Here is a 144,179-nt window from a genome sequence, read left to right as displayed (position 1 = left end):
TGCGTTTTAAATTTGCATTTCTCTAATGGCAAATGATTGTAAACATATTTGCTTATGCTCATTTGCCATTTATGTTTTCTTCAACTAAATATTTCCATCTTTTGCCCATTTTCTAACTGAATTGTTGTTTAAGCTGTTGAATTTTGAGAATTCTTAATGTATTCTAGATACTAAATTCTCTGTCAAATATGATATTTGGAAATACTTTCTGCCAATTGGTAGCTTGTTCTTTTTCACCTCTTCACATACGCTTTCACAGACAGACATCTTATTTAGATGAGGTCCAATTGATGAACTTTTCCCCTGGATTTTGCTTTGAGATCAAGTATAAAAACTCTTCACCTAGGCCTATATCTCAAAGATTTCTTCTTTTTTTCCTGAAAGTTTTATATTTTATTCTTTACATTGATTGAAGTCCATAATCTGTTTTGAGTTTTTTTTGTTTGGTTGGTTTTTTTTTTTTAAGTTAATTTGTATAATGTTTAAGTTAAGGTTCATTATTTGCCTGTGAAAATCCAATACTTTTAGCATTTGTTGAAGGGCTTGATTTTTTGCATAACACAGATTTTCCACTGTTGTCAAAATTCAGTTTCGCATTATTGTATGTGTCTGTGTTCTTTAGTTTGTTTGCTTAAATATGTGTTTATTTCTCTATCAGTATTGACCTGATTATGATTGCTGTATGTTCACCTTTAAGATACAGCAGAGTGATTTCTCCCAATTTGTTGTTGTTCATCTAAGTGGTTTTATCTATTTTAAAGTACTTGTTTTTCCATACGAATTTTAAGGTAAGTATGTCTATAATAAACTTGCTGGAATTTTTACTGTAACTGCATGTTTTGCCAAAGTTTCACTTTTATCTCAGGTTCAAAGGATTTGTTAACAAAATAACCCACTCGTTCAATACAAATAAATAATACCAATATTTATTAGAGAATTCCCTAACTTACTTTCAATATACTAACATTAAAAGAAAAGAGTAATAGAAACAGCAGAGGATACGTCACCAAATTGAGTTGTGCCCATATCCACACTCAGTTAGCGCTGGGAAACTCTGCATCACAGCACATCTGGAGTCTGGATTGGCAAAATGGTCCCAGGCAGGACATCTGCTCCAAGGGTGAGACTGCACAGATTGCAGTTTGGCATTCCCACTTATAATCCCAGGATGCAAACTGATTTAATCATCAATCTGTGAGCAAATCACACCTCTGGTCTCATGTTAATGCTATTTGTCTTGCCTTGTAAAATTTGATACATTGTTAAGTCTGGGGCTTGGTTGCTCAGACCCCCTCCAGGGGCTCAACAATCTCAGGATTTTTCCCCATCTTATCTGTGGTGCTCTCACAGTAGACAGTGAGGGCACTCCCAGTCAGTGCAGTGTCCAGACAGGTTCCTAGCAAAGTCAGAGGTCTGCTCTGCTTGGACTCTGAAGCCTAACTAAGACTATTTATTTAATCTCCCTAACATTGCATAGAGGGGACTGGCACCTTCACTATGTTGAATCTTACACTCTAACTTGTTTCATTGGATTTTTATAATTCTTTATATACAGGTCTTGCAAATGATTTGATAGTTGCACACTTACGTGTTTCATTTTCTTTCAAGCAATTATGAATAGCATTGTCTTTTTATTTCAATTGCCATAGGTTTGCTATTTATAGATAGAACTGTATTGTTTTCCATATATTGGGTTTATATTCTGTTAACTTACCAAAATGACATAGTAGACCTAGGAATTTCTTGGAATTATTTTATGGTCTATCTTCGTAAAGGACTTCTAGGTGGCTCAGTGGTAAAGAATCTGCCTGCAGTGCAGATTTGATCCCTGGGCTTTAATCCCTTATCAGGAAGATACCCTGAAGAAGGAAATGGCAACCCACTCCAGTATTCTTGCCTGGGAAATCCCATGGACAGAGGAGCCTGGCAGGCTACAGTCCATGGTATTGCAGAGAGTCAGCCACTACTTAGTGATTAAACAACAACAATCTTAGTAAATGTTCCATAGGATTTTGAAAGGACATGTGCCTCTTGCAGTTGGATGGAATGTCCTATATGTGTGCTTAGATCCTTTTGGCTGACTTTGCTGGTGAGTGTTCTATGACTTTGCCTATTTTCTCTCCAGTAGTCCCTCTCTAATAGATAGGAATATTCAAGCATCTAACTTTAACTGTGGATTTATCTCTCCTTTTATTTATTTTTTTTTTAAATTTCATATTCATCTTTTTTGGGCCCTTCACACACTGCTGTGTAAGAAAATCAGAGCACTGCTTGCCAACTGTATCATGGGCAGGACTTTGGAGTGGAAAGTCAGCTCTTCTTTTTGTCCTATAAGAAGCAAAGAAAGGGCAGTATTTCATTTGAGCTAGTTAGATATTGCCAAAAAGATTTCTGTTCTTGCCAAAAATACTTCTCTTCTTCCACTCTATAATTTCCCCAATCCTTTGGCCAATGGGATAGGCTTTTTTTTGTGGAAGTTTTTTGTATGTGCCTATTGGTGATTCCCATAGACAGAGGAGCCTGGCAGGCTGCAGTCCATGGGGCTGCAAAAAGTCAGACATGTCTGAGCAGCTAAGCACAGCTGCATTGGTGGTTCCAGTTTTGAGTCTGTCACAACATCCTTTCTAGGATACGTGAACAGCAGTAGGGAAACCCAGGGAACCCACAGGTCTCCTCTCTCCTCTCATTTCTCTCTCCTGTCTTGTCATTTCTCAAGCTCCAGGGCACCAACAAAGCCTATCTTCTTTCTTTTCACACTTTAGAGTCTTCTCAGAATAGTTTATTGCATTATGTACTGTGTTGTACTTAGTCACTCAGTTGTGACCAACTCTTTGTGACACCATGAACTGCAGCTGTCAGGCTCCTCTGCCCATGGGGATTCTCCAGGCAAGGATACTGGACTGGGTTGCCATGCCCTCTTCCAGGGGATTTCCTAACCCAAGGATTAAACCTAGGTCTCCCACAATGCAGGCCAATTCTTTACCATCTGAGCCACCAGGGAAGCCCAAGGATACTGGAGTGGGTAGCCTATCCCTTCTCCAAGGGATCTTCCCAACCCGAGAATTGAACCTGGGTCTCCTGCATTGCAGGTGGATTCTTTACCAGCTGCTACCAGATAAGCCCTTATTGTATTATATCCAAGGCTTTTTATTTCATAAGAAGTGCCTGGGGGAAGGGAACTACTTCATCTTGGCCTGCAAAGCATGATTTTTATCAGCCTTTGCCACTCAAAGCTTTCCTTAGTTTTGGTTTTCATAGGTTAAGGGTCGATAATATAATTGGCATGTGAAGTGAAGTGAAATGAAGTCACTCAGTCGTGTCCAACTCTTTGTGGCCCCATGGACTGTAGCCTACAAGCCTCTTCTGTCCATGGAATTTTCCAGGCAAGAGTACTGGAGTGAATTGCCGTTTCCTTCTCCAGGGCATCTTCCTGACCCAGGGATCGAACCCAGGTATCCTGCACTGCAGGCAGATGCTTTACCGTCTGAGCCATGCAGCCCTATAATTCTGCAAATTTTTAACTTGCTCTAGTCTCTTCCATTCCTCCCCACATACTTACCCTCTCTTCTCTGAACTCATTTCTTATGACTTCTCTTTAAATGCAACTTATAGTAATCAACACACACCATGTTTGTTCTTTTTGTTCAATTTCTTCTTTTAAAGTTACACCTACCTTGAGAACATTATCTGCTTTCCATGATATCTCAGGCAAGCATTCTAGCAAGTGCTTCCCACTGCATGAAAGGATCCCCATCTTTCCAGCCTCCAAGAGAGGTTTCTTCTTCATCTGCCAAGTGAGCATTAAGCCAGAGCCTCATATTTGATGTTTCTATTACAGAAATAGAGTTCTTTAAGAGCCAACTTCCAAATTAATCAGGTATCAAATGATTCCTGAAACTCTGTGGCTGAAAATAAGAAAAACTGTTTCTTTCGTTTGTTGTATTAACAGCACAGCTTCTTGGGAACTCTGCTCCATACCACCTCCTTTTAGATCTAGGCTGAGTCAGGAACCACCCTCTTAAAAGCCCCCTGCCTTGTTGTGCAGAGTGAAAATGAGTACATAGGGCTGATTCTTAAAGCTTCAAGGCCAAAGTGATGTTCCATCCACTCACATGTCTTTGGTCATTGCTATGTTCAAGTAGGGAAGTAAAATCTTACCACATGTTTGGTGGGAGAAAAAATAAACTAGTATGATCAGTCTTGGTGACTGCAATAATGAAAAGGATTTTCCCATCATCCAGAGTCCTTGTATTTCAAGCACCTATATTTCAAGAGAGTGACTTTGCTCTCTTTGTGGGAAGAAGGGTAATAGTGAGTATTTGTCAGCCAAAAAGCTGGAATTTTGCTAAACACTGTCAGCTGCTTTAAAAGAATCATTTGTTTCTTGTTTTTTATTAAACAATTTAGCTTAGAGAAGTGATGTCCTAATTAAAATAAGAGTAAGGATGATTATGTGTCCCAGTAGTTGCTTTGAGAAGCACGATGGTTAGTATGATGGAAAAGGTCTAATAAGGTATCAAGCAACTTTGACTTTTTCATCCATTGCTCCTTTGTGCCTAGAGATCGTGCAATTATTGTGTGAGCATAAAGAAAAAAAATCTACTCCATATAGCTGAACAGAAATGTGGAAGAGCTTGGTGCATGGCAGCACTGCAGAACCAGAGGTCTATTCTTGGACTGCCGACACTGAGACTTTTAATGATGTGTGAAAAAATGAAACTCTAAATGATTAAGGCACCTTATCTGAATTTCAAGTTTCATGCAGCTGGATGTAATCTAGACTTAACTGGTGCAACATTTAAAGGCTACTCCATCTACTATTTAGTCAACCTAACTATTGTACATATTTATGTACTCACATATACATATTTCTATATACACACACATTCTTGTTGCTTGATTATTAAGTCATGTCTAACCCTTTTGCAACCCCATGGACTGTAACTTATAAGCTTCCTCAGTCCATGGAATTTCCCGGGCAAGAATCCTTCAGTAGTTTGCCATTTCTTACTCCAGGGAATCTTTCCAACCCAGGGATTGAACACCCAACTCCTGCATTGGCAGGTGGATTTCTTGTCACTGAACCACCAGAGAAGGATATACACACACATATATGCATGTATTTCTAACATCTATTTACCTATCTATCTATCTAGAAAGAGAAAGAAAGACAACAAAGATTATGTAACTTGTCCAAAATTGACAAATAGAAAGTGGCAGAACTGAGATTTCAATTGAAGTTGTTTTGGTTACAAGATGGAATCTATCCATCTATTTATCTATCTATCTATCTTAACATATCAATCTAAATGAGATATTGTCTACAAAGATCTTCTTTCTCTTTTTCTATTAAAAATATTTCAAAATTATTTGAAAAATTATAGATACATAAAGTGCAGGCTAATTCTTCCTTATCTCTATCCTCACAACATCCCCCATAGTTTCCAGAGCTAAATATTAAATTTCAAAGCTTCTCAACAGAAAGGGATTTGGTTTATATGATTTGTAGCCACAAGAGAGACAATATGGCAAAAAGAAAGGACTAAGATAAAAGGAGGATCTTCTTATCTTCAGGACTTTACAACCACAGCTTTTGGACACCTCTGGACTTCTATGGGGTTAGGCAGAGCAAACTCTTATAGAAGAATCATTAGAACAATGTCCCTCTGTTTTTCCTTAAATTCTTTTAAAGATGCTGAGACTTACAGCATGAATGGCAACTCTTAAAAAAAAAAAAAAGTACAACCACATTCCAAATAAGAATCTGTCAAGAAGCAGATTTAAGAAGAAAATGAAATGAAAGAGAAAATAGCTTTAAGCCATTGCTCATTTTAATTTTATTAAAGCTTTCTTTTAGTAAAATAAGTTAACTTTTTTTTTTTTTATCAAAGCCAATTGCAGTTACTTGGGGATATTTCTTATTCCTAATAATTTTGAGTATTTCTTAACTTTCAATCATTTTTGAAACTGTTAAATACATGAGAATCTACGTAACAATCTTTACAAAGACCTAACTCCATGAAAACGTAACAGTGCTCTCCATTGCTTCACTTATGTATCCTCAAAACACACACGTGGTTAAGGAATCCTCTCAACTTCAGAGAAGAGAAGACAATGTCTTAGAAGTTTCATTGGCTCCAGGCTATTCACTTGGACAAAACAATCTTTATTTCTTAACCCTGCAGGCTTAAACAAATACCTTGTTATATGTATTTATGAGTTTAATTAAGTATAATAAACAGTAAGGCCTGCATTCTACTTACTTTTGAATAACTGCCCTGGTGTATAACAACACATCCTGAAAACTCAATAAACAGAAATGTTCCAGTCAATGAAAACTCACAGATATGTAGGAGCAGCAACGGAATCAAGAAAGAGAACGATGCCGTTTCCCTCACTTGTGTCCCCTTCTAATGTCAGCACTCACCCTCTCCCTAAACGCAACTCTTACCCTAGATTTATAAGATTTAGCTCAAATATTTCATGATTTTTTAATTGCATGTAGTGGAAAATGGAGTGTGCATTGTTTCATTCGCTCCTTTTACTCACTGCTGTGTTCATGATAGTTAGTCTTGTCTTTGAGTATAACTGATTCATTTTATAGACACTTATAATGTATTGCACATTTTGCCATTAATTTGCCATTATTACAGACATATCTACTTGACTTTGGAAGTGCCAGTTTCCAGTTTGGGGTTATTATAATGCTGCTATGAGCATTTATGTCCCTGTCTTTTGGTACATATGTATAGTGTGCGTTTCTATTGGATACATACGTAGAAGTAGAATTATTTGCTCATTGGATGGGTATATATCAACTGCATAAATAATGTCGAACAATTTTTCCAAAATGATAGGGCTATAGATTGTATCTGATACATGTGTGATATATTCCTTTAGATAGTGAGCACTTTTGATTTCTTCAGCGTTGTTCATTACTTTAAAGTAAAGAAATGTTAAACTGATCAATAGAATTCTTACTAACCACTGACACGGCTGTGCTTTTGCAAAGATACTGTTTTTAGAAATTTATTTTCAACAGTGTTTTCTGTTATATAGAAATAAAATAGATGTATCAGATGTGCTCTTTTCAAACATATTTTCCCCCAGGCTGTGGCTTGTCTTATTTTCTTAACATTGTTTTACACAGAGCAGAAGTTTTAATTTGAATGAAATCCAACTTTTAAAATTATTTCGTTAATGGACTGTGCCTTTAGTGTGATGTCCAAAAAGTAATCATTAAATTCAAGCCCAATTCGGCTTTCTCCTATGTTATCTTCCAACAGTTTTCTACTTTGCATTTATATTTTTATCTATTATCCATTTGGAGTAAACTTTTGTGAAAAATGCAGTGCTTGTCTTTAGATTCTCTCTTGTTTTTCTTTTTGGTTGTGGATACCCCATTGTTCCAGCGCTGTTTCTTAAAAAGATGATCTTTGTTCTATAATATTGCATCTGCTTCTTTATTAAAGATCAGCTGACTATATTTATGGGGAAAGGACTTATTTCCCAGAGTCTTTCTATTCTGTTTTATTAATCTGTCTATCCTTTTAGCAATATCATACTTCTTTGATTACTGCAATTTTGTATTAAGTTTTGAGGTCTGCTGCTGCTGCTGCTGCATCACTTCAGTCGTGTCCGATTCTGTGTGACCCCATAGACGGCAGCCCACCAGGCTCCCCCGTCCCTGGGATTCTCCAGGCAAGAACACTGGAGTGGGTTGCCATTTCCTTCTCCAGTGCATGAAAGTTAAAAGCGAAAGTGAAGTCTCTCAGTCGTGTCCGACTCTTCGCGACCCCGTGGACTGCAGCCTACCAGGCTCCTCCATCCATGGGATTTTCCAGGCAAGAGTACTGGAGTGGGGTGCCATCGCCTTCTCCAAGTTTTGAGGTCAAGTAATGTCACATCTCTGACTTTTGTCTTCTCCAACACATAAATATTGTGTTGGCTGTTCTGGGTCTTTCACCTCTCTGTATAAATCTCAGAAATAATTTGTTGATGTCCACACAATAACTCTCTTTGGGATTTTTTATTAAGATCACATTTAATCTTATAGATCAAGTTGGGAAGAACTGATACACTGACAATATTGAGTCTATAAATATGGGATATCTCTCCATTTATTGCATCCTTTGATTTTTTCCATCAGAATCTGTACTTTTTTCATACAAATCTTGCAAATAATTTGTCAGATTTATACCTAAGAATTTCATTATTTGGTGCTAATGTAATTTATAGCGTGTTTCAAATTCCAAATTTTCATTGCTGGTATTTTCAAAAGAGATTGACTTTTGTAACCTTGTAGCCTACATCTTTGCTTTAATTACTAACTTGTTACAGATTTTTTCCCCCCACCTTAAGTAGGACAGGAAGACAAGAAAGACTAGTACTGGGTAGTTTCCTCCCCCCAGATAGGTTAGACTTTGATAAAACCCCAACAGATTAGGCTCTTGTAAAAGGCTATGGTTTTTCCAATGGTCATGTATGGATGTGAGAGTTGGACTGTGAAGAAGGCTGAGCACTGAAGAATTGATGCATTTGAACTGTGGTGTTGGAGAAGACTCTTGAGAGTCCCTTGGACTGCAAGGAGATCCAACCAGTCCATTCTAAAGGAGAGCAACCCTGGGATTTCTTTGGAAGGAATGATGCTGAAGCTGAAACTCCAACGTTTTGGCCACCTCATGCGAAGAGTTGACTCATTGGAAAAGACTCTGATGCTGGGAGGGATTGGGGGCAGGAGAAGAAGGGGACAACAGAGGATGAGATGGCTGGATGGCATCACTGACTCGATGGATGTGAGTTTGAGTGAACTCCAGGAGTTGGTGATGGACAGGGAGGCCTGGCGTGCAGTGATTCATGAGGTTGCAAAGAGTCGGACACGACTGAGCAACTGAACTGAAAATAAGTTCTCTTGAGGGCAGGGTTTGTTAAGAACAGAACACTCTGGAGTATTTCAAAAGTTACTTTTCCCCTTCATCTGTCTCCCCCTGCACGTGATCATTTCTTATATTCTGGACATTAGTATTATAAATATAGGACCTTTATAATCCTCATATTTAGCACTCACTTCCCTTCTCAGAGGTAGCTGAGGCACAAGTGCTTGTCTATGTTTGGCTTTCTGACAGGATTGCCAAAACTGCCCCAGTAAAAGTGGGGTACTGACCCACATAGCCTCTTGTGGATGAGTGGGGTGGATGTCTGTCTTTCCTCTAGGGCCCATTCATACCAGGGAGAGGAATGTGGGGTCCTGAATCAGACTTTCTATCGCCACAGGGGCAAAAGCTCGGCACACACTTGCTGATACTAGAGGAAAGAGGAGTTGGGAGTGAGTTGCCAGCCAGGGCTTCCCTGGTGGTCAGACAGTAAAGAATCTCCCTACAATGCAGGAGACCTGGGTCTGATCCCTGGGTTAGGAAGATCCCTTGGAGGAGGACATGAAAACCCACTCTAATATTTTTTCCCTGGAGAATCTCCATGGACAGAGGAGCCTAGAAGGCTACAATCCATGGCGTCACAAAGAGTCGGACACGGCTGAGTGACTAAGCACTAACACTAGCACTACCACATACCAAAGGGCTGTCCTGGTAGCTCAGCGGTAGAGGATCTGCCTGCCCGTGCAAGAGACACGATAGACTCCGGTTGGATCCCTTGGTCAGAAAGATCCACTGGAGGAGGGATGGCAATGCACCCCAGTATTCTTGCCTGGAAAATCCCATGGACAGAGGAGCCTGGCTGGCTATGGTCCAGGGGGTCTCAAAGAATGAGACACGACTGAGGGACAGAGTATGGCATGCCGCACCTACCAGGGGCTCTGCCATCTCCTCAATTTATGGGTGGGACTGGGGACTAACTACAGAGCCTGCCGACAGGCGATATGTAGGGCCACGGTGCTGAATAGCCCGTCTCACGATACTGGGTGGGGTGGAGAGCAGCCTCCACTGAGCCCTGCCGACACTCAGGTTGTAGGAAACCTCATGCTGAAAAGCTTTGTCCCTTACTGCGAGTTCTCACTGCTGCCAGGCGGGGGGTTTCCGGGGAAGCTTAGGCGACCACTAGGCTCTGCTGACCCTGCTGTAGGGGAAATTAGACCACGGCTTCCTTCTGCACACTTAGGTGGGATAGCAGATCGCTAGTCAACCATATTGACATAGCTTCAGAAGGTTTGCCCACTGCTCAGGGAAAAAAGAGAGCTCTCCACTCAGCTCTGCTGATGCTACTCTCCTGAGGGTTGAAGCACTGCTGGCATTCACTGATTAGGGACAGATGAACAGCAGCCTGCTCGTTCCTGCTGGTATCACTGGAAGAAGAACTCATAGGACCACTGTCTGACCTGTGCATCAAGGTGTGGGGTGAAAAATTAGCTCTCACTCACTTCTGTTGAAATCATGGTAGTGGGAGAGGGCAGGTTTCCAATGATATTCTGATGGAATCAGTTGGGTATTGACAAAAATCTGTTTTCTTCTCTCTTAGACCACTGTTTCTGAATTTTTTTGTCCAAGAAGAATGGATTTTCCCAGCCACCTTATTTATTTATTTTTTTCTGACCCAGTTGACAACTGCAGTTAGGAGGCTTCTGAGGTGCCATGTCAGATATATATGGCTGGAAAAAAGATAGCCCAGTGAATGCAGCTTCTCAAGTCCTGAGGACCCTAGTCAGCCATCAAACATTTCCACCCTTCAGAGTCTTCCCACATCTAATCATTTTGTTATGTTCAAGGATTTTTACTTATAAGAGAAAGAATCTGGGAGATGTAGGGCTACTTCATATTACTAGAACAGAAGTTTCACCTCTTAATGATAATATGACTTTTTTTTTTCTTTTTGGTAATCATTGTTACATCAATCTTAGTCCACAGATACATTGGTTAGCTTTGTGCAGGCTTGCACATTCATTTGTTGGAGAAGGCAATGGCACCCCAATCCAGTACTCTTGCCTGGAAAATCCCATGGATGGAGGAGCCTGGTAGGCTGCAGTCCATGGGGTCGTGAAGAGTCAGATAGGACTGAGCGACTTCACTTTCCCTTTTCACTTTTATACATTGGAGAAGGAAATAGCAACCCACTCCAGTGTTCTTGCCTGGAGAATCTCAGGGACGGGGGAGCCTGGTGTGCTGCCATCTATGGGGTCACACAGAATCGGACACAACTGAAGTGACTTAGCAGCAGCTCATTTATTTTGTACTTGCATATCATTTCCAGCATCATGAGAATTTAGTAATTCTTGCATGATTTATGGACTTCCCTGGTGACTCAGACAGTAAGTCCTCCTAGTGATATCTCCCTTTTTGAGAATTTACATAAATTTTTTAAAGGGAAATTTTAATATGTTATTTAAAATACTGTTGGACAATACCTGGACGATTCCTGTGTTTTTATTGAATATTCTATTCCCATAATGAATCATAAGACAATTCACTTGCAACATGAGGTCTCTATAGTTTGTAACATTAATAACTAGAATACAAATTTCCATTCTTGTAAGGAGGAAGTTGGGAGCAGGATGGTAGGGACATTTAGGGATATTTATGGACAGAAAAAGAAAGCTGGTGCCTGTGGAGCAAGGCCAAAAGCATGGGCTTTAGAATCAGAGGGATCAGAACTTGAATCCAGCTTCACTGATGCTGATAGCCATTTCAATAGAAGACATTTCATTAAAAGTGGCATTCAGTTCACTTTTTAACTTGTGCAATGAGAATAATAATTTAAGATGTTTTCCATGTAGTGGTGTTTTCTTTCCGAAAATCATACTCTCACCATGGATTTTCTGCTGCTTTATGGGGAAAATGGGCGTGTTCTCACTCGATTCCCACCCTCCACCTCCAGTCAGTCCTACCACTGGGTAAAGATTCTTGGCAACAACTCTAGCTGGAAACCAGCAGAAGAGAGATTATAAACATATATAGCATCTTCTTAAAATATACAAATTGCATCAAATGTCAATTTGTTTCCAAAACCCTTCCCCCAATCAGTTTGGGGATGAAAAACATCTTGTGTTTTACAACTACATTTGTTATTGCAAAAATATGCAACTCTATAAAAATGAGTGCTGCAAAACCCTTTCTTTAACAGTTCTCTCTTGCTGTCCAGGAGGCTTTATCACAGAACTGATAATAAAAGCAAAGCCAGGCTCATTTCCTGCAACTTAATGAGTTTCCCCAGCTGTTATCATGAGCAAAGTATTCTTAAATATGAAGATAGAGTTACTTTGAAAACCTATACTGATTTTATCTTCTGACTAGCCATCTGCAGTTTGTGGCAACACATTTTCTCAGATGCTGCCTTCATACCACATAAATGATGACCATTGAAAAGGAGTATTCACTCGCAGTGCTATTGGCTTTCCCATGTTTAAACAAGTCATCCTGCATCTAATATTGTGGTGTTCTTTGCATAACTACCTACAGGTCAGCTCACAAAGCTGTATTTGCTATTTCATTAGCAGTCCCAGGAGTAATTTTTCAAATGCTTTTCTGGTATAATGCTCTTTCTCCTTCCCTTAAAAATGCCCAAATATAAAAAGGAACAATAAATACTCTAGGCTATAATAAAAACTTAATTTGCTCATTCTAAATGTAAATTTACATAGATTGCTGAGATAAAATTGGCATTTTAATTATAGATTGCAAAGGGAAAAGATCGTATTTCATTGAATATTTCCAAGTTATTGCATTTAAATGGCATTGCGTGTAGAGTAGCCCAATCAGTCATTCCTGGAGGCTTGATGATCTTGGATAAATGTGGAAATTTGAACTTCTAAATAATTAGTTTAAGTATCATTAAGCCTTTTAAAACCCATTTCTGCTTATTATAGTTTACATATTAAAATGTATTTACTCAGGTTTTGGATAATTTCAAATGTGAGAGAAAAAAGCCAGGCAATAGATTAAAAATATATTAAGCTACAAGCATCTCAGCTGATGCAAACTGCCTGCCTCTCTGATGGTGTGGCTTTTCCCTTGTCCCTGTGAACATTCTTCTACTGAACTAGAATATAGAGCACAGAGCCTCTATTGCTTCCGGACATATGGCCATGTTCCTGTTCAACATCGGAAACAAGAAGGAAAACAGCAGATCTGTGAAGAGATTTTTCTATCACAGTGTCTCCAGAAGTACTGAATGCACTTGGGGCTTTATTTCAATTGGTCATGTTTTGCGTTCATATCAGAGCCTATGTGTCTGTGTGCTATAATGGGGAATCAGTGTGGTCCCTCTAAACTCAATCTCTTCTGGTTCACATCGATATCTGGATAAACTTTTCAATTCCACTATTTTAAATGTTCACAAAATTATACAGGAAAATATCTTGTAAAAGATACAAAAACAATCAACTGGGCTTTTTGAACTGAAGCTATCAAGTATAAGTAAACATTATTTATAAGGTAGATAGAAATAAATTAATAAGACTTTGTCCAGACTTCAATTCATGGAAAATATACATGAGAGAAAAAAAATGATAGTCATTTTTTTTTCTATCTTCAACATGAATGCATTGATAATGAAATGTAAAGTCAATGTCAGTAGTACTAGAATGTACCCTTAAATATTTGAGGGTCTCAAGACCCCTTGATAGAGTTCACATTATGGAAATTATTTCTTATATTGACACTAGTACTCTATTTGACATATCTGCATTTTCTCTGATGTTGCCAAAGCAATGGTGTGTGATTAGTGTACCTTGGCACAAACCACGACAACAGTAACAAACTCTACAAGTTGCTGTTATTTTTGTAACTGCTATCTGCTTGTGATTCTTTAAAACAACAAAAAAAGAAATAATGCTAGTTTCACTTCAGAATTCTGTTACTCTTCATGAAATAATAAGTTGTTTGACATCCCTAATTTATGTATTTTTATACATTAGGTGTTATAAAACAGAAATACAGAGTTAATACACTGTGGTTCAGTGTTTATCTCAATGAAAAGCACACATAGATTGAGTTGTACATTAAACTAGTTGAGTTTTTCATGAAATAACATCTTTAATTGAAAGAATAAATGGTAGACAAATCAAGGTTATTCAGACTTAGATATTTAGGGAGAAATTTCTTGAAAATGAATAGTGTGAGTCTGTCAGGAAAACAACTGGCAACATATGTTACCTATGATAATATTCTAGCTTTCAAGACAAAATACTAGCTTTTTTCAAAAAAATTAATGAGCTACCTTGAACTAAACATCATCCCAAAATTTACAGACTTTTCTAATGCCTGGCTTTATTGAGATATAATTGATGTATAACATTATGTTAGTTTAAAGTGTACAACACAGTGATTCAGTACAGATATACTGCAAGATGATTATCAGAATAGGGTTAGGTAACATCTCTGTCACCGTCACCACATATAATTGCCATTTATTTTTTGTGGTGAGAATATTTAAGATTTATTGTCTTAAGAAGAGGTAGCAAGAATACATGGAAAAACTGTACAAAAAAGATCTTCACAACCCAGATAGTCATGATGATGTGATCACTAATGTAGGGCCAGACATCTTAGAACATAAAGTCAAGTAGGCCTTAGAAAGCATCACTATGAACAAAGCTAGTGGAGGTGATGGAATTCCAGTTGAGCTGTTTCAAATCCTGAAAGATGATACTGTGAAAGTGCTGCACTCAATATGCCAGCAAACTTGGAAAACTCATCAGTGGACAAAGGACTGGAAAAGGTCAGTTTTCATTCCAATTCCAAAGAAAGGCAATGCCAAAGAATGCTCAAACTACCACACAATTGCACTCATCTCACATGCTAGTAAAGTGATGCTCAAAATTCTCCAAGCGAGGCTTCAGCAATACGTGAACCGTGAACTTCCAGATTGCAAGCTGGTTTTAGAAAAGGCAGAGGAACCAGAGATCAAATTGCCAACATCCGCTGGATTGTGGAAAAAGCAAGAGAGTTCCAGAAAAACATCTATTTCTGCTTTACTGTCTATGCCAAAGCCTTTGACTTTGTGGATCACAATAAACTGTGGAAAATTCTGAAAGAGATGGGAATACCAGACCACCTGACCTACCTCTTGAGAAATCTGTATGCAGGTCAGGAGGCAACAGTTAGAACTGGACATGGAACAACAGACTGGTTCCAAATAGGAAAAGGAGTACGTCAAGGCTGTATATTGTCACCCTGCTTATTTAACTTCTGTGCAGAGTACATCATGAGAAACGCTGGACTGGAAGAAATACAAGCTGGAATCAAGATTGCTGGGAGAAATATCAATAACCTCAGATATGCAGATGACACCACCCTTATGGCAGAAAGTGAAGAGGAGCTCAAAAGCCTCTTGATGAAAGTGAAAGAGGAGAGCAAAAAAGTTGGCCAGAAAATGAAGATCATGGCATCCAGTCCCATCACTTCATGGGAAATAGATGGGGAAACAGTGGAAACAGTGTCAGACATTATTTTTGGGGGCTCCAGAATCACTGCAGATGGTGACTGCATCAATGAAATTAAAAGACGCTTACTCCTTGGAAGAAAAGTAATGACCAACCTAGATAGCATATTCAAAAGCAGAGACATTACTTTGCCCGCTAAGGTCCGTCTAGTCAAGGCTATGGCTTTTCCTGTGGTCATGTATGGATGTGAGAGTTGGACTGTGAAGAATGCAGAGTGCCGAAGAATTGATGCTTTTGAACTGTGGTGTTGGAGAAGATTCTTGAGAGTCCCTTGGACTGCAAGGAGATCCAACCAGTCCATTCTAAAGGAGATCAGTCCTGGGATTTCTTTGGAAGGAATGATGCTAAAGCTGAAACTCCAGTACTTTGGCCACCTCATGCAAAGAGTTGACTCGTTGGAAAAAACTCTGATTCTGGGAGGGATTGGGGGCAGGAGGAAAAGGGGATGACCGAGGATGAGATGGCTGGATGGCATCATTGACTCGATGGACGTGAGTCTGAGTGAACTCCGGGAGATGGTGATGAACAGGGAGGCCTGGCCTGCTACAATTCATGGGGTTGCAAAGAGTTGGACACGACTGAGCGACTGAACTGAACTGAACTGAACTGATTGTCTTAACACCTTTCATGTATACAATATAGTATTGTTGACTATAGTCACCATCCTCTACATTAAATCCCCAGAAATTATTCATGTTATAGCTGGAAGTTTATATTCTTTGACCAACATTTCCAGCTTGTCCTCATCCTCTTCTCCACTGGGGCTCCGATAATTCAGAGATTGTTTCTGTTAATAGTAACCTATAAGTCTCACAATCTTTCTCATTCCTTTTTATTTTTTTTTTCCTCCTCTAACTGGATAATTTCAAAAGTCCTGTCTTGTAATCAACAGATTCACTTTTCTGTTTGATGCATTCTGCTATTGATTTTGCTTGTTGCATTTTCTTTTTCTTTCTTATTACACTTTCATTCTTCAGTTCCGGTATTTGTTTAAATTGTTTTCATCTCTTTATTAAGGTTATTTTGTCTGTCTGTTGTGTTTTCTTGTAGCCTTCTGATTTTCCTTACAGCAGTTCTTTTGAATTCTTTACTGGGTGAATCACATATATCCATATTTTAGGAGTGGGTTATAGGAAGACTATTGTGACCCTTTGGTGGTGTTATCTTTCCTTGATTCCTTATGTTCTTTGAAGTCTTGTATTGCTGTCTTTGCTAAAAGTGGAACTCGTTTTGAGTCTTTATTGACTTCTTTACCCGCTTATGAAGAGAAGTCTATAGTTTGGGTCTTTGCTAACTATGAAACTCATTTTCCTCCATGAGAAATTTCACAGATCAAGAGGATGTCTCATGGCACTAGGTTATGCAGCCTTAGAAGAGAGGTGATGTGGGTGAAATCATGCTGTTTTTCTGACTCTTTGCAATGTGCTCAAACTTGAATATTTGATATTTCTTTTCTCCATCTTCATGCTGGAACTTCTCCACTGGACTCCTTGACTTCCACAAAGTATTTGCTGTCTGTGTTTGGTTTTATATGTCAGTTTGGCCTTGTTTGAAAGGGGCTGGAGATAGTTCCTGGGCCACTTAAGGGTTCACAGTCAAGTCTATACCTATTATCCTACACATAGGTGGACAAGACTCCTCTGGGATCCTTTGGTGTATGTTGCTGGATCCCACATCTCCCACAAAAACATGTTTTGTTTTCTTTTTTCCCATGGAGAGTTGTCAGACTCTTGTTGTTGAATGAGGGTTATGAACAAAGGATGTCTTATTTGGCCATCTTGCTAAAGTCACTGCTTGACTATTTTTTATTATAGACCTTCAGGTCTGAATAATTTCACCATTTATTTAGACCCATTTCCCTGAAACTCCTACGCATTTGTCCCAGTATCAGCATCTGATAAGAGAATAATTTGTAATTCCCAGTAAATTGGAGCTACCTTCCCAAGGATTGGATTTTCTCATTAATCAGAGTCTTCTCAAAGGTTCTCTAAATTTCTAAGTCATTCAGTCATGTCTGACTCTTTAAGATCCCATGGACTGTAGCCCACCAGACTTCTCTGTCTATGGAATTCTCCAGGTAAGAATACTGGAGTAGGTTGCCACTTCTTTCTCCTGGGGATCTTTTAAACACTTTTAATTAATTATCTTGCTTTCCTAACAGACATGTCAAGCCTTTTCCCAAACAGCCAACAATCACAGACTGTTCTGATGAAACTGGTGGTGATATTAAAAGAATGTGGTATTTTGTACTATATTTTGAAATGTGTCAAAATTTTAAAGAAATGATATATCAGTAAAGTGACCTTTTATATTTGACTAATGCATGTGCTTAGTCATGCAGTCATGTCTGACTCTTTGCCATCCAATGGACTGTAGCCTACCAGGCTCCTTGGTCCATGGGGATTCTCCAGGCAAGAATACTGAAGTGGTTTGCCATGCCTTCCTCCAGGGGATCTTCCCAACCCAGAGATCAAACCCAGGTCTCCCACATTGCAGGCAGATTCTTTACCATCTGCCCAGCTGAGGAAGCCCAAGAATACTGCAGTGGGTAGCCTATCCCTTCTCCAGGTGATCTTCCTGACCTGATCAAACCTGGGACTCCTGCATTGCAGGTGTATATTTTACCAGGTGAACTGCCAGCAAAGCCCCTTCACTGATGCCTGGTATCATCAAATCTTACAAGGGAAAAACAATTCATTCAAAATGCAAATAGGCCATGGCCATGAAAAGTTTAATAATATGAGTTTAGATCATAAATGCTCCTAAACATTAATAAATTGATTGTTTAGTTTGATATATATTTAGTATTTCATATATCAGAAGAGTCAGTAATATATTCTTCCTGTTATCCAACTACGTATTTGTGTGAGGCCTGGTTTTCTTCATACATGTCAGTGGAAACAAGATAGTGCAAAAGACTGAATGCAGAAACACAGAGATGAATCCATCTCTTCTATTTAGCTAGACATTAAAGAAACTTGGAAGCATACAAAAACTTCCATTCATTTCATTATAGTTTGTCTTTCAGAAATTGTACTTATTTTTAATTAAAGATATGTTAATAGTACGCTATTTCAAATCCTGAAAGATGATGCTGCGAAAGTGCTGTGCTCAGTATGCCAGCAAATTTGGAAAACTCAGCAGTGGCCATAGGACTAGAAAAGGTCAGTTTTCATTCCAATCCCAAAGAAAGGCAATGCCAAAGAGTGCTCAAACTACCGCACAATTGCATTGATCTCACATGCTAGTAAAGTAATGCTCAAAATTCTCCAAGCCAGGTTTCAGCAATGCGTGAACCGTGAACTTCCTGATGTTCCAGCTGGTTTTAGAAAAGGCAGAGGAACCAGAGATCAAATTGCCAATATCCGCTGGATCATGGAAAAAGCAAGAGAGTTCCAGAAAAACATCTATTTCTGCTTTATTGACTATGTCAAAGCCTTTGTGTGGATCACAAGAAACTGTGGACAATTCTGAAAGAGATGGGAATACCAGAACACCTGACCTGCCTCTAGAGAAACCTCTATGCAGGTCAGGAAGCAACAGTTAGAACTGGACATGGAACAACAGACTGGTTCCAAATAGGAAAAGGAGTATGTCAAGGCTGTATATTGTCACCCTGCTTATTTAACTTCTATGCAGAGTACATCATGAGAAAAACTGGACTGGAAGAAGCACAAGCTGGAATCAAGATTGCCGGGAGAAATATCAATAACCTCAGATATGCAGATGACACCACCCTTATGGCAGAAAGTGAAGAGGAACTAAAAAGCCACTTGATGAAAGTGAAAGTGGAGAGTGAAAAAGTTGGCTTAAAGCTCAACATTCAGAAAACAAAGATCATGGAATCCAGTCCCATCACTTCATGGGAAATAGACAGGGAAACAGTGGAAATAGTGTCAGACTTTATTTTGGGGGGCTCCAAAATCACTGCAGATGCTGACTGCAGCCATGAAATTAAAAGACTCTTACTCCGTGGCAGAAGAGTTATGACCAACCTCGATAGCATATTGAAAAGCAGAGACATTACTTTGCCAAAAAAGGTCCGTCTAGTCAAAGCTATGGTTTTTCCAGTAGCCATGTATGGATGTGCAAGTTGGACTGTGAAGAGAGCTGAGCACTAAATAATTGATGCTCTTGAACTGTGATGTTGGAGAAGAATCTTGATGGTCCCTTGGACTGCAAGGAGATACAACCAGTCCATTCTGAAGGAGATCAGCCCTGCGATTTCTTTGGAGGAAATGATGCTGAAGCTGAAACTCCAGTACTTTGGCCACCTCATGAGAAGACTTGACTCATTGGAAAAGACTCTGATGCTGGGAGAGATTGGGGGCAGGAGGAGAAGGTGACGACCGAGGATGAGATGGCTGGATGGCATCACTGACTCGATGGACGTGAGTCTGAGTGAACTCTGGGAGTTGGTGATGGACAGGGAGGCCTGGCGCACTGCGATTCATGGGGTCGCAAAGAGTCAGACTCGACTGAGCGACTGAACTGAACTGATGTTAATAGTATACTATTTTTACTTTAATGAATTAGCACATAGAATTTTATGTTTTAACTTCAAAGGCTGTTAATATCAAAACTATAATACACAAAAACAAAATTTATCTGAGTTATTAAGCATCTTAACAGCATAAAGTTTGCAGACTAAAGCCAACCCTAAAACTGAGTAAGAGAAACTACTTAATCCTCAATTGAAATGAGAAGAATTTTGTTTACCACATTAGATGGGATAATACAATCACTTGTCCATATTCTCACAAACTGGTAGAAACTCTGATTCCAAGAGAAATATGCACAGAAAAAAGAAGATATATTCTATTACTACTAAATAATATAAAGCATAGAAATAGGAAGTATATTCTGAGAATTACATTTTATGTATTCTATTCATTTAGACTCCTATAGGATCATATAACTTAAAAATTTTTGGTAGAGTATGTCACAAATAGCATTGGCAGAGTATGTCACTTAAGTTATGAAATATAAGTAAAATCATGAAAAAAAAACTTATTTAAGCACACAGTATGGGTATCATATTTCTGTTTCTATACCATATCAGAACAGCATATCTGATACCCATATAAAAAAAAACAGGAAAGAATCAATGGGTTTATTTTATTAGCAAATTAAAAATCTATGAAAATAGTCCTTTTTGAAGTTTAAATAAAATTAAATTTGAAGATTCTAAAAAGTAAAATGAATGAAATTTCTAACATAATCAGAATATAATAAAAATATATAAACTTCTATAGGAATGAATTTTCAGAATAATGACATCACCTATAGAAATCATGGATGTTTCCATTCATGACAAAATATAAGAAAAATAGAAATAATAAACTCAAAATGATATAAAGGCAAATATGAGCATAATAACAAAACAAAAACTAAAATTGAGAAAAAACTTTTTGAATAAAGAAGTTACAAAAAAACAGAAGCATTAAGGCATAATTTTAATCCATATTGTTTTTAATCATAAAAACAAACTATAGAAATGATGCTGAAGATAAAGCAAAACAGTAGTGAATCAGTTTGAGGAGATAGATCAGAATGAGGAAGAAAAGAAACTTAAAATTCAAGATGATTATTATAATGATGATGAAGATAGATAAATACATGAGAATACGTGAATAATTCATATACAAATGAAACTGGAAAATAGATAAGGAAATAATCTCAAATATAAAATATAAGATAATTTTCAAATTGAGAAAGCAAGCATAATAGAAATAGTTGTATTTCAGTTAACATTAACGATAAATGAAATCACATCCAGAAATTTATAGGCTATATTTTTAAAGCTGTACTTAAATTTTGCTAAAAACATAGAACTAATGTTAAGCACTCTTTTCACAAAATAATAATAATATCTGGGATAGGGGAATTCTCCAGGCCAGATTACTGGAATGGGTTGCCATTCCTTTTCTCTAGGGGATCTTTCCAACCCAGGGATCAAACCCAGGTCTCCCACATTCCTGGTGGAATCTTTACCAGCTGAGCCACCAGGGAAGCCCAAATTTCAGACTTTTTTTTTCTAGAAAAAGAAGTAATGGAGGTTTACCTGAAAAATAATTAAGATTACAAAACTACAGTTTGGAGTAAATTCATCTGTGTTTCAAAACATTGTGTTTGAAAATCATCTTAAATATTTGTAAGGTGGCCACAAAGGAATTAAAATACATTCACAACAAATCATATCATTGTGAAAAATCAGAGCAGAAGTAACCCAGAGACAAAGACGTTCACAGAAAGAAGCAAAGGAACAAAAGCAAGCTGCATATCAAAAATCAAAATTTAGAATGAGAGCACACATCACCAGTATGCTCAGGAAGTGAAGTGACAGCTGCTGTAGATAATTTATCTTCAAAATGTTTTAGGAAAATAATATATAAATTTATTTTTTACATGTAACAAAACTAACACAAATGTGGTCAGGGCAGAATTAAGATATATTCAGAAATGAAAAGTCTCTGAAAGTTTGCTTTTATTTCAGGAAGTCAGTGGAAGTGATTTTTCAGCCAAATTGAAATAGGTCTCAGGAGTGTGTAGGTCCCAGGTGGTGCTAGTGGTAAACAACCCACCTGCCAATGGAGGAGACATAAGAAACACAGGTTCAATCCCTGGGTTGGGAAGATCCCCTGGAGGAGGGCATGGCAATCCATTGCAGTATTCTTGCCTGGAGAATCCCATGGACAGGGTAGCTTGGAGGTCTACAGTCCACACTGTTGCAAAGAGTTGGACATGATTGAAGTGTCTCAGCATGGCACGCGTGCACTGAAGAAAATTATGCCCTGATTGGAGTAGGTTAGAATGCACTGGGAGACATTTTATCAGGTGGAGAAAAATGACAGATTGTCTGGTATAGTTGAGTATGTCTATAAGATGCTATCAATAAATGAGGAATTGGGGGAGTGGTTGAGATCTAATTCATAATAAGTTTTTTAAAAGATAAATGACCAAATTCTCAAAGATGATTGCTAACACTAGGGAACAGAAAGTGCAACAGTGAAAACTTCATACCATAAAATATGGTAGTTCTGTTATTAGTATTTCATAGTAATGATGGTTTGTAATGAACATGAAATATCTTTATCACTCCCTGCCCACCCCTGTTCCTGTCTCAGCAAAAAAATATCTTTTTTTTTTTTCATTTGTGTGGCCAATAAAAGAGTGGGTAAAACTAAAAAATAGTGACAGATTTTTTTTTTCCTTTTCCCTTCCAAAATAGATATTTTTATTTCTTATTCTTTTTTGATTGCTATGGCTAAGACTTCTAACACTATGTTGAATAGATATGGTAAGAGTGAGCATCGTTGTCTTGTTCCCAGAGCATTTCTTTCAGTTTTCCACTACCAGCACAATATGTTGGCTATGGCTGTGTTGTAAATGCCTTTTATTTTGTTGACATATGTTCCCTTTACACTCATTTTGGTAAGGTTTTATCATGAAAGGATGTTGAATTTTGTCAAAAGCTTTTGCTGCATTGAAAGAGATGATTATGTGTTTTTCATCCTTCCTTTTTTAAATGTGGTGTGTCGTATTGATGAGCTTGTGAATATTGAAACATCTTGCAATATTGGTATATTTCAACTTCATACCATATGATCCTTTTTATGTATTGTGGGATTTGGTCTGCTAAAATTTTCCTGAGGATTCTTGCATGAATATCCATCAAATATATTGGCTTATAATTTTATTTTTTGGTATGATCTCTGGCTGGCATTGGTATCAGAATGATGGTGACTTCATAAAATATTTTTGGGAGAGTTCCTCCTCTTCATTCTTTTGAAGAGTTTGAGAAGGAGAGGTATAAATTATTATTTGAATGTTTGGTAGAATTCTTCACTGAATCTATTCAGTTCTGGACTTTAAACTGCAGGGAATTTTAAAATTACAGATTCTATTTCAATTCTAGTGACCCATCATTCAAATGATCTATTCCATAATGATACAATTTTGATAGATTATACATTTATAGAAACTTGCCCATTTATTCTAGATTTATAATTTGTGCCATTTAAGTGTTCATAGTATTCTCTTAATTTTTGTTTTTGTATTTCTGTGGCATCAGTTTTTATTCTTCTTTTTTCATTTCTTCCTTTGTTTAGTTGTGCACTCTTTCTTTTCTCAGTGGTAAGCCTGGCTAAAGGTTTGTTGATTTCACCTTTTCAAAAACCAATTATTGGTTTCATTGATTTTTTGTATTTTAAAAAAATATCTAGTTTATTTTCTCTCTGATATTGAGTATATAGTTTCTTCTGCTGACATTGTATTTAGTTTGTTCTTCTCTTTCTCATGCTTTTTTAGGGGTAGGTTAGGCTGTTTAGTTAATATTTTTCTTGTTTCTTGAGAAAGACATGTATCACTATAAACTTTCCTGTTAACATTACTTTTACTGCACCCTGTTAACTTTGTAAGGTTGTGTTTCCATTGTCATTTGTCTCAGGGTATTTTTTAATTTACATTTGATTTCATTATTGACATCTTTTTTAGTAGCATACTGTTTAATCTCCATGTGATCATTTCTCCCCATTTTTCTTTCATATCTGTTGGCCTAGGTCTCAGTTTTTCTAGTGAATATTAAGGGTTGATTTCCTATAGGATTGATTGGTTTGATCTCCTTGCCTTCCAAGGAACTCTCAAGAATCCTCTCCAGCACCACAATTACAAAGCATCAACTCTTCAGTGCTCAACCTTCTTTATGGTCCAGCTCTCACATCTGTACATGGCAACTGGAAAAAACATAGCTTTGACTACATGGATCTTTATCAGAGAAGCATACCTCTGCTTTTTAATACACTGTCTATGGCATCCCTTCCTAGGAGCAAGCATCTTTTAATTTGAAGTTTGCAGCCACCATCCACAGTGATTTTGGGGCCCAGAAAAATAAAATCTGTCACTGCTTTCACTGTTTCTCCTTCTATTTGCCGTGAAGTGGTGGGACCAGATGCCATGATTTTAGTTTTGTTTGTTTTTTTTCAATGTTGAGTGTAAGCCGGTTTTTTCACTCTCCTGTTTTACCCTCATCAAGGGGTTCTTTAGTTTCTCTTCACTTTCTGTGATTACAGTGATATCATCTGCATATCTGAGGTTGTTGATATTTCTCCCAGCAATCTTATTCATAGCTTGTGATTCATCCAGGTCAACATTGTGTATGATGCTCTGCATATAAGATGAATAAACAGAGAGACAATATACAGCCTTGTCATATTCACTTCTCAGTTTTGAACCAGTCAGTTCCATGATAATACTAACTATTGCTTCTTGACCCACAAACAGATTTCTCAGGAGACAGATAAGGTGGTCTGGTATTCCCATCTCTTTAAGAATTTTCCACAGTTTGTTGTGATCCACACTGTAAAAAGCTTTTAGAATAGCCAGTGAAGCAGAAGTAAGTTTTGTTTTGTTTTGTTTTTTCTGGAATTCCTTTGCTTTCTTTATGATCCAACAGATGTTGGCAATTTGATCTCTGGTTCCTCTGTCTTTTCTAAACCAAATTTGTACATATTAAATTTTGTATCAGTTATAAAAATAAATTTAATGGAATAATCCTAAAAATTAAATATTTTTGACTTTGAAAGATATAAGCAAAATTCAAATATATTTATAAAATGCTCATCTAAAACAAAGTTCTGTGAAATGACTTCATAAGAATCAAATTATATCGGTTAAATAGTAAGGAAAATAAGGTAATATACTTTTCAGACCAAGTAGAATTTTAAAAGTAGAACACAATGAGTTGTTTTATGTTGTTGGTGAGAAAATTTCAAAGTGAAAACAAAGGTACAAGCATAAAATATCATGACACTTCACATGTATTTCAAAACTATTTAAGGAAATATGTATTAAAAATGTAATACAGTATGTATCATTTAAGCAAATATTAACAAGTTTATAAATGATCTGAACAATATAGAAAAAAGTATCTATGTCTACATACACATATATTTTATCATAATAAAACAAATAATATATAAACAAATATAAACAATTTAATACATAATATAAACAAACAGTATACTTATTTCTAAAAACTACAGCAGATTTACAAATTATACTATATTGGCCCAATAGTTGTATAAGTGAAATTAACTGTCAGTTCATAGTGAGAATATTCCCTCTTATAGTATAACTGAATGAATAAGTCATATATTTTAATTGGCCGCACGATCTGTCCAGATTGATCTAAATAGAACACATTTTGTTAATCCAGTCACCTATTGAGGAACAACAGAGAAGGGAATGGCAACCCATTCCAGTGTTCTTGCCTGGAGAATATCAGGGACGAGGGAGCCTGGTGGACTGCCGTCTCTGGGGTCGCACAGTCGGACATGACTGAAGCAGCTTAGCAGCAGCAGCAGCATTAAGGAATAAGTTAGTTGCTTCCAAGTTTGGCAATTATGGATAAACCAGCTATAAACATCTGTGTGCAAATTTTTATGTGGACATAAATTTTCTGCTCACTTGGGTAAACAAAGAGCATGTCTGTGGAATCACAGTGTAAGAGTATATTTAGTTTTAGAAGAAACTGCCAAACTGTATTACAAAGTGGCAGTGCCAATCTGCAGTCCTACCAGCAATGAATGAGACTTCCTGTTGCTTTATATCCTCACAAGCGTTTGGTGTTGTCACTGTTTTGGTTATAAGTCATTCTAATAGGTATGTAATGGTATGTCTTTATATTCAATTTGCGATTCCCTAGTGGCTTGTTACTCTGAGTGTCTTTTCATGTGCTTATTTACCATTTGTTTGTCTTCTTTGATGAAAAGTCTTCTCAGATCTTTTGTCAAGTTTTCCATTAGGATTTTAGTTTTGTTTTGTTTTTTTTTTTACAATTGTTGAGCTTTAAGTGTCCTTTGTATATTTTGACATCAATTCTTTATGAGTGCTTTGCAACGATTTTCTCCTGGACTATGGTTTGGAGTACCTTATTCTCTTAACGAGTACTTTAGCAAAGCAGAAATTGTTAACTTCACTACCATTTCCAAGGTCACTTAGATTACTTCCTGTTATTTTCAAAATGTTTTATGGTTTTACATTTAGTTTGTGAACAATTTTGTGTTAGCTTTTTGTGAAGAACATAAGGTATCTGTCTAGAGTCTATCTTTATTTTTTTTTTTTTGCATGTCGATGTCAAGATGTTCTGGCACCATTTGTTAAAAAGGTAATACCTTCTCAAATGAATTGTCTTTGCTTCTTCCTCAAATATTGAGTATATTTGTATGGGCCTATTCTGTTTCATCAATCTTTTTTGTCGTTGTTTGGTTTCTTTTGTCTGTTTTTAGTAACGACACACATTCTTTATAACTATATAGTAAATCCTGACATTAGAAAATGTCAAACCTCTGACCTTTTTTTCCTTTAGCTATTCTGGATTTTTGCCTTTTAATTTAAATTTTAGAATCAGTTTGTCAATGTCCACAAAGAAACTTGCTAGAACCTTGATTAGAATTGTACTGAATCTATAAATCAGACTGGGGAGAACTGACATATTAACAGTATTTAGTCTTCCTTTTCATGTACATAAGACTATCCTTTCACTTATTTAAATTTTAAAAAAATGTCATCAAAGTTTTGTAGTTTTCCTCATATACATCTTATATATATTTTGTTAGCTTAACAACATATATATTTAGATAATGAAGGGTAAAGCAAGGCCCCGTCACTTCATGGAAAATAGAAGAGGAGAAGGTGGAAGCAGTGACAGATTTCCTCTTCTTGAACTCTAAAATCACTGCAGATAATGACTGCAACCATGAAATTAGAAGACCATCTTTCTTGACAGGAAAGCCATGGCATACCTAGACAGTGTGTTGAAAAGCAAAGACATCACTTTGCCAACAAAGGTCCATGTAGTTAAACTATAGTCTTTCCAGTGGTCATATACAGTTGTGAGAGCTGGACCATAAAGAAAGCAGAGTACTGAAAAATTGATGCTTTTGAACTGTGGTGCTAGAGATGACTCTTGAGAGTCCCTTGGACAGCAAGGAGATCAAAGTCCATCCTAAAGGAAATCAACCATGAATACTCATTGGAAGGACTGATGCAGAAGCTGAAGCTCCAATATCTTGGTCACCTGATGTGAACAGCCAACTCATTGGAAAAGACCCTGAGGCTCGGAAAGACTGAGGACAAAAGGAGAAGAGGGCATCAGAGGAGATGGGTGGATGGCATCACTGATGCAATGGACATGAACTTGGGGAAACTCTGGGAGATGGTGACGGACAGGGAGGCCTGGTATGCTGCAGTTCATGTGGTCACAAAGAGTCAGACATGACAGGGTGATTGAATAGCAACAACAACAAACCATATTTAAACTATAATAATTATAACTACTTAGAGCCATATGAAGATAGAATAGTACTAACCAGAATTCCAGTTACTTATCCAAATTATTTTAAAGAATTGCTACAGTAGCTTTCTTTTTGTTTCTATTTGCATGGAATATATTCTTCCTTCACTTTCAGGCTGTGTGTGTCTTTAGATCTGAAGTGAGTCTCTTGCAAGCAGCATATATGTAGGCCTTGTTTTTGAATTATTTCTATCTATTAGGTAGTTTGGTCATGTTTTCTGATTTTGGAGATGTGGCCTTATAGCCTTCTGTAGATTATACCCCTTAGGGTCCAGTTCTAGTAACATAGAGCTATATGCTGTAGGGGTGCCTCCCAATTTCTCTGGAGCTATCTGTCCTGTGACTGGCTTTTCCCTCATGGTAATACCTCAAAGCCAGGGCTCTGGAGCTTCCAGGAGAGACAATGGCAAACTTCTCCTTGAGTGACACCCCCTGACTTACCTCTTCTGCAGTAGAACTGCTTCCTCATAATCTATACACCCATGGTAAAGCCTACACCCTGTGACTGTATGTGGAAGAACACCCAAATTCTCAGCTACCCTGCTCAGAATGTAGCCTCAGTAACAGGCAGCCGGGGCAAGATAAGAAGCCCCGAAGTCCTACTTTTCCTGAGAAAGCATCCTTTCACCTGTATTGGGAAAGAGGGTTCTTTCTGACCTTGCCTGCAGCATTCCGGAGTGGAATGTCAAGCTCATGAGCTGGAAGGGACTAGGGAAGGAATGGTCTTTTTTCAAATGTCATGGATACTCATCTTTCTTACAAAATGTTTATGAATAGATGTTTATTTTATGGTTTCTCTTAGGACAACTTCAAGATCTTTTAAATAATTATTTCATTTAAAAAATAGTTCTTACTATTTTCAGTGGGGAGGGAATCAGCACTTCTCACAATTCCAACACCAAAAGTTAATTTTGTAACTTATGTGAATTCATTTTACTTGTACACGGCTGAAAATGAAGAATCTTAAATGTCAAGAAGATGCCAAAGACTGAGAATTCCAGCATACTCACCAGAGAGTAGAGGGGACTCCAAGAGGGACAAGCACCTCCCTCACACCTTCCCAGAGCTGCACAGCCACATGTGACCACACCTGCTCCTGGCAAGGTCAGCTCTGCTTTTGCTTTCTCTCCCATTAAATTAAATTGTTAGACTTTGTATTGAAATCTTTAAACAGACTGATAAATAGCACATTAAATGGAAATCATGTTCAATTAGAGAAAGAGATATGAATGCATGACATGCCAGAAACAATACATAAAGTTTTCAAATCTAAGTTTTATAAAGCTAGTTTGAAGTACTTAATGATTTTATAACAAAATGCATTTTAGTCTATCATAAGGTACTTAGTCTCTCCATTTATTCATTTTCACTTGCTAAATCCTCTAAGCTTTCCTACTTTGTCATTGTCTCATGATACCAAATTGTATATATCATGAATAAAAAAGGAAAGTGCTTTAATGAATTCCTCAGTGGATCTTATTGTGAACGGTGATTTCTTAATATATTCTTAACATATTTTTTCTACTGAAGGACTTGTCAAGTTAAAAATAACTGAGCCTTACATTATGTTCCTATTATCTATTCATACAAACTCAAAGAATAAATTATATCATTTTGCTTTCAACATAATGAAAAGTGAATTTGGCATCAACTATGTGGAGAAAATACTAAGCTTCTAAACAATACTATTTATGCTCCAAAAAGTAACCATAGATTCAAAATCTAATGGTAAACTACTTGAAAAAATTCAGGCAAGTAGAAAATAGAGAAACTACATAAAAATAACTGGAAGTAAATATTTAATATTTTTGATTACCACTGCAAAATAGATTGTTTGACACAAAAGCTGAAAAAGTAAATTATTAAACTTTTACATCTAGAACCAAAATATAGTACTCAACTTATTATCATATAATAACTGTATGCATTTATATGAAGACTTATGTGAGGAGTCTTAACCACTAAGGCACAAAAATTCAAACTAAGCAATCAACCAAAAAACAGAGTAAAAATACCAGAAGCAACCCCCAGAATGGGAGAAAAATGTTTGAAAGGCATATATCTGATGAGGGATTAATATACATAATTAAAAAAAAAAAAACCTCAGTAAACTTAACAACAAAAAACCAAAAGACAATTCAAAAATGAGCAAAGGACTTTAAGAACAATTCTCCAGACAATATATCTAAATGATCAATAATCACATGCAAAGATACTCAACATCACTAATCATTAAGGAAATGAAAATCACTATGAGATACCATTTCACATCTTTAAGGGGGTATTATTTTAAAAATATGTAAGAGGGAATTGTTTAAAAAATACATAAGGATTATAGGAGAAAAATGGGAAGGGAGGGAGACAAAAGGAAGGAAAAAAGCAAGTGTTTGCAAAGATGGGAAGAAATTAGAATCTTTGTGTATTGTTGATTGGAATGTAAAATAGCACAGCCACTAATGAAAGCAATATGGCGATTCCTCAAAGAACAAAACACATAGAAATACCCTATGATCCAGAAATTCAACTTCTGATATATAACAAAATAACTGAAAGCAGTCTTGAAGAGATATTTGTACACTCATGTTTACAGCAGCATTATTCACAATAGACAAAAAGTGGAAGCAAACCAAGTAACTATTGGCAGGTGACTAGATAAATAAAATGTGGTATATACATCCAATAGAATATTATTCACTTTTTAAAAGGAAAGAAATTTCAACACTTGCTACAACATGGTTGAAAACATGTCAAGTGAAGTAAGCCAATCAAAAATTAGTACTGTGATTCTACCCATTTAAAATACTAGAGAAATGTTGATTGCAGAGGCTGGGGGAAAGAGGCAATGGAGAGTTTGACTAATGAGTATAGAGTTTCTGTTTTGGAAGATGAAAAAAGTCCTATGGATGGATTGCAGTAATGGTTTCAATTTAATGTACTCAACAATGTATAACACACTGCTGAATGGTATGAAATAATTTGTCTACAATGGTATGTCTTTGTTACATTTATTTTACCACAATTAAGTTTTAAAACACTAAAACAAAAAATAAATGGAAATAAACTATACAAGTTTACAATCATATTGGAGTTTTAGCACATATATTTTAATATATGCCAAAAAAAGTAAACACAGTGTTAAGATGTGATCAACTCATTTAAGAGAAATGATGTTTTAACTGAGAGAATACACACTGTGCTCATTAATGACAGAATATACATTATTCTAAAGAGCATACAAATACAAAAATTCTATATAATATGATCATAGTTTCAACACACTTAAAAAATTGAAATAATATACTGCATTTTCCTTGAATGCAGGAAAATGTTGATCCCTGGCTCAAAATGTTGAGCCAGTTTGGTTCCTGGCTCAGAGAGATCCCCTGAAGAAGTGATAGGTTACCCACTCCATTATTCTTGGGCTTCCCTGGTGACTCAGATGGTAGAGAATCTGCCTGCAGTGCAGGAGACTTGGATTTGATCCCTGGGTTAGGAAGATCCCCTGAAGGATGACTTAGCAACCAACTCCAGTATTCTTGCCTGGAGAATCCCCACGGACAGAGGAGCATGGCAGGCCAAAGTCCATGCGATCACAAACAGCTGGAAATGACTGAGTGACTAAGTACAGCCCACCATATTTTGAATAATGCAGTTATATTCAGATAAAAACCAATACCATAAATTAACTTAGAAAATCTTCAACTATTTTATTTGCAATTTAAGTAATACTTTTCAAAATAATCCATGGATCACAATGGAATCATAAAGGAAGTAGAAAATAGTTTTAAATAAATCATAGTAAAACAATATCATATCAATTCCAAGGGCCATAGGCTAAACATTTTCTTATAATATATTTTATTTGTTCAAATGTGTATGTCATATATATTAAAGAAATTAGAATAATAACATAAATTTGACTCAAAGAATGCATGATAAGAATACGTGATAAAGGAAATTCTGAGTAGACATGTGCAAAGATTTTGATAAACATAGCATAGAAAAGACCAAAGTAACCAAAATGTATCCTTTGATAAGAAGGCTAAAATGATGGTAGACCTCTAGAAGGACTAGTCACAAAGAAAGTACAAATTACCAAAAGTGAGAACAGAATAAAAATGTCATTACAGATCCTACAGATATTAAACATATTTTAAAAGAATAGTAAGGCTCTATGGACAAATTCATTATATTTGAAAATTCATATGAAATACAATATTTTTAAGAAAACAAAAGAAAACTTATGACATCTGAGAAGAGTGCTTTTTGGTAATTTGTGCTTTGACTTAGGGGTTTCCCAGGTGGCGCTAGTGATAAAGAACCCGTCAGACAGTGCAGGCAATGGAAGAGACACAGGTTTGAATCCTGGGTAGGAAAGATTCCCTGGAGGAGGAAATGGCCACCCATTCCAGTATTCTTGCCTGGAGAATGACAGGGACAGAAGAGCCTGGTAGGCTACAGTCTATAGCATTGCAAAGGTTGGACACAACTGAAGCAACTTAGCAAAAGAGATTGGATCAACCATGTCCAATATTAAAAATTTAAAAGTTAGATCATGTGACAACATACCGTACTGAATTTTAGAGAGTTCAGAATTCTGATATCTGTCATGTATAAGTAACTTCATGAAAGGAAAACATAACCCCCCAAAAATATGAATAAAGAGTAAGAACATATATTCACATATTTTTTGTTTGCTGCAGTTGTAACACAGGCCAAATGTAGTTTACATACACTCTTTTTCACCTACAATATTAGCCAATATTGTGATATCTGATAACACTCCTTTCTTAGTTACCACATAAGGAGCCAATTTTATATTTATCATTTGAGAATGCAATTGGGAATACAACCTATGAAAAATAATTTGATAATAAAATAAAACAACTCATTTATGAAGCTAAAATAATTTACAAACTTTATGTATAAAATGCTTAAATATACCAGTAGGTACACTGATATGATGAAAGAAAATTTGAAATTAATTCTGAGTATCAAAATTCTAAATACACCCATTCTTAGGCCCCCATTGATTTCACTTCAAAGTATCTTACAAATAAAAATCAAGATTGAAAATAATAAAGAACCTGAAGTATTCAGGTAAAATGGTTTCAACCATATTTATGGAAGGGATAAGCCTGGTATAGACAGTGTATGGACTTCCCTGGTGGCTCAGATGTTAAAGAAATTATCTGCAATGCAAGAGACCGAGTTCAATCCCTGGGTCAGGAAGATCCTTTGGAGAAGGGAATGACAATCTACTCCAGTATTCTTGCCTGGAAAATCCTATGGACAGAGGAGCCTGGTGGGCTACAGTTCATGGGGTCACAAAGAGTCAGACACAACTTTCTCTTTCAGACAGTGTGTGTGGATGGATTTTAGATATATGTCTGTATGAAAACTATGTGACTGCATGAATACACAAAAATCTGAGCACACTGATTCCCTGGAAACTGGACTACATCGTCCAGTGGTAGTCAAGATAGGCTAGTTTATTCTCTAGTAACAAAGATCACCAAAAAATCTCAGTGCAGTAACACACAACATATTCTTTCCTACTCATTCAAGTCCACAGTGAGTCTGAGTGGCTGACTCTCCAAGCCTTTAGGGGAGTTTTTCTCCCTTTAGGCCAATTTATAGTCTTAATTCTTTTCTGTCTCACAAGGACATGTTCTCCACGATCACGTCAGCTAAAGAAAGGCTGAAATTTTGACAAAGTTTTCATCCTTCCATCTGCAATATGATTCCCATCACAAACATTCACATTCCATTAACCAGAAATGGGTTCGCATTTCCAGGTAATGCCAAGAAGGGTGGATCACCTGACTTCTTGTACACCTGGGAGGGAAAAAAGAAGCAAATCATGGTGGGTACAATTATTTTGTTCATTTTAGGTTGATTTAGAGAATGTGCGTCTCTTTCCAGATACAAGTAATTAAAAATTTAATAAAAATATAAGTGAACTAATGATCAAACTTATTGCACTCACATGCACTAGGCACCTATTTATTGCCACCCATCTACTGCTGATCATAAGAGCAAATAGTCTGGGATAAATACATTATATTGTATAGCTTGATATAACAATTAATTAGAAGAATGTGATGACTTTATGGGAAAATCTAAAAGTATTTAAAGCTAAATATGACTATATTAATCTATTTTATCAGCATTTTCCAAAGAAAACATGAAGATTTCCACATTTAAGAAGAATAATTATACAATATATTAATATTTGCATTAAAATAGTGCTTATATGCATTTTACTATGCAAAAAAACATAAGAAACAAGTAACTTCCAAAGAGGAGAAATAAAGACAAGAAACATAAGAAGCTCACTGTGCATAGTTTTGTCAATTTGAATATTCTATTCAAAACTTGTCTTAATTATTTTTAAAAAGGATCAATTAATTAATAATAAATTTTGAAAATACCCCCACTGTCAGTTGAAGAAAAGGAAAAGAAAATAAAATAATTCTTGTCTGACTCTGTGCGACCCCATAGACGGAAGCCCATCAGGCTCCACTACTAATGCAGGTCAAAGGAGACAGAAATTTTTAAAGATATGTTTTTCAAACTATATAAAAGGTTGTATATCATATTTCTCTATTGAATTTTCTTTCAAAGCACTTAGCTACATTAAGCACATTTTAATCAACATTTCCCCAGAAAATATGGAGACTGCCACAGTCAAGAACAAGAATTACATATTAATATTTGCATTAAATTTTACATTACTTTTAAAGGATATACTTAAGTATAGATCACTAAAAATTTATACGTTGTCACATTAAGGGATTTTTAATTAAAAAGAGAAGATACATTTCATGAATAAAAGCATTGTCATGACTATGTGGACCTGCAATCCACATAGCTCTTTTTTATCTACATGCTCCTGGGGAAGGTTAGTGCTTTCTTTTTTTCTCATCCCTAGAAGAATTTTCTCAATTATATCTTTGAGACTTTTATTTTGATCCAAATAAATAGTCTTCTCTAAAAGCGAATTTGCAGAAAATCTTACCAAATTGTAATATCTCTAATGGACCCAAAATTTACATGGACATTGTTCCAAAGTTCAATATCTCAGTTGGTGACACACCACACAAAAAACTAGAAATTTGGGGATACACATGGACACTTTTCATTCCCATGGTCAGTTTTTATTCCAAACCCAAAGAAAGGCAATGGCAAAGAATGTTAAACAATCACACAATTGCACAGTTGCAGTCATCTCACAGGCTAACAAAGTAATGCTCAAAATTCTCCAAGCCAGGCTATAACAATATGTGAACTATGAAATTCCAGATGTTAAAGCTGGATTTAGAAAAGGCAGAGGAACCAGAGATCAAATTGCCAATATCAGCTGGATCATTGATAAAGCAACAGAGTTCCAGAAAAACATCTATTTCTGCTTTATTGACTATGCCAAAGCCTTTGACTGTGTGGATCACAATAAACTGTGGAAAATTTTGGAAGAGATGGGAATACAAGACCACCTGACCTGCCTCTTGAGAAATCTGTATGCAGATCAGGAAGCAACAGTTAGAACTGGACATGGAACAACTGACTGGTTCCAAATAGGAAAAGGAGTACGTCAAGGCTGTATATTGTCACCCTGCTTATTTAACTTATATGCAGAGTACATCATGAGAAATGCTCGGCTGGGTGAAGCACAAGCTGGGGTCAAGATTGTCAGGAGAAATATCAATAACCTCAGATATGCAGATGACACCACACTTATGGCAGAAAGTGAAGAACTAAATAGCCTCTTATGAAAGTGAAAGAGGAGAGTGAAAATGTTGGCTTAAAGCTCAACATTCAGAAAACTAAGATTATGGCATCCGTTCCCATCACTTTATGGCAAACAATGAAAACAGTGGCAAACTTTATTTTTCTGGGCTCCAAAATCACGGCATGTGATGATTGCAGCCATGAAATAAAAAGATGCTTACTCCTTGGGAAAAAAAATTCTGACCAACCTGCATAGCATGTTAAAAAGCAGAGAATTTTCTGGTAATTGTGTGCTGTTTTTTGTGTGTTTTTTCTGGTAATTTGTGTGCTGGTTTTTCTGGTAATTGTGTGCTGAAAATACATATTTTCTTTAGAGCTTATGAAAATTTAAAATTCAAACAAATAGTCAAAAAGTAGTCCATTAACTCTGGAGCACAGCTTTTGGTTTTAGTATTGAGCAAAATACACCGTGGCACTGTTGATTCTCATGCTCGTGCTTAGTCATGTCCAACTTTTGCAAACCTTTAGACTGTAGCCAGCCAGCTCCTTTGTCCATGGGATTTTCCAGGCAAGAATCCTGGAATGGGTTAGCATTTTCCTTTCCAGGGGAATCTTCCTCACTCAAGGATCAAACCTATGTTTCCTGTGTCCCCTACTTTGCAAGGGGATTTTTTTACCCACTGAGTTGTCAGGAAGCCTCACTGTTGAGTCCCCTAGCTCTCAATTTCTTCTGTTCAAATAAAGAGACTGCAGTGAGGAATAAGGGTCAGCATGACTCCTTTATTGTTCACTGATGGGAATACCATATCACCTGACCTGCCTCTTGAGAAATCTGTATGCAGGTCAGGAAGCAACAGTTAAAGCTGGACATGGACAACAGACTGGTTCCAAGTTGGGAAAGAAGTACATCAAGGCTGTATATTGTCACCCTGTTTTTTTAACTTCTATGCAGAGTACATCATGAGAAACACTGGGCTGGAGGAAGCACAAGCTGGAATGAAAATTGTCAGAAATATCAATAACCTCAGATATGCAGATGACACCACTTTTCTGCAGAAAGTGAAGAACTAAAGAGACTCTTGATGAAAGTGAAAGAGGTGAGTGAAAAAGTTGGCTTAAAGCTCAATATCCAGAAAACTAAGATCATGGCATCTGGTCCCATCACTTCACGGCAAGTAGTTGGAAAGACAGTGGAAACAGTGGCTGACTTTATTTTGGGGGACTCCAAAATCACTGCAGAGAGTGAAAGAATTTTAATTTCATTGCCATGAAATTTAAAGATGCATACTCCTTGGAAGGAAAGTTATGACCAACCTAGACAGCATATTAAAACACAGATACATTACTTTGTCAACAAACGGCTGTCTAGTCAAGGCTATGGTTTTTCCAATAGTCATGTATGGATGTGAGAGTTGGACTATAAAGAAAGCTAAGTGCCAAAGAATTGATGCTTTTGAACTGTGGTGTTGGAGACGACTCTTGAGAGTCTCTTGGATTGCAAAGAGATCCAACCAGTCCATTCTAAAGGATTGCAGTCCTGGGTGTTCATTGGAGGGACTGATGTTGAAGCTGAAACTCCAATACTTTGGCCACCTGGTGTGGAGAATTGACTCATTGGAAAAGACCCTGATACTGGGAAAGACTGATGGCAGGAGGAGGAGCGGACGACACAGGATGAGATGGTTGAATAGTATCACCGACTCGATGGACATGAGTTTGAGTGAACTCCGAGAGTTGGTGATGAATAGGGAGGCCTGGTGTGCTGCAGTCCATGGGATCGCAAAGAGTTGAACATTACTGAGTGACTGAAATGAACTGAACTGAACTGAGCCAAACAGTGTATACCTATAGGTTGGTGACTGAAGAGGAGGCAAGGCTGAGGACAAGAGTTCAATTATTATTCTCATGATCCCAGCTAACCAACAAGTAACCCTTCTCTACATTTACATACATCATCTTCAGCTGAAGGCCAAGACTGTGGCTCCTGTAACAAGCAAAGACTTATCTTAGATACCTGACTATTCACAGATGTAGACAGTATAAGCAATGCCATACATTTCTCTGGGCTTCCCTGGTGGCTCAGAGGGTAAAGGGTCTGTCTGCAATGCAGGAGACACAGGTTCAATCTCTGGGTCAGGAAGACTCCCTGGAGAAGGAAATGGTAACCCACTCCAGTATTCTTGCCTGGAGAATCCCATGGATGTAAGAGCCTGATAGGCTAGCGTCCATGGGGTCACAAAGAATCAGATATGACTGAGCAAATTCAGTTTCACTTTACACATTTCCCTACTGTTGTCAGATGGTTCAGCTTTCCTTAAAACTTGCCTCTGTCTTATCAGCTGCTGTCCAAGTATGCAATGTATGGCCAATTTCCTCCAGCAAGCTGATATTTTCCCTACTACATTACTAAAACTTTGGCTTCGGTGGACCGCTGGCTTAAGTCCCAAGTAACAAAAGGCAAGATTAACCAGCTAATTCTCTTCCAGAATCCCCTCTACCATGTCCTACCACAGAGAAGTCAATCCCAAATGACATTCTGTCACCTGTAAACCTAGTAGTAGTTTCAGTTTCTGCTTAGCTTAGAGCCTTTCAGTTGCATGTAAGAGAAATCCATGACAGACCAGCTTATGCAAAATGAAAATTTTGACCCCAGTAACGGAAAAGACCAGAGATCATCTACCTCCCTGTCTCAGGGGCTCTGAATGCTCACAGAACACCATCGGGGACAAGGGGACTATGAAAGCCAGTCTCTGGGCCTGCTCGTGCCAGGTCACCTACACATGCTGCCTCATACTCTCTGGGTTGGGAACAACGACCCAGAGCCGATGCAGCTAAAGTGCTCCTCGTAGTTGATGAGAGCAGCAGGGGAGAGATCATTTCTCTAACCTGAGCTACCATAATAGCCACTCCAGCATCCCTCTGACACACTTGGAGGCAGATGAGCGACGGCCCTTCTGTGGTTTTGTGTGCTCCATCCAGCCTCATCCTGGGCACCCAGCTCTCTCTGATCACCTCCAGGAAAGGGCAGCACGTCCTAAAACCACAGCAGGAAGATGACGTAACAGACTTCCAGTTCAGTTAAGTGTTATTTTTTAGAGCTACGGAGATATTGACTTTATACCATAGAAAATAATTCTAAAGTATTGCCTTTGGAGAGTGAAAAATTTTAGAAGAGATATAGAACAGGAGCTTTGCTTTTCATGAAAGGTTCATCTGGTGATATTTGATAGTGTATTTTATGCAGAGGTGACCTCAAGGTATATTTTAAAATAAAATTAATAAAAAGATGATGTGGTTGCTGTGTCTTTGCAGGAGCAAGAAGGTATTCATACAGCCTAGATCCAAGTAGGAGGCATGTTTTCATATCTCCCAATGCTAAAATTGAATATTAGAGAACTTAAGACCTATACAATATGAGGCAAATGTAATTTGAGGCTTTGAATTTGGCTTTTAGTTAAACTAGAAGTATAGTAATAAAATAATAATGCTTAATTTTAAACTCTGATCAAGAAAGCACAATAGAAAATGATAAGCCAATCACAATTAAGATTATGGTTGTTAAAAAACTAAATTAAAATATAAGAGAATTAAGCTTGATGGTATATTAAAACATAATCTACCTAGACTAAGTAGGATTTAGGCCAAGAATGAAAGGTTAGCATTATATTTGGGGATATATTTCTATAATACATCAAACTAACAGATATATTTCATCATCTCAGAAGCTATTCAATGCAATGAAATAACACTCCCAGATCGAAAAAGTAATAAGCAGCAGTCTTTCAAGGGTGGAACATAAGGATAATTCCTTTCGAAACAAGAAATATCTCCAATCATTATTATTTCTTTGGTAAGATCCTGGAAATAATAATTTTAAATTTAGAATCACTAGTGATTATTAACATTATTATTTTAAATGCTTCTGAAATATACAGACAATTAAATATAAATGACTATAAGATATATCAACTATTAGAGAAAGAATGAAAAAATAATAGATTCAAAAGTGTCATTGTTTCCTGGAAAACAACGAAAATGAACTAAACGTCTACTGGCATTTAAATGAAAAAATATGTGCTAAACATAAAAAATATTTTAAATCAGAAATAAATGTCTGCAAGTGGTCATTTGTCAGAGTTAATCTCCCAATTTAGTATTTTATTATTATAGTTCTCGAATTTCAGTATTTTATTATAATAGTTCTAATCATTTTTGTTTTCAAGTCAGCATCAGAAAAATCCATGCAAATGCTATAATCCTTTATGTTCTTAATGAAGCTACCTGGGGTTACTTGTTAATAGATTTTTTTTCCTTATATCCTCAATAGCAGCTGCACTTGGTTGTATTTTCTAAGCTATTCTCTTAGTATAGTAATATGAATTCTTTGAGGATCTTCAGCTCAAAATCTTATATCATTTCTAAATATTCTCTGAGTATATCTAGAATTGCAAAATCAAATGTGCTATTCCTTCATACTCCTTCTCTCCTTTTTCCAGGGTGTAAAATGCTGAAGTTTTGTGACCAAAATATTTCATGACCACTCATGTCATAAATAGTCTAACCTAAACATGTTCTAGAAATGTAAGCACTCTTCTGTGCTAATCTGATAGAAGCACATAATTAATTAAAATTATGGCTTGGCTTTGAAAATGCCACATTTAAAAATGATGAAATGAAAAAAGCAGCATTCCTTTCACATGACCTGAACCTTATGTTTAGAATGTTTTATATGGAGTACCAGCTTAGCCCTTAAACTGTTACATTCAAGTAGAGTCATAGTAGATATTTTAAAACCCTGAGAGAAAAGCCATAAGGGGAAACATTCTGGAAGCCTCTAGTGTCATAAAGAAAAACATGCATCAAAATAAAGATCCTCAAAATGCAGAGGTTTCCTCAGTGAAAAAGTACTCCTCCACTACTTCAGACATGCCCACTGGGCTCCAAAACAGCTGTTTATATGTCAAGGGTCAATTCCAAGGGTACATTAGATTTGAACTCAGTATAACATGGGGAGAAAAGAGGAAAGCTATTTCCAACTGGCTGTAGGAGAAAGGGTGTGCCCTAGTGGTTGTCATGCTAGGTGTATATACTCATACAAAGTTTATATACTCAGCTTGGTTTATGACTGTTGATTTGAAGTTTTTATGAAGTTATGGATAAACTGTGTGAAGTCGCTCAGTCATGTCCGACTCTTTGCGACCCCATGGACTGTAGCCTACCAGGCTCCTCCTTCCATGGGATTCTCCAGGCAAGAGTATTGGAATGGGTTGTCATTTCCTTCTCCAGGGGATCTTCCCGACCCAGGGATCGAACCCAGGTATCCCGCATTCCAGGCAGATGCTTTAACCTCTCAGCCACCAGGGAAGCTAGATTTACCCAGTTTTCTGAAGACAAGGAAAGCATCAATCCTGTTCACACACATATTCCTGCAAGGCACAATCTGTTCACTGCCTGGAGCATCTATGGCCATCCAAATACCACACCCTGGGAGAAGACACTTGCAGAGAAGAAACAAAGAAATAACCAAAAAGCATACAAACAAAAAACCTGTGACTAACCAAAACATTATATGTGTATCCATTAAGTGTCCTTTGTGCAATACTAAGTCACATCAGTCATGTCTGACTCTTTGCAATCCTGTGGAGTAGCCCGTCAGGCTCCCCTGGCCATGGGATTCTCCAGGCAAGAATACTGGAGTGGGAAGTGTTCCTTACCTCTGAGCTAGGGTCTGAAAGGAAAGGGGGCAGACATAAGACCTTCACTGGCCTGAGACACACTGTCATATAGGAACATAAGTCATGTAGGAAGCAGTGAAGTGAATATGCAGGCCAGTGATTGAGACAGTGATGAAATCCAGAGGTGGAGCCATTAGGGATACTGTCCGGAACAGGGCTGCTGTCCCAGAACATTTATATGGCAAGTTATTAACAAGTTTACTTGGTGGAATTACTTATTTTCAACTGTTGTGGTTTCTTTTTTTCTTTGCCTTTTTATTGTTGTTGTTGTTGGAGTTAAAGGGTCATTCATCTGTGTTGGCACACGCAAAGATATATAGTGATAAAATATTTTTAAGTAAAACAATGTTTTGTATATTTTAATTTTTACACTTTAGAATGCCTTAAAATTTACAGAAAATTCACAAAGTTGGACAAAGAGTCCCATATGCCCTACATCCAATTTTCTCTATTAACATCTCACTTCAGTGAACAGACTACATTATACAAAGTCTCTGCTTTATTCATTTCTTGGTCTTTTCTCATTCTCCAGGATCCCATTATATTTATCCATCTAGTCTGTGGCAGTTTCCTAGACTTTGTTTTGCTGACCTGGACAGTTTGGCGGAGTGCTGGCTGGTTGTTTTGTAGGATGCCCCACTACTGGGAAACATCTAGTGTTTTTCTTATGATTAGACTGAATATATGGATTTTGGCGAGCTTCCCAGGTGGTGCAAGTCTTAAAGAATCTACCTGCCAGAAGACACAAAGGACCTGGGCTCAATCCCTGGGTCAGGAAGATTCCCTGGAGAAGGAAATGGCAATCCACACCAGTATTCTTGCCTGGAGAATCCCACGGACAGAGGAGCCTGGCAGGCTATATTCCATGGGGTCGCAAAGAGTTGGACATGACTGAGCACACTCACAAAACCAGTGGATTTTGGCAAAGAGGACTCTGAGATAGAATGATCTTTTTTGACATCATATTAAGTTTATATACTCTCAGTTTGGTTTATGACTATTGATTTTAACCTTGATCACCTGGCTGAGGTACGTTTGTCAGGTTTCTCCACTGTAAATTACACTTTTTATTCCCTTTCCATTATTCATTCTTTGGAAAGAAGTCGCTATGTCAGGAAGATACCCTGGAGGGAGGAATGGCTATCCAGTCTGGTATTCTTGCCTGGAGAATTCCATAGACAGAAGAGCCTGGCGGCCTACCGTCCACGGGGTCGCAGAGTCAGATCAACTAACGACTGATCAACTAACACTTCACTTTTGCTATGTACAGCCCACTCTTAAGGAGCAGAGAGTTATTCTCCATCTATCTACATAAGTCATTGAGAATTCTGAGAAGGAAATTTATCTATTCTTATGCATCATTTAGTGATACAATCAGTTATCTATATCAGTTTGTACTTATAGATATTAATTTATATAACGGGTTACAAATGATTCAGTGATACATTAATTTTCAGTTCAGTTCAGTTTAGCCGCTCAGTCGTGTCCAACTCTTTGTGACCCCATGAATCCCAGCATGCCAGGCCTCCCTGTCCATCACCAACTCCCGGAGTTCACTCAGAGTCGCGTCCATCGAGTCAGTGATGCCATCCAGCCATCTCATCCTCTGTCGTCCCCTTCTCCTCCTGCCCGCAATCTCTCCCAGCATCAAAGTCTTCTCCAATGAGTCAACTCTTCTCATGAGGTGGCCAAAGTACTGGAGTTTCAGCTTTAGCATCATTCCTTCCAAAGAAATCCCAGGGTTGATCTCCTTCAGAATGGACTGGTTGGATCTCCTTGCAGTCCAAGGGACTCTCAAGAGTCTTGTCCAACACCACAGTTCAAAAGCATCAATTCTTCGGGGCTAAGCCTTCTTCACAGTCCAACTCTCACATCCCTACATGACCACTGGAAAAACCATAGCCTTGACTAGACGGACCTTAGTTGGCAAAGTAATGTCTCTGCTTTTGAATATGCTGTCTAGGTTGGTCATAACTATTCTTCCAAGGAGTAAGCTTTTAATTTCATGGCTGCAATCACCATCTGCAGTGACTTTGGAACCTCAAAAAATAAAGTCTGACACTGTTTCCACTGTTTTTCCATCTATTTCCCATGGAGTGATGGGACCGGATGCCATGATCTTCGTTTTCTGAATGTTGAGTTGGGGGGCCCAAGTTGTTTCAATTTTGGCCAGTACTGTTGGCTTTTATATCCTTGTAACATGCCTCAATCAATGTGAGGCTTTGCTTTCAGTTTTGAGAACATCTTCATTTTCTAGTCTCTAGGATGCTCCATTCTCTTCTTGTATATTTTCTGTCCAAGTCTTAGAGTGGGTCATTTTTTCAGGAAGTCTCAGTCCTTTTATTGAAAAATGGAATTAGAAACTATGGCTTAGATGCCAGATGTGCTTACAGCTTCTCAGGTGTCCGTTGTTTCTAAGCCTTCAACTCTTAGGAGCAAGGAAATACATATGTGTATGTTAACCCTTGACTATACACAAATTTATAAATACTGCTGTTTGTAACCATCTGTATCTACATAAAGCAAGGCCTGAGTTGACACTGATGTCTCCAATTCAAATTCATTACCGCATGGATAATTCCAGCCACCTACCCTTACTTCTCTGTAACTTTCCACTATAGCACAGAGAATTCTGATCTCAGGCATCCAACATCTATTTATCTGAAGGTTCTATGTGAAATAGATTCAGAATTGTTAACTCATACTTTTGTGGGAAACAACTTTATGCAGTGGAGTACAGTGTTTACACAAAGCTCCTTTTGTTTTTAGTCTTACAGATGCTTCACTGTTGTTCAGTCACCAAGTCATGCCTAACTCTTTGCAACCACATAGACTGTAGCACACCGGGATTCCCTGTCCTTCAATATCTCCCAGAGCTTGCTTAAATTCATGTCAATTGAATTAGTGATGCCATCCAACCATCTCCTCCTCTGCCTCCCTATGCTACTCACTTCCAAAGTTACTTAGGTTGGCATCTCCCTTCCCTCCCCACTTCAGAGAGGTGTTTTCATATCTTTTGAATACAGTTAAATTTTCTTATGACAGTCTGCATTCCATCTTGAGATCCTCATCCACCTAAATACATTTTTAAAAACACTAAGCTTTACTATTTGTGCTATGAAGTTGAAGTGTTTTGGCAAATGCACAGTGCCATATATCCACCATTGAAGCAGGACATAAAATAGTTTCTTCCTCTTCACACACACAAAAAGTCCTGTGCACGTCACTATTCAACCACTTCCGTGAGCTGGATCCCTAGCAACTGCTGTTTTAATTACTGTTGCTCTGATTTGCCCTTTCCAAAATGTTATAAATGAAATCATATATTAATTAACTTTTCAGGCTGATTTATTTCACTTAACAATGTGTTTTTGTAATCCATCCACATCTCGTGTGGTTTTACCTGCTCATTCTTCTTTTATTGCTGAGTAACCTGTCATTTTCTCAATGTATCAAATGTTGTTTATCCATTAGCCTATAGGAGTACATCTTTGTTGTTTCTAGGCTTTGGGGATTATAAATACTCACATTTGGGTTTTTATGTGGGCATGTATTTTTAATTAGTTAGGTAAATACCTGAGGACACATTTACCAGATTTTTGGGTCAAGTTAAGTTTAGTTTTGAAAGCAAATACCCAACTATTGTCCAAAACGGCCATATCATTGTGCATTCAGGCTAGCAATGAATGAGAATTCCTGTCGCCCACACTGCTATTAAAGGGGTTGTCCCACCTATCTTAGTCACTTGAGTAAATGTGTAGCGGTATCTCAGTGAAGTTTAATGTCTGTTTCCTTAATGACAAATGACCTTGAACTTCTTTTCAAACATGCCACCTCTGCATCTTCTTCACTGAGGTGCATCTTCTGACTTTTTGCTCACGTTTTAACTGAGTTGTATGATTTCTTACTGTTGAGGCTCCAGGTATGGTTTGGGCACAAGATTTGTATGAGACATGTGGGGTTTGTTGCATGTTTTGTTTGCTTGTTTTGGCCACACCATATAGCATGCAGGATCTCAGTTCCCGGACCATGGATCCAACCCATGCCACTCGCAGTGAAAGTGTAGAGTCTTAACCACTGGACCACAAGGGAAGACCTTGTAAATATTTTCTTATGTACATTTATTATTTATATGTATCCTTATAGCATATACAGAAAGTATAGCAAATCTACCACTTACCCACCTGGGAAGGAAACCCACTTTGAGGTGAGAGCATCTCTTAAGTGTTTTGCAGAGGGGAGGGGAGGCAGTAAGGAAGAGGGAATCAGCAGGTATATAGTGTATTTTGTTCTTAAGCATTGAGTTTACTGCACACATTTCTCCCTGGATTTCTTGTAGAAGAAAAAGAGCAGAAAACTAACAAACAAACAAAAACAATAGTTGAATAAGACCCAAAGGAGCCAATGTCAGCATCTGAATAAACAATCAACCTACCGGGTGTATCCCGACCCCAAAAGCTGCAAGAGGAAGGACAGGGCTCAGGAAAGCTTCCCTGTGTGACCCCTGAACAGAGTCAGCCAAGGGGTGTGGGCTGGGGACACTTCGAAGGGGCTGCTGTCTTGTGACAGTGGGTGAGTTTCCCACCACGCCCAGCCTCCAGCCTGCCTGAGCCCCAGCTGAAAGCCAGTGCACCTCTGTGTGTGCAGCCTTCTGACTCGAACAGGGCTCCCATGTCCTCCAAATTATCTAAATATGACCTATGTTTTCTGATAACCTTTGAGGTTGGACAACTTCTGTCAAGATGAGTAGCTGTTAGAGAGATGTAGAAAAATTTCTTAGAAAGGCAGAGTGTATCTTTTCTGGATTTTACTATTATGCTGAGTTATTTTCTTGCTCTAGGTAACCCAAATGTCTCTGAAATGCCTCATCACCTAACATCTATAAAGTCTCAGCTTGACACATATTCAATGATGTCTTGAAACTCAAGGACATCCCTAGAAGGAGCATCTGATGCCTCATCTTTAGCTGTTGCTTCTGACGACCAAGGTCCAGGTGGGGGAAACTTGGCCTCTTTCCTTGATTTCATGAAATAGAAAAAACAAACAAACAAGCAGTGCACAGCACCATAAACGTACAAAGTAAGTATTTGAGAAAATTGCATTATTTTTGAAAGTTTCAGGACTTGAACAAATTCACAAGGCAGCAAGAGAACCACCTTGAACATCACGCGTCTCCCCCTTTACAATCCTCTCACCCACCAGAACCTGGACTTTCCTGGTGCTGCCAGCCCGGGTGCACCCCCGCTGATCTCTTAGCATGTTGCTTGTTTCCCTGGCTTGTTTCTCTCATCTCTGATTTTTTTTTCCTTTTTCTTCCTGGCCTCACTGGTTGGCCTCCATGCCAATACTTCACCTTCTGTTGGGCAGCAGAAATTATCTTGCACCTTCAGGGCCACACTGCATTATCTAAATCCCTCAGTGCACACAGAAGAACAAAAACACCATTTAGCCATTGTATCAGAAACATAAAGAGCAAGCAGAAAACCTGAGGTCACCTCTAACTGGCTGCTTGAAGAGGAGACTTCATCCTTGAGAGGCATTTATGACTTAAATATGTTTTCCTCTGCGACACCTGTGTTTGTTGTGACAGCTTCTCTCTGCACCTCCATCCTCTGACAGAATATTATGAAGGCAGTGATCACTAAGGAGATTTGGCAAATATGAGCTCTCAGTTCCTGCATGGGGTAGGGGGTGTGTGTGCACTGGGTCAGGTCCCAGTGTCTTACCATTAATTTCCCTGTGATTGTTATGGATGCTGAGAAACTCAAATACTTACTTCCTGAGAAAGTACATCCTTCACCTATGGTGAATCTCAAATTGTTCCAAAGGGTTAAATTTTCCCATAAATTAAAGTTAACTGGTTCTAATTAGCAAAATTATAACCAAATTCTTAGAAGTTTGAGTTATTGATGACAACTTTCTGTGTTTTCCAGAACTCTGTTAGAGTTTATATATATGTGTGTGTGTGTGTGTGTGTGGTGTGTGTGTGTGTATTTGGCCACCTCATGTGAAGAGTTGACTCATTGGAAAAGACTCTGATGCTGGGAGGGATTGGCAGCAGGAGGAGAAGGGGACAACAGAGGATGAGATGGCTGGATGGCATCACTGACTTGATGGATGTGAGTCTGAGTGAACTCCGGGAGTTGGTGATGGACAGGGAGGTCTGGCGTGTTGTGATTCATGGAGTCGCAAAGAGTCAGACACGACTGAGCAACTGAAGTGAAACGAACTGATTATATATATTTATATTTATATATATATGGGTCTATCTATATATCTGGGCTTCTCTGGTGGATCAGTGGTCAAGTATCTGCCTGCCATTGCAAGAGACATGGGTTTGATGTCTGGGTCAGGAAGATTCCCTGGAGAAAGGAACGGCAACCCATTTCAGTACTTGCCTGGGAAATCCATAGACAGTGGAGACTGGCAGGATATAGCCCATGGGGTTGCAAAGTGAGACACAACTTACTGACTGAACAGCAATCTATCTATCTATCATCTATGGGTTTTACATATATACAACATGTATGTTTTACACACATACATGTATGTTTCACACACATACATGTATGTTTTACACATACATGTGTGTTTTACAAACATATATGTATGTTTTACAAACATATGTATGTTTTACAAACATATATGTATGATTTATGCACATACATGCATGTCTTACAAACATACATGTATGTTTTACAAACATATATGTATGCTTTACACACATACATGTATGTCTTACAAACATACATGTATGTTTTACAAACATATATGTATGTTTGCATGCTGCTAAGTCGCTTCAGCCGTGTCCGACTCTGTGCGACCTCATAGATGGCAGCCCACCAGGCTCCCCCATTCCTGAGATTCTCCAGGCAAGAACACTGGAGTGGGTTGCCATTCCCTTCTCCAATGCATGAAAGTGAAAAGTGAAAGTGAAGTCGCTCAGTCGTGTCCGACCCTCAGCGACCCCATGGACTGCAGCCTACCAGGCTCCTCTGTCCATGGGATTTCCAGGCAAGAGTACTGGAGTGGGTTGCCATTGCCTTCTCTGTATGTTTGCATATATATATATATATATATATATATATATATATATATATTTCCAAATATAAAATAACCCAGATATGTATATAGATAATTTTTGAAAGTACTGAAGTACATGAGAGATGAAACAAATTTTATTGAAAAAGAAGAAATATGAAGTATAAGTTACTTTATAATAGTATGATTCTTTTTTTAATATAAATTTATTTCTTTTAATTGGAGGTTAATAATTCTTAATTGTATAGATGAAAAAGTCTTATTAATTCTAAATATTCATTCATTGTTGTTCAGTCACAAAGTTATGGAGTAAGTAACTGCATAGTGCCATGAAATCCCTGGGTTGGAAGGATCCCCTGGAAAAGGGAACAGCTACCCACTCCAGTATTCTGGCCTGGACAAAGAGCTGCACATGACTGAGAAACTTTCACTTTCACTTTTGTGAAATTGAAAAAACATTATATTTCCAAATTTATATCACCATCTAGTTTCCAGAAAAAAAGTTTTACATGGAGCAAACTATAACTGTATAGCTATGTCATATGAAAATTCAAAGTAAAAATGTTTTCTAACATCTGCTGTTGTAGTTACTATGGAAATCATAATTCAGAGAAGATATTACCAGAGAATATTCACAAATAGGTAAATAACATAAGTGTCCAGGATGGCCCACTTTTGCCCAAGACTCTATTTAAATATATGAATCCATCATTAAGCTCCACTATTGAAAAATGGCTCTGACCAGCTGTTTGGAGACCATCTGCATTCTGTGCTATGTTTATCCTACACAATCACTGAACTTGGGAATAAGCAGTCTGTTAGTTCAGTCTCACCTTTGTCTATTACTCTGTGACTCAGTGGTAGACTATATAGCATTATTTGTAAATATCTTCATGTTTACTCAGCTGTTAGATTTGAGATGTGGAAAAGCAAAACTAAATCTAAACTATCTTTCAGTCAGTTCAGTTCAGTCATATCCAACTCTTTGTGACCTCATGGACTGCAGCACACCAGGCCTCCCTGTCCATCACCAGCTCGCGGGGTCCACACAAACCCGTGTCCGTTGAGTCGGTGATGCCATCCAACCATTTCATCCTCTGTCGTCCCCTTCTCCTCCTGCCCTCAATCTTTCCCAGCATCAGCGTCTTTTCAAATGAGTCAACTTTTCTCATCAGGTGGCCAAAGTATTGGAGTTTCAGCTTCAATATCAGTCCTTCCAATGAACACACAGGACTGATCTCCTTTGGAATGGACTGGTTGGATTGTAGTCCAAGAGAATCTCAAGAGTCTTCTCCACCATCACAGTTCAAAAGCATCAATTCTTCAGCGCTCAGTTTTCTTTAAAGTCCAACTCTCACATCTATACATGACTACTGGAAAACTCATAGTTTGACTAGACGGAACTTTGTTGGCAAAGTAATGTCTCTGCTTTTTAATATGCTGTCTAGGTTGGTCATAAGTTTCCTTTCAAGGAAACTTTTAATTTCATGGCTGCAGTCAACATCTGCCATGATTTTGGAGCCCAGAAAATAAAGTCTGCCACTGTTTCTACTGTTTCCTCATCTATCTACCATGAAGTGATGGGGCCAGATGCCATGATTTAATTTTTTGAATGTTGAGCTTTAAGCCAGATTCTTCACTCTCCTCTTTCACTTTCATCAAGAGGCTCTTTAGTTCTTTTCACTTTCTTTAAGAAGACATAATTAAAGTTTACAATCCCCTTTAAAATCTTATGTTTCACAGAAAGGCTAGAGTTTGCAAATATAAACATCAGGAACAACTTAATATAAGTGAAATGCTGCATAAAAACCTAGCACAATTACAGTGCAGTGAAAGTGACATTCACGTGAGGAAAAAACAGAAATTGCCACAAGCATGAAAAATTCCATTGAAGTAGAGAAGATAAAAGCACAATGTCTCCAGTTAGTGAGCTTGATAAAGACCTGTTAGCTAATCACCTCAGATAACTGCAGGTCATTACAGTAGGATATGCAGTAATAGGGACAGGAAGGACCATCTTGACATTTAGGCCCTGACCCTGGAGCCTGAATTCTAGGTACATATCCTGACACTCAGTTTCAACCTAGAGCAAGTTCTGTGATCCCACTGACTCACCTTGCATCCTCACCTGTGTGTGGGGCAAAACAACCACCTTACTTTAGGTTGGGTGATTATTGAATAAACACTGTGCACAGAATAATTGGAACACTACTGACTGCTGGTATTGCATGAGCAGTACAATTACCATCATTATTTTGTTGGAAATGTAATAGTCTATACTAGCAATTAATATAAAAGTGCCTTAAGCAAATAAGACAGAGAAATTAAAAAAAAAAAATCTAAGACGAATGGGACCTAATTCAACTCAAAAGCTTTGCACAGTGAAGGAAACCATCAACTAAACTAAAAGACAACCTATGTAATAGAGAAGATATCTGCAAATAATGTGGCCAATGAGAGTTTAGTATGCAAAATATACACAACAGCTCTTAAACTCGATGTCAAAAATTAAACAATACAATCAAAAAAAGGGCAGAAGACCTAAACAGACTTTTCTTCAAAGAAGTTGTATAGCTAGTCAACAGGCATATGCAAAAAGGCTCAACATCACTAATTATTAGAGAAATGCAGACTGTATTTAGGCTCCACGTAGTCAAAACTATAATCAGGTACCACCACCCACTGGTCAGAATAGTCTTTATCACAGTGTCTATAAATAATAAATTCTGGAAAGGGTATGGAGAAAAATGAACCCTCCTAACTCTTGGTGGGAGAGTATTGGTACAACCACTATGAAGAACAATATATAAGTCCCTTAAATAAATGAAAATAGAACTACTATATGATCCCACTCCTGGGCGTATATCCTCAAAAGAGAAAAACTCTAATTTGAAAATATGCATGCACCCTATTGTTCATAGCAACATTATTTACGGTAGCCAAGACATGGAAACAACCAAGTGATGTCTGTCAACAGATGGTTGGCTTAAGAAAATGTGGGATTTGCAGCAATATAGATGGATATAGAGATTATCATATTAATTGAATAAAGTCAGACAAAGAAAATATTATATGATATCACTTATATGTGCAATCCAGGAAGTAACATGGCGGGGTCCAGCCCCAGTGGGTCCAGGGTAATTAGACAGTGAGGACGGAATCGGCGTCCTGGAAAAAACTTATTTAATTACAGATATAGAGGGAGATTAGAAACAGATAGTGTAGTAGGAGAATTAGTGGAGAAAAGAGGCTGAATAACTGGTTTACATGGAATACCAATCACCATCTACGTAGGCCACAGGCATCTTTCCATTCCAATCCCAGAAGCCCAGGCAGAATTAGCAGGCTTGGTGAGTACTCACATTTCAGATGGTAATTCAGCCAGGAAAGTGGGGAGCAAGAAAGAAACAACACAGGGGAATCAGTCTTTCCAGAAACCGATCCGATTTCTTTATTTTTCAAGTTTGTTTATATACCTTTTTGTTATACATAGGGATGAATACAGAGTCATGGGGGGGGGGTCAGCAGACCTGACCCTTGTCACAATCAGGTGCTTCATATAAAATTATACAAAGGTCTTATGAGTTTCATCATCTTCTGGCCATGAGGTCTGCTGACATTTTATGGCCCGGTCAGTTAACCAGAAAACTTATTTTTCCAGGGGTGATTTTTTCTTAAATCAGGCACCACCGTCCAAATAAAGTTGCATTCTTATAGGGTGAGGGTGTAGTGAGTTACAATCAAGAAAGGAATTTACTTAACCTAAGGTTTAACATGATGAATCTTAAAGGTTAATACTTATTTCTCCTATATGCTAGTTATATTCATTATAAGGGCAGGAATATGGAGATTTAGCAGCAAATATTGGCTGAACAAATGTAAACCCTTCACCAATGTTCCCCTTAAGATCTATTTTGTCTTAAGATAGTGATAAAGTTACATTTTTACATAGCATAGTGATTTATAGTGATTTATAACAAGGTACAGTGGTCTATAACAAAAGAGAAGATTCATTAACTCAAAAAGTCTAGTATTGCTAACATCAAAAAACTACTATATTTCCTTTTCTATATTCCAAATACATTGATTAATATATTCCCAGGTGCCTAAGGATATGGAGGCCTGATGGCAATCATTGACTCATCAATGAAAAAAGCCCTATGCTAATACTCCAAACTCTCTGTGCTATTTATGGCTGAGAGGCTGTCACACAAGCTAGTCTGTCAGCAGAGAGGTTTGACCTGAGACATCCTTGTCACACCCAGGGCAGGGAATTAGCAGTAATTATTGGCAGGACAAATGAAAAAACCCTTCACCAATATAATTCCTAATCAACCCACTAATACTATACTAATGATCTTCTAACTTTTCAAAAGAGTCTGTATTTAGAAAGTTTTAAAACATCCCGTGCCTTTCACAGTTGGGAGGCTATAAACAATCACATGCGGCAGGACGAGCCTGATCAGGCAGGCCAGAGAACCTTCAGAGTTCGTAAGTTGAAACACTCTTGTCATGCCCAGGAATTTTTATTAACTGGAGCTGCAAGTTAAGTCCTTCTCTGAGAGAAATGGTTATGGGGGAGAGCTCCCCATAAAGTACTCTGGTTTTGGGGGTAGATGCTCGGAAACAGGGGGTTTCCTGAGGCTTGATCACGCCTTTGCGTATGCCAAGCTTCCTTCCTCATGACATTTGCCATGGGCGGAGTTCCTCACACTGGCTCCCAACTGTAACACAAATCAGTCTATACACAAAACAGATTAGCAGACATAGAAAACAAACTTATGGTTACCAAAGGCCAAATGTGAGGGAGAGATAAACTAGGAATATGGGATTAACAAGGAATAAGGATTTATTCTAAAGCACAGGGAACTATAGCCAATATTTTGTAATAACATATGGAGAAATTATATACGCATATATGTATATATATATATTGTTAAGTCACTCAGTAATATCTAACTCTTTGTGACCCCATGGACTACAGCACAGAAAGCTTCCCTGTCTTTCACTATCTTCTGTAGTTTGCTCGAACTCCAATCTATTAAATCAGTGATGCCATCCAGCCATCTCATCTTCTGTCATCCCCTTCTCCTCCTGCCCTCAATCTTTTTAGCAGCAGGGTCTTTTCCAGTGAGTCAGTTCTTTGCATCACGTGGCCAAGTATCAGAGTTTCAGCTCCAGCGTGAGTCTTTACAATGAACACCCAGGACTGATCTCCTTTAGGATGGACTGGTTGGATCTCCTTGCAGTCCAAGGGACTCTTAAGAGTCTTCTCCAACACCACAGTTCAAAAGCATCAATTCTTCAGTGCTCAGCTTTCTTTATGGTTCAACTCTCACATCCATATATGACTACAGGTAAACCATGGCTTAAATTATACAGACCCTTGTCAGCAAAGTGATGTCTCTGGTTTTTAATGTGCTGTCTATGTTTGTCATAGCTTTTCTTCCAAGGAACAAGCATCTTTTAATTTCATGGTTACAGTCACTGTCTGCAGTGATTTTGGAGCTCAAGAAAGTAAAAGTTTGTCACTGTTTCCATTTTTTCCCCATCTATTTACCATGAGGTGATGGGACTGGATGCCATGATCTTAGTTTTTGAAGTTGAGTTTTAAGCCAGCATTTTCATTCTCCTTCACCTTCATCAAGAGGCTCTTTAGTTCCTCTTCACTTTTTGCCATAAGGGTGGTGTTATCTGCATACTAAGGTTGTTGGTATTTCTCCTGGCAATCTTGATTCCAGCTTGAGCTTCATCCAGCCTGGCATATTTCATGATGTACTCTGCATGTAAGTTAAATAAGCAGGGTGACAATATACAGCCTTATTGTACTCGTTTCCACGAAGGAGCCTGGTAGGCTGCAGTCCATGGGGTCGCTAAGAGTCGGACACAACTGAGCGACTTCACTTTCACTTTTCACTTTCTTGCATTGGAAAGGGAAATGGCAACCCACTCCAGTGTTCTCGCCTGGAGAATCTCAGGGACAGAGGAGCCTGGTGGGCTGCCGTCTCTGGGGTCACACAGAGTTGGACACAACTGAAGCGACGCAGCAGCAGCAGCAGCAGCAGCAGAGACACCTGTGTGCTGCAGTCCATGGGGTCACAAAGAGTTGGATATGACTTAGTCACTGAACAACAAATATATATTATATATATATATATAATATATGCACATGTATATACATATACATGTGTATTATATTTAAAATTTAATCACCCTCCTGTACACCTGAAAGCAACACAATATTGTAAATTAACTATAATTCAATTTAAAAATCTAGTCATTGGTTTATATTGTTTTCTCCACTAATCAATGACTCTTTTACTCTGTAGGTATTTACTGAGGTTTCCCTCTGTGCCAGGACACAGCAGTGACCACCACAAAATTTACTTCAAAACAAGAAACCTTACAAGGTAGAAGGTAGAAAGGAAAAGTAGATATAGTAAAAAAATTCACCTACATGTACGTGTGTGCTAAGTCTCTTCAGTAGCCTCCAATACTACGCTATCCTATGAACTGAGGCCCGTGAAACTCCTCTGTCCACGGGATTCTCCAGGCAAAAATACTGGGCTGGGTTGCCATGCCCTCCTCCAGGGGATCTTCCCGACCCAGGGACTGCACCCATGTCTCTTATGTCTCCTGTATTGGCAGGCAGATTTCAACCACTAGGGCCACCTGGGAAGACTCACTTACTTGAGCAGAACTCAGAACAGTTTCTTCTCATAACCTCAATCTCATGACTGAACACCACTCACAACATGAATAGTAGAGGCTTCAGAAGTTGTTGCCTTGTTGCACAATGGTGCAATGAGGCAGCATTGCAAGCATTCATATATTTATTTTTACTTGAGACAATATGATTTGTGTTTAACCTCACTTATATAGAGAATATATTTATTATAGTATGTATATTGTATTAATGCATATATAATTGTCAAACTAGTCTTTTAAACCAAAATTTCCCTTGTAAAATCCTTCTAAGCATTTTAATGACATATTCCCCCTACAAAATAATGATTAGACATTCCCAAGCAGAAAATTCTGAAGGACTGTGTTTTGCACAGCACAAGGCTTGTAGTTAACAGTATCATATTGTATATGTAAAATTTTCCTGAAAATGTAGATCTTATGTTATGTATTATTATTATTAAAAAATAAGTAAATAAGGCAGGAGGTGATGGGTACCTTTATGGCATAGAATGTGGTGATTTTTTTATAGGCATAGAATTAGCTCAAATTTCATTAAATTGTGTATATTAGATATATACAGTTATTTGTATGACAAACCACCAAAATAAAGTGGTTTAAAAAAAGACTCTGCAATGTGCATATGATTATCCTCTTCATACAACTGAAATTACATCAAGGTGTGAATAACTATTGAAACTAGGGAATCTTTTGAGAGTTTTTTGTTCTTACCAGCAGAAAGTCCTTTAGCACTTTCCACTTAGAAATGTCTGATCAATCTTTTTTAGAGAGAGTATGTCATTAGAATGCTTATAAGGTTTTTAGAAAGAGAATTTTCGTTTAAGACTGGTCTGAGAATTATATATTCATTGAATTATCATGCACTGAATTACTTTCAAATGTTTATTTTATGACAAATTATTGTTACAAGCATGACATTTGAATATTTGCTATTTTAATTATATGAACATGTAATTTTCAATTAATTAATGCTTTTGTTTAAAAAAATGGAGCCATGCTTTATAACAAGGTTTTTATATAATAGGTTTTTGGGTTTTTTTTACTATTTTTTTATAAAGAAGCTATAGCTACCATGTGGGGTTTTCTCAAGTAGCATTTCTTTTTTGGTTGCTTTTAAAAGTTTTTATTTTCATTTAAAATATAAATATTTGATAAATCTTTCTTCTATAGTGAAATATTTAATGCAGGTGTATTACTGATAGCTATTTAATTAATTATCCATGAGTTTTGACATGATATGTACTGTAAAATTTGTAGAACTCAGAGTAAACTCAGACTATTTTCAGTATTTGAAAACATCAAAAAAATCAGGACTTCACTGAAAGTGCTTACTTTATCATGACAAATATGTATGTCACATTATGTGATAACCTTAAAGGGTTGATGGCTACAAAGAAATACATCATTTGTTTCCCAGTTCTATTAGACTTGACATTTGGGAAGTGGAGAATATATCTTTCATGTGAAAACTATGATGGCAAAGATTTTCCATCATAAAACAAGTGTGAAGTTGACATTGATATTTCTTTGGAAGGGACTGAAGCCATGTATTCATCTGGATCTAGCAAATGTTAAGATACAAACACAAAGGGCACAAAAGCCACCGACAAATTGCTGGGCTGTGATTCCCCACTCGATTGATTATGCAGAATTGTACAGGAAACACAACTGTAAGAGTTGTGCCAACTAATACACAAGCAAAGCAGGCACTTCTCATGAATATTCTAGGAGAAAACCAAACAAACTTTGAACCAGGTTTTAGGTATCTGCCATAGCATCTGCAAAGTACATTCAGCATAAACCTCAGCCACCCCTAGCTCTCTTCCCTTAACCAATGCTTTCTGATTTTGGCTTGTCTTTGTGTATTTGGTTACTGTTGCTGGTATCCACTATCCACGTCACATACATAACTGACTTTCAATCAGACCTTTTCTAAAAAAACTTTCAGCCAAGTAGATCACCAAGTTGAAAGTACAAATGAAAAGTCGAAAAGCCAGGAGACAAGCGAGACACAAGGAGGCAAGTACAGAATCATCCAGATGGATCAAATCATGACTTGGTGATTTTAACTCAGGAAAGCTGTCAAGTTCCAGTAAAATTGACTGTGTGTGCTATTTCCAGTGGGCTTGACACAGCACACTGGGCCAAGGTTTTTACTGAACTTTTATTTTAAAGTAGCATTTACTTTGTTTGATCACTCTAAATGCTATAAATGTACATTGTGGATGAACTGTAAACCATAAATATATAAAATACTAAATATATAATTACATGAAATCTTGCCACCATTAAAATGTCATAATAATTTTGATGTATCAATATTTACATACATACAAAGTAAGGTTTGAATTAATTTTTAGAGCCTCAATGTGCAAAAATATAGAATATGATTTTGCAACTAAGTTCAACTGTAATAGGGAAGAGCAAATCTGATCCCATATCAAATCTGTTTCTTTTACTTTAACCTTTGAATTCTATTGTTTTTGCTTCTAGTTAAGAATACTGCTTATATTCTGAAAAATGCAGGATATCCCATTCTCAAGACTTTGGTATTAAGGGTGTAACACTTTTCCATTCAGATGGAGATACAAAGTTGCAGAAAGGAAAATAAGGCTTACAGAAACAGTGTAAGCTGACCTACACCATATAGCTGCAATAATAAAGGATTCCAACACCAAGAACTTTCAGCAACCAACTACATCCCTGTCTCACGTGGCCTTTAAAACTGCCTTGCAGAAACCCTTCAGGGGGTTTGGAGGTTTGGGGAGCATGAACCACCCTTTCCTTGAATGACACTGCAATCAGTGGTTTTCTGCTCCAGCTCCAACCTATCAATTATGTTTGGTCACATTGCGTGTTAGGAACATGAACGTGTTCAGTAACACAGCTTTCTCATGGTCTCCTATATCTTCTCAAATGTGTAAACTGTCAATTTTCTTTAAGCTAATTCAGTCATTTCCAAACTTCATCTTAGTCTTGTCCAAGCAAAATTGGCCTCTTTTGAATAATCAGTCAGATTTTCAGGATTCCTTTTCCTTCTTCCTTCCTTCCTTTTCCCCTGAGTTCTGGTATATTCCAATGAGGCTCACATATGATCTTGTCCTAAGAGAAGCAACAGGGTGGAAGGCCCCACTGGTAAATCCTGGACGTGTTTTACCAGTAAATGTGACTACGTGTATAGTCTCACACGTGTCTCACATGTGTCACTCTTGCAGGCATTTCTGATATCATAGGAGCTACAAAAGTCAGAACTGAGGATAAGAAATAGCTCAGTAGACGGAGGAGACAGAGGGAGGGTGAGTAAGCCCAGCCACATATGGCTCTGCTTAACCCGAGGAACAAGAATCGGTTTTGTCTGTGTTTCTTGGATACAAACACTGGCCCAGAGAGATGTTACCAATGAGTGAACTAATTAGGCTCTCCAGGAGACCAGTTCAGTTCAGTCGCTCAGTCGTGTCCAGCTCTTTGAGACCTCATGAACTGCAGCATGCCAGGCCTCCCTAGCCATCACCAACTCCCAGAGTTTACTCAAACTCATGTCCATTGAGTTGGCGATGCCATCCAACCATCTCATCCTCTGTCGTCCCCTTCTCCTCCTGCTCTCAATCTTTCCCAGCATCAGTGTCTTTTGAAATGAGTCAGCTCTTTGCATCAGGAGGCCAAAGTATTGGAGTTTCAGCTTCAGCATTAGTACTTCCAATGAACATTCAGGACTGATCTCTTTTGGGATGGACTGGTTTGATTTCCTTGCAGTCCAAGGGACTCTCAAGAGTCTTCTCCAACAACACAGTTCAAAAGCATCAATTCTTTGGCACTTAGCTTTCTTTAGAGTCCAACTCTCACACCCATAAATGACTACTGAAAAAACCATAGCCTTGACTAGACAGCCCTTTGTTGACAAAGTAATGTCTCTGCTTTTTAATATGCAGTCTCGGTTGGTCATAACTTTCCTTCCAAGAAGTAAGCGTCTTTTAATTTCATGGCTGCAATCAGCATCTGCAGTGATTTTGGAGCCCCCAAAATAAAGTTTTTATTTATTTAACAGAAAGCACACTTCCACTGTTTCCCCATTTGTTTACCATGAAGTGATGGATCCAGATGCCATGATCTTTGTTTTCTAAGTGTTGAGCTTTAATCCAAATTTTTAACTCTCCTCTTTCACATTCATCAAGAGGTTCTTTAGTTCTTCTTCACTTTCTGCCATAATAGTGGTGTCATCTGCATATCTGAGGTTACTGATATTTCTCCCAGCAATCTTGATTCCAACTTGTGTTTCCTCCAGCCCAGTGTTTCTCAGGATGTATTCTGCATAGAAGTTAAATAAGCAGGGTGACAATATACAGCCTTGAGGTACTCCTTTTCCTATTTGAAACCACTCTGTTGTTCCATGTCCAGTTCTCACTGTTGCTTCCTGACCTACATACAGGTTTCTCAAGAGGCAGGGCAGGTGGTCTGGTATTCCCATCTCTTTCAGAATTTTCCGCAGTTTATTGTGATCCACACTCAAATGCTTTGACATAGTCACTAAAGCAGAAATCGATGTTTTTCTGGAACTCTCTTGCTTTTTAAGTGATCCAGAGGATATTGGCAATTTGATCTCTGGTTCCTCTCCCTTTTCTAAAACCAGGTTGAACATCTGGAACTTTGCAGTTCACGTGTTACTGAAGCCTGGCTTGGAGAATTTCGAGCATTTCTTTACTAGCATGTGAGATGAGTGCAATTGTGTGGCAGTTTGAGCATTCTTTGGCATTGCCTTTCTTTGGGATTGGAATGAAAATTGACCTTTTCCAGTCCTGTGGCCACTGCTGAGTTTTCCAAATTTGCTGGCATATTGAGTGCAGCACTTTCACAGCACCAAGGGCCTCACAAATATTTGGTGTCCATTGGATGTGTCTCTTCCTTGCTCTCCTATCCTTTGCCAGCTCCACACAAGTCTACTACACTTAACATTTCTAAACCTATAAGTGTGCCCCATGGATTGATACTGAGATGCTCACTGCTCACATTTGCTATCAAGTGTCTACACGTAACACCTACCTGCAACATTTTTGGGCTTGTCTTTGGTGTCACAGATGAACTTTCGTAACTCATTCAGCAATCATGCCTGGTGTTCCTTAGCAAAATGTGTCTCTAACACTAGCCCATAGGTATCTCCCTGAAAACTGTCATGTTTAAAATACTTTCTCAATATTTTTAACCTCTTTCTGAAAAGTACCAGCAATCCTCTTCAGAGTCACAATGTATGGTAAATAAATTTGAAGATTTTGACAGTTACATTGACTTTTCTCCATTGACCACAGGCAAAAAAAGAGCTCTTTTTACAGATGCTGAGACAGCTGGTGAGTTTAGCGAAAAAAAATATGCCAAACAGATAAGATTCTCAATTCAAATGTTTTTAATATCAAAATGTGCAAATATTCAGCCCAAATGCTTTTAGGATATTTTCAATTTGTTTGTTTCAATAATCTATCTTAATAGACATTATTACACAACAAAATTGATCAAATATATCATCAGTTTGTTTTTCTTTGAAGGTTTTCCCAATTTTTGAAAAATAGAGACCCCCTTAACTTCATTATAATTGGCTTCAGAATGCAATTTGTTGAATTAAAGATTGACATTGCCTTAGAAAATTCTCCCTGCTGGTTGAGGCATCCCAAAGTAGTTCTTGTATATTACTTCACCTGCACTATTGTCATTTACCATTTTCAATCCCTCCCTTTTTTTGAAGCTAATCTTTGTGTTTTTCTCTATGTAGGGTTTTTTTTCCAATGTTCACTTTTTTCTAAATCTGAAAATATATCAGGGTTTCCCTAATAGCTCAGTAGGTAAAGAATCCACCTGCCCCTGGTTTGATTCCTGGGTTGAGAAGATATGTTCAAGAAGGGATAGGCTACCCACTCAAGTATTCTTGGGCTTCTCTTGTGGCTCAAATGGTAAAGAACCTGCCTGCAGTGCCTAGATTTCATCCCTGGGTTGGGAAGATCCCCTGGAGAAGGGAAGGGCTACCCACTTCAGTATTCTGGCCTGGAGAACTCCATGGACTGTTTAGTCCATGGGGTCCAAAGAGTCAGACACGACTGAGTGACTTTCACTTCACTTCAGTCATTACACACTTTTATTACAATTTTCCAAAAGAAAATGACAATATGCAACCAATATATTAATAATATGGTATATAACCAGATTTTAGAAGATGCTTTTAGTCAATTTACAACTTTATATTAATAGGTTAATAAAATTATTGACATTAGTATAACTTTAAAAAGAATCCTTCAAAGCTTACATCTTCTAGTTGATTTCTTGAAAGTGTATTCTGCCATGCTGACATATACACATAAATTTATAGAAGTAGATATTATACTATCTATCTAAGATCTTTGTTATATACATTTGGTAGTTGACTAGTTAGGTTATAATAAACATGTTTGCATACATATGTATGTATATAATATTTATAATAACCACAAGAAATATAAGGTTTTGTCTTTTATGTTTATAATAGTGTAGGTGACTTGCACACAATATAAGCTGTATTTTTATAGCAACCAATTCAAGTGCATCTCTGCTCCAGAGATTTCTTAATGTAATAGGAAAAATGTTGCTTCCATGATACAGTGAATCCCCAAAATCTGTCTTTGGATTTGTATGCCACAGAAAAAAAAATTATTTTATACTGAATTTTAAATCTGATTTGACAATAACGTTCATGGTATTATTCACTTTTAAGAGAATAAACATCCAAAGGTTTCTTTTGATTTCATAAATTGCCTGAAAAGGAAAAAAATAATATTTAGTAGAATTTATCGATTCTCTATCTGAAACTACTCATAGTACTGATATAAAAGCTACCATTTAAGTCTTTCCTATTTTTTCTAATAATGGAAGCTACATGATAACAGACTGCTTTTTTTCTTCTTACATACACAAGAAAATTTGAAATGAAAATCATAAAATTAATCTGCAAAAAGATTGCACAAGTTAGATCACTACTGGCCATTTACTACAGGGGTAGTGGAAGCAGCAGTGACAAATTAGGTGACTAATGCATCCCTCTGCTTAAACCTGAGCACAGTTTGTTTTATCAGAGAGGCCCCTGTGTGATGTTCTTAAGAGAGACATGTTAGCTCCCCTGGATCTGCAAAGGGCTAGAGAAAGAAGGTCACCTCTGTCCATTGTTCACACTTAACCTGATGTTTAAAGGACCACTCTGTGGGCCATGGTGTTATCTCACTCGCTAGCAACCAGACCATGGAAGAAGCTGGAGGCAACAGATAATATTGCCACTGTTTTATTCATAAAAATATGAAAGTCCAGAGCAAATGGTAGCCTGCTGGAATCTGGAACAGCAAAGATAAATCATGATTTATGGTCACTATAGTTTTAACGGACACGAGTGGACATTGTATTTGGGCTCCCACTTGAAGCTGCAATCTTAGAGTTAGCCATGCCCTTAGTGAGAGTTGAAATACAAATACAAATAATAATAGTGATCCTATAAAGAGCGGCATGAGGTGAACATGCACAGTTCAGTGGTATGCGTGTATCTGTGTGTAAGGGGCCACATAATCCCTTAAAGCTTCATTACAGGTCATCCTTCATGTGAGTTTGGAGCTTGAATTTGTTACATTCATATGAACACACAGACAACAACCACAAAAATAAATAAAAAATAAAAAAATGAATCACTTGCGGTACAACTCTTCCAATGTGATTTACAGAAAAAAAAAAAAAAAAGAATTCCTCAAGCCATTGTCATATAAAAAAGATCCAACACAAGAATTCACATTTCAAATCACAGAATTTTGAGGAAGGTAGTAAAAGTCAGCACAATCAGCAATCAAGTTCTTTTTTTAATGACCAGGGGTTCTGGAAATATGAGATGTAGAATAGAAAATAGGCACTTAATATGTTTCTGAAAATAAAAAGAAAATGAAAATCATTGGTAGTATGATATGGAAAAAATGTCCAAAAGAATTGAAAATCACAAAATAAAATGCAGAGTTTGGAAATGTGGAAATCAATAAGATATTCCAGATGAACTTATTTAACATTTAAATATGTATGCTTAAAGAGAAAATCAATGGGCCAGGGGATAGATCTACTAAGAAAAAGTACAGAGAGTGTAGCGCAGAGAGATAATAGGTGAATCAAGAAGGTCGAAAACAAAAACATAATCTCTCACTTAGGAGATTCCTTGCAGAGGGGATTATAGAGATTGAAACAAAGTGTCAAAGAAATAATGACCACCCTGTTTTTAGAAGTAAGTATGGACAAATTCACCTTTATTGATATTGAACATACTATAAATTAGGTTTTCAAAACTCGGTATAGCTGCAAGGGTAAACAAATAGACCTTGAAACAAAATAAAAAGTTCAAACATAGACTCATGCTTGCTTGTATGGAAACCTGACATAGGATAGAGAGGGCTTTTCAGATATGTGGGGAAAGGACAGACCACACCATAATGACATGACAATTGCTATCCGTCAAATCATGGAGAAATCACATAGATTATGTTGTAACAATTACTTAACTGTCTTGATAAAAGAAAAATATGGATGCATGCCTAGCAAAATACCTAAAAATATGTTTTAGCAAATGAAAGCAACAAAGATAAACATACTTATTATGCATTTAACTACTATTTTGAGAAGATGGGAAAGTATATAATATACCAAGGGAGCTCAGCTGAGATGAACAAGGTACAAATGTCACTTCAGGTAAAAATTTCAGGGTTGATGGACTTACAGGAGCATAGAAGGTGTAGCAGTTGTGTTTCAGGAAAAGAGACTAGGATATGTGAACTCCAGCTGGGAAGAGCATGACATACATGGTTCAGAACAGTTACCTTTTGTATTTAAAGATGTGTCAATTTGATAAAATCTGAGAGCTCAATGGTTAATTTGCATTTCTTTGATTTCTAACACTTTTCATATGCTTATGAGTCATTTACATTTCTTTTTTGATACTGATATGTCCTCTCATTATCCTGCTCACTTTCTTATACTTAAAGCAGAAAACATATTTAATATAACTGAAATTAAAATTTCAATTTAATTGAAATTAAAATAAAATTTCTTGAAAGTTTAAGGTTGACCTCTACAGATCCCAAGACACTTCAGGCATCACTCATATCTGCAAAAGGGAAGGACTGGGAAGAGAAGATGGGTTACCAAAACTCAAGCCAGCAGGAAAGGTTGGCCACCAAACTAGAAACACAAATCAACTTGAAATGCCAGGTATAGAGGGTCAGAGGTTGTTTAGAACTAGAACAGGGTAAAATATACTGAATTTGCTCAAATATTACTTTTACCAGTATTTTATTCATTCTTGTCTTCCTATTATTCTGAACTTGCTTGTTTTAGCGACATAGGTTGTATGTAAAAGAAGAGTCAGTGCTGATGATCGGAGTTAAATACCACAATTAACTCTGCTTTTGTGCCTCTACAATCACAATGGCTAAAGGCACAGCTGTTCAGAGCATGATGCTCAAGTGTCCTGTGTGTGCCCCACAACAGCCTTCATGGTAAGCAGTCAGAAGGCAATGCTTCTGTATGCCTTAGCCGGTACTTTATCTTTCCTGATGCAGAGAAGTTACTGAATGTATTTATGGCAAATGAATTAGTATTAGATGCATTAAAATAATAATAGCAATGAATCCTATGTTTCTTAGGAAAGTCTAAATTAAGAGATTATGTGTGTTCATAAAATGTTACCACCAAAAAACTAAGATCATGCCATCCCGTCCATGACTTCATGGCAAATAGAGGGGGGAAAAATGGAAAAGGTGACAGATTTTATTTTCTTGGGCTCCAAAATCACTGTGGACAGTGACTGCAACCATGAAATTAAAAGACACTTGCTCCTTTGAAGAAAAGCTATGATGAACCTAGATAGCAAACGATAACCTTGTCTGTGAGACAGCAAAAGAGACACAGATGTTTATAACAGACTTTTGGACTCTGTGGGAGAGGGAGAGGGTGGGATGATTTGGGAGAATGACATTGAAACATGTATAATATTATGTAAGAAATGAATTGTCAGTCTAGGTTCGATGCAGGATATAGGATGCTTGTGGCTGGTGCACTGGGATGACCCAGAGAGATGGTATGAGGAGGGAGGTGGGAGGGGGGTTCAGGATTGGGAACTCATGTACACCCATGGCAGATTCATGTTGATGTATGGCAAAACCAATATAGTATTGTAAAGTAAAATAAAGTGAAATAAAAAAATAAAAATAAAATCACATGCAAATGGCAAAAAAATAAAATAAAATAAAATAAAAAGAAGAGACATCACTTTGCTGACAAATATCCATATAGTCAAAGCTATGTTTTTTTCCAGTAGGCATGTATGGAAGTGAGAGTTGGACCATAAAGAAGGCTGAGTAAAAATCTATTTGTTGTTCAGTCACTCATTCATGTCCAGCTCTTTGTGACACCATGGACTGTAGCATGTCTGACCTCCCTGTCCTTCACCGTTTCCCAGAGCTCACTCAAACTTATGTCCATTGAGTTGGTGTTGCCAGTCATCATTTCATCCACAGTCATCCCCTTCTCGTCCTGCCTTTAGTCTTTCTAAGCATCAGGGTCTTTTTCAGTGAGTTGGCTCTTTGAATCAAGTAGCCAAAATATTGGAACTTCAGTATCAGCCCTTCCAATGAATATTCAGAACTGATTTCCTTTAGGCTTGACTAGTTTGATCTCCTTGCTGCCCAAAGGACTCTCAAGAGTCTTCTCCAGCCCACAGTTCAAAAGTATCAAGCTGAAGCTCCAGCATTTTAGCCACCTGATGTGAAGAGGCTACTCCTGGAAAAGACCCTGATCCTGGAAAAGATTGAGAGCAGGAGAAGAAGAGGGCATTAGAGGCTGAGATGGATGGATGATATCACCAGCTCAATGGACATGAGTTTGAGCAAAGTCCAGGAGATGGTGAAGGACAGGGAAGGCAGATGTGCAGGAGTCCATGGGGTCACAAAGAGCAGGACACGACTGAACCACAAGTAGAGTCTTACTCCCTGAGCTGACGTGGCATAAGTAACCCAGATATGCCAATATTTACATACTAACTCATTTATTTGTTGGATGTTGATATAAGACTGTGAGGCATTTACCTTCAATAGATTTGATATTTTGCTTATACTGACTTGATACTAACATGAAGACTTATTCACAAGGTTATTATGAAGATTTGAGAAGAATTCTCTGGCCTTTACTAATCTCTTAATACACAGTGTGTGTGTGTGTGTGTGTGTGTGTGTGTGTGTGAACTTAATTGTGCCTGACTCTTTGGAACATCATGAACTGCAGCCTGTCAAGCTCCTTTGTCCGTGGCATTGTTCAGACAAGAACACTGGCGCTGGTTACCATTTCCTATTCCAGTGGATTTTCCCAACCCAGGGACTGAACCATTGTTTCTTGTTTCCCCTGCATCTCCTACGTTGGCAGACAGAGTCTTTATCACTGCACCACCTGAGAAGCCACTTAGGAAGTTGCAAAGAACAGATTCACTGGAAAAGACCCTGATGCTGAGAAAGATTGAAGACCAAAGGAGAAGGTGGTGGCAGAGCATGAGATGACTAGATAGTATCACTGACTCAATTTACATGAATTTGGGCAAACTCCAGGAGCTAGTGGAGGATAGAGGAGCTGGTATGCTACAGTCCATAGGGTTGCAAAGAGTTGGACACGACTTAGTGACTGAACAACAACATGAGAAAAGGTGCCATTTGACATGGGGCTTAGGGAGATTATCTTAAGCTTCACTTCCTGGCCATGTTCTCTGCCTAAGATGTCTCCTTCATGAAAGCAGCCACTCTAGACTCAATGTTTATTGTTTATTTCACCTTTAAATTCATATGTTGAATCCTAATGCCCAATGTGATGACACTTGGAGATGGACCTTTAGATTGATTAGACCATAAGAGTGGAGCCCTCAAGAATGGACTCAATATCTTTATAATAGATCTTCATCCTTCTCCCATGTGAGGACACAGAGAAGCAGTAAGTAGTCTTTCCTAGATGCCAAATCTTCGTGTGCCTTGATCTTGGATGCCCTAGCATCCAGAACAGTTAGAAATAAAATTGTGATGTTTATAAGCCACCCAATGTGATGTATTGTTATAGCAGCCTGAATGGACTAAGATATCATTCAAAATGTCCAGAACAAATCATTAAATTGGAATTTGACTCACAAGTTTTCAAAAATTTTAATCTGGGACTTCCCTAGTAATTCAGTGTTTAAGAATTCACCTTATAATGGAGGGGATATGGGTTCAGTCCCTGGTTGGAAAACTATATCTCACATGTGATGGATCAAATAAGCCCATGAGCTGCAACTACTGAGCCCATGCACCACAGCTAGAGAGTCTGCACACCACTACATAAGATTACTCATGGTGCAAAAAAGATCTCACAAGGAAGCCAAATTAAAAAAAAATAAGCAAATACATACAATTTTTCTAGTCTGTACTATTCACATAAATATAAAAATAATCCATGAAAAAAATAATATCAATCTAAAAAAAAGAAAGAGAAAATTTTGTTTTAGCTGACATGAGGACTCTAACTGAAGAGACAGTTCTTCACAAAGCTCTTAGGACTGTTCCAGTCATTAGAGATCAATGCATGGCTATATGCATTTTTTTGGCCAAAGGATTAGGCATAAAATGACATAAAGGCAGCTTATACAATCCAGATGTAAATGTAAAAAGTGAGTCCTGGGTCATCATGACCCCTGGCAGGATTAAGAAGGAAGGTTGCTTCCTATTGGGTTGTGGCCCTTGATGAGATTGAGAAGGAAGATCATCTCCTAAAGAAGTGTGGTAAATGCAGATGCACAACCCACGCTAAAGGAGAGAGAGGAGACCCAATCAGGCAGAGGCGGTGCCTGTACTTGGATTTTTCATGTCTTTCCATAAAATGTAGACTTTATTTAATCAAAAATAGTGATATGTAGTTTTATAGACTGATCTGAATCTTTTTTGGTAGTCCATGTTTTCACATGCTTTCACGTTTCATCATATCTGTAGGTGCATGTTGACTAATCTAATAGTAAGCTACTACCAGTTCCCAAAAACCTCAGCTACAGCATTAAAAGAAGCAAAACTATCATATCCTTTTTAAAAAAATTAATTAATTGATTTTAATTGAAGGCTAATTACAATATGTAGGTTTTTGCCATGCATTCATATGAATCAGCCACAGGTATACACGCATTCTCCATCCTGAACCACCCCCCCACCTCCCTCCCCATCCCTCAAGGTCATCCCAGTGCACAAGCCCTGAGCACCCTGTTTCATGTATCAAACCTGGATGCATATGCATCATATTTCACACATGATAATGTACATGTTTCAATGCTATTCTCTCAAGTCTTCCCACCCTCACCTTCCACAGAGTCCAAAAGTTTGTTGTTTACATCCATGTCTCTTTTGCTGTCTCACATATAGGGTTATCGTTACCATCTTTCTAAATTCCATATATATGTGTTAATATGCTGTATTTGTATTTTTCTTTCTGACTTATTTCACTCTGCATAATAGGCTCCGGTTTCATCCACCTCATTAGAACTGATTCAAATGCATTCTTTTTAATAGCTGAGTAGTAGACCCTTGTGTATATGTACCACAGCTTTCTTACCCATTCATCTGCCAATGCTTCCTTGTCCTAGTGCTGTGATGAACGTTGGGGTACCCATGTCTCTTTCAATTCTGGTTTCCTGGGTGTGTATGCCCAGCAGTGGGATCATTGGGTCATATGGCAGTTCTATTTCCAATTTTTTAAGGAATCTCCACACTGTTCTCCATAGAGGCTGTACTAGTCTGCATTCCCACCAACAGTGTAAGAGGGTTCCCTTTTCTCAGCACCTTCTCCAGCATTTATTGCTTGTAGACTTTTTGATAGCACCCATCATGACTGGCATGAAATGGTATCTCAGTGGGGTTTTGATTTGCATTTCTCTGATAATGAGTGATGTTGAGCATCTTTTCATGTGTCTGTTAGCCATCTGTATGTCTTCTTTGGAAAAATGTCTGTTTAGTTCTTTGGCCCATTTTTTGACTGGGTTATTTATTTTTCTGGTATTGAGCTGCATGAGCTGTTTGTATATTTTTGAGATTAATTCTTTGCCAGTTGCTTTGTTTGCTATTATTTTCTCCCATCCTGAGGGCTGTCTTTTCACCTTACTTATAGTTTCCTTCCTTGTAAAAAAGCTCTAAGTTTAATTAGGCCCCATTTGTTTATTTTTGCTTTTATTTTCATTACTCTGAGAGCTGGTTCATAGAGGACCCTACTGTGATTTATGTCAGAGAGTGTTTTGCCTATGTTTTCCTCTAGGAGTTTTGTAGTTTCTGGTCTTACATTTAGATCTTTAATCCATTTTGAGTTTATTTTTGTGTATGGTGTTAGAAAGTGTTCTAGTTCCATCCTTTTACAAATGGTTGACCAGTTTTCCTGGCACCACTTGGTAAATATATTGTCTTTTCTTCATTGTATATTCTTGCCTCCTTTCTCCATTCAACAAAAAGAATAAAATACTTAGAAATAAATCTACCTAAAGAAACAAAAGACCTATATATGGAAAATGATGAGAAATGCTGGACTGGAAGAAACACAAGCTGGAATCAAGATTGCCGGGAGAAATATCAATAACCTCAGATATGCAGAGGACAATACCCTTATGACAGAAAGTGAAGAGGAACTAAAAAAGCCTCTTGATGAAAGTGAAAGAGGAGAGCGAAAAGTTGGCTTAAAGCTCAACATTCAGAAAATGAAGATCATGGCACCTGGTCCCATCACTTCATGGGCAATAGATGGGGAAACAGTAGAAACAGTGTCAGACTTTATTTTTGGGGGCCGTGGGATTTCTTTGGAGGGAATGATGCTAAAGCTGAAGCTCCAGTACTTTGGCCACCTCATGCGAAGAGTTGACTCATTGGAGAAGACTCTGATGTTGGGAGGGATTGGGGGCAGGAGGAGAAGGGGACGACCGAGGATGAGATGGCTGGATGGCATCACTGACTCAATGGATGTGAGTCTGAGTGAACTCTGGGAGATGGTGATGGACAGGGAGGTCTGGCATGCTGTGATTCATGGGGTCGCAAAGATTCAGACACGACTGAGCGACTGAAATGAACTGAACTGAACTGATAAAAAACTGATGAAAAAAAATGAAGCTCCACAAATAGATGGAGGAATATACCATGTTCATGGATCAGAAGAATGAATATATTGAAAGTGAAAACTACCCAAAGCAATCTATAGATTCAATGCAATCTCCATCAAGATATCAACAGTATTTTTCACAGAACTAGAACAAATAATTTCACAATTTTTATGGAAATACCAAAAACCTCAAATAGCCAAAGCAATCTTGAGAAAGAAGAATGGAACTGGAGGAATCAACCTGCCTGACTTCAGACTATACTACAAACCTACAGTCATCAAGAGAGCATGGTATTGTCACAGAGACAGAAATATACATCAGTGGAACAAAATAGAAAGCCCAGAGATAAACCCACACACCTATGTACACCTTATCATATGCTTTTTGAAAAAATCTGGTTATAACATAAAGAAGATTCAGGTAGGTGTTATTATTTTACACCCAGAAGAGCTGAAAAATCATAAGCTCTAAAGAATATAAGTTCATGCTTTTCATGAAAACACTCAACTAATCCATTTTGTAATTGTATATCCCATGCTAAATTTGCTTATGAATAATTCAACCTTTTAAAAATGTTTGTATAAATGTAAAGTTGCAGAACCAAGTCTTAACCATGCACTCACACTATCTCCCATTGATTGACTGGGTAAAAAGGTGGGGGTAAGGAGAGAGAGAACACAAAAATCTCAGAAATGGAACTTAGAGATATTATTTTAGTACCATCATTTGAAAAATTAGATCTCATGCCTAGCACTGTATTGGTTGGTGCGTGAATGTGGCCTAGACATTCCCTGGATAAAACAATAAAAACTTTTTTTTTTTTTTTTTTTTTTAAAGAAGCCATTCAAAGTTACTGCAGTGGGAACAAACAGAGAAATCAGTAGCATTGTTTCAGGGAGATGAGACTTCCGGCTCATACTCTTGCCACAGCAGGAACACCAATGGAGAGAAAGTCACCCCACCAGGCAGCACAACTCTCCTCCTGCGTGCCCAGCCATTTGTGCTTTGTGTCAGCTGGAGCAGACGATGACGGTGTGTTGTTCAGACACATGCTGGAGACCCCCTCATGGATCTAGGGGGGCCATCATGGGTGCACCTAGGACACAGCCTCAATGCTAGACGAGGGTGCACAAGTCTTTGCCATCTGCTCCACACACAGCTGAACTCCAGTGCGGAAGCAGAGCCACACTGTGTGTTCTCAGAGCACAGGGGATGTGCTAAGAGGCCCTTGAACCAGCCTCAGTTCTTTATCATTTGCTTCTCAGTGCAGTTCTCTTCAAGGGAATAGCACATGGTTGGAGTGATACACTTTAACGTGTTCATCTAAAAATTCCCTTTACTTGGTATTTACAGCTTCTAATACTTTACCACTGCAAGTAGTTGCATGCAAACAAGTTTTACCTCATTTTCCTGTTAATTGACTAGAAGTCATCAATTATGCCATTAAGTCATTTCTTGTTCATAACTTCACATTGTACCTGAAAGCACTTGGAAATACAAGGTCTGCTAGTCAAACTTTTTCCCAACAATGTCTCATAAATCATGTATTTCGTCACACGTTGAAGGCCTTATTTGCAGATTCAGCAGTACTTCCTGAAAAAGTGTTACAAACCCAGTTTGCCACATTAATCCAAGTTAGTTTATCTAGCCTGTTAGTGACAATAATCTGATACTGATTACTATAATAGCAATTCTAATTCCAAACTTGCTCTCCCGCCTGTCTTCCCATTGTCTATATAAACTCAATTTCATAGAATTATACTATTTTAAAAATATTTAATATCATAACCAGTTTTTTGCCATATAAATGTACCTCTTTCTGTAAAATAAGTGTGCTGAGACTAATAACACCTGACACACAGAATGTATGACTTTGTCTTAAGAAAAATGTGGGTGACTGAGTTGCTTATGGAACATAGTATTTTACAAAATAGCTCGGGATGTTTGTATGAATTATTTCAAATAACTCAATACATTTTCAAGATAACCAGAATCCACTGCAAATCTTTGATTGTATCTTAAACACAGGAAGCCTGAATAGTGAAATATTTTTATTCTAATATAGTGTTCAAATGATTAAAAAGTGGGAATGATGAGCCTCTAGTATAATCATGCCTTTTTCTAAATTGTAGGAGAATGATTTCCTGTCAAGTTCAGTGCAAATTTATTATTTGTAAATATGATATTAATTTCAGACATCTTTTCCTTTTTAAAAATTTTATTTATTCATTTTAATGGGAGGATGATTACTTTACAATATTGTAATGGCTTTTGCCATACATCAGCATGAATCAGCCATAGCTATGCATGTGTCCCCTCAACCTGAACTCTTCTCCCACCTCCCTCTGCACCCCATCTGAGGGGAGAGAGAAAATTAGCCAAGATGGCTTGTTCAGGCTCTCTTGCCCCACATTTTGTAAACAATGACTATGTAACAGCTGAGGTCACTTATAACACTGCACATGCACATCACAAGGTATTACTTACTTGGTCATGAGCTACTTTGTGCTATAAGGATATGAACTCCACCCAAAAGAGCAGTGCATTACTGCTGCCTCATGTCTATGTCTGGGGGACAGCCACAAGAGGAGAGAATTGTGGTACAGCTGTTGTGCCAGCCAGAAGAGAGAATAAACGTGATTTCAGTTACTACGACTCAACGTCTTCTTCCAGCCTCTTAGCTCATGCCTTGCCTAACCTGGGTTCAACAAATAGTGTGCACAGTGAAATACAGCAATATATTTGGTGTCACGAACAGGGTTAGCAATACACCATCCCTCCAGGTTATCATAGAGCGCAGGTCCTGGATGCCCTGATTCATGCATTGAACTCACACTGGGTCATCCATTCTTCATATGGTAGTGAATATGCTTCTCTGCTGTTCTCTCAAATCATCCCACCCTCTCCTTCACCCACTGAGTCCAGAAGTCTGTTCTTTACATCTGAGTCTCCTTTGCTGTATGTAAGATCACTGGTACCATCCTTCTAGATTCCATATATATGTGCTAATATACAATATTTGTCTTTCTCTTTATGACTTACTTTGCTCTGTATAATAGGCTCTAGGTTCATCCAACTCACTAGATCTGACTCAAATGTATTTTTTAAAATAGCTAAATAGTATTCCATTGTGTATATGTGCCATAACTTCCTTATCCATTCATCTACTGATGGACATCTAGGTTTCGTCCATGAACTAGCTATTGTAAATAATGCTGCAATAAACATAGGTGTACATGTATCTCTTTCAATTCTGGTTTCCTCAGTGTATATGCTGAGCAGTGGGATTGCTAAGTCATATGGGAGTTCTATTCCCAGTTTTTTTAGGAATCTCTGCACTTTTCTCCATACTAATTTGCATTCCCACCAACTTTGTATGATGGATTCTCTTTTTTACACACCCTCTCCAGCATTTATTGTTTGTAGACTTTTTGATGATGGTCATTCTTAACAATTTGAGATGTTTCTTCATTGTAGTTTTGATTTGTGTTTCTCTAATAATGAGAGATGTTGAGCATCTTTTCATGTATTTATTAGCCATATGTATGTCTTCTTTGGAGAAATGTCTAGTTAGGTCTTTTGGCTACTTTTTGACTGGATTGTTTGTTTTTCTGGTATTGAGCTGCATGAGCTGCTTGTATATTTTTGAGATTAATTCTTTGCCAGTTGCTTTGTTTGCTATTATTTTCTCCCATCCTGAGGGCTGTCATTTCACCTTGCATATAGCTTCCTCCATTGTGAAAAAGTGTTTAATTAGGTTCCATTTCTTGTTATTATTTATTTATTTATTTGTTTGATTTTTTTTCTTTTCTTTCCATTACTCTGGGAGGTGGATCATCAAAGATCTTCTTGTGATTTATGTTGGAGAGTGTTATGACTATGTTTTCTTCTATGAGCTTTATAATTTCTGGTCTTACATTTAGGTTTTTAATCCATTTCAAGTTTATCTTTGTGATATGATGTTAGAAGGGCTTCCCTGGTAGGTCAGCTGGTAAAGAATCCTCCTATAATTCAGAAGACCCAGATTTTCTACTTGGATTGGGAAGATCCCCTGAAGGAGGTCATGGGAACCCACTCCAGTATTCTTGCCTGGAGAATCTCCATGGACAGAGGAGCCTAGCAAGCTACAGTCCATGGGCTCACAAAGAGTTGGACATGACTGAGTGACTACGCACAGCATATGGTAATAGAAAGTGTTCTAGTTTCATTCTTTTACACATAGTTGACTGGTTTTTCCATCATTAATTGTTGAAGAGACTATCTTTTCTCCTTAGTATATTTTTTCCTCCTTTGTCAAAGATAAGATATCCATAGGTGTGTGTATTTATCTCCAAACTTTCTATTTTGTTTCATTGATCTACATTTCTGTCTTTGTGCCAGTACCATACTGTCTTGATTACTGTAGCTTTGCAGTATAATCTGAAATCAGGAAAGGTGATTCCTCCAGTTCCATTCTTCTTTCTCAAGATTTCTTGGCTATTCAGAGTATTTTTTGTTTCTATACAAATTGTGAAATTATTTGTTCTAGGTCGGTGAAAAATACCATTGATGGTTTGATAGAGATTGCATTGAATCTATAGATTGCTTTGGGTAGTATATTAATTTTTGCTACATTGATTCTTCCAGTCTTAGAACATGATATATTTCTCCATATATTTGTGTCATCTTTGATTCCTTTCATCAATGTTTTATAGTTTTATGTGTACAGATCTTTTGTCACCTTAGGTAAATTTATTCCTAAGCATTTTATTCTTTTTTCTTCAATGGTGAATGGGATTGTTTACTTAATTTCTTTTTCTGATTTTTCATTGTTAGTGTATAGGAAGGCATGGGATTTCTCTGTGTTAATTTTATATACTGTGACTTTAGTATATTCATTGATTAGCTCTAGTAATTTTCTGGTGGCATCTTTTGGGTTTTCTGTGTCATCTGCAAACAGTAAGAGTTTTATTTCTTTTTCAATTTGGATTCCTTTTATTTCATATTCTTCTCTAATTGCTATGGCTAGGACTTCCAGAACTATGTTGAATATGGTGGTGAGTGTGGGCACCCTTGCCTTGTTCCTGATTTTGGAGGAAATGCTTTCAATATCTCACCATTGAGGATAATGCTTGCTGTAGGTTTGTAATATATGGCTTTTATTATGTTGAGTTATGTTTCTTCTATGCCTACTTTCTGGAGAGTTTTTGTCATAAATGGTGTTGAATTTTGTCAAAGCTTTTCCTTGCATTTATTGCAATAATCATATGGTTTTCATTTTTAATTTGTTAACATGGTGTATCACATTGATTGGTTTGTGAATACTGAAGAATCCTTGCATCTCTGGAATAAAGCCCAGTTGGTCATGATGTATGATCTTTTAAATATGTTATTGGATTCTGTTTGCTAGAATTTTGTTGAGGATTTTTGTATATGTTCATCAGTGATATTGGCCTGTAGTTTTCTTTTTTAGTGGCATCTTTGTCTGGTTTTGGTATCAGGGTGATTGTGGCCTTATAGAATTAGTTTGGGGGTTTTCTTCCCTCTACACTTTTCTGGAAGAGTTTAAGTAGGATAGGTGTTAGCTCTTCTCTAAATTTTTGGTAACGTTTACCTGTGAAGCCATCTTGTGTTGGGCTTTTGTTTGTTGGAACATTTTTATTACACTTTAGATTTCCATGCTTGTGATTGGTCTCTCCACATTTTCTATTTCTTCCTAGTTCAGCTTTGGAAGGTTATAGTTTTCTAAGGATTTGTCTATTTCTTCCAAGTTGGCCATTTGATAGGCATATAGTTGCTCACAGTAGTCTCTTATGATCACTTTTATTTTTATATTATTTCTTGTACTTTTTCCATTTTAGTTTCTAATTTTATTGAATTGAGTCTTCTCCCATTTTTCTTGATGAGTCTGGCTAACAATTTGTCTATTTTTTTTTATCTTCTCAAAGAACCAGCCTTTAGTTTTATTGATCTTTGCTATAGTCTCCTTCATTTCTTTTTCTGCTCTGACTTTTATGATTTATTTCCTTATACTAACTTTGGATTTTTCTGTTCTTTTTTTTCTAGTTCTTCTAGCTGTGAGGTTAGGTTATTTATTTGATATTTATCTTGTTTCTTGAGATAGACTTGTGTTACTATGCACTTTCCTCTTAGCACTGCTCTTACTGAATCCAATAGGTTTGGGGTTGTCCTGTTTTCATTATCATTTGTTTCTGTGTACATTTTTATTTCCTTTTTGATTTCTTCAGTGATATGTTAGTTATTCAGAAGCATGCTTTTTAGCCTCCATGTGTTTGTGTTTCTAATAGTCCCCCACCCAGACCCTGTGGTTGATATCTAATCTTATAGCATTGTGATCAGAAAAGGTGCTTGAAGTTGTTTCTTTCTTTCTTTTTTTTTAATTTTAGTAAGGCTTCATTTGTGCACCAGGATGCGATCTATCCTGGAAAATGTTCCATGTGTCCTTAATAAGAAGGTGAAATCCGTCATTTTGAGTATGAAGTGCCCTGTAGATATCAATTAGATAAAACTGTTTCAGTGTATCATTTAAAGCTTGTTTCCTTGTTAATTTCCTTCTTAATAGCATGTGGCATACTGCCTGTTGTATTTAGGTGTGTGTGCAATTATTTTCTCTGTTAGCAGATCAGAAAGCAATCTGTACCTCAGGGGGAAGGATATAGACCACAGTTTTTAGCATTCTGTGGTATATAGCTGTGATCAATAGGAGGACAGACAATCTCAAAGCATTAGCCACAAAGCAGTTAACAGTGTTGTAGCCTGCACACATAGGAGATATACTCAGGCATCTGAGGAAATAAACCTGGCCCAGAAAAGTAACAAAAGAGTAACAAAGCACATATATCAAGGGAATGGTGCTTGGTAATGTCCATGGTCACTAGGTAAGTGGTATCCACACTGTGGATATGTGGTCCTCATCCTCCTCCCCAAGTACCAGTGATTATCATAGCAGGAATCCAGTCCTGACCCCCTCAGGAACACTTAGCAAAAAATAATTCTTAAAGTTTAATAGAAAACATATAATCATTGTGTATGATTCATTCAAAGTGAAGATTGCATATGTCTTAGGAAAAACTTGACTCTTTGCTGGAGCATTTGTTCACCAGGGCATAAAGATTAGCACTGAGGTGCCCTTGCTATCTTAGATTTCAGAGTTTCTGTAGCATCTGATACCTGGCATTTGCGGCAACACTGTCGAGAACTTTGGAGTTGCTCATATTATGATACATCACCTTAAGGAGAGAAAACTGTTCTTCCCATCCTGGAGGTCAACTACAGACCTCTTTCTTTGACATGACTTTTTTAATTACTATTGGTTTTTCAGATTTTTGGTGGAGTTTTGGCAGAGTCTTCTTTTTTCCTGCAGCAAACAAACTTCCATGTGGAAGAACCCATTCCTACTGGCAGCTTTATTTTCTAACTTTTCTATAAAAGAGTAGAGTATTCTCTAAACTTTCAAGGAAAATATTCATGGGGTAGATATACTGCTTTATATGAATTTGCATAACTTGTTATTCATTTTAAAATGTTAATGGATAAAACTTTTATCAAATTATTCTTTTATTCACACTTGGAAAATAACATAATAAAAGCATACTTAATGAGTGTTGGGGTTCTTAAAAGAGGATGATATTGATAATGACATTCAACTTCTCAAGTTTATGAAGGCAGGATTCATGAACACTGCATATTTGCACCCCAAAATTTTTTAGAATAAAGTTTTACACATATAAAAATTGCAACCTCAGTCAAGGGTAAAACTAAGCCAATCGTTATTTTCATTCATTTATATTACTTATTGAACATCAAATATAAGACAAGTACTCTGATCTGGTGAAATAGCAGTGGATAAAATATAAAAATTCCTTGCTTCTAGGAATTTTACATTCACATAAAAATAGGTCCTATAGTATTGATACTTTTTTGTGTGTGCATACTTTGTGCCCAGCACAGTTTTCAACATTTTATAAGTTACTAATTCAGCTAATCTTCACAACAGCAATATGAGTAAGGACCATTTTGTCAATGGTCCTCAGTGAAGGAAAACAAATACTGTATACAGAATAGATATGTGACTAGTCCAAACTACTGAGTGATGGAGCATGGCTTTCCATCTAGACAACATGATTGATGAGCCAGAATGTGAACCCACTTCTCTGCAGTGCTTCTTCTTAAACAAACAAATTGCTAACCTACCTGTAGGGCTTCCCATGGTGTTAGAGATGGGGCCTCTGGCTCAGGCACTGAATCCTTCAACGGCAAGGCAGTGTGTGAGGTCACCGAGCCTCAGAGCCAGACAGGCTTTAGTGATGAGTCCAAGTCCGTCACTTCATGGGGAGAGGAAAACAGATTTACTTGTTGAAGTGTATGGTTCCCAACAGAATTACCAACAGATTTTACCAATCTTCCCAACAGATTTACCTGTTGAAATGTATGGTTAGTGCTACCTTCTGTCTGTTTCAGGTTTTAATGGCACATAAGGGGTGACAGATAAGATCTGAGGGAAGTACTGAAAATGTGTTTGTTGCTGTTGTTTAAATCAACAGAATATGTGTGTTTGATGTGTTGATTGCAATGCTAGCGTAAACTTCACAGCTGTAAGTTAGCAAGATCTCTGATGCCACTCATAAGGGTTACAACCTCATGAGTACCAATCAAGCCTTGTTCTCAGAATGGCTGGAAGATATTGGCTAGAGAATAAGGTCTTGACCTCTACCATTAATGAGCAGTTGACCTAAAAGTCAACAGAATATAGCACCTTATCTGGATAAAGCATCACCTTCAGCCAATATGATGGTCTCTGAGCAGGGATCCTGGACATATGTTCTCTTTTCCTAACACCTGATGGGCATAAATTGCCATTGAATTATAACATGTTTAATATTTTTTTAAAGGCTTGTTATTAATTTTTATTTTATCCAGTGCAGTTTTCATAATTCAGGGAGGTATTTGAAGATTGAAGCAACATAAGTTTCTCTTTCCCATCTTTATGCCCTGGAGCTATATATCTGCCTTCAGATTCCACAGTAAATATCAGTCATCTGAAACTTTTTTGGGGGACCACAAAACTTCTATTGCATCAGTGTGATTTTTTATGATACTTTGGGAACTATTGTAAGGTGAAGGTAGTAAAAAAATTCCAACAAGAAAGTAGTGTTGTGCAGGCCTGTTCTTTTAAAGCATAAACTCTCACGATGAGAATATAGTGCATGATGGGGGACAAGGGGATCCCAGAGGGCTTGGGAAATTTTGAGTGAAGTGCTCAGAATGTCATTCTGAAAGTTAATCCTTCATGGACTCAATGTCTAGCCTCCAACTTCCTTGGCAAATGCGACTCCCTGCCTAATCGATAATGGCTACTTTTTTCTATAAAATATCTGTATTGTTAACAGACTCTTGTCTATCTCTGTGACATATTGTCTCTGACATCCACTTCGATGGACCACAAGCTAAGTGAGGGTATGGATTTGTTAAACAATTATGTTTTTTTAGAAAGAAGACATTAAATATTCTTCTGTGTTATATTGTATCTGGGCTGTTTTGCACAAGAAATCACAGATGCATTCCTCTAGGCTGTGGGGGGATCTGCTTGGATATCTGTCCCAGGGGTGCCCCATCCATATTATCAAACTGCAGACCAGGCAGTTAGTTCACCCTTGACAACTTACAGTTGCCAAGGGAACTAGGCAGTTAGAGCATCCTTAGTAAACAATTTTACCTCGGTGAACTCTTAAGTCTCTAAATAGATGATCATGGTCTGTAACTTCTAAATTTGTAACAGAACTGATTAACACTCACTTTGGGTGCACCAAATTATCATCTTTACCACATGCTTCACTCAGCAGCTGACTTGCTATTAGCCAGATTGTCATGGGACTTCCAAGCTTCAGAGAATAATTGCGTGGGGATATTTAATATATCACTTACCTTGAGCTAATTTATGTGACTAGATCACATTTTTTAAGTATAACTGAACAAAACCTTATTTCTCAAATTTGAAAATGTGAAAATCCTCAAATACTTACAAGTGTGAAAACAGTGGACTTTAATCCAGAATGTAAAGTCCTGATTTACTGTTTAAAATGGCATCTTTTGAGTGCTGGTAAAATATCTATAAAGACAGCAAAAAGGAAATAAAAGTTTGTAGTCATAATATCTTGGAAGGTAGCACTAACTGTTGAGAGGGCAATGCAAAGATTTTGCTGTGGGTGATCAATAGTTTTATATTTGGACACATGGATGATCCCTATAGTAGGAAATGACAGCTCACTCCAATGTTCTTGCCAGAAGAAATCCATAGAGAGGAGCCTGGCAAGCTACAGTCCTGCCAGGACTATGGGATTGCAAAGAGCCAGATACGACTGAGTGAATAACACACACACACTCACACTCCACACAGCGGGGGGGGGGCGGGGGGAGAGAGAAAAGAGCTACCATAATCAGCTTGGGATCACCATCTTTACACAGTCTTAATTGCCAGTAGGGTCCTGAGCTAAAACCCATGACTTGAGCAGTTTGCATTCTCCTGCTCTGATGTAAAATTTTTCCTAAATGATAACATAGCACTCTGTGCCTACATTGTCTGTACACACAATATATTTTATGTTGAGAACTGCCTTTCTGGTGTCTGAAAGTTTGCTACATGTTAGGCAGAGGGAGATTACATAGCAGTCCTCAGGAAAAATCTTGGGCACTCAGTTTCAAGTGAACCGAAGTCTCAAAGGGACCCTGATATAAGGCCTTTCATAGACTTTGTCTGTTTCTGAAGGAATTGCATGCATTCTGTGCAACTCCCTGGGAAAGGACTCTTGGAAACCGGGTCTAGGTTTCCTCTGAATTTTACCCATGTACCATTTCCTTTGCTTACCTTCTCTTTTGCTGGGATAAATCTTAGTTTTGAATAAAATTGAAAATAAAAGAGTTAGCCATAGGAAAGCATATTTTAAAAACTGTTTTTGATGCCATTTTTTTATGGTATTCAATGCTTTATATGAAGTCATACACATTTTCTTTGAATTTTATGTAGGAAAAATGTTTCTCTCTTCAATGTGTTAGTGTGCTTTACTTTATTGAACAGTGACAGCTATTTACCCATTTGTTCCTCATTTATCTGTTTTTTTTTAAATCAAAATACATGCCATTAAGTAAGTTTAAGGTGTACAACAGAATTTGATATATTTATATATTGCAAAATGATTACCAAAATGTTCAGTTGACATGTATCACCATGCACAGTTATAATTTTTCCCCCTTGGGATAAGAACTTTTAAGACCTACTTTCTTAGCAATTTAAAAAGACCATACAGTATGATTCACTATAGTCACCAAAGTGTACATACTGTCCATGACTTATTTGGCTCATAACTAGAATTGTGTACCTTCTAACCTCTTTCATTTATTATGCCTAGTCTATAACCTCAGCTCCTGGCAACCATGAATCTATTATCTGTGTCAATAAATTAGTGGGGTTTGGAGTGTTTTTTGTTTTGTTTGCTTTTTAGATTTCACATACAAATGAGATCACACAGTATTTGTTTTTCTCTGACTTATTTTACTTAAATCCATTCATAGTGTCTGTAAATGGCAGGATCTTCTTCTGTGACTGAATAATATTCCATTATTCCATGTGCTCAATCACTCAGTCATGTATGACTCTTTGTGACCCCATAGACTGTAACCTGCAAGGCTCCTCTGTCCATGGGGTTCTCCAGGCAAGAATGGTGGAGTGGGTTGCTATTTTCCTCCTGCAGAAGACCTTCCCAACCCAGGGATCGAACCCACAACAATTGCTTCTCTTGCATTGGAGGGAGATTGTTTACCACTGGCGCCACCTGGGAAGCCCTCCATTATTCCATGGAGATCATAAAATGTAGACCAAATTAGCTCTTGAATTCATTAGTTAGATATATATTAGATGCATAGATAGATTATAAAAGGTACATAATCAAATTTTCTTTATCATTTTATCGACTGACAAATACTTAGTTCCTTAGGTTATTTCCACATCTTTTCTATCGTAGGTATTATTCACGTGCTAACGTGTGTCCTACTCTTTACAACTGCATAGACTGCAGCATGCCAGGCTTCCCTGTTCTTCACTATCTCCAAGAGTTTGCTCAAACTAGTGTCCATTGAGTCACTGATGCCACCATCTCATCCATTGTTACCTACCTCTCCTCTTGCCCTCAATCTTTCCCAGCATTAGGGTCTTTTCCAATGAGTCAGCTCTTCACATCAGGTAAGCCAAAACATTAGCGTTTCAGCTTAAGCATCAGTCCTTCCAGTGAATATTCACGGTTGATTTGCTTTAGGATGGACTGCTTTGATCTCCTTGCTGTCCAAAGACTCTCAAGAGTCTTCCCCAGCACCGCAAGTCAAAGACCCTTGAGATTCTACTGTAGGTAATGACTACTGTAAGTAATGATGAAATAACCATGGGGATGAAGATATCTTTCCAAAACAGTGATTTCATTTCCTTTGACTAAATATCCAGGAGTGGAATTGCTCAATCATATGCTAGTTCTATTTTCAATTTTTTGAGAGATGTCTCCATACTGTTTTTTATATTGGTTTTACATTCCCATGAATGGTGCACAGTGGCTACCTTTTCTCCAAGTCTTTCCCAACATTTGTTATTTATTGTCATACTGTAACAGCATTTTAACAGGCATGAAGTGATATCTCATGGTAGTTTTGATTGGCATTTCCCTGAGTTCCAAAGAATAGCAAACAGAGATAAGAAAGCCTTCCTCAGCGCTCAATGCAAAGATATAGAGAAAAACAACAGAATGGGAAAGACTAGAGATCTCTTCAAGAAAATTAGAGATACCAAGGGAACTTTTCATGAAAAGATGGGCTCGATAAAGGACAGAAATGGTACGGACCTAACAGAATAATAAGATATTAAGAAGAGGTGGCAAGAATACACAAAAGGACTGTACAAAAAAAATCTTCACAATCCAGATGATCACTCAACTAGAGCCAGACATCCTGCAGTGTGAAGTCAAGTGGGCCTTAGACAGCATCACTATGAACAAAGCTAGTGGAGGTGATGGAATTCCAGGTGAGCTATTTCAAATCCTGAATGATGATGCTGAGAAAGTGCTGCACTCAATATGCCAGCAAATTGGAAAACTCAGCAGTGGCCACAACACTGGAAAACGTCAGTTTTCATTCCAATCCCAAAGAAAGGCAATGTCAAAGAATGCTCAAACTATCTCGCAATTGCACTCATCTCACATGCTAGGAAAGTAATGCTCAAAATTCTCCAAGGCAGGATTCAGTAATATGTGAATGGTGAACTTCCAGATATTCAAGCTGGTTTTAGAAAAGGCAGAGGAACCAGAGATCAAATTGCCAACATCTGCTGGGTCATGGAAAAAGCAAGATAGTTCCAGAAAAAATATCTATTTCTGCTTTCTTGACTATGCCAAAGCCTTTGACTGTGTGGATCACAATAAACTGTGGAAAATTCTGAAAGAGATGGGAATACCAGACCACCTGACCTGCCTCTTGAGAAACCTGTATGCAGGTCAGGAAGCAACAGTTAGAACTGGACATGGAACAACAGACTGGTTCCAAATAGGAAAAGGAGTGTGTCAAGCCTGTATACTGTCACCCTGCTTATTTAACTTATATGCAGAGTACAAGCTGGAATCAAGATAGCCGGGAGAAATATCAATAACCTCAGATATGCAGATGACACCACCCTTATGGAAGAAAGTGAAGAGGAACTAAAAAGCCTCTTGATGAAAGTGAAAGAGGAGAGTGAAGAAGCTGGCTTAAAGCTCAAAATTCAGAAAACGAAGATCATGTCATATGGTCCCATAACTTCATGGGAAATAGATGGAGAAACAGTGGAAACAGTGTCAGACTTAATTTGGGGGCTCCAAAATCACTGCAGATGGTGATTGCAGCCATGAAATTAAAAGACACTTACTCCTTGGAAGGAAAGTTATGACCAAACTAGATAGCATTTTCAAAAGCAGAGATGTTACTTTGCCAACAAAGGTCCGTCTAGTCAAGGCTATGGTTTTTCTAGCGGTCGTATATGGATGTGAAATTTGGGCTGTGAAGAAAGGTGAGCAGTAAAGAATTGATGCTTTTGAACTGTGGTGTTGGAGAAGACTCCTGATGGTCCCTTGGACTGTAAGGAGATCCAACCAGTCCATTCTAAAGGAGATCAGTCCTGGGTGTTCTTTGGAAGGACTGTGAAGCTGAAACTCCAATACTTTGGTCACCTCAAGCGAAGAGTTGGCTCTTTGGAAAAGGCTCTGATGCTGGGAGGGATTGGAGGCAGGAGGAGAAGGGGACGACAGAGGATGAGATGGCTGGATGGCATCACCAACTCGATGGACATGAGTTTGCATGAACTCTGGGAGTTGGTGATGGACAGGGAGGCCTCGCGTGCCGCCATTCATGGGGTCTCAATGAGTAGGGCACGACTGAGTGACTGAAGTGAACTGAATTGATGACTAGTGAGGACTAGCACTTTTTCATGTACCTGTTGGTCATCTTATGTCTTCTTTGAAAAAATTTATATAAAATTGTCTGCTTATTTTTAAAATCAGATTGTTATTATCATTGTTTTTATTGAGCTGTAATAGTATCCAGATGTTTTGGATATTAGCCTCTATCTGATACATGATTTGCAAATATTTTCTTCCATTCCACATATTGCTTTTTCATTTCATTGATGATTTCCTTTACTGTACAATTCTTTTGCTCATTAGTTTGTTTTTTTGTTTACTTTGATGTGGTTCCATTCATTTACTTTTGTAGCTTTTACTTTTGTTGTCAACTCAAAAAAATCGTTGCCAAGGTCTTTGTTAAGGTTCTTACAATCTATGTTTTCTTTCATGAAATGAGAATGTTTGGGATAACCTATTTTGAACAATGACGCCATATGTAAGACAGCCAAAGAGACACAGATGTACAGAACAGTCTTTTGGACTCTGTGAGAGAGGGAGAGCATGGGATGATTTGGGAGAATGACATTGAAACATGTATAGTATCATACAAGAAATGAATCACCAGTCCAGGTTCGACACAGGATACAGGATGCTTGGGGCTGGTGCCCTGGGATGACTCAGGGGTATGTTATGGGGAGGGAGGTGGGAGGGGGGTTCAGGATGGGGGAACACATGTACACTCATGGCGGATTCATGTTGATGTATGGCAAAACCAATACAATATTGTAAAATAATTAGCCTCCAATTAAAATAAATAAATTTAAAAAAATGAACAACGTGCAAAACACATAATCAGGTGAAACGTGGCTACCTAACATAAAGATCATGATAACTAGATCAAATGATCTCTTGAATTTCTTTAGTTAGTTAACATTGATCTAGACATGCCTAGAAGTCAGAACCTAACACATGGCCATTTGAAACCCAGAAGACCTGTGGCCAAATCTGGCTTCTTACAAGAATGTGTGTGTGTTAGTTGCTCAGTTGTGGCTGACTCTTTGCAACCCCATGGACTGTAGCATGCCAGGATCCTCTGTCCATGGAATTCTCCAGGCAAGAATACTGGAGTGGGTTGCCATTCCTTTCTCCAGGGGATCTTCCTGACCCAGGGACTAAATCCAGGTGTCCTACATTTCAGATAGATTCTTTACCATCTGAGCTACCAGGGAAATCCTGCTTACTGGGGTTTTTATCTAAACTAGACCAAAGGAAGCTAAGCAAGTATTTGAAATGCATATATAGTAATGATGAAAAATGTTTTTAAGGATTTATTCTGCTTTAGGTTTGTTCTAAGTACTTTGTTGCTCTTCTGTTTCCATGCCAATTATAAGACATTTATTTCTTAGACCACCTTCTTTTCATCTTGATATAGACAGATCCTCTCAAGATGGATTTCAATTTCTTTAACAATAACTAGTACTATTTTGTTCATAGCACTTGCCAAACACCATTTGCATGTTTGAATAGTATGCCAGAAGAATTGATAAACAAATAAGTACTTTTCTCTTCACAAAAATGAACTCGATGAAGCAGCCTAATGACCTTTTTTTTTTCTTATTCAGAAGCTTTATTTTTCCACATTTCCAGAATCCTTGAATAGCAAGTTATAGAAAATTTCTCTCTTCTTTTAATTAGATAACATCACAAGACATCTTGTGATAAGCATTATCATGCACCATTAAACTCATCTCTAGAGCATCTTGCTGGGTAAAACAGGCTTTACAAACTGGAAAATACTCTATGGCTGCACTGATGAAGACTTTGCTCAAATAAATGCTAGGAAATACACCTAAATATATAAAACATAATACGTATCTCTGTCAATAAAAGAAAACATTCTATATAAAATTCCCATGATTTCAGGCAGATTTTAAAATATGTTCAAGAAAGCATGAACATTATTCTTCCAAGTCCATATCTTTAAGAATTACTTCTGATGGGAGTGTCAGCAGCATGAAATGTTTTAGATAAAGACTGTTGCTCCCTGGTGTAATATTAGTCACCAAATCAGGATTAGGTGTTTTTAGGAGAGATGCCTTACCCTCTAACATGCTGCAAATTGCCCTATATTTTAACTGTTTGGTTTGGTGCCAAGCCTCAAATTTCCCTCAATGACCTTTGCCTACAGGGATCCTAAAGGCCTTACTAGTTATTAATTCCAACTGCTGTAGTTCACCTCACACTTTAAAGGTTATTTCATTTTAAAAATTGAGCATATTAATGGTAGAATGTGGGTGCAGAATATTGTGCCTTGTTCTTCTGGATTCTTGGACATTGGACATTCAAGAACAACAATTTAAAAATCAATATGGGTTTAGGGATGTTAACCAAGTTAACATTGCACTCCTGTTCACACCCTGACTTTAATGAGCCTTTTTTATTTTCTACAAGACTGAGCATTATAATTATTTATGCCTCAATTAGTCAGATAAAGCAAATTGCTTTTGTTTTATTAGACTGTGCTCGATTCCACTTGCATCTCTAATATATCATGCACCTGGTGTTGAGTTACAAAATAAAAGGCAGCCACAATTCCTACTCCACAGCTTCCTAAAATCCTATTTACTTTTCAACTTTAGTGTTTATTATTTTTCTCAATATATCCTCCTAACATCAACATTCTGTGGAAAGCCTCAGATTTTGTTTTATTTCAGTCTTTTGCTAACTTCCTGAAGTGATTGTGATATAACAAAGCATGTGAAACTTCTGCTAAGTGATTAGCATAAGCACACACCTGCAACCTCTCCCCTGCAGTGGACAGGTTAAAGTTCAAGGGTAATTTTCCCTGACTTTCAAATATTTACAATATTTAAAGACTTTATTTTTTCAACTTAGAGTTAAAGCTATAACTAATTTCATCTAGAATTTATAAAGAGTCAAGGATTTATTCAACTGTAATTGACTTGCTCTCCTTCCTTAGTGGTGCTAGTGGTAAAAAACCCGCCTGCCAATGCAGGATACATAAGAGATGCAGGTTCCATACCTGTGTCTGGAAGGTATGATATGCGGGTTCCATACCTGTGTCCATACCTGAAGAAGGGCATGGCAACCCAGTCCAGTATTCTTGCCTGGAGAATCCCATGGACAGAGGAGTTATGGACTCCTCTTATGGACTGTAGTCTGACCAGCTACAGTCCATAAGGTTGCATGACTGAATCAACTCAGCACAGCACAGCAAAAACACAACCCAGTAATAACTTCTGTGTGGGTGTGTGCTAAGTCGTTTCAGTCATGTCTGACTCCGCGACCCTGTAGCCTGCCAGGCTCCTCTGTCCATGGGATTCTCCAGGCAAGAATCCTGGACTGGGTTGCCATACTGTCTTCTAGGAGGTCTTCCAGTCACAGGGATTGAACCTGGGTTTCCTGAATTGCAGGTGGATTCTTTTATCACTGAACCACCTGGGAAGCCACACAACTTCTGTGCAATGTTGATTAAATATAAGAAAATATAACATTTACTGTTTATTATTTACTGCTCAAGTGTTCTTTAGACAACCAATCAGAAAAAAAGTCCTTATTTCTGTATTTTTCATCTTGAAATAAGATAAATGCATAGTTTTCAAGACATTATCTTAAAATATAGGTCACATTATGGTTCTGACCAAGGTACAACACAGACGACTTAGGGAGAATTAGACCCTATTTGATTTAAGCCATTACTTCACAAATTGAATCAAGGGTCTAATATTCAGTATTATATTCTACAGTTAATATTACTTCTTTACTCAATGATTAACCAAAAATAAATTTCTCTTTACTGATATTTAAACTTTAAGAGCAAAAATGTTATTACTGGATAAAATTGAAAGACTATTTTGACACATTTCAGATTTGGTAAATCCCACATAATGTCTACTCTTAGCTAATGTTTAAGTGGTTGTTATCATTATCATATGTACACATGGAGGCACACACCTATGCACACATACATGCTCTTACACATATGCACACAAACACACACATAAAAGTCTGCAACCATTCGTTTTTAATAATTGTTATATGCAGTATTCCCTTTTACAGAAAACTTGATCTTCATTTGATCCTTCTGGGCTTTTTCTCTTATTATCCACTAGAGGAGTTTGACAAGAGAGTTAAGCACCTAAGAGCTTTTTCTCTTCCTTTGGTTTCAAAATAAACCTCATTCTCTGAAGCTGTAACATATTTGAATGAGAGGGTTACAATTCAGAAGTTTTACAACTTAATCGATGTTAGAATCATGAAGGGAAGCTTTCATACCATCGTAACCGAAGGTGTTCAGAGATGCTGATTGTGTAGTTGTGGGGCAGCATGCTGTCTAGTGTCTTCAGGGGAACAGAACCAATAGGATGTGTATAGATATAGAGAAAGAGATTCATCAGAATAAAGTAGATTACACAATAATGAAGATTGAAAAGTTCAAAACAGAAGTATGGGTGGCCGACTAGGGATACAGGAAAGACTAGGGTGCATCTGAAATATGAAGGCTGTTATCTGCAGAATTTCCTCTTGCTGTGCTAAGACTTTATTTTATTTTATTTTATTCTACTCAGACCTTCAACTGATTGTATGAGACACACATACATTATGGAGAATAATCTGTTTATTCAAAACTCACCAATTTAAATGTCAGCCTCCTCCAGAAACTCTCTCCAAATTGACACATATAATGAACAGTCACTAACTAGTTCACCCCTTTTTAACTTGACATCTATGTGAATCTCCTTAAATGATACTTAATTTCCAAATGGAAACAATAGAAAGATCATGACACAACTATTCAGCATATAAGCAAAAACACAATAACCTTTTCCCCAGGGAAAAATTCTGATCTTTACTTGGCATTTATTCTTCTTAATATTCATAAAGTAAACACTGTTATGTAAGTTAATGATGCTTATATTTTAAAGCATTATGATACAAAGTCAGTGTTTTATATAACAAAAAGTTAAGAGAGAGAACAAAACAAAGACTATAAGTATGTGTATATACACATACATGTATACACACACATATATATGTACACACACATATATGTGTGTATGTACATGTAAAGGAGAAAATAATTCATGACAATCATGGTCCTTGTCTCTGTAACCTGTCACATGGTTGTAGCTGGTATTCATAATTGCCTTCTCCAATACTCCTTAAAGATTTCCTTTGCCTTTGTCTTAGCAGGCACCAGTGGTGAAGAATCCACCTTCCACTGCAGGAAACAGGAGACACGAGTTCCATCCCTGGGTCAAGAAGACCCCTGGAGGAGGGCACAGCAGCCTGCTCCAATGTTCTTGCCTGGAGGATCCCATGGAAAGGGGAGCCTGGCAGGCTGCAGTCCACAGGGTCACACAGAGTCGGACACGACTGAAGCGACTGAGCACAGAGCTAGTGCCCCAGCCAGCCATGGGTTTTTGCCTGATTGGGCAAGCCTAGCTTAATTCCTGTTGAGTCCTAGGTGTTAATAGTCCTTCTTGGGTTGGCCTCGTAGATTTGCACTGACTTTAGTCATAGAGTGTGGTGATACACGATGTTCTAAGAGAACCCTTATACCCAGGTGTGCTGCTCTTGATCTCCACTATGGAGGTCAGCCCAATTCCCCTTGGGAGTCAGGATTAAACATGCCCAGAAGCACAGTGATTCCCTCCTTTGCTTGTTGACTTAAAGGCATGAAGCAGTCAAAATGACCAGATGGCAGTTTTAACTTAACAGCTCAACAGAATCATTGTATCTCCTGGTGGAAATATTTCTCCTTTGGAATTAAGAAATCTAGGTCATCAGAATATGATATCACAGGAGCAGTAGACAAAAATTTTGCTTGTGTGTCACTGGGGGTGATACTGAATGGTGTCACTCTCTCTTACATCCCTTGATCTTGAACCTGTGAATTCTGGACATGGGAGAATACACAGTATATTGGACAATGGTTCAGAATATGCATGGTCTCCTGGAGAACCTGCTCCAGCCCTTCAAGTTATTGCCATCCTGTTGGCTCTGTAACCAAGTCTTGGAGAGGTTATCCCACTATTTTATCAAATCCATTGCTTCAGAATAGTGGGGAGTATGTTAAGACTTGTGAATTCCAGTGGCTGGATATACTGCTTGGATGTAGTGCCTGGAGGGGCAGTCTTGGCATTGTGCAAAAAGACAAATCTGTATCCAGAGTGTCTGTTCCAGAAAGAACAAAAGGTTGCATGTTCTATGATGGAAGTTGTCTAGTGTAATCAATCTGCCACCAAGTGGCTGACTGATCACCCTGATGAATGGTGTCTATGTTAGGAAAACAAAGAAACAAACAAAACCCTCAGTTTCCCCTACTGTATTTCTCTTTATTCACACACTTTACCACACTCAAGATGATTTTGACATTTCTTATAACCAAATGGGTGGGGTTCTTTCCCCTACATCAAGCAATTCTATGACACCATCTAGATGTCCTACAATTGAACTAAATTGATGATTCTGACATTTCTTATAACCAAATGGGTGGGGTTCTTTCCCCTACATCAAGAAATTCTATGACACCATCTAGATGTCCTATAATTGAACTAAATTCTGATGCTATGTACTTGGAAAAAGCATCAGACACCACAGGTTAAGGGCTCAGTCTCATAAGACTGATTCTCCCACCCCCAACTTCAGGTGCCTGTCACAAACAGTTGGTCCCCAGGATCTAAAAATCTACATGACGTGGCTACAAACTGGAGGTTCCCATGACCTCCTTCTCCTTGGATTCAATTTGCTCAAGTGGCTCACAAAGCTCTGGTAAATATTATATTTATTAGTTTGTTAAAGGCTATGATTAAAACACCATCTTAAAAAGCAGAGATATCACTCTGCCAACAAAGGTCTGCATAGTCAAAGCTATAGTTTTTCCAATAGTCATGTACAGATGTGAGAGTTGGACTATAAAAAAGGTTGAATACAAAAGAATTAATGCTTTCAAATTGTGGTGCTGGAGAAGACTCTTGAGAGTCCTTGGACAGTAAGGAGATCAAAGCAGTCAATCCTAAAGGAAATCAACCCTGCATATTCATTAGAAGGGCTGATGCAGAAACTGAAGCTCCAACATTTTGGCCACCTGATGCAAAGAGCCAACTCATTGGAAAAGACTCCGATGCTGTAAAAGATTGAAGGCATGAGAAGCAGGTGACAGAGGATGAGGTGGTTGGATGGCATCATTGACTCGATGTACATGAATTAGAGCAAACTCTGGGAGATAGTAAAGGACACAGAAGCCTGGCACACTGCAGCCCATGGGGTCACAAAGAGTTGGACATGACTTAGCAAGTGAACAACAACAGCATGATAAAAGATACAGATGAACAACAAGATGAAGAGACACATAGGGTGAGACCTGAGAGGGTCTAAGCGCAGGAAGCTGTGGAGTTTATGCATATCATCCTTCTGGTATAATGTATTTGTCAGCACAGAAAGTCTCTGAACCCCCAATAAAAATTATTGGGGTTTTATGGAGGCTTATTCACATATAAATGATCAATGATTAACTACATTTCGAGCCTCTCTCTCCTCTACAGAGAAGTGTGTATGTGGCAGGGGAGAGCCTGAAAATTCTAAGCTTCCGTTATTAATAATAATTATGTGTTAATCTTTCTTGTTACCAACCCCTATCCAGAAAGCATCAAGGAACACACCCAGAATCTTCTCTTTAGAACAAAAGATGCTCCCAGCATGCTTATCAGTTAGGAATTTAAAAGGGATTTAGGAGCTCTGTGCCAGGAACCAGGGGCAGAGACTAACATATTTATTAGCACACAGTGCCATATTGGATACTCAGTCTTGGTCTCTGCTTCTGGCTGATTGGGTCACACCAGTGGCAATAGCCAAGTCAGCCTTGGTGAGTAGGAGTCCATGTTGCTTTAATCCCTGCCACCATGTCCCCAGTGTCCATGTCCTGGGGTAATGACAAGGTGGCTGGGGAAAGAAGCCTACAGGTAACAAGTCATTCTATCCACTTAATTACTAACCTCCCTCCTCACTGAGGTCACCTTTTGGTGACCTTTGACATAAGCAAAAATATCTTTACATTTTCCCCCATTTAGAGAATTCTGTCCATATATCTCTTTGCAAAATTTTCACGTCCCCAACTTTTCAATTATGTTCCTTCCAAATCACTGGTCATACAGCCAAACCATTACCCACCACCCTTGAATCTGTTTATAATCACAAGCCTGGTCATCTGTCCTGCTGAGTAAAATAAACAGGCAGGGCACTGCTCCAAGTCCTGCCCCCAGGAAGAGTTCCCTTCACTTCGTCCTTAAGGGATGTCCCAGAGATGGCCTTAGGGTCATAGCTGTCTACTTTCAGCTGGTGCCTGCATGTCACACAGACCTATCTGTGAACTTGGGCCCAGTCTTCTCTTCCCCTGCCCACTGACCATAAGGAACTCTGGATGGGACAAAGATCCAGACTGAGAGAGAAGGCGGTATAGGAGAAATGGTGACCATGTGTTTGGAGGCCACTTCTTCATGTGCTTTACCTATGCTTTCAGAGTCTGCTTGTGTCTGGTTTCCCTGTATTCCACTTCCATTTGATGATGAATGGCTGCCGTGCATATACAACATAACAACTCGATAGGTCAGATAACACCCAGTTCATTATGGGCAGCTCAGAGTGCCTGGTAGTCCAGTAGCCCGTGAGTGAGCATCAGTCTTTACTAAGGCCCCTTAGTAAGTCAAGATCGGTTTCTCAAAAAGTCAAATATCCCTAAAGAATGCAAGATTTGCTCCAAAATTCTGAGTGCCTTCATTGTGGCTTATCTATAGGAATGGGTTTCCAAAGGATTCAAGTATGTCCTCATCTCTAGGTCACACTTCCACACCATTGCATCTGCTGGATCACATAGTCTAAAGAGCAAAACAGATGCGCAGAATCGGGACCAGCTACAGAACTACTGTTCTGAGACCCACTCAAAACTAGTAGCTTTCCAGGTCACTCAGTAAATTGACTGGACCTTCCCTGGTGGCTCAGGTGGCAAAGAATTCACCTACAGTGCAGGAGAACCGAGTTCATTCCCTGAGTTGGAAAGAGCCCCTGGAGAAGGGAATTGCTACCCATTCTAGTATTCTTGCCTGGAGAATTCCATGCACAGAGGAGACTGGTGGACTATGGTCCATAGGGTGGCAAAAAGTCAGACACAACTGAGAAACTAACACTTAACATGCATGTATGAGGAATATGTTGCCTCCAAAACCTAAACTGATGTGGTATGTTGATAGGCCTCATATCACTGGACCCCTAGAAATTGTACTGAGGCAAAAGCCTCCCAAATTTTTATTCAGATTTATTTTACATCCTCTGGCATGCAAATATCTTTCCAGTAAGTCTGGAGTAGTTGTTAATTCTTGCTTCTCACATGTAACCAGTGTAATGATATCAGTGTAATGCACCAGTATGATGTGTCATGCAAGGGGAAAGTGATAAAAATTCCTGGGAGCTAAATTGTAACACAGGCTAGAGAATTAATGTCTGAGGTATAAGAGCAAGGATGTGTTGCTGGCCTTGCCAACCAATGGCAATGGCTTATCATGGTCTCCATCAGCATGGATGGAGAAATGAACATTTTCCAGATCAACAGCTGAAATCCAGGCACAAGTGGACATGTTCATTTGTTCAGGAAAAGCAACCATACCTGCTGTCACTGATGCAGTTGTAGTCACCATTCAATTAAGCTTATGCTAATCCACTGTCATTCTCCAAGATCGATTCATTTCTGCTGTAAAAATTAAAAAGAGTTGAAAGCTGGTGTGGTGGAAATCATTACCCGTACAACTTCCAAGAACTTCAGGATGGAACTAAATTTGCAATCTCACCAGAAATGCAGGATTGCTTTTAATTTACCATAATTTTCCCCTAGGTAGAGACACTTCTAGTGGTTTCAACTTGATCTTTCCCAGAATAACAACCCTTCTCAGCATGTCAGGAAAGCAATATGGAAATTCTGCCAGCTGCTGAGTAACTCAATTGAAATTAGGCCTTCTGTAACTGGAGAAATAACCACAGAACAAGTTTAGGGAGCCAGTGAGCCCACTGTAAGATGCCCCTACTCTAAAACTATTTGATTATCTAATGTCCATAAATCCCTGCTTTGACTGGTGGACCACAGTGACACCTTGGGTTTTCTGAAATTAGTGTTAGTTTGGAGCAGGTGTCCTGTAGTCACCAAAAGTTATGATTACTTCCTTTTTCTCAATTCATAGTTATCCTGGTTAAAGGCCATAAATTATTTTGGGGAAGGCTAGGAGAAAGATCAACAGTATACATTTTTGGCAGCATACAAATTTCCTTCCTTGAGGACACCATCTTCCCACACTGAAATATTCTGGCTCTATAAACTAGTTCAAATCAGGAAAATAATTAAGGAGCCATAGCTTTTTTGTGTGTGGCAGGTTAGGTTTTTGTCCGCTTGACCTAGAACTTTTCTGTTTATACAGATGAGTAAGAATTTACTAAGTTTCCCCTATATTTCTCATCTAGGAGCAAGTCAATTAGCCAGTTCCCTAGGTCTGCGAGAGTCACATTATTCTGATTTTTGCCTTGACTGCACTGTCCACAGCAGTAGCCAGGCCCAACTTGCCTTTGGTCGTCAAGTGCCACCACCACCTCTTGGTGCATGCCACCTGGGAGCCAATTGCTCTTACTGCATTTATGATTCCCAATTTAGTGGCCAAAGTTCCCACTGTAATGTCTGGACCACAGATAAGAGCAATTTCAGAGCAATAAATTAAGTAGTTCTTCCTCTTGCATCATACTTTACACCCCACTTTTAAAGTCTTGCTGAAAATTTAGTTAAAATGTAGGTCTGCAAGCAAAGAGAGATGGTGGGGATGGGTTCTGAGGAAAGGAAACAGTATTTTGCAAGAAAATTGTCACACAGAATTCATTGTAGCTTCCTCTAGCAATCCAGAGTCAACTCCCTCAGAGGAGGGTGGAGACTGCTCTTGGCAAAGCATATCCATCAAAGACTTAGGAGCTCAGTGTCCCCACTTCCTAGGGTCTCCTATGGTGCCTCCATTCCAACTTCATGATTCCATTTCTTGGAATTGCCCTGACTTTGACAATAGACACCCTGCAAGACTAGGAATTCAATGCACCTTGTGAGTCTGTCACTCTCAGAATGAGATGCTGGGTTTTGTTTTCAACAGTCTCAGTCCTAAGGCTAAAGAAGACAAGGGCTCTCTCAGGGTAGACATGAAAGCTTCCAGATCATCTACATACAGCTTCTGTTTCAGGAAGGAGGACCTCTTCCAAGGCCCCAAATGGACTTTTGTCTAACACTCAGAAATGAATTATCTGAGGAGACATACAAGCTGATAAAGCCAGAGAGCTATTGGGAAGGCATCCAGGTGGAGAACAATAAGGGAAGGGAACCAGGATGACTGCTCTGCTATGTGGCTTCTAGTTTTTGGGTTTTATGGTGATGAGATTAGTTTCTAGGTTGTCTTTGGCCAATCATTCTGACTCAGGGTCCTTCCTGGTGGTGCACACATTGCTCAGCCAGGATGGATGCCATGAGAAGAATGCTGGGAGGTGGTCAGACACATGGTGTCCCTTTTCTGAACTCTCATGGTTGCTGCTTACTCACTAGTTCCATATTCCTTACCAGGACCATCATTAAATAACTCATGCAAATGACTGCTATGATGCCTGGCCAGGGTGGACAGTTTTAGTCAGCATGCTACCCCTAACACTTTAGCTAGGAATTTGAACCCATGAAATTATCCTTTTCTTTCCCTACTTTATCCAATGACATGAGGAACAACCAGCTGATATTTTATATCTATTAATTTGAAGAAAGATGTATGAAAGAGTTATATTTATGGTCACACGGATGTTTGCTTCCTATAAGTGTTTGATCAGGAGGTGATTGGTGATATTTTGCATGTTTTTATTTTCAGATGATATCACAGACTAACAGGCTTCCCTGGTGGTTCTGATAGTAAAGAATCCTCCTGTAATGCAGGAGGGTTTGATCCCTCAGTTGGGAAGATTCCCCTAGAGGAGGGCAAGGAAACTCACTCCAGTATTCTTGCCTGGAGAATGCCATAGACAGAGGAGTCTGGCAGGATACAGTCCATGGGTTTGCAAAGAGTCAGACATAGCTGAGTGACTAAGCACAACACAATATCACAGACTATCAGCCCTATGTTTACTGTTGGAAATAGCCATTAGTTTCTTTAGATCTATTTAGATTTGTGAGCCAATTGTTGGAACCCCAAAACCTATTCAGAAAATTTATCCTTAAGTTCAGTTCAGTCACTCAGTCATGTCCGACTCTTTGCGACCCCATGAATTACAACACGCCAGGCCTCCCTGTCCATCACCAATTCCTGGAGTTCACTCAGACTCACGTCCATTGAGTCAGTAATGCCATCCAGCCATCTCATCCTCTGTTGTCCCCTTTTACTCTTGCCCCCAGTCCTTCTCCCAGCATCAGAGTCTTTTCCAATGAGTCAACTCTTCGCATGAGGTGGCCAAAGTACTGGAGTTTCAGCTTTAGCATCATTCCTTCCAAAGAACACCCAGGGTTAATCTCCTTTAGAATGGACTGGCTGGATCTCCTTGCAGTCCAAGGGACTCTCAGGAGTCTTCTCCAGCACCACAGTTCAAAAGCATCAATTATTTGGCACTCATCTTCCTTCATAGTCCAACTCTCACATCCATACATGACCACTGGAAAAACTATAGCCTTGACTAGACGGACCTTTGTTGGCAAAGTAATGTCTCTGCTTTTCAATATGCTATCTAGGTTGGTCATAACTTTCCTTCCAAGGAGTAAATTCATCCTTAAGATTCTTTTTCTTCAGAATTACTCTCCGTACCAATATCTGTATTAGAGTTCTCTGGAAAAGCAAAGCCATAGAATGTGTAAACACATAAAAGAGTTTTATAAAAGGAATTTGCTTGCATGATGACTAAGAATAAAAGTAGTAGAAAGAGAGTGTTGGTCACTCAATCATGTCCTACTCTGTGACCCCATGGAATTCCCTAGGCATTAATACTGGAGTGGGTTGCCATTCCTTTCTCCAGGGGGGATCTTTCTGACCCAAGGATTGGACCCAGGTCTCCTGCATTGCAGGTAGATTCTTTACCATCTGAGCTACCAGAGAAGCCTGTGATTACAAAGGATCAGTTCAATTCAGTTCAGTCACTCAGTCATATCCGACTCTTTGCGACCCCCAAAATGCAGCATGCCAGGCCTCGCTGTCCATCATCAACTCCTAGAGTTCACCCAAACTCATGTCCATTGAGTCAGTGATGCCATCCAGCCATCTCATCCTCTGTTGTCTCCTTCTCCTCCTGCCTCCAATCCCTCCCAGCATCAGAGTCTTTTCCAATAAGTCAACTCTTTGCATGAGGTGGCCAAAGTATAGGAGTTTCAGCCTCAGCATTAGCCCTTCCAATGAACACCCAGGACTGGTCTCCTTTAGGATGGACTGGTTAGATCTCCTTGCAGTTCAAGGGACTCACAAGAGTCTTCTCCAATACCACAGTTCAAAAGCATCAATTCTTCGGCTCTCAGCTTTCTTCGCAGTCCAACTCTCACATCCATACATGACCACTGGAGAAACCATAGCCTTGACTAGGTGGACCTTTGTCAGCAAAGTAATATCTCTGATTTTTAATAGGCTATCTATGTTGGCACGTTCCAAATCTATAGCATGGACCCTGGCAGTCTGCAGAGCAAAGGAGTGTTGACAGTGCATATGGAGTCCCAACAGAGCTTGTCGTGTAGGTCTGAAGTCTAAAGGCAGTCATCTCTGACTGTTGTGCAGCAACATACCACAGACTGGGTGGTTTATTAACAGTAGAGCTTTGTTTCTAACAGTTTTGGATGCTGGAAGTTCAAGATCAAGATTTCACCATGGTTGGGTGAGGGCCTTCTTTCAAGTTGCAGACTGTCTATGTTTCACTCTCCGCATATGCAGAAGGGGCAGGCCCCCAGGGTTTCTTTAACAAAGGCACTAATTTCCTCCATGAAATCTCTGCCCTCATTTTCTTTTTCTTATTGATTTAGTTGACCCTGTCAGGTCTTGGTTTCAGCATGCAGGATCTTTGCTGTGTCCTGAGGGATCTTTAGTTGTGGGCTGATCAGCCCTGGGATTCCTTTGGAAGGAATGATGCTAAAGCTGAAACTCCAGTACTTTGGCCACCTCATGTGAAGGGTTGACTCACTGGAAAAGACTCCGATGCCTGGAGGGATTGGGGGCAGGAGGAAAAGGGGACGGCAGAGGATGAGATGGTGGGATGGCATCACCGACTTAATCGACATGAGTTTGGGTAAACTCTGGGAGTTGGTGATGGACAGGGAGGCCTGGCATGCTGCGATTCATGGGGTCACAAAGAGTCAGACACGACTGAATGACTGAACTGAACTGAACTGCACTTAAGAAGGAAATGGCAATCCACTCCTGTATTCTTCCCTGTGAAATCCCATGGACAGAGGAGTTTGGCAGACTACAACCCATGGGATCACAAAGAATCAGACACAGTTTTGAAACTAAAAAACAACAAACAAATTAACCCACACTTGCTTTTTTTTTTTTTTTAAAGAATGTTATATAGAAACCTAATCACTGTCCTTCATCACTCATGACCAGGAGGGAGGCCCTGTGATCTTCATTCCTTCTCTCATTGCCCTATTTGAGCTGTATTCAGAGCTTCCCAAATCGCAGCAGCATGTCCTCCTCCTGGCCTCCCTCCTTAGCCTTTTGGAGTCAGTGACCTTCTCCCCAGCCCTCATTCTGCATCTCCTCTGTCTTGTCGGAAACACGGGCTTGGGAGACAAAGGAAAGAGCTAGAGGTGAAAAGGTACTGAGTCCAGGAGGAGGCAAATGTCTCAACCAAGAGTCTCATAAAGTGAGGAATGCAGGTGTATGTATGAATGAAGACCTGCACAGGGGCCTGGCAGGGAGGGTAGGTGGGTGGGGTGAGTCCTTGCCTGCAGTTCCCTCCAGAAATACCCCTACTGTCACGAGGTCTCTGTGGGGAGAGCTGCTTCCCCACGAGGTCTCCCAAGCAAGCCTTGTACACTGTTGGTGATTAGACCTGGAAAATCACAGATGGTCTTTGCCTAGAGCCACCTCTTCAGTCACCAAGCACCCAGTCTCACTTTTCCTTCACTTGCAGCTCCCTCCATGCCTTTCGCTCCTGTTTCCTGGTCCCCCCACTTTCTCCAGCAGCCCATTCCCTGCTCTGGGCTGTAGTCACTCACCTAGATTCCTATGGGAGATGCCAACCCAGACTGCTGCTGGGAGGCCGGCAGGGTCTGTCCTTCACTTCCAGGCAGCACTGCCTCCTCCTGGGACTGACCCTGCCTTCTCGCTCTCTCAGGATCAAATCAGAAACCCTCCTTATTTCAGGAACATTCCTTCTGCAGCTTCCCTTCTCTCTGACCTACTTTCCAAGCAACCCTGAACCTCCCTGACCACGTGTGTCTTGAAAGAGCACATTTCCTGTCATTTCCAGGATTTCAGAACACAGATTTATCTGCCTGGAAACACCCATCTCTCCTTTTCCAGTCAGCTCAGCCTCCAAAATCCACACCCACTCTGTCCTCTTCACTCTCTTTCTTTCACTTCAAATATCAGCCTAGACTTATTTCCTGTAAGTGTTGAAGCAGCACTACCTAGCCATGCCAGGGTAAGTTGTTCTTCAAAGGAAGTATGTTTCTTTTTTTTTTAATATAAATTTATTTATTTTAATTGGAGGTTAATTACTTTACAATATTGTATTGGTTTTGCCATACATCAACATGTATCTACCACAGGTATACACGTCTTCCCTATCCTGAACCCCCCTCCCTCCTCCTTCTTCATATCATCCCTCTGGGTCGTCTCAGTGGAAGTATGTTTCTATTGCTCAGCTCTTTACTCACTTCTCTATGGTTCTCACTGTCACGTGCAATGAGGGGCCATGCTGTCAGTGTGGGGTCTGAAAATGGTTGTGTTGAAGAAATAGCTATTGAATTGATGGAATTAACTATTTTAATTGAGCTTTAGCTTTAAAAAATCTATATAAATATGCACTGGAAAGGGAATGTATTTGATAAAATAAAAATACAATACATAGCACATCAAAGTATAGTGTTTATGAAAAAGAAAACTTGGAAATTGTAGTTCCTGTGTAATTCAAAGTCTTTATCAAGCATGTAGGTGAATGCTTGAATACATTCTGTCAAAGTCTGAAGAATTTTAGAAAGCAATTCAAATAAATAAAGTTTCTTATTTGCCCCCACTCCCTTAAATAGAATTTAAATTTGGTGTGGCCTTCGGAGATTAAAAAAAAAAAAATGCTGCTATCAGACTCAGTGCCTCCCAGGAAACAGATAACTTTAATTCAGGGAAAAAAAAAATCTTAAAACTTGCCTTTTCTAGCCGTTAGGCAGTGTACTAAAAAATTTTAGTTATCAGAATGTGAAAAAGCAGAATATATGTATATAGATTGGAGCTTTAAAGTGACAGGGGAGCAGCGAGGCAGGTAACTGAAAAGGATCTATAGGTTTCCAAGGCACAGGCAGTGAAAACAAATGGAAAACAGACCTGGCAGCTGCAGCCTGAATCAAGTGGCAGCCGTGTGTTTCAGTGGCAGGGAAACTCTGGAGGCCAGGATTAAGCTCAAGAAAGAGTGATGTGATACTTTTTCAGCAGCAAATCTCACAGAGAGTCCTGTGATTTTTTTTAACCTCAAATAACATAAACTTTCTACCAATAGTACAGTTAAAATATTTTAAAATTTATTGCATTAACCAGATTCATAGTTTCATTTCAGAGAGCTGCTTCACAGAGCTGGTAAATAAATATGCTTCCTGATCAAAGAATCTGGCAAAGACTTGGGAAATTCTTAGTGAGAAGATATGGGAGCAATGCTGTAGCAGTATGGTTTAGTGACTATGGAGTCTTACATACTCAAAGTGTATGTAAATCTCCTGGGGCTCTTATTCCTCAAAAATGAAATTTTGTTTTTTGGGAATAAAGAGACTTCTAAAGTACCTTCTGGAATTTATAATACTTAACAGCACTGTCGCTGAAATTATTATCTTTAAAGGAGTTTGGAAGCCATACCTTACCAGAGTTTTGTTTATATATTCTAAAGACTTCAGGGTTGGAAATATCAGTGAAGATCACCTGGCCCAAACACTCATCCTGTGTTTAAAATCAGCCAATAACATCTCTGATAATGGCAGACAAGGCAGAGAATTTGTGCTTACTATCACCCGCCTTGCAAAGATGCTGATTTTCCAGGGAGGTGGCTCTCAATCACCTGTACCCATCAACTATCTGTGAAACATACTCAACATACAGAGACCGTGATTCCACCCAAACCTGATGAATGCCCAGAGCATGCCCAAGAGAGCAGCCCAGCTGAGTCCTTGTGATCAAACCTCCATCTGTGACTCTGACGCACATCAACTGCTGTGAACCATGCGCTTTGCCTCATCACAGGAATATTACAGTGAACTAAGCAGTGCACACGTGTGCTCACACTTGTGTTGGTTTCAAGGACGCTAAAGCTACTTCTACAACCTGCGCTCTTGATACTCAAGCAATCACTAAAGTAGGGTCCTAGAAGGACCCAGATGGTGCACTTCTGACACTCCTAGTTCCTTCAGTCCCATTCTCACCACCATAATGCCATCTCCAGGAATTAAAGGGGTTTTATTCACTGTGAAAATTTCAGATGCTGAATTACTTTTCACAGAAACACTGATAAACACACTAAAGAGTTCAGAAGCAAGGCAGATTTTGGACTTGAAATAAGTTTGTTTGTTCAAAGTCAGTTCTTCATGAGGGTCAACAATGTGTCCTGCAATGTGTGATTTCCTGTGAACACAGAAGGAGCAAAATGGATGCCTCTCTCTCTCTCTATGGAGGCTAAGTTCCAGCGAAGATGTGGCAGGCAAGGATCTGAGACCTTTGCTGCAGCACTGCAATGTTTGCACCTGAATGACTCTCTAACCACCAACAAAATACAAAGAAACTATATGGCACTAAAAATAACTAGGTGCATTTTGCGGTTGGACTAATTTTGAACAAAAGATACAAAAACCCTGCAGAAAGCCCAACTTCCTCTGAAAAGAGCCAGAAGAAAAAGGGGGTGTGCTGGGAACAAAAGCAGGGTACTGCTCATGCCCCTGCAAACAACACTACCTAAGGGATGGGCACACCAGCCAGCCACTCTTCCAGTCGCACCGCTGGACACATCCCTCCTCTCATCCCATCTAAGGGATGAGCTCACACTTCCTTGGGGAGCAAGCAAGGAAGTCTATTGCTTGTTTTCATTCCCTCCTGCAGAAACTCCAATAAAGCCTTGTCTGAATTTTTTGCCTGGCCTCTAGTGAAGTTTTATTGATTGGAGAAGGTCAAGAACCCTGGTTGGTATCAAGAACAAGCAGGCAATATGCAGTTAACTCATTAATGAGTACAGTAAATTCATTAGTGATGACTGCTTTGAAGGGGCAGTAAATTCATTAGTGATGACTGCTTTGAAGGGGTGAACTTGTGTGGTGTGGTACAGAGTGACTGGGGGTAATCATAGGGTCTTTATTAGCTAAAGTGCTTAGGAAGTTCTCTGAGTTATGATAATAAGGATAAAATGTGCTGTGGGAAGAGTTTTTGAGCAGAAGAAGCAGGAAACAGAAGACCAGAGTTGTTAGGAAGTGTTTGGAAACTGTTAGGAAGTGTCTAGGGGATGAGGTCAAGGCAGGACAGAGTCCAGGTCTTATACTTACAGGCCATTCTAAGTACAAAGGCTATTTGCCTCACTCAGTTTCAGAGTGGGGAAGAAATTGCAGTGAGGGAAAGAGTAGAAGGAGAAAAATCACTTAAGTGGCTGCACAGTAGTTCATGCAAGAAGTGACAGTGGTTTAAGTCAGTCTCAGTGACAGAAGGAACATAAATAAGCACAGGTCTTATTGATGGAGATGGTAAAGTTACACCAACTTCAAATATTAGTTACCTCAGAATCACTAGTTTTTCATGGAGGTTTCATCCTCTTACCCATTTGTTATTTAGCTATCCCAAGTGTTTATAAAATATTGAAATTAAATTTTTGACATATATACTTTATCAAACATGTTTCATGTTCTATTCTCATTTGCCTAATTTATTATGCATATTCAGTTCAGTTCAGTAGCTCAGTTGTGTCCCACTCTTTGCGACCCCATAGACCACAGCATGCCAGGCCTCCCTGTCCATCATCAACTCCCGGAGTCTACTCAAGCTCATCTCCATAGAGTCGGTGATGCCATCCAACCATCTCTTCCTCTGTCATTCCCTTCTCCTCCTGCCTTCAATCTTTCCCAGCATCAGGGTCTTTTCAAATGAGTCAGCTCTTCGCATCAGGTGGCCAAAGTATTGGAGTTTCAGCTTCAACATCAGTCCTTCCAATGAACACTCAGGACCGATCTCCTTTAGGATGGCCTGGTTGGATCTTGTTACAGTCTAAGCAACTCTCAAGAGTCTTCTCCAACACCACAGTTCAAAACATAAATTGTACTATTAAATTTATATTTAATATAAATTTATATTATATTTAAATCAAACTATAAAGATATAACTATATAAATAATGACTAAATAGAATTACATTTATGAAACTAATACAATTTAAGAAATTTTCTATGTATTATGTCATTATTGAGTAAATGGAGTAATTTATTAATATTATTTAAAGCTTAGGAATGGAAAACACATATATTCATCAAAGTCGTAACAGTAAACTATTATTTAACATAAATTTGTTTTGAAATCCAAATTAGCTACTCGAATTATAAACGTGAAATAAATTTAGAGAAGTTTCAAAATTGGACCAGGTGGTTCTAATGGCACACTTCAATCACACAGATTTAGATTATCAAAACACTTCGTTGTAACAGGAAGTGGAAACAACTTATTTTGCCCTGTGCAGATGATTGTATCTACAAACGTGAAATTTTGATCATTGGTGGAAAAACAAAAGGGGCAATTGGGAAAAGCAATAGTGTGGTCACCTACATCTAACAGTGATCTCACTAGGGTACCAATATTATGTTTATTTTACTTCATTGTACTTTTCAATACACACTTAATCCAAGCTTGTTATAATACATGCAAAATCTCTAAGAATAGAAAAAAACTACTATCCATACTTTTACCACTAAATTTTTAAAAATATATTTTGATATACTTCTTTCCAAAACTTTATTTTGCCTAGTTTTTTGTTTTTTTTTTTTTTTTTCTGTCTTCTTTTTCTTCGTAGTAGTGGATGGTGAAAGAAGTTACCCCATTTTATCCTATTATGTATGAGTCTGGTTTGCTTTTAGTTTGCTTTGTTTTACTTAGCCATGATAATATAAGAATTTTAATGCTGTTAGATTTTTTTGAAAGTCTTATTTGTGTATATTCTAAAGTATTTCAGCCTGCAAAAGTATAATAAATTGCTTAACAACAATATTTCTAACATTTGAAATCTCCACTGTTTATACAAACACACACACATAAATATGTATTTTTTGTATCTATTTTTTTTGCTTTGGATTCTTTATTTAATCCATTCAGAAGAAGAATTAACATTAGCTCAGTATCTTAAATGATTTTCTTGACTGTCACACAGAAGCATTCCACCATCCCCATCCCAGCCTCAGCTGGGCTTTTATTCTATACAGAAGGAGAAAAAATCTATAAAGTAGAAAGACCCAAAGTTCTTTCCAAAAGAATTAACCTCCTTTGCAGCAAAATGTATGGAAGTTCAAGATTATGGACATACTCAAGATCAATGGGGGCTATGATGAGAAGTGATTAAGAGGAGTCTGGTAGATTTATTAGAGAGAAAATCTAAACCATAGGCCAAAAGTTTACCAGAAAAGACTTTAGAAATAGACAATAACCCTTCTGGATGACAATACTTCCTGTCACTGTAAGATAATCTATTTTTAAAAGGGTCAATCTGAGAAGCAGTTTATTCCTCAGAGCATTGTTGAGAACAACAAAGCAATCAAATATCAATTAATGAAGCTTAAGAGTGTTCAGGAAAGAGACAGTCAAAGAGAGGCTGCCCAAACAGTAGCCCCAGGGTGTCATCCCAGGATGACTTTGACCATGGTCAAGGCTACACCCATGAGGAAAAGCAACAGAAGATTCATGAGGACTAGGGGTGCAGGTTGAGGGAGAATAGACTTTACCAAAATAATCCAGCTACTCTCTAAACAAAGAAACAGGAAAATAATTACGACAAGCCATGAAGTGGGACACTATCTAGAGTTGCTATAATGTATTATCTTAAGTGTCCAGTTTCCAACAAAACGTATGGGACTTGCAAAGAAATATAAATTTCTGTCCTCAATGCAGATGAAAAAACAGAAACTGTCTGTGAATGAAACCAGACGTCAAGGTTTAAGAGAAAAATATTTCAAAATAGCCATAACAAATATGGAACTCAAGTTAATGTGCCTGATGCACAGCAATGCCAAACACAGAAGTTTGATTTGGAGCAGAGAAAGGCTTATTCCAGAGACCAAACAAGAAAAATGGGCAGCTCATGCCCCAAAGACACAAACTCCCTGACGGTTTTCAGGGAAGGGTTTTTAAAGGCAACATTTGGGGTCAAGCATGTGTAATTTTCTTCTGATTTGTTGGTGGTAAAGTAATAGAGTTGTGGTCAGGAATCTGTGCTCAGCCTGAAATCACCATCCTACACCTAGGTGGGGGCCTTAGTTCTGGTGGAACAACTCAGAGATATTGTTATGTGTATCCTTTGAGGAGGAACTAGGACTCTGCTTTATTGCTGCACTATTATTTCTAGACTATTTTTCCTTTGTTTCTACATTCCTTCACTTCCTTAACTAGTAACTACTTGAGTCTGCCCTTTGGAACTCAGAGAAGGTCTAGGTGGTTGAAACCATTTTCTCTACAACAAGAAATGAGTGTTGACTAAAAGACACACAACTTTGAGAGTTGTGAGTTAAGTTTTATATGGGCCAAAATGAGGACTGCAGCCCAGTAGACAGCACCTCAGATAGCTTTGAAAGACTGCTCCAAAGAGGCAGTGAAAGACAGTCAATAGATAAGATTTTGGTGAAGGGGAATCCAATACAATTAAGCACTCCTTTTACAAAAGGTTTTCTGCTGGTTACAAGGATCTGATGTCATCATGAAGGAATTTAGCACTTTTCTAGATGAGGAGATACAAGGATCAGGATCATAAAATCTGTTCCTGAAAATAACTATCTAAAATCTGTCCCATCTGATTCCTTGGAGCACAGAGAACCTCTCTCCAGCCTGAACTCACTCAGGGTGTTAAAGGTTAAAAGCTGCAGCATCACAGGGTTCAGTCTCCACAGAAAGTGTTAATTGCTCAGTCGTGCTTGACTCTTGACAAATCCATGGACTGAAGCCCACCAGGCTCCTCTGTCCATGGGATTTTCCAGACAAGCAAATTGGAGTGGGTTGCCATTTCCTTCTTGAGAGGATCTTCCTGACCTAAGGGATTGAACCTGGGTCTCCCACACTGCAGACAGCTTCTTTACCATCTGAGCCACAGGGGAAGTACATTATGTCCTTGTTCAGCTGCTTACAGTAGTCTTGGCACGTGCCAATTTGTAGTTGACATGGGGGACATGGAAACATTTTTCTACCCAGGAGTTCCCCACAGGGTCCTACTCAATTTCAAATATATTCAAACAGCTAAATAAAACCAAGTTTAACTAGGTAAATAAAGTTATAATGAGGACTATGTTGGAAATTCCAGATGGAAATTCCAGTTGAGCTGTTTCAAATCCTGAAAGATGATGCTGTGAAAGTGCTGCACTCAATATGCCAGCAAGTTCAGAAAACTCAGCAGTGGCCACAGGACGGGAAAACGTCAGTTTTCATTCCAATCCCAAAGGAAGGCAATGCAAAAGAATGCTCAAACTACTGTACAATTGCACTCATCTCACAAGCTAGTAAAGTAATGCTCAAAATTCTCCAAGCCAGACTTCAGCAATACGTGAACCATGAACTCCCTGATGTTCAAGCTGGTTTTAGAAAAGGCAGAGGAACCAGATATCAAATTGCCAACATCCACTGGATCATGGAAAAAGCAAGAGAGTTCCAGAAAAACATCTATTTCTGCTTTATTGACTATGCCAAAGCCTTTGACTGTGTGGATCACAATCAACTGTGGAAAATTCTGAAAGAGATGGGAATACCAGACCACCTAACCTGCCTCTTGAGAAATCTGTATGCAGGTCAGGAAGCAACAGTTAGAACTGGACATGGAACAACAAACTGGCTCCAAATAGGAAAAGGAGTACATCAAGGCTATATATTGTCACCCTGCTTATTTAACTTACATGCAGAGTACATCATGAGAAATGCTGGGCTGGAAGAAACACAAGCTGAAATCAAGATTGCTGGGAGAAATATCAATAACCTCAGATATGCAGATGACACCACACTTATGGGAGAAAGTGAAGAGGAGCTCAAAAGCCTCTTGATGAAAGTGAAAGAGGAGAGTGAAAAAATTGGCTTAAAGCTCTCAACATTCCGAAAACAAAGATCATGGCATCTGGTCCCATCACTTCATGGGAAATAGATGGGGAAACAGTAGAAACACTGTCAGACTTTATTTTTTGGGCTCCCAAATCACTGCAGATGGTGACTTCAGCCATGAAATTAAAAGACGCTTACTTCTTGGAAGAAAAGTTATGACCAACCCAGATAGTATATTCAAAAGAAGAGACATTACTTTGCCGACTGAGCTCCATCTAGTCAAGGCTATGGTTTTTCCTGTGGTCATGTATGGATGTGAAAGTTGGACTGTGAAGAAGGCTGAGAGCCAAAGGATTGATGCGTTTGAACTGTGGTGTTGGAGAAGACTCTTGAGAATCCCTTGGACTGCAAGGAGATCCAACCAGTCCATTCTGAAGGAGATCAACCCTGGGATTTCTTTGGAAGGAATGATACTAAAGCTGAAGCTCCAGTACTTTGGCCACCTCATGCGAAGAGTTGACTCATTGGAAAAGCCTTTGATGCTGGGAGAGATTGGGGGCAGGAGGAGAAGGGGACGACCGAGGATGAGATGGCTGGATGGCATCATGGACTCGATGGATGTGAGTCTGGGTGAACTCTGGGAGATGGTGATGGACAGAAAGGCCTGGCGTGCTGCAATTCATGGGGTCGCAAAGAGTCAGACACAACTGAGAGACTAAACTGAACTGAACTGAAGTGAAAATTTCACTAGAGAGGCTTAGTAGAATATCTGAACTGACAGAAGAAAGAATTAGTGAACTTAGAGACAATGCAATCTAAAGAACAAAGGAAAAAATTAAATGGACAGAAATTCAAAGAAAGGGGGTACCTTGAAGGAAATCACCATATGTATAATCTGACTGTCAAAAGACAAGGGAGAGAGAAAGTGACAGAAAGATATTAGGAGAAATAATAATTTAAGACCTCCAAATTTGGTGAAACACATGAATCTACATATGCAAATTCAAAAGACTCTAGGTAAGTTCAAAGAAATGCAATGTGGACATATCATATAAAAATGGTAAAAACCAACAACAAAGAATACCTTGGAAGACATTAAAAAAAAAATTGGCTCATTACTTGAAAGGAGCCCCTGTATGATTAAAAACACTGCTTGCCATAAAAAACAACAAACATCAAAAGGCAGTGAGGTGACATATTTAAATTTTTAAAGAACAAAAACATCTCAACCCAGGATTCCAGATCCAGCAAAACTATCTCTCAAAAATAAAATCAAAGTAATGCTGCTCGTAGATAAGCAAAAATTCAGTCACTTCTAGTAAGCAGACAAAGCTTACAAGATATACTAAGTAGAGTTCTTCAGGATCAAAGTAAAGGACCCCTGACAGCAATTTAAATCAACCCCAAAAAGAAAAATTAGTGGTAAAATTAGTTATGGAATTACAAAACATAGGAGAAATGCATATTTCCTCTCTGTTCTTCCCTTACGTGATTTTGAAAACAATTATATTATGCAGAGTGAAGTAAGCCAGAAAGAAAAATACCAATACAGTATACTAATGCATATATATGAAATTTAGAAAGATGGTAATGATAACCCTGTATGTGAGACAGCAAAAGAGACACAGATGTATAGAACAGTCTTTTGGACTCTGTGGGAGAGGGTGAGGGTGGGATGATTTTGGAGAATAGCATTGAAACATGTATAATATCATATATGAAATGAGTTGCCAGTCCAGGTTCGATGCATGATACTAGATACTCGGAGCTGGTTCACTGAGACAATCCAGAGGGATGGTACGTGGAGAGAGGAGGGAGGGGGGTTCAGGATGGGGAACACGTGTATACCTGTGGCAGATACATGCTGATGTATGGCAAAACCAATACAATATTGTAAAGTAATTAACCTCCAATTAAAATAAATATATTTATATTAAAAAAAGAAAGGATATAAACAGGAAAAAATCAGTATGCATATGACTTTATTTTTCAACCTATAACATTTCGAATATAACATATTTGCCAATAATAACACAAAGGAGTCATGTGGAAACAAAGTCATTTTGGCAAAGTAAATGACTCCAGATGGTAACTGGAATCCACAGAACTGAGTGAAGAGAAACAGAAAGGTTAAATAAAGAGGCAATATGTGAATAGCCATGCAAAAGCACTCCTCATATTATTTTGCAGGAATTAGCCAAATAAAGTTAAAAATAAAACTTATTCTTGCTTCTGAAAAAAAGAGAATACTATAGCAAACTATAAATATGTAATTGTTCTCTCTTCTTTATTCAACTTATTTAATAAATATATGATTACATTAAGTTCAGTTCAGTACAATTCAGTTCCGTTGCAAAGTCATGTCTGACTCTACGATCCCGTGGACTGAAGCATGCCATCACCAACTCTGAGAGTTTACACAAACTCATGTCCATTGAGTCGGTGATGCCATCCAACCATCTCATCCTCTGTCTTCCCCATCTCCTCCTGCCTTCAATCTTTTCCAGTATCAGGGTCTTCTTAAATGAGTCAGCTCTTCATATCAGGTGGCCAAAGTATTGGAGTTTTTGCTTCAACATCAGTTTCTCCAAAGAATATTCAGGACTAATTTCCTTTAAGATGGACTGGTTGGATCTCCTTGCTGTCCAAGCATCTTTCAAGAGTCTTCTCCGACACCACAGTTCAAAAGCATCAATTTTTCAGTGCTCACATATCTTTATACTCCAACTCTTACATCCATACACGACTACAGGAAAAACCATAGCCTTGACTAGATGGACCTTTGTTGGCAAAGTAATGTCTCTGTGTTTTAATATGCTGTCTAGGTTGGTCATAATTTTCCTTCCAATGAGTAAGTGTCTTTTAATTTCATGGCTGCCACCATCTGCAGTGATTTTGGAGCCCAGAAAAATAAAGTGAGCCAATGTTTCCACTGTTTCCCCATCTATTTGCCATGAAGTGACAGGACCAAATGCCATGATCTTCGTTTTCTGAATTTTGAGCTTTAAGCCAACGTTTTCACTCTCCTCTTTCACTTTCATCAAGAGGCTCTTTAGTTCTTCTTCATTTTCTGCCATAAAGGTGGTGTCATCTGCACAGTGAGGTTATTGATATTACTCCTGGCAATCTTGATTCCAGCTTGTGCTTCATATAGTCCAGGATTTCACATGATTTACTGTGCATATAATTTAAGGAAGCAGGGTGACAATGTAAAGCCTTGACATACTCCTTTCCATATTTGGAACCAGTCTGTTTTTCCATGTCCAGCTCTAACCGTTGCTTTCTGATCTGCATACAGATTCTCAAGAGGCAGGTCAGGTGGTCTGGTATTCTCATCTCTTGAAGAATTTCCCACAGTTTATTGTGATTCATCGAGTCAAAAACTTTGGCATAGTAAATAAAGCAGAAATATATGTCTTTCTGTAACTGTCTTGATTTTTCAATGATCTAGTGGATGTTGGCAATTTAGCCTCTGGTTCCTCTGCCTTTTCTAAGACCAGCTTGAATATCTGGAAGTTCACCATTCACATATTGCTAAAGCCTGGCTTGGAGAATTTGGAGCATTACTTTATTAGTGTGTAAGATGAGTGCAATTGTGTGATAGTTTGAGCATTCTTTGGCATTCCCTTTCTTCAGGATTGGAATGAAAACTGACATTTTCCAGTCCTGTGGCCACTGCTGAGTTTTCCAAATTTGCTGGCATATTGAGTGCAGCACTTTCACAGCATCATCTTTCAGGATTTGAAATAACTCAACTGGAATTCCTTCACCTCCCCTAGCTTTGTTCATAGTGATGCTTCCTAAGGCGCACTTGACTTCACTTTCCAAGATGTCTGGCTCTAGGTGAGTGATCACACCATCATGATTATCTGGGTCGTGAAGATTTTTTTGTACAGTTCTGTGTATTCTTGCCACCTTTTCTTAATATCTTTTGCTTCTGTTTGGTCCATACCATTTCTGTCCTTTATTGAGCCCATCTTTCCCTGAAATATTCCCTTGGTATCTCTAATTCTCATGAAGCAATCTCTAGTCTTTCCATTCTATTGTTTTCCTCTATTTCTTTGCGTTGATCATTGAGGAAGGCTTTAGCTCTCCTTGCTAATCTTTGGAACTCTGCATTCAAATGGATATATCTTTCGTTTTCTCCGTTGATTTTGGCTTCTCTTTTTTTCACAGCAATTTGTAAGGCTTCCTCAGATAGCCATTTTGGTTTTTTGCTTTTCTTTTTCTTGGGGATGGTCTTGATCCCACTGGAGCAGCACCTGGCTGGTGCTGGAGTGGCGAGCCACCCGAGAGGAGATATCCGACGTCCAAGGTCAGCAGCGGCGGCCGTGAGAAGACACCCCACGTCCAAGGTCACAGAAACCCCAGTAGAGGGTAGGCGCTGAGAAAGGGCATGAGAGTTCAGACAGACTGAAACCATAATCATGTAAAACTAACAAATCTGGTCACATGGACCACTGCCTTGTCTAACTCAATGAAATTAAGCCATGCAGTGTAGGGCCACCCAAGACAGATGGGTCATGGTGGAGAGTTCTGACAAAATGTGGCCCACTGAAGAAAGGAATGCCTAACCACTTCACTATTCTTGCCTTGAGAACCCCATGAACAATATGAAAAGGCAAAACGACAGGACACTGAAATAGGAACTTTCCAGGTCAATAGGTGCCCCATATGCTACTGGAGATCAGTGGAGAAATAACTCCAGAAAGAATGAAGAGATGAAACCAAAAGGGAAAAAAAAATAAAAAAAACAGCACCCAGTTGTGGATGTGACTGGTGATAGAAGCAAGGTCCAATGCTGTAAAGGGCAATATTGCATAGGAACCTAGATTGTTAGGTCCATGAATCAAGGCAAATTGGAAGTGATCAAACAGGAGGCTACAAGAGTGAACATCAACATTCCAGGAAAGAATAAACTAAAATGGACCTGAACGTGTGAATTTAACTCAGATGACCATTATATCTACTACTGTGGGCAAGAATCCCTTACAGGAAATGGGGTAGCCATCATAGCCAACAAAAGAGTCTGAAATGCAATACTCGGATGCAATCTCATAAAAGACAGAATGATCTCTGTTCATTTCTAAGACAAACCATTCAATATCATGGTAATCCAAGTCTAGGTCCTGACCAGTAATGCTGAAGAAGCTAAATTTGAACAGTTCTGTGAAGACCTACAAGACCTTCTAGAACTAACACCAAAAAAAAAAAAAAAATGTCCTTTTTGGAATAAAACCGTAGGAAGTCAAGAAACAACTGGGTAACAGGCAAATTTAGCATTGGAGTACAGAATGAAGCAGGGCAAAGGTTAATGGAGTTTTGCCAAGAGAATGCACTGATTGTAGCAAACACCCTCCTCCAACAACACAAGTGAAGACTCTACACAAGGACATCACCAGATGGTTAACACTGAAATCAGACTGATTATATGCTTTGCAGCCAAAGATGGAGAAGCTCTATACAGTCAGCAAAAACAAGACTGGGAGCTCACTGTGGCTCAGATCATGAACTCCTTATCCAAATTCAGACTTAAATTGAAGAAACTAGGGAAAACCACTAGACCATTCAGGTATAACCTAAATCAAATCCCTTACGATTATACAGTAGAAGTGAGAAATAGATTTAAGGGACTAGATCTCATAGACAGAGTAGAGTGCCTGATGAAGTATGGACATTGTACATTAAGTAATAATTGCAATAAATATGTTTGGGATAGTGACATATACAGTTCTAACTTGTTTAATGATAAAACCAAAAAGGAGAAAAGGTGAGTAGAACAACAATAATAATACCTATATTTAACTGGAAATAAGTCAGTATAAAAGGTGGCTGAGTGGTAAAGAATCCACCTGCTAAGGCACAGGATGCTGATGCAATACCTGGGCAAAAAGATTCCCTGGAGAAGGAACTGGCAACCCACTTCAGTATTCTTACATAAGAAATGCCATGGACTGTTGGGAGCCAGTGTGAGGAACTACGCTCATGGCAAAGGTCATGAGGAAGGAAGCTTGGCATACGCAAAGGCGTGATCAAGCCTCAGGAAACCCCCTGTTCCCAAGCATCTACCCCCAAAACCAGAGTACTTTATGGGGAGCTCTCCACCATAATCATTTCTCTCAGAGAAGGAATTAACTTGCAGCTCCGGTTAATAAAAATTCCTGGGCGTGACAAGAGTGTTTCAACTTACGAACTCTGAAGGTTCTCTGGCCTGCCTGATCAGGCTCGTCTGGCCGCATGTGATTGTTTACAGCCTCCCAACTGTGAGGGGCACGGGATATAAAGTTAGAAGATCATTAGTATAGTATTAGTGGGTCGATTAGGAACTATATTGGTGAAGGGTTTTTTTCACTTGTCCTGCCAATAATTACTGCTAATTCCCTGCCCTGGGTGTGACAAGGATGTCTCAGGTCAAACCTCTCTGCTGACAGACTAGCTTGTGTGACAACCTCTCAACCATAAACAGCACAGAGAGTTTGGAGTATTAGCATAGGGCTTTTTTCATTGTGAGTCAATGATTGCCATCAGGCCTCCATATCCTTAGGCACCTGGGAATATATTAATCAATGTATTTGGAATATAGAAAAGGAAATATAGTAGTTTTTTGATGTTAGCAATACTAGATTTTTTGAGTTAATGAATCTACTCTTTTGTTATAGATCACTGTACTTTGTTATAAATCACTATAAATCATTGTGTCCTTGCTATGCAAAAATGTAACTTTATCACTATCTTAAGACTAAATAGATCTTAAGAGAAACATTGGTGAAGGGTTTACATTTGTTGAACCAATATTTGCTGCTAAATCTCCATATTCCTGCCCTTATAATGAATATAACTAGCATATAGGAGAAATAAGTATTAACCTTTAAGATTCATCATGTTAAACCTTAGGTTAAGTAAATTCCTTTCTTGATTGTAACTCACTACACCCTCACCCTATAGGAATGCAACTTTATTTGGAGGATGGCGCCTGATTTAAGAAAAAATCACCCCTGGAAAAATAAGTTTTCTGGTTAACTGACTGATATCAGAAAGGGCCATAAAATGTCAGCAGACCTCATGGCCAGAAGATAATGAAACTCATAAGACCTTTGTATAATTTTATATGAAGCACCTGATTGTGACAAGGGTCAGGTCTGCTGACCCCAGCGTGACTCTGTATTCATCCCTATGTATAACAAAAAGGTATATAAACAAACCTGAAAAATAAAGAAATCTGATCGGTTTCTGGAAAGACTGATTCCCCCGTGTCGTTTCTTTCTCGCTCCTTGCTTTCCTGGCTGAATTCCCATCTGAAATGTGGGTACTCACCAAGCCTGCTAATTCTGCCTGGGCTTCTGAGATCGGACTGGGGAGGCCTCAGTGCCTCCTCTCCTTTGGGAGAATGGAAAGACGCCTGTGGCCTACGTAGGTAGTGATTGGTATTCCATGTAAACCAGTTATTCAGCCTCTTTTCTCCACTAATTCTCCTACTACACTATCTGTTTCTAATCTCCCTCTATATCTGTTATTAAATAAGTTTTTTCCAGGACGCCAACTCCGTCGCCACCTTCGAATTACCCTGGATCCACCGGGGCTGGAGCCAGGCAATGGACAGAGAAGCCTGGCAGGCTACAGCCCATGGGGTCACCAAAGAGTCAGGCATGGCATAGGAACTAAACAACAATGTCAATATAAGCCTGAAGAAGATTTGGACACATTAATTTGTACATGGTAAATTCTAAATGAACCACTAAGTAAATAGCATTAAAAAAATCAGTATATAATGTATATGAAAGTAAAATATTAACAAATAAATTGAAATTTTACAGCAGAAAATATTCTAATCTAGTCAAAGCTATAGTTTTTCCAGTAGTCATGTATGGATATGAGAGTTGGACTATAAAGAAGACTGAGTGCTGAAAAATGGATGCTTTTGAACTGTGTCATTGGAAAAGACTCTTGAGAGTCCCTTTGACTGCAAGGTGATCCAACCAGTCCATCCTAAAGGAAATCAGTCCTGAATATTCATGGGAAGTATTGATGCTGAAGCTGAAACTCCAATACTTTAGCCACCTGATGTGAAGAACTGACTCATTGGAAAAGACCTGGATGCTGGGAGAGATCAAAAGCAGGAGGAGAAGGGGATGACAGAGGACTAGATGGTTGGATGAGATCACCAACTCAATGTATATGAGTTTGAGTAATCTCAAGGAGTTGGCAATGGACAGGAAGTCCTGGCATGCTGTAGTCCATGGGGTCACAAAGAGTCAGACACGACTTAGTGACTAAACTGAAATGAACTGAGAAAATATTCACTTAATGCAAAGTCTGCTTTATTGACTATGCCAAAGCCTTTGACTGTGTGGATCACAATAAACTGCAATTTCTACAAGAGATGGGAATATCAGCCCACCTGACCTTCCTTTTGAGAAACCTGTATGCAGGTCAGGAAGTAACATGACATGCAAGTGGACATGCAACAAAAGACTGGTTCCAAATTGGGAAAGGAGCACGTCAAGGCTGTATATTGTCACTCTGCTTATGTAACTTATATGCAGAGTACATCATGAGAAACGCTGGGTTGGATGAATCACAAGCTGGAATCAAGATTGCTGGGAGAAATATCAATAACCTCAGATATGCAGTTGACAGCACCCTTAGGGCAGAAAATGAAGAACTAAAGAGGCTCTTGATGAAAGTGAAAGATGAGAGTGAAAAAGTTGGCTTAAAGCTCAACATTCAGAAAACGAAGATCATGGCATCCGGTCCCATCACTTCATGGGAAATAGATGGGGAAACAGTGGAAACAGTGGCTGACTTTACTTTTCTGGGCTCCAAAATCACTGCAGATGGTGACTGAAGCTATGAAATTAAAAGACACTTACTCCTTGGAAGAAAAGTTATGACCAACCTAGATAGCATATTGAAACACAGAGACATTACTTGGCCAACAAAGGTCCGAATGTCAAGGCTATGGTTTTTCCTGTAGTCATGTATGGATGTGAGAGTTGGACTATAAAGAAAGCTGAGTGCCAAACAATTGATGCTTTTGAACTGTGGTGTTGGAGAAGACTCTGGAGAGTCCCTTGGACTGCAAGGAGATCCAATCAGTCTATCCTAAAGGAGATCAGTCCTGGGTGTTCATTGGAAGGACTGATGTTGAGGCTGAAACTCCAATATTTTGACCACATGATCCAAAGAGCTGACTCACTGGAAAAGACTCTGATGCTGGGAAAGATTGAGGGCAGGAGGAGAAGGGGATGACAGAGGTTGAGATGGTTGGATGGCATCACAAATTCAATGGACATAGGTTTGGGTGGACTCCAGGAGTTGGTGCTGGACAGGGAGACCTGGCGTGCTATGGTTCATGGAGTTGCAAAGATTCAGACACGACCAAGCGACTGTACTGAGCTGAACTGAACTGAACATGCAGTGCATTAAAAATAGAGAAAGAAAAAAAATTGCATGATACATACAGAAAACAAAACGTCAAATGGTAGATGTAAGTTCAATTGTTTCATTATAACAACATGACAATTAAGTGTGAATGAATTAACCTAACTAAAAGGCAGTCTGCCAGACGTGATACAAATACAAATAAACAATCAAAATATATGTTATTTGTAGAGATTCCTTCTTGATTCAAAGATGTAAAGACATTGAAAGTCAGTCAGTCAGTTAGTTCAGTCGCTCAGTCGTGTCCAGCTCTTTGTGACCCCATGAATCGCAGCACGCCAGGCCTCCCTGTCCATTACCAATTCCTGGAGTTCACTCAGACTCACGTCCACCGAGTCAGTGATGCCATCCAGCCATCTCATCCTCTGTCATTCCCTTCTCCTCCTGTCTCCAAATCCTCCCAGCATCAGAGTCTTTTCCAATGAGTCAACTCTTCGCATGAGGTGGCCAAAGTACTGGAGTTTCAGCTTCAGCATCATTCCCTCAAAAGAAATCCCAGGGCTGATCTCCTTCATGGATTGGTTGGACCTCCTTGCAGTCCAAGGGACTTTCAAGAGTCTTCTCCAACACCACAGTTCAAAAGCATCAATTCTTTGGCACCCAGTTTTCTTTACAGTCCAACTCTCACATCAATACATGACCACTGGAAAAACTATAGCCTTGACTAGACGGACCTTTGTTGGCAAAGTAATGTCTCTGCTTTTCAATATGCTGTCTAGGTTGGTCATAACTTTCCTTCCAAGGAGTAAGCGTCTTTTAATTTCATGGCTTCAGTCATCATCTGCAGTGATTTTGGAGCCCAGAAAAGTAAAGTCAGCCACTGTTTCCACTGTTTTCCCATCTATTTCCCATGAAATGATGGGACCAGATGTCATAATCTTTGTTTACTGAATGTTGAGCTTTAAGCCAACTTTTCACTCTCCTCTTTCAATTTCATCAAGAGGCTTTTTAGTTCCTCTTCACTTTCAGCCATAAGGGTGGTGTCATCTGCATATCTGAGGTTACTGATATTTCTCCCAGCAATCTTGACTCCAGCTTGTGTTTCTTCCAGCCCAGCGTTTCTCATGATGTACTCTGCATATAAGTTAAATAAGCAGGGTGACAATATATAGCCTTGATGTACTCCTTTTCCTATTTGGAACCAATCTATTGTTCCATGTCCAAAAGTAAAAGGATGGAAAAATATACAATGGAAACAGCAACTGTAAGAATACTGGAATGGCTAATATATCATAACATGATTGAAAAAGAAGTGAGAGGAGTTGACACCTCAACAATAATAGTTGATTTCTATACCTCAGTTTCACTCTCAGTAGTGGATACAACTAAGCAGAATTTCAACATATTTATACTATAAACCAAATATTCTTGACCTGTATACTGAACACTGTATCCAACAATTGCAGAATATATAGCCTTGTTATAGATCATTTCTAGGAAATTAAACATGTCAAGTAATTTAAATTAATTATAATAATACTAATAAGTTCTCTGATCACAAACAAATAAAATTAGCAATCAATAATGGAAAGAAATTTGAGAGACTCACAAAAAAGTGAAGATAAAGAATACAGATTCATTTAATTTTTAGATGACCTAGGTCTTCATTGCTGTGCACTGGCTTTTTCTAGTTGTAGAAAACAGACTACATTTTATTGCAGTGCACTGGCTTCTTATTGTGGTGGCCTCTCTTGTTGTAGAGCTCAGGCTGTAGTGCACACAGGCTTCAGTGGTTGTGGCATGTAGGCTCAGTAGTTGTGGCACACAGGCTCTAGGTGTGGCTCAGTGGTTGTGGCACATGGGCTCTACGTGTTGCTCAGTGGTTGTGGCACACAGGTTCTAGAGTGTGGCTCAGTAGTTGTGGCACATGGGTTATAGAGTGTGGCTCAGTGGCTGTGGCACACGGGCTCTAGGTGTGGCTCAGTGGTTGTGGCACACAGGTTCTAGAGTGTGGCTCAGTGGTTGTGGCACATGGGCTGTAGTGTGTGGCTCAGTGGTTGTGGCACATGGGTTCTAGAGTGTGGCTCAGTGGTTGTGGCACACGGGCTGTAGTGTGTGGCTCAGTAGTTGTGGCACACGGGCTCTACGTGTTGCTCAGTGGTTGTCACACACAGGTTCTAGAGTGTGGCTCAGTGGTTGTGGCACACGGGCTCTAGGTGTGGCTCAGTGGCTGTGGCACACGGGTTCTAGAGTGTGGCTCAGTGGTTGTGGCACATGGGCTATAGTGTGTGGCTCAGTGGCTGTGGCACACGGGTTCTAGAGTGTGGCTCAGTGGTTGTGGCACATGGGCTATAGTGTGTGGCTCAGTGGTTGTCACACACAGGTTCTAGGGTGTGGCTCAGTGGTTGTGGCACATGGGCTCTACGTGTTGCTCAGTGGTTGTGGCACACGGGTTCTAGAGTGTGGCTCAGTGGTTGTGGCACATGGGCTATAGTGTGTGGCTCAGCGGCTGTGGCACACGGGTTCTAGAGTGTGGCTCAGTGGTTGTGGCACATGGGCTACAGTGTGTGGCTCAGCGGCTGTGGCACACGGGTTCTAGAGTGTGGCTCAGTGGTTGTGGCACATGGGCTACAGTGTGTGGCTCAGCGGCTGTGGCACACGGGTTCTAGAGTGTGGCTCAGTGGTTGTGGCACATGGGCTACAGTGTGTGGCTCAGCGGCTGTGGCACACGGGTTCTAGAGTGTGGCTCAGTGGTTGTGGCACATGGGCTACAGTGTGTGGCTCAGCAGCTGTGGCACACGGGTTCTAGAGTGTGGCTCAGTGGTTGTGGCACATGGGCTACAGTGTGTGGCTCAGCGGCTGTGGCACACGGGTTCTAGAGTGTGGCTCAGTGGTTGTGGCACATGGGCTATAGTGTGTGGCTCAGTGGTTGTCACACACAGGTTCTAGAGTGTGGCTCAGTGGTTGTGGCACATGGGCTATAGTGTGTGGCTCAGCGGCTGTGGCACACGGGTTCTAGAGTGTGGCTCAGTGGTTGTGGCACATGGGCTATAGTGTGTGGCTCAGTGGTTGTCACACACAGGTTCTAGAGTGTGGCTCAGTGGTTGTGGCACACGGGCACTAGAGTGTGGCTCAGTGGTTGTGATGCACAGGCTTAGTTGCCTCATGGCTTGTAGTATTTTCTCAGACCAGGGATCCACCCTGCATTGACCATGGATTCTCAACAACTGGACCACCAAGGAAGTCCAATAGCATAGTTTTAAATAGCCAATGGGTCAAAGAAGAAATTATAGAGAAATTACACACATGGAGATGCATGTAAATGAAGATACAATGCATCATATCCTGTGGGACTGATGTAGCTAAAGTAGTACTTAGAGGGATATGCATAACTGCAAAAACACTTCAGTGAAGAAGAAGCAAGGTTTTAAACCAGTAACCTAACCTTCTACCTTAAGACACTGGAGAAAGATAAGCAAACTAGACACACAGAACACTGAAGGAGAAAATAGCAAAGGAAATAGGAAATAAAGAAATAGACAGTAAAAACTTTAGAGAAATTCAATGATATGAAACCTGGTTTTCTGAAACGGTCAACAAAAAAACTTTTTAGTTTGATTAAAGATAAAACTGTAAGAAAAACAGAAAGAGAGAGAGAACAAGAAGACTTAATTTAGTAGCACTGGAAATGGATGTAAGCATATAATTACTGACCTTACAGAAATAAAAAATGATTACAAATGAATACTCTGAATAATTATAGGCTAATCTGTTATATGACTTAGATGACATGAGCAAATTCCTAGAAAGGCACAAACTACAAAACTAACTCAAAAATAAATAGAAAATGTGAGCAGACCTAGAATATATAAAGTAATTAAATTAGTAATCAAAAAGCTACAAAGAAAATTGTTTTTACTGTTATCATGTAAGATATTGTAATTTTGAAAGTAGAATACTGATTTTTTGATGATTTATATATTTGATAAGAACAATTTAAAACCAATAGCAAATGTGAATATCTAATTTATAAACTAAAAAAAAAAACTTTAATGTCAAAAACATGAAAAAATGAAATAGAAAAATCTAGGCTCAAATGGCTTCACTAGTAAATCCTAACGCACATCTTATGAAGAATACATATTAACACTTCATAGGCACTTCCAAAAAATAAAAGAAAAGGAAACTCCCAATTCACTTTTTAAAATTGATATTGCTACTGCTACTGCTAAGTCGCTTCAGTCGTGTCCAACTCTGTGCGACCCCATAGATGGCAGCCCACCAGCCTCCCTCGTCCCTGGGATTCTCAAGGCAAGAACACTGGAGTGGATTGCCATTTCCTTCTCCAATGCATGAAACTGAAAAGTGAAAGTGAAGTCGCTCAGTCGTCTCCGACTCTTAGCGATCCCATGGACTGCAGCCTACCAGGCTCCTCCTTCTATGGGATTTTCCAGGCAAGAGTACTGGAGTGGGTTGCCATTGACTAAAATCAAACAAAGACATCACAAGAGAAGAACCCTACACACCAATATCTCTTATGAATATAAAAAATCCTCAACAAATTCTAAGCAACCAAATGCTATAATATATAAAAAGGATTACAGGCCATGGTCAAGTGGGATTTTTCCCAAATAACCCAACTTCATTTTAAAACTCATAATCAATTAATTTAATATCCTGTGTCTACAGAGTAAAAGTCCCACATCACATGATCTGAAATTCTCCAGCTTTAGTATGGTTGGTTTTAAAACCTGGAGTGGGCCCAACCATTCAAAATAAATAGTCAAATGTTAAGGAAATCAGAGGAACAGGATATATGGCTTTGCATCCTTATTCTAGTATATGCAGTGAAGACCTATCAATCACCTTCCAAATGAAGCAAAAGTCCCCAGTGCTTTTGTAGGAAACAGTGCATCTTCATTATTCAAATGCCTTTTTCTTTGTTTTGCATTACCTTCATATTAAAAAAAAAAATTCCCCTAAATCATGAAAGCTGTCCTCCCCTCAAACAGACTATGACTTTTTGTTAAATGGTAACTTGTTAGGGCCTAGGTTACATCCTCTGTATTTATCAGTTTCCAATAACCTTCCAAAGCTCATGACATAGGTTCACAATTTCCTCCAATGAATATATTGCTTTTGTATATAAGATATATTCTTATTATTTTTTTTTGAAAAACCATTTATGATGATGCCTTTTTCTCTGAACAAGGCTTACTATGTCTTATGTGAGCTATATACAAGCAAACATTTTCACAGCTACCAGTTAAATATAACTGCTTGTTTTAGGTATGTTTTTCTCTCTCTCTCTCTTTTTATCTTTATTTTATGAACTAGAGCTTCAAGAAATATGCCATAAGTAACTGGGGATTTGTACATAGAGAAGATTATGGACCATCACAGATTGGTGCTGTTATCATATCCATGATTCCTGAATTGCTTAGGCTTGCAGAATTGTCCATTTAAATTGTATTAAATGAACTACAGTGTCATGCTCAGGTGTAGAACCTTCTGGGACTTAACATTTGGGGAGGGAGATGAAGACCATGTGGGCAACAGTGATAGAGAAATTGACTGTAACTCTGATTTTATAGGGATAGAGAGCATATTAGATAAATAGAATTAGAATACAGAGTGGACTATTATAGAAAATGGTTACACAGGAGAGAACAAGAAGTAGGGGACCAGAACACCAAGCCACATTTGAAGTTTATGCCGCAGAAATTTATGAAGCTATACAGCCACCAGGTGGCTCAGATGGTAAAGAATTCCCCTGCCATGCAGGAGACCTGGGTTGGGCTGATTCCCTTGGAGAAGGAAACGTCAACCCACTCCAGTATTCTTGCCTAAGGAATTCCATGGACAGAGGAGCCTGGCAGTCCATGGGGTCTCAAAGAGTTGGGCTCCACTGAGTGACTAACACAGCAAATATACATAAAAAATGGAAGAAGCAGCCTGGCAGAGTGAGCTTGCCTGGACTTTGGAGCCACACTTCTTGGGCTGGTACCTGTGTCCTAGAACCTGCAGCAACATGCTTTGAATGAGTTGTCTGATCTCTGTCTGCCTCAGTCTTCTCCTACCTTAAATCTGAGGAATGGCAGTATATATTATATTTTACAGGATCATTACAATGAATTTATACAAAGCTCTTAAAGGAAGTTTGACACCTGTGAGGATTCAATTAAATGTACTAATTTTTATTGTTATAGTTTTTAACATTGACTACTGCACACCAAAAAGAGAAGGAAAAACTGAAGACATTGTTACAAATTCTCAGATATACAGAAAAAAAAAAAATTCCCAACACCTATCAGAAATGAAAATTGGCAGTGGTGTTGGACATGAAAGGAGGAGGACAACAGGCCACATCAGAGTTTAGAGAAAGATTTTCAAATAGGTATACACACCAGTAAGTGGGGTTTAGAATAGCCTGTGAGGAATGCAAGCCACTGGCCTCAAAATCACAATACACAGGATGTATGAAGCCTTCATGTAGATGCAAATAGATGCCTACTCCTGCCATCTGCTTCTCACACAAGAATGGAAGGGATATAAGGACTGAAAATACTCTGAACTTTTATACAGGAGAAACAAAGAAGCAGGAGCAGAGAGGAGAGGAATGCACTGAAAATGGAAACATGGATGAACTGCAAGGTTAAAAGAATGAAATGAAGTTAAAAATCAGTAGTGGACATAAAATAAAATCATCATTTCTGAAATAAGGAAGACAAAGTCAAGATACCTTCTAAAAATGAAGGTGAAACAAAGAGCAACGCTATTAAGACAATGGAGCTTTCTTGGAGACACAGAGGTAAAGAATCTGTCTGCAATGCGGGAAACCCGGGTTCAATGCCTAGGTCAAGAAAATCCTTTGGAAAAGGGAATGGCTACCCACTTGAATATTATGCCTGGAGAATTCCATGGACAGAGGAATCCTGTGGGCTATAGTCCATGGGGTCGCAAAGAGTTGAACACCACTAAGCAACTGACACTTTCACTTTTCCACTTATTAGGAATAAAATAGATGATGAAAGGTTATGAAAAGAGAACTACAGATTACAGTGAGAACAAATAATAGATAAAAACAACAACACCTCAAGGGATGTTGGAAGAATAGAACTTGAAAGGAGGTACTTACTCCTGGAGATTAAAAATAAACTCTCTTGCCTAAACTTCAGAAGGCTAATTAAGCTAGCTCACTGGAAATGCCTTAAATATTAATATGGTAATTTAGTATGGGTGTGAAAGTAAAACAGCTCATAGACAAAGATAAGTGAAGTGATAGTCGCTCAGTCTTATCCAGCTCTTTGTGACACCATGGACTATATGTCCATGGAATTTTCCAGGCCAGAATACTGAAGTGGGTGGCCTTTCCCTTCTCCAGGGGATCTTCCCAACCCAGGGGTCAAACCCAGGTCTCCAGCATTGCAGGCGGATTCTTTACCAGCTGAGCCACAAGGGAAGCCCAAGAATACTGGAGTGGGTAGCCTACCCCTTCTCCAGCGGATATTCCCAACCCAGGAATTGAAAGGGCAGTCTCCTCCATTGCAGGTGGATTCTTTACCAGCTGAGCTATTAGGGAAGCCCAAACAAAAATAAACCAACAGTTAATCTTCCTCCCAAGGTGGAAAAACTTCTCTTTCTGTGAAAGGAAATTCTTACCAGCTAGACATTCCCACGATTCTTTCTTTCTTTTACCACAAGGCATTACATCTGTGTTTCATTCTGTCTTGGTTCAAATTATTTTCTTTTCTTTCTTTTTCTTTTTTTTTTTTGATTTTTATTTTATTTTATTTTATTTTTGTTTTTATTTTTATTTTTTTAATTTTAGAATCTTTAATTCTTACATGCATTCCCAAACATGAACCCCCCTCCCACCTCCCTCCCCATAACATCTCTCTGGGTCATCCCCATATACCATGTTCATGGATAGGAAGAATCAATATAGTGAAAATGAGTATACTACCCAAAGCAATTTACAAATTCAATGCAATCCCTATCAAGCTACCAGCCATATTTTTCACAGAACTAGAACAAATAATTTTAAGATTTGTATGGAAATACAAAAAACCTCGAATTGCCAAAGCAATCTTGAGAAAGAAGAATGGAACTGGAGGAATCAACTTGCCTGACTTCAGGCTCTACTACAAAGCCACAGTCATCAAGACAGTATGGTACTGGCACAAATACAGACATATAGATCAATGGAACAAAATAGAAAGCCCAGAGATAAATCCACACACATATGGACACCTTATCTTTGACAAAGGAGGCAAGAATATACAATGGAGTAAAGACAATCTCTTTAATAAGTGGTGCTGGGAAAACTGGTCAACCACTTGTAAAAGAATGAGACTAGATCACTTTCTAACACCGTACACAAAAATAAACTCAAAATGGATTAAAGATCTAAATGTAAGATCAGAAACTATAAAACTCCTAGAAGAGAACATAGGCAAAACATTCTCCGACATAAATCACAGCAGGATCCTCTATGATCCACCTCCCAGAATTCTGGAAATAAAAGCAAAAATAAACAAATGGGATCTAATTAAAATTAAAAGCTTCTGCACAACAAAGGAAACTATAAGCAAGGTGAAAAGACAGCCTTCTGAATGGGAGAAAATAATAGCAAATGAAACAACTGACAAACAACTAATCTCAAAAATATACAAGCAACTTATGCAGCTCAATTCCAGAAAAATAAACGACCCAATCAAAAAATGGGCCAAAGAACTAAATAGACATTTCTCCAAAGAAGACATATGGATGGCTCACAAACACATGAAAAGATGCTCAACATCACTCATTATCAGAGAAATGCAAATCAAAACCACAATGAGGTACCTCTTCACACCAGTCAAATTATTTTCTGTGAGGGTCTGTTTACACATGCACATGAAATATTTGTTTCCAACTTGTCTGCCTCATTTTTATATAGCTGATCCTTAGACCCAAATGCAATATTCTTTCCATCCAATAGTATTTACTTTGACATAATTTATAAACTGCCCTAGTCAACTTATTTGATTCATCTAGAAGCCACAAAACTCACTAAAATTTACCAAAATTACAGGAATGCAAAAAGGACACCTGACATAATTATGGTGACTTTATATGTGAATAAAGAGAATTTTGTGGAACAGTGTATTAAATATTTCACAGTTGTCTAGTATATATGTCAAGGATCAAGGCAAAGATGTTGTACAAAACACAAAAAACAATGTTTCAGAAATCCACAAGGAACCTGTGGTTTCATTATTTAGAACATAGTTAACACTGAAGTTTTAGTCACTCAGTCTGTTGGACTCTGCGTCTCCATGGGCTATAGTCTTTTAGGCTCCTCTATCCATGGGATTTCCCAACAAGAATACTAGAATGGATTGCCATTCCTTTCTCTAGGGCATCTTCCCAATCTAAAAATAATCCAGGGATTGAGCCCAGGTCTCCTGCATTGCAGCTGGATTATTTACCATCTGAACTGAATGTAGTTAACACTGAAACCAAAACATTACTATGTAGTTGTTCAAGACAGATATATTTAACACACACACACACACACACACACACTAATATTACACAGAGCAGTATAAAAATTAAAATTAATGAAGCTGCATTTACTGTGTTTATCATCATTGAGATGGCATGTAATAAAGGGTTTTTTCCCTCATTTCCTTTAGAACAGAGTCATCATGTGGCATGATTGCCAAAACTCACACAAGTGTGTCTTCTTTAATAGAGAGAATAGTCCTAGATTTCGCTTTCATTAAAGCAATACATTTATTTCCAAGGTTATTAGCCTGAATTATACCTCACAGATAAAAAGATGTTCTATTTATCTTTTAGAAGGGTACTTAGTAGGACTTTCTGAAAAGGAACCAGGCTCATCATCTGGCTTGAAATTGCTTAGGCTGAAAGAAAGTTATCTTTGATCACTTTAATGGCGTAATTTATGCTTAACGTTTTGGTAGTTGCTATGGAGACTTCAGGATTGGTTTCATCTGTTAAATATAGTGTTCTTTCACTTGTATCTCATTTGCATCTTAAAGACCTACCTTCTATCACTTCTCCACAAGTATCTTCAGTGATGGTAGTTTTCAGCTGTTTTATCTGACAGCTTTTAAATGAAGTCCACAATTTTGGTCTACCAAAACTGACTTCACATAAAATATGTTTTCTAAATTACTATTGGAAAGGTTTATGTTTCTATTTCATTGCTAAATTAGTAGGCTTTTACAACATTCTCCAAAGTGAAGCATTATTATCGATCACATATCCATTGATTTAATTTTAATTCCAATCCTGTTATAATAAATAGTACACAAACAAATTGATAACAGAGAAAGGTGACCTATCTTCTGACTTTTTCCCAATAATTACAAGTAGACATATTTTTTTGCCATCTCTGAGCAACATGCCATTACTGATAACACGAGAGTAACACTAGTAGCAAACTCACAGGCATTCTTACCATTACAAACTGAGGCAAGAAAGCATCCTCTTAAAGAGAAAGAATGTACTAATGCTTCTGTTATATGTTTCCCCTAGATTCAGGAAAATAGAAGCTTATATGAATATTTATTTAAAAAGAAAACAAGCCCAATGATACCACTCTGGGACTCCTGCACTGTGAGCCCTCCATGGCCTCGTTCACACGGACATGTGATGTCAAGTCACAGGACCAGAACTTCTGCTTCCATGTAAGATGGTTTTATTCTATCCCAGCATGCTTTTAACTTTAAGCATTAACCATGGGAATCTCTTGCTAAGTTTTAAAATGCTTTCTATTTATGCAGAGCAGAAATACACAGTAAGATATTTTCATGCAAACCGTATACCCTCTAAATTTAAATAAACAGTAAGAAAAAAAAAGATGATGAACGTTTGAAAGCCACAAAGATCTGGTATTAATGCTTAAAAGAAAAGTGGTAGCATACTTCACAAGCTGTTTTTAATTATGACTGTTCTTCTAAAATTAAACTGATCATCATATTTGAAATTTAATCTTTTGAGTAATATTTGTTGGGAGAAATGATTATTTGTCATAATGATTCTTCCTGTTCTTTCCAAATATATTGTTCCCAGTCTTAAGAAGTGGACATCTTAAATAATTCAAACATTGTAAGCCTTGCTTGATAAGCTGTAGACATGAATTGTGTTACATGGAGTCTGTAACTAACAGTAGTATTCTGTGTACTTTAAAATTCACTGAGACTATAGATTGCATGTTAAATGTTCTTATCAAATAATAATAATAACAAAGAGGTTATGAGAAAACATTTGGAGGTGATGGATATGCTTATAGCATACATTATGATAATTGTTTCTCCAGTGTATAACTATCTTCAAACTCATTAAATTATATATATTAAAAATGTATAGATACTTATATGTAAATTTTACCTTAATTAAGTGGTTTTTAAAATTGTAAATGAAAAAAAAATGAGAGAGGAAATTAAACTGTTCCAAATATTGATGGATGGTGACTTAAGAGTTAGAAAATAAAAAGACAATGTTTCAGTCAGGAGGAACAATAAATGGTTCATTTCTTTTTGGAGCATATTTATTTCAAGGGAGACCCATGGCTGTGCTAAGAATCAGAGTTAGGAGTGCTGGGGAGAAGGATAGGTGTCTAATTTAACTAAAGGTTCAATTTTACTCAAAGAGTCCATCAACAAAAAATTAAAATGGAAATTTTTGAAGGAGCGTACATAAATATGCTGGGAAAGACTGAAGGCAAAGGATAAGAGCACAGCAGAGAATGAGATGGTTAGATAGCATCACTGACTCAATGGGTATGAACATGAACAATCTCCAGGAGATACTGGAGCACAGGGAAGCCTGGTGTGCTGTAGTCCATGGGATCATAAACAGTCAGACACAACTTAGTGACTGACCAACAACAACAACACAGATATTACATAACTGCTAATATATGATGGTGAAATATTTGAATCTGAGAGAAATCTTTTATTTTTCTGATAGAGAAGTTACTCCTAGAGGTGTTTTCTCTGATTCTCAGATAGATGCTCAGTGGCAGGTCTCTGTCAGACCAGGGTTGCCATGAGGTTTTTAACACTCTCCATGGAGACCCAGCTTTGAACAAACATCTTATTGAAACATCAAGATGCAGGAAATAATATAACCAGTTTTCAAACAATGGCAATAACACCATAACCATTCTGCATTGTTAATATGTTGGGATAAAATGTTAGAGTTTCAGTTCAAGTTATGAACAAATAATCAGCCCATGCAGCTATGAAACCTGAACAGAATGCAAGGGTCTACTATTTCAGGATTCCAAAGAAAATAACAAGTTGATTAAGGAAAAAGACAAGGATTTGAACTATCATCTAAATGACAGTGAGTTTATCATTGTTTTTATTTTCTAGAAGCCCTTGAACTAATCTTAAATAGCTAATATTAGAAGTGAAGCTTCTAGAGAAGCCTGTAGTTATGTCTCAGAGAGAAGGAAACTTCTAACATCCAGAGACAGAGGGAAATGCCCTGTTTTGTCTCTTACTCTGTCCTTTTCAGCCTCTCTCCCTGAATATTTCTGTGGCAGCAGCAGTGATGAGAACACAAAGATTTCAGAATTCTGATGGAACTGAGGAGAGAATTCTGAGAATTCTAAGGAAAGAATTCTGAGCTCTCCTCTCAAATCAGAAAAGTTATGGTCCTGCAATGATGAGAAAAGCCCATAGCTATATTTTTCCTCTCTCTGTCCTTCATCTACCTGTTTTCTAGTTACAGAAGCAGTGACAATAATGCTCAGCAGAGGATAATTAAAGCACGAGCTGTCTGGACAGAGACTTGAAAAGGGAAGCACTAAAAGCTATAAAATTCTGGTGAGATGACACAGAAAACAACTCAGGAAAATAGCAACAAAGAGTCACTTACGGACTCTTGGATTGACCTGCAACCTAGCCATTCTATTCATGTGAACATGTGTGCTAAGCCACTTCAGTCATGTCCGACTCATTGTGATCCTGTGGACTGTAGCCTGCTAGTCTCCTCCAAGGGATCCTCCATGCAAGAATACAGGAGTGAGTTGCCATGCCCTCCTCCAGAGACTCTTCCTGACCCAGGGATTGACACTACACCTCTTACATCTCCTGCGCCAGCAGGCTGATTCTTTATCACTAGTGCCACCTTTACGTATGATCCTATTCAGAAGAATTTGAGACCTGAAATCAAACACAGCACCCAAGGTCCAGACTGGACACAGAATGGCACCCAGATGGGATAGATCAAAATAACACTTGAAAAGAATTTGAAAACTGATATGACATTGGGACCAGAAACCACAAAATGAAGATTGAAACTTGCAACCTGAACCTAAGTAAGTAGACCATTTGCTTGGAAAAAAAAATTCTCCATATAATTTATATAAGATCTACAATATAGTACTGAAATATCAAAGATGCAATCCACAATGATCGTGTATATGAATAAAAAATTATCTCAACTTAACAGAGGAAACACATGTAAGAGATATCAATGACAAAATGAGAAATCAATTGTTTGACAAAGACTAAGAGCAGCTATTATACAAATGTTCAAACAATTAATTGGAAACCATTTTGAGACTAAAAAAAAAGAATAGTCCCCACAAAAAAAAAAAAAAATAGAAGCAACAGAGATAAGCTTAAGTAGAAAATTTAGGACTGAAAATATAGAAATGAGGAAGGAGAAGGAGGAGGATTGAAGAAGAAGAAACTGCTCGCTTACTGACTGAATGGGTCTGTCAGCAGAATGAAATAGGGAATAAAGAGTCAGTGAAGCTGAAGATAGATCAGTAGAAGTGACCCAATGTGAACAACACAGAGAAAAAAGAAAACTTTTTAAAAAATGAATAGCACCTCAAAGTCTTGTGGGTCAATAGCAAAATTTCTAACATCCATCTCAGTAGCTGCGGGTCTGAAGCTGGGACAGCACAGTCTTTTCAAGTTGCGTTGTTGCACTTGTACATTTACCATGAAAACTGGGCAGAACAAGACCAAGAGGCCCCAAATGGATTAACTGAGTGCCAGATATATGCTCCACTATCCCAATATCTAGCAAAGACAGCAAAACTATAATTTAAAAGAAGAGATTTAGTTCGACTTTCTTTTCAGGTATGTCAGCTAGGCAATGCAACAGCTAGGCAATGCAACATTTTAGAGCAGATCTCACTATGTATATAGTGAGGCTATAAAATGTTTTACTGCTTGCAATAGAACCATTGAATGCCTACTAACTTTACATAAAGACAATCCTTTTCTTTTCAACTGGGAAACAAAATCAAGAGCAGAAGGGAAAAATAGTAAAGCCTAGAGCCAGAAGACAATTACAGACCAAGGTAGGGTGGGGTAGTATTAGAGAAGACTTTCATGAACATCACAGAGAAGCAAGAACATGATGAGAATCCTTTTTTCCTCTATGTTCTTTTTTCTTCCTTGTTTTAAAAAATTACATGAAGTGTCCCATGTAAAACCTCACCTCAGATTCCCATGACATTTTCTATGGGTAGGTTTCTGTACATAGTGTGATAGAGAATTTGTCCTACTTGACACAGCACAGGGTAAAGACAGAGGCTGCTCTATGGCCAGGAAGACCCTTGTGAGTCCTGAGACCTTTCTGTGCCATTCTCAAGTTCAGTTCAGTTCAGTTTTCCCGTCGTGTCTGACCCTTTGCAACACCATGGACTGCAGTACACCAGGCTTCCCTGTCCATCACCAACACACAGAGCTTCCTCATATCCACTGAGACAGTGATGTTATCCAAACATCTCATCCTCTCTTGTGTCCTTTTCCTGCCACTTTCAATCTTTCCCAGAATCGGGGTCTTTTGCAATGAGTCAGTTCTTCGCAACAGGTAACCAAGGTATTAGAGCTTCAGCTTCAGCATCAGTCCTTCTAATGAATATTCAGGACTGATATCCTTTAGGATGGACTGGTTTGATCTCTTTGCAATCCAAGAGACTCCCAAGAGTCTTCTCCAACACTACAGTTCAAAGGCACCAATTCTTCAGCACTCAGCTTTCTTTACAGTTTAATTCTCACATACATACATAACTGCTGGAAAAGCCTTAGCTTTGACTAGACAGACCTTTGTTGGCATGGTAATGTCTCTGCTTTTTAATATACTGTTCATGTTGGTCATAGCTTTTCTTCCATGGAACAAGCATCTTTTAATTTCATGGCTGCAATCACCATCTGCAGTTATTTTGGAGCCCCCCAAAATAAAGTCTCTCATTGTTTCCCTTATTCCCCCATCTATTTCCCATGAAGTGATAGGAGCAGATGCCATTTTCTTCATGTTTTGAAGGTTGAGTTGTAAGCCAGCTTTTTCACTCTCCTTTGTCACTTTCATCAAGAGGCTCTTTAGTTTCTCTTTGTTTTCTGCCATAAGAGTGTTGTAATCTGCATATCTAAAGTTATTGATATTTCTCCTGGCAATCTTAATTCCAAATTTTATTTCATCCAGTCTAGCATTTCTCATGATGTACTCTGCATATAAGTTAAATAAGCAGGGTAACAATATACAGCCTTGGCATACTCCTTTCCTTATTTGGAACCAGCCTGCTGTTCCATATTCAGTTCTAATTGTTGCTTCTTGACCTGCATGTAAATTTCTCAGGAGGCAGGTCAGGTTGTCTGATATTCCCATCTTTTGAAGAATTTTCCACAGTTTGTTGTGATCCACACAGCCAAAGACTTTGGCATAGTAAATTAAACAAAAGTAGATGCTTTTCTGGAACTCTCTTGCTTTTTCAATGATCCAGCAGATGTTGGCAATTTAATCTCTGGTTCCTCTGCCTTTTCTAAATACCACTTAAACGTCTTAAAGTCCTCATTCATGTCCTGTTGAGGCCTAGCTTGAAGAATTTTGAACATTACTTTGCTAGTAATTGAAATGTGTACAATTGTGCAGTAGTTTGAACATTCTTTGGCATTGCCTTTCTTTGGGATTGGAATGAAAACTGACCTTTTCCAGTCCTGTGGAAATGCTGAGTTTTTTAAATTTGCTGGCATATTGAGTGCAGCACTTTCACAGCATCATCTTTTAGGATTTAAATAACTCAACTGGAATTCCATCACCTCCACTAGCTCTGTTCATAGTGATGCTTCCTAAGGCCCCTAGACTTCACACTCCAGGATGTCTGGCTCTGGGTGAGTGATCATGCCATCGTGATTATGTGTAGTTCTTTTTTCATATAGTTCTTCTGTGCATTCTTGCCACCTCTTCTAAATATCTTCTGCTTCTGTTAAGTCCATACCATTTCTGTCCTTTATCGAGCCCATCTTTGTATGAAATATTCCCTTGGTATCACTAATTTTCTTGAAGAGATATCTAGTCTTTTTCATTCTATCGTTTTCCTCTGTTTCTCTGCATTGATCACTTAGGAAGGCTTTCTTATCTCTCAGAATTATTTCCATAATAATAGTGACATAATTTACCTTTTTACTCCCATTGTTTCATGAGAGTACAGTAGGCATCTCCCAAGGCAGATTGAATTTATAAGCAGACCTGAAACTCCAGCTAATTAAATATAAGCTGGACACTAAAGAGATTCACCAAAATGTTAAGCAACACTTTTTTTTTTTCCCCCTAATTTCTATGTTTTGGAGACTGTAGTTATGTCTTCACAAAGATAATGTTATTTTTGTTAACATGAAATGGATTGCTGTTTTTTATATGGAAACTGATGAGTAAGACATTAAAAAAAAAAATCTCCCAACTGACTTCTAATTTGATAGGTATGAAAAGATACAACTCACACCCACAAAAACACTTTGGGTTCACAATAATTTTTAAATTGTTAAAATGACCTGAGACAGAGAAGTGTATGATTCACTGAAGTTGAGGAAGAGACCTTGCCACCAACTTTGCAGTGGAGACAGATGTGCTAATGGGCACATTCTTACCTAATGTCAGTAACCACTGAAGAAAAGCAGATTTGAGAGGAGGGGAAGGGTTCTGTGGGACATATTTTGTCATGAGCCTGAGTTCAGGAAACCACCTGTGCTGGTGAAGTGGGTTTGGAGCATATCGACAAAGAGTAGACAATTAAAGCAAGGGTGACCTGCGAACACAGAGAAGAGCATACACCATAGGGAACCACCAGCAATGTGCTTAGGACGTAAGAGGAGAGAGGGACAGGCTTGTGAAGATGTGGCCAGAAATTCCATAACATGGCCTCTTGTTGTTGTGGTTCAGTCATTAAGTCATGTCCAACTCTTTGCCACCCCATTGACAGCAGCACACCAGGCTTTCCTGTCCCTCACTATCTCCCAGAATTTACTCAAGTTCCTGTCCATTGAGCCAGTGAATATATGCAACCATCTTATCCTCGGCCACCCTCTTCTTATTTTGCCTTCAATCTTTCCCAGCATCAGGGTCTTCAGCATCAGTCTTTCCAATGAATATACAGGGTTGATTTCCTTTAGGATTGACTGATTTGATCTCCTTGGCCTTTATTTATTAGCAATTTCATTATTTATTAAGATCTATGTCACACCAAATAATATTTAGTCACTAATATTATCTATGTATGTTAATTTAATGGATACAGAAACATTATTTCACCATGATATATTAAACATTGTGTGGATATGTGCAACTTAAGTTGTATGTGGAGTACAACTTAAATTTGGCAAATGTTTTCTATTTTTGTTGCTCAGTTTCTCTTAACTCTTCTTTAACATGATTCAGAATCACACAACTTCAATGTTGGACTATTAGGTTGAATAACATTGTAATTTTACTTTTTTTTTTTAAATTTTCTGGCCCTGTTGAGCAGAATGTGGATATTAGCTCTCCAATTAGAGATCAAACCCACACCCTCTGTAGTTCATGCACAGAATCCCACCACTGGACTGTCAGAAAAGTCTCAACATTTCAATTTTAAGCAAAATGATTCCTTGTATTGTTTGATTTCAGAATTGAAGAAAATGAAAGTGTCAGTATGTAGCCCTCAAAGTTGTCTCAGTTAAATTACAATTGTGTGTCCCCAAACAACTAACACAGGAGCCGTAACCAATACAACAGAAATAATAGATATTTGGAGACCAGAAAAATTGAAGGGTTGTTTTCAATTTCTTTTTTCTTTTTTGCCATAAGGTACCATTCACCTTAGAGGGATTTTGATCATTTTCTGGCCCCAAATGAGAGTAGAGGGAGGGGATCTGTGGTAACTGGACCATAACTATAATTTATACCAACTCTGGTTTCTGAACATATTTGCAGCCATTGAAAAAGGCAAGTTCTCTTTATCATATTTATAAAGAGGTTAGTAAGATCTCTTGCACTGAATTCGCAGAGGTCCTTCACCACATGTGCCCTTCAGTACAATACCTAGGTGTTTATCTGTCTTTCTCCTTGATTTTTCCTCTATGTGATGATTCGAATATAAATTAAGCAAAAAATGTGTGGGTGGACTCCGGGAGTGGGTGATGGACAGGGAGGCCTGGCGTGCTGCAGTTCACAGAGTCACAAAGATTCAGACATGACTGAGCGACTGAACTGAACTGAACTGATTGATCATATATATATATCATAAGAATCAGTTCAGTTCAGCTACTTAGTCATGTCTGACTCATGCAGCACCATAGACTGCAGCACACCAGGCTTCCCTGTCCTTCATCAAATACCGAAGCTTGCTCCAACTCTGTCTATTGAGTGAGAGATGCCATCCAACCATCTGATCCTTTGTAGTCTTCTTCTCTTTCTGACTTCAATCTTTCCCAGCATCAGGGTCTTTTCCAGTGAGTCAGCTTTTTGTATCAGGTGGCCAAAGTAGGGAGTTTCATCTTCAGCATCAGTCCTTCCAATGAATACTCAGAGTTGATATCCTTTACGATGGACTGGTTGGATCTCCTTGCAATCCAAGGGACTCTCAAGAGTCTTCTCCAACACCACAGTTCAAAAGCATCAATTCTTCATAATTCAGCTTTCTTTATAATCCAATTCTCACATCCACACATGACTAATGGAAAAGCCATAGCTTTGACTAGACGGACTTTTTTTTAGCAAAGTAATGTGTCTGCTTTTTAACATGCTGTCTAGGTTGGTCATAGCTTTTCTTCCAAGGAGCAAGTGTCTTAATCTCATGGCTGCAGGCACCATCTGCAGTGATTTTGGAGCCCAAAAAAATAAAGTCTCTCACTGTTTCCATTGTTTCCCCATCTATTTGTCATGAAGTGACAGGACCGGATGTGAGGACCTTAGTTTTCTGAATGTTGAATTTTAAGCCAACACTTTTACTCTTCCCCTTCACTTACATCAAGAGGCTCTTTAGTTCTTCACTTTCTGCCATAAGGGTGATGCCATCTGCATTTCTAAGGTTATTGATGTTTCTCCCAACAATCTTGATTCCAGCTTGTGCTTCATCTAGTACAGCATTTTGCATGATTTACTGTGCATATAATTTAAGTAAGCAAGGTGACAATGTAAAGCCTTGACATACTCCTTTACCATTATGGAACGAGGCTATTGTTCCTATTGTTCCTTGTCCAGTTCTAACCATTGTTTCTACAGATTTACCTACAGATTTCTCAGGAGGTAGGTCAGGTACTGTGGAATATCCATCTCTTTCAGAATTTTCCACAGTTTGTTATGATCCACACAATCAAAGGCCTTGAAATAATCAATAAAGCAGAAGTAGATGTTTTCCTGGAACTCTCTTCCTTTTTCAATGATCCAATGGATGTTGGCAATTTGATCTCTGGTTCCTCTGCCTTTTCTAAATCCAGCTTGAACATGTGCAACTTTACAGTTCATGTACCCTTGAAGCCTGGCTTGGAAAATTTTGAGCATTACTTTGCTAGTGTGTGAGATGAATGCAATTGTGTGGTCATTTGAACATTCTTTTGCACTGCTTTTCTTTGGGATTGGAGTGAAAATTGATCTTTTCCAGTCCTGTGGTCACTTCTGAGTTTTCCAAATTCCATGGCATATTGAGTGCAGCACTTTCTCAGCATCATCTTTTAGGATTTGAAATAGCTCCACTGGAATTCCATCACCTCCACTAGCTTTGTTTGTAGTGCTGCTTCCTGAGGCCCACTTGACTTCACATTCCAGGATGTCTGGCTCTAGGTGAGTGATCACACCATGTGGTTATGTGGCTCATGAAGATCTTTTTTTATGTAGTTTTTCTGTGTATTCTTACCACCTCTTCTTAATATCTTCTGTTTCTGTTAGGTCCATACTATTTATGTCCTTTATTGTGCCCATCCTTGCATGAAATATTCCCTTGGTATCTCTAATTTTCTTGAAGAGATCTTTAGTCTTTCCCACTATATTATTTTCCTCTATTTCTTTGTGTTGATTATTGAGGAAGGTTTTCTCATCTCACCTTGCTGTTCTTTGGGACTCTACATTCAAATGGGTATATCTTTCCTTTTCTCCTTTGTCTTTCACTTCTCTTTTCTTAGCTATTTGCAAGGCCTCCTCAGACAATCATTTTGCTTTTTTGCATTTCTTTTTCTTTAGGATGGTCTTTATCACTGCCTTCTTTCTATACAGTGTCATGAACTTCTGTCCATTGTTCTTCAGGCACTCTGTCTCTCAGATCTAATCCCTTAAATCTATTTGTCATTTCCATTGTATAATTGTAAGGAATTTGATTTAGGTCATACCTGAATGGTCTAGAGGTTTTCCCTGCTTTCTTCAATTTAAGTCTGAATTTGGCAATAAGGAGTTCATAATCTGAGCCTGAGCCACAGTCAGCTCCCAGTTTTATTTTTGCTGACTGTATAGAGCTTCTCCATCTTTGGCTGCAAAGAATATAATCCATCTGATTTCAGTGTTGACCATCTGGTGATGTCTGTGTGTAGAGTCTCCTCTTCTTTTGTTGGAAGAGGATATTTGCTATGCCTAGTGTGTTCTCTTGGCAGAACTCTGTTAACCTTTGCCCTGCTTCAATTTATACTCCAAGGCCAAATTTGCCTGTTACTCCAGGAATCTTTTGAGTCACTACTTTTGGATTCCAGACTCCTGTAATGAAAATGACATCTTTTGGGGGTGTTAGTTCTAGAAGGTCTTGTAAGTCTTCATGGAACCACTGAGTATCATCAAAATGAAGGAATAGAAATATTAATGTAAAACATTTGTGTTTGTTTTCTTCTATTAAGAAATTTAAAAAGCTGCATATTGAAACAACTTGGCAACAATAGGAGAACCACCAGTTTCAAGAAGCTTTTACTCGTTAGTTTCCATTCATACTTTGTGTTCATCAGTCAAGGCGCTCTCCTCTGGGTGTATTTCTTAAGTGACAAGGTACTCTTCTTTATTTGCTTGAGAGATTTTTTGTGTCACAAATATGTAATTTTCCCCTGTAGATGGTTCAATATAAAGCTAGGAAATAGTGTTTCATGATGATAAATCTCTTCAGTTGGAGGAAGTCTTCATCACAAAAGAGATATCTAAGAAATGTGATGCACTCTCACAGTTTCCAAGTCAGAATGCATGACAGGTAACACCTCAGTAGAGAGTTATTCTAGACTTTGGAGTAATGGTGTGGTTTCCTTTCTGAGTTAATATGTGACCCAGGGCAAAGTAAAGTCATAAAATAAAATAGTGGATAGAAAAAAATCAGTAACCTGATCTGCTCCCAGAAACACTGACTAATGCAACATGCATATTTTTTTAAGTTGAACAAATCAAGAGATGACTACTGTGCCAGAAACACAATATATTCAGAATGCATTACTTCCATGTATGTACTTCTAAGTTAGTGTATAACAAATTCAGCTACTCAATAACAGCCTTGAAATTTGTGCACACATTAAAGTATGATTATAATATTGCTCTTCTTTTAAATCAAAATAAATTAAACAAGTGGTGTTCTCACATCTAGAGTAGGAATAAACATAGTAAGATTTGAGAATATACTTAAATTTAGTACTGGGCTTCTTAATATATCAATATTGATGATCTCATCTTCACAAATGACTAATTCAGGAGATAGAATAGAAAGAACATTACAGAAAACAACTACTCTTTTTCTGGGAACACCTTCAGAAAATTGAATAACTAGTATATGAGAGTCAGTGGAAAGAAGCTGAGTGATAGAATTTTCATTACATATTTGCAATGCCTATATTTTATATTCTAAGACTTGATTCTGAACATATTTTGAAAACTTACATTTATTTTAAAATATTACTTTAATCATTGCATAATATCAATTTATCAGTTCAGTTCAGTTCATTTCAGTCACTCAGTCATGTCCGACTCTGCGACCCCATGAATCGCAGCACCCCAGGCCTCCCTGTCCATCACCAACTCCCGGAGTTCACTCAGACTCATGTCCATCAAGTCCGTGATGCCATCCAGCCATCTCATCCTCAGTCGTCCCCTTCTCCTCCTGCCCCCAATCCTTCCCAGCATCAGAGTCTTTTCCAGTGAGTCAACTCTTCACATGAGGTGGCCACTGGAGCTTCAGCTTGAGCATCATTCCTTCCAAAGAAATCCCAGGGTTGATCTCCTCAGGAGGAAGGATTTTACAGAAGAATGCATTTTGCTATTGCCAGAAGCAGAACTCTGATCTGAATCAACTTTAAACTTTGAGACACATGTTGAGCAATGCTGTTCATTCAATGTCTAGTTTATTATTGGGCTAAGTTCCAAAATTTCACTTTTCACAATTGGTTTGTTTTTCTCTAAGAAATAAAGTAATAGATATTGATTAGTTACATGCCAAGCCATAAAGTATTTTTAATTTACAACACTCTTGAACCATACTATCAGTAACGCTCCCATTAATCATTTAAATCCACCTCTTTTTGTTCTGCGGAATACAGCATGCATATTTATGATAATTAAGGCTTTTAGTCACTTTGGAATTGTCTGTAGAGTCTTGTTTCCTTTCTCTTCTCTAGTGTCTTCCTAAGATGGTTTGTTGGTTTGTAGCCCTAAGGTCTACACTACCAAGTTCCACAGTGCTTTTGTGTCATTCTGGGTTTTGGCTGCAGAATATCATCTTCCTGGGTGATCACTGACAAGTCACTTTGTCTCTCCATTCAAGGTGATGTGTTGTCATCCATCACAGGATCTAAGATTTCTGTCATCTTCCCTAGTTCCAAAGCTTGTTTCCTGCTTCCAGATATCACGCATTCTATCTGTGTTTACAGCACCTCTGTGGCTTTTCAGAGAGGTTCTCAAAAGAGAACCCAAGACTCCTAGATTTATTGGTGAGAAACACAAAGGCATTTTAAATCCAAGACTCAACTATCTAGCTCAGCTGTCAACTGCCTCTCTTTTACAGTGTTGGTTTTCCCTACCTAGCTCTGAGATAACAGCACCTTAACAACACCTATGTCTTCCAGGGTTTCAGATTGGGAGCTGGGCAAAACCTCTACTGGTCTTCTCCTGTAGCCTGGTTAACACATTGCCCATTGCAACACTTTGGCCAAAGAAAGGAGTTCAAGACACTTTACTTGACCACATGATCCCCTCAAGTCCTTGCTACTCCAGGTGTGTTCCTCCTAAGGACAAGAGCCCCTGCATCAGAGGTACATTAGTGAGAAATGCAGAATCGAAAAACTCCATTATGAGCTACTGAATCAGAACCTAAACTTTAAATTCTCTAGGTGAATGTACATATCTGAAATTTGAGAACCACTGCCTAAATTATATCCTAAAAAATCTCCAAACCCATCTATTGTGTAGTATAGTGGCCAATGTGTCATGTCTGTCTGTTATATCTTAAAATAACTTTCTGAGTTTGTTCTTTTGTTACAGATTTCACAATTCTATTCAGGTCAGAACTTCAGGAGTGATGCCCCTCTGCACTTCCTATGAGATTTTTATCAGGTAGAGTCCAATAAGAGAAGCAGAAGCAGGAAGAAATGTCCACTCAAAGATTTATCACAAAGAATTGGCTCAGCAAGTGCAAAATCTGTAAGACAGGCTGTCAGGAAGAAGAAGCTGGAACACACAGGCTAATAATGCTGTTCTGAGGCAGTGTTTCTTCTCTCAGAGAAGCATTAGCCCTGCTTTTAAAGTCTTTCAACTGATTAAATCAGGCTCACTCCAATTATCTAGGGTAACTTCCCTTACTGTCAATTGATTATGGACTATAATCTTCAATTACATCTACATAATACTTCACAGAAAGGTTATTCATTTAAATTCAAGGTCCCGATTTTCACTGCATTATTCTATGATGAGTAACCAAAGTTATCAGACTCAGATTATGAAGCATGATGGAGGCTATCTCTCTGTTGAGGACTAGCTGTTTTCTCTGATCTCCCATGTTGCCAGGAGGTGATGTCTGGTGATTTCATCTGGGTGCCTCTTACCACACACCTGGTGGGTAATCTGACATCATTCCTTATGTATTCAGAGGTGTGTGTGTGTTTATGTGTATATGTGTGTGTGTGTGTGAAAAAGAGAGGGTGTGGATATAGGCTATATTTAAGAACTTGAAGAGTTAAAATTTGATCAACTGGTCTTTATGCATCAATTACCTAACATTTGTGACAGCTTTTATTTAGTTGTTACTGATATATAGTTGACTGCTTTAATCAGTTCCATCCCTCTTTCATAATCAAAATTTTGTACATTCATATATATCCAAGTTCATCAACATCAATTTCTCTAGAATATTTTAACAAGTTAATGTTAAATATTAGCATTCAACGATACTCTTTTAATGTCTTGTAATCAGTAACAAAATCTGTATAATAGAACATAGTAGTTCTTTATCCCACTGTAAGTAAGGGGGCTATACACATGAAAAAAGCCAAAACAGCATCTATATAAAAATATAATATGGTAAAAATGTACATATACAACATACATATTTAAAAGGACAAATGAAATGAGATATGCACATGAAATTAAAGCAACATACATGTAAAGGTGTGTATAAAAAATTAAATACATTAACATGGGAACATTTCTTAGGGCTGGCAACTATTATAGTTTAGGAATAGTTAAGAAAGTTTATGTGTGTGTGTGAAAAAGAAAGGGTGAATGGGTGAATTTAATGGGTGGAATGGGTGAATTTAACTCAGATGACCATTATATCTACCACTGCAGGCAAGAATCACTTAGAAAAAATGGAGTAGCCATCATGGTCAGCAAAAGAGTCTTAAATACAGTACTTGGATGTAATCTCAAATACGATAGAGTGATCTCTGTTAATTTCCAAGGCAAACCAATCAATATCACAGTAATCCAAGTCTATGCCCCAACTAGTGACACTGAAGAAGCTGAAGTTGAATGGTTCTATGAAGAACTACAAGACCTTTTAGAACTAAAAGGTCTAAATGACATCTAAAAAAGATATCATTTTCATTATAGGGGACTGGAATGCAAAAGTATGAAGTCAAGAAACACCTGGAGTAACAGGCAAATTTGCCCTTGGAATATGAAATGAAGCAGGGCAAAGGCTAATAGAGTTTTGCCAAGAGAATGCAATGGTCATAGCAAACACCCTCTTCCAACAACACAATAGAAGACTCTACACACGGACATCACCAGATGGTCAACATCGAAATCACATTGAGTATATTCTTTGCAGCCAAAGATGGAGAAATTCTATATAGTTAGCAAAAACAAGACTGGGAGATGACTGTGCCTCAGATCATGAACCCTTTTTGCCTAATTCAGACTTAAATTGAAGAAAGTAGGGAAAACCACTAGAACATTCAGGTAAAACCTAAATCAAACCCCTTATGGTTATACAGTGGATGTGAGAAATAGATTTATGGGACTAGATCTGATAGATAGAGTGCCTGATGAATTATGGACTGAGGTTCATGACATTGCACAGAAGACAGGGATCAAGACCATCCCCATGGAAAAGATATGCAAAAAAGAAAATGGCTGTCTGAGGAGGCCTTACAAACAGCTCTGAAAAGAAGAGAAGTGAAAAGCAAAGGAGAAAAGGAAAGATATAAGCATATGAATACAGAGTACCAAAGAATAGCAAGAAGAGATAAGAAGGCCTTCCTCAGAGATCGATACAAAGAAATAGAGGAAAACAATAGAATGGGAAAGACTAGAGATCTCTTCAAGAAAATTAGAGATACCAAGGGAACATTTCATGCAAAGATGGGTTCAATAAAGGACAGCAATGGTATGGACCTAACAGAAGAATAAGATATTAAGAAGAGGTGGCAAGAATACACAGAAGAACTGTACAGAAACGATCTTCACGACCCGGATAATCATGATAGTGCGATCACTTGCCTAGAGCCAGACATCCTGAAATGTGAAGTCAAATGAGCCTTAGAAAGCATCACTACAAACAAAGCCAGTGGAGGTGATGGAATTCCCGTTGAGCTATTTCAAATCCTAAAAGATGATGCTGAGAAAGTGCTGCAGTCAATATGCCAGCAAATTGGAAAACTCAGCAGTGGCCACAGGACTGGAACAGGTCTGTTTTCATTCCAATCCCAAAGAAAGGCAATGTCAAAGAATCCTCAAACTACCTCACAATTGCACTCATCTCACATGCTAGTAAAGTAATGCTCAAAATTCTCCAAGGCAGGCTTCAGTAATACGTGAATGGTGAACTTCCAGATATTCAAGCTTGTTTTAGCAAAGGCAGTGGAACCAGAGATCAAATTACCAACATCTGTTGGATCATTGAAAAAGAAAGACAGTTCCAGAAAAATATCTATTTCTGCTTTATTGACTATACCAACCTTTGACTGTGTGGATCACAATCAACTGTGGAAAATTCTGAAAGAGATGGGAATACCAGACCACCTGACCTGCCTCTTGAGAAACCTATATGCAGGTCAGGAAGCAACAGTTAGAACTGGACAC

Source organism: Capra hircus, chromosome 4 (assembly GCF_001704415.2).
Source record: "Capra hircus breed San Clemente chromosome 4, ASM170441v1, whole genome shotgun sequence".
In the NCBI taxonomy this organism is placed as follows: Eukaryota; Metazoa; Chordata; class Mammalia; order Artiodactyla; family Bovidae; genus Capra; species Capra hircus.
Note: the sequence above shows the minus strand (reverse complement) of the source record.